The sequence below is a fragment of the Giraffa tippelskirchi genome, chromosome X, assembly GCF_054371585.1.
Source record: "Giraffa tippelskirchi isolate mGirTip1 chromosome X, T2T-mGirTip1v1.2.pri, whole genome shotgun sequence".
Classification (NCBI taxonomy): domain Eukaryota; kingdom Metazoa; phylum Chordata; class Mammalia; order Artiodactyla; family Giraffidae; genus Giraffa; species Giraffa tippelskirchi.
Window position 1 is genome coordinate 93,740,517 of NC_137289.1, and position 129,638 is coordinate 93,870,154.

General features: G+C 40.7%; 1 protein-coding gene across 1 annotated transcript; it reads left to right on the forward strand.

The window, feature by feature from the left end:
- Nucleotides 1-3,730: 3,730 nt before the first annotated feature.
- Nucleotides 3,731-108,965, forward strand: ZNF157 (zinc finger protein 157). The gene is given in 7 exon segments (XM_081567180.1): nucleotides 3,731-3,947; nucleotides 79,898-80,360; nucleotides 82,388-82,594; nucleotides 106,054-106,180; nucleotides 106,469-106,564; nucleotides 107,499-108,555; nucleotides 108,557-108,965. Coding segments are annotated over 5 exon segments (1,524 nt in total). The 5' UTR covers nucleotides 3,731-3,947; nucleotides 79,898-80,360; nucleotides 82,388-82,522; the 3' UTR covers nucleotides 108,729-108,965.
- Nucleotides 108,966-129,638: the final 20,673 nt, after the last annotated feature.

The window sequence follows — 129,638 nt, forward strand, 5'->3', positions numbered from 1 at the left end:
TTTCTGCTTAGTTGATCTGTCCTTGGGTGTGAGTGGGGTATTAAAGTCTCCCACTATTATTGTGTTATTGTTAATTTCCCCTTTCATATTTGTTAGCATTTGCCTTACATATTGTGGTGCTCCTATATTGGGTGCACATATATATATTTATAATTGTGATATCTTCTTCTTGGATTGATCCTTTGATCATTGTGTAGTGTCCTTCTTTGTCTCTTTTCACTGCCTTTGTTTTAAAGTCTATTTTATCTGATATGAGTATTGCTGCTCCTGCTTTCTTTTGGTCTCTATTTTCATGAAATATCTTTTTCCAGCCCTTCACTTTCAGTCTGTATGTGTCCCTTCTTTCGAGGTGGGTCTCTTGTAGACAACATATATAGGGGTCTTGTTTTTGTATCCATTCAGCCAGGCTTTGTCTTTTGGTTGGGGCATTCAATCCATTTACATTTAAGGTAATTATTGATAAGTGTGATCCCGTTGCCATTTATTTTATTGTTTTGGGTTCGAGATTATACACCCTTTCTGTGTTTCCTGTCTAGAGAAGATCCTTTAGCATTTGTTGGAGAGATGGTTTGGTGGTGCTGAATTCTCTGAGCTTTTGCTTGTCTGTAAAGCTTTTGATTTCTCCTTCGTATTTGAATGAGATTCTTGCAGGATACAGTAATCTGGGCTGTAGATTATTTTCTTTCATCACTTTAAGTATGTCCTGCCATTCCCTTCTGGCCTGAAGAGTTTCTATTGAAAGATCAGCTGTTATCCTTATGGGAATCCACTTGTGTGTTATTTGTTGTTTTTCCCTTGCTGCTTTTAATATTTGTTCTTTGTGTTTGATCTTTGCTAATTTGATTATTATGTGTCTTTGGGTGTTTCGTCTTGGGTTTATCCTGTTTGAGACTCCCTGGGTTTCTTGGACTTGGGTGATTATTTCTTTCCCCACTTTTGGGAAGTTTTCAACTATTATCTCCTCGAGTATTTTCTCATGGTGTTTCTTTTTGTCTTCTTCTTCTGGGATCCCTATGATTCATATGTTGGTGCGTTTAACATTGTCCCAGAGGTCTCTGAGGTTGTCTTCATTTCTTTCAATTCTTTTTTCTTTTTTCCTCTCTGTTTCATTTATTTCTATCATTCTATCTTCTATCTCACTTATCCTATCTTCTGCCTCCATTATTCTACTGTTGGTTCCCTCCGGAGTGTTTTTGATCTCATTTATTGCATTATTCATTATATAATTACTCTTTTTTATTTCTTCTAAGTCCTTGTTAAACCTTTCTTGCATCTTCTTGATCCTTGTCTCCAGGTTATTTATCTGTAACTCCAATTTGTTTTCCAGATTTTGGATCATTTTCACTATCATTATTCGGAATTCTTTATCAGGTAGATTCCCTATCCCTTCCTCTTTTGTTTGATTTGGAGGGCATTTATCCTGTTCCTTTACTTGCTGGGTATTTCTCTGCCTTTTCTTCTTGTTTATATTGCTGTGTTTGGGGTGGCCTTTCTGTTTTCTGGCAGTTTGTGGTTCCTCTTTATTGTGGAGGTTCCTCACTGTGGGTGGAGTTAGACGGGTGGCCTGTCAAGGTTTCCTGGTTGGGGAAGCTTGTGTTGGTGTTCTGGTTGGTGGAGCTTGATTTCTTCTCTCTGGAGTGCAATTAAGTGTCCAGTAACGAGTTTTGAGATGCCAGTGGGTTTGGTGTGACTTTGGGCAGCCTGTATGTTGAAGTTCAGGGCTATGTTCTTGTGTTGCTGGAGAATTTGCATGGTATACCTTACTCTGGGACTTGTTGGTCCTTGGGTGGTGCTTGGTTTCAGTGTAGGTATGGAGGCGTTTGATGAGCTCCTATCGATTAATGCTTCCTGGCTTCAGGAGTTCTCTGGTGTTCTCAAGATTTGGACTTAAGTCTCCTGTCTCTGGTTTTCAGTCTTATTCTTACAGTAGCCTCAAGACTTCTCTATCTATACAGCACCGATGATAAAACATCTAGGTTAATGATGAAAGGTTTCTCTGCAGTGAGGAACACCAGGAGAGGTTCACAGAGTTACATAGAGAAGAGAAGAGGTGGGGGGAGATAGAGGTGGCCAGGAGGAGAAGAGGGGAATAAAAAGGGGAGAGAGCAAGCTAGCCAGTAATCACTTCCCTATGTACTCTCCACCGTCTGGATCTCTCAGAGATGTTCATGGAGTTACACATGGAAGAGAAGAGGGAGGAAGGAGACAGAGGTGGCCTGGAGGAGAAAAGGGGGACTCAAAAGAGGAGAGGCAGATCCAGCCAGTAATCAGTTCTCTAAGTGTTCTCCACAGCCCGGAACACACAAAGAGATTCACAGAGCTGGGTAGAGAAGAAAAGGGGGAGTGGGGAGATGGAGGCCACTTGGTGGAGAAAAAGGAGAGCTAAAAGGGGGAGAGAGCAATCAAGCCAGTGATCTCGTTCCCAAGTAAAAATGGGTGCTGAAGATTGGGTTCTTGAAGATACAAAGTTGATAACAAATACTAAAAAGCAAAGATTAAAAATCTAGAGTAGAGGTTAGGTTCTCAAAAATACCATATTAAAAAAGGAGAAAGAAAAGAAGAAAAAAAGAAAGAAAAAAGAAAAACAGAAAAAACCCCACCAAAGTCACAAAAATTGTAATATATATATATATATATATATATATATATATATATATGAAGTTTACTTTAAAAATAATGTCTTAAAGAGAAAAAAAGAAAAATAGGGTCTTTTTTTTTGCAAGATTATAGTAGGTTATAAAAATGAAAATTGAAGGAGTAATAGGGGCCTTAAAAATAAAAATAAAATAAGAAAATAAAATAAAATCTTTAAAAAATTTAAAAAAATTAAAAAAATAAAAATTTAAAAAATGATACTAGTAAAAATATATCTCGGACTTTCTCTGGAGCTGTTATGGACTGTGTGGGGTCAGTTCATTTTTAGATAGTTCCTTGGTCCAGCTTGTACTTCTCAAGGTCTCTAGGCTCCTTCCTATGTAGTCGGTGCTAATTGCAGGGTTTTAATCTAATGCATCTGTCACTTTCAAATGATTCCTTCTGTTTCTTTTAGCTTCTTCTGTTTGCTGATCTCTTCAGTGTCTAATTTCCGCCCTGACACAAGGGGGGGGGGTGATCACTTTTTTTTTTTTTTTTTAGCCTCACTTGTTCAGTCGTGCTGTGGGGAGGGAGGAACACTGCAAACAAATCTCACTGGCGTGTGCTCACAATGTTTTGGCCACTCTGGGTTTGCCCTGCTCACGGTGTGTGTGCTTTCCCAGTCTACACTGCTCAGGCTCTAGGTTGCACTGCCGGGAACTGTCTGAAGCGGCCCCTGGGGTTGCCTGTATTTCCCAGGTCTAAGCCGCTCAGTTTCTGGTTCCCGGGTACTTCACAAAGGCGCAGACTTGGTTGAGCCTGGGTTTTGTGCCCTTCCCAGGTCTGAGCAGCCCCGGTGACCAGGTTTTCGGCCCAGCCGCTCGGTTTTCTGGGTGTACAATGGGCGCAGCTTCCCAAGCGTGCCGTCCTCTCCCCTGGGAAGCTGATCTCTGGCTGCGACCCTCTCGGCAGGTGTCGACCCTCCAGAGATCCAAGCAGTCCTGGTTAGCAGCGAGGTCTGTTTGCAGTTTGGTATAGAATGCCTCTCTGGGGCCGCTTTTCCACTCTTCTGGCTCTGGTTGCCCTCCCCTGCCTGTCTTCTGCGGGGGATGGGCAGGTCCGCGGCCAGTTTACTCTGCTCAGTCCTTTGTTCTGTGAGCGGGCCTGGCGGTGTCTTAGGTTAAGGCTTTTCGCGGGAAAGCTATCCCACTGTCTAGGTTGCTGTCTCAATCTAGTTCCCTCAGATTGCCCGTGGGGCATTCAGGCTCATTCCTTACCGAAAGCGATGCAGCCCGCCCCTCCCTGCCCAGCCCCTGCTTGCTAGTTGGGGAAGTGCAAGTCTGGGCTGCGCGCCAGCTGGGGTCTGCTGCTAGGTATGTAAACCGCGGGATTTAATAATTTATTTATTTTTCCTCCCGGTTATTTTGCCCTTTGCGATTCCAAGGCTCGCCACGGACCCGCTGGAGAGAGTGTTTCCTGGTGTTTGGAAACTTCTCTCTTTTTTAAGACTCCCTTCCCGGGATGGATCTCTGTCCCTACCTCTTTTGTCTCTCTTTTTATCTTTTATATTTTGTCCTACCTCCTTTTGAAGACTATGATCTGCCTTTCTGTGTGTCTGATGTCCTCTGCCAGCATTCATAAGTTGTTTTGTGGAATTTGCTCGGCATCTAAATGTTCTTTTGGTGAATTTGTGGGAGAGAAAGTCGTCTCTCCGTCCTATTCCTCCGCCATCTTCAGACCGCCTCCCTGAGGTCTTTTTTTAAAAGTTTTTTTTTTTTTTGCTTTTCCCGGTTTTATTAGGATGTAATTGACATAGAGCGTTGTATTAATTTTATATGTACAACGTGATGATTTGACATATGTATATATTGTGATATATATTGGGCTTCCCAGGTGGCACTTGTGGTAAAGAACCTGCTTGCCAGTGCAGGAGATGTGAGAGATGCGGGTTCGATCACTGGGTTGGGAAGATGCTCTGGAGAAGGAAATGGCAACCACTCCAGTGTGCTTGCCTGGAGAATCCCATGGACAGAGAAGCCTAGCGGGCAGTCCATGGGGTCCATGGGGTCGCAAATAATTGGACATGATGGAAGTGACTTAGCACGTGTATACGCACATGCCCTGAACAGTAGAACAGAACAGTAGAATATATTGTGAAATGATCTCCACGGTAAGTCTAGTTACCATCCATGACCAGACAAACCTGCTACAATATTGTTGACTATATTCCCTATGTGTACATTATATACCTGGGAGTTATTTATCTTATAGCTGGAAGTTTGTGCCTCTTAATCCTCTTCACTTATTTCATCAGCACCCCCAACCCTTTCTCTCTGGCAGCCGCTAGTTTGTTCTGAGATCTTTTTGAAAGAAGGATGTTTGTGCTCAGTCGTGTCCAACTCTTGCGATCCCATGGACTGTATAGCCTGCCAGGCTCCTCTGTCCGTGGGATTTCCCAGGCAAGAGTACTGGAGTGGGTTGCCATTTCCTTCTCCAGGGGATCTTCCCCATCAAAGGATCAAACCTGCATCTCCTGCATCGGCAGGCAGATTTCTTTACCAATGAGCCACCTTGGAAGCCCCTGAAAGAAGGACTGTACTTCCAAAACTCCTAATTTGGGGGGAATGCAATCACTTAAGGGGCTGGCTTATCATATTCCAACTTAAAAACAAAATAGGTTTTCCAGAAATTCTACTTTAAGAAAGTGTTATGGGAAAAGTGGGGGAGGGGATGAGGATTCCTCTTTAATTTTTTTGGAATGCTGTGATATTTCTTATCTTCCCCATGGTATCCTTCTAACACCCCCTCCTCATCCCTTCCCCCACTTTTCCTCCAACACTTTCCTAAAGTAGAATTTGGGAAACCTGGGTTTGATCCCTGGGTCGGGAAACCCACTCCAGTATTCTTGCCTGGAGAATTCCATGAACAGAGGAGCCTTGTGGGCCATCGTCCATGGAGTCGTAAAGAGTCGGACACGACTGAGCAGCTAACACTTTTCACACCTATCCTGTTTTTAACTTGGAATTTTATAATCCAGCCCCTTAGGTGACAGCATTCCTCCCAAATCAGAAGTTATGTGTCTGTTTTGGAAGTACAGTGTTTAAAACTGCAGTGATCACTTCTTAATTACCCTGAAGGCATAGCATCAAAAAATGGTATTTGTACTTTCAGAGCATTATTAGATGATAAAATTAAAGATAAAGGAATAATTCACACTCCAGAGCTCAGTAATGTCCTCACAATAGTGCTTTCTGTATGATAGACGTCGTCACTCTCCAGTGTCAAAGGGGGCCTCTTTCATGGGAAGTTAGGAATTTGGGGGAGTCTCTTTCATGCCATCTTAATCTTGGGACAAGGAACACTCAGAATATAGTCAGAAGCCTTCTCCTAACTCGCATCTCAGGCTTTGACCTCATTTTCTACAGCTGTAACCATAGTATGTTGGATAAGACTCTGGACACAGAGCCTCTTTTTGCTCTTAGTTTCCATGGTTCGAAGAGCACAGATGAAATAACAGCATAACCTAAATTTTGTGGGAATATGTTGCTTGACTGCGTGTGTGTGTGTGTGTGCACATGAACATGTGTATCTGAGTATTCTAAGAAGAATGTAATTATAGTGGGTGCATTCTGAGCAATGAAGAGCAGTAACTGGGAACAGTACGGCTGGCTGTCTCTATGGTAACCTCCGTTAACTGTGTATATGCATATATTTACTCATTTTGGTAATTTGTATTTTAAAGTAGAAATAATTTTATGTGCATGATCATGCATTTGTGACTATCAGTTACTTGTGACCACAGTGATTATTGGCTATTATTTCCTCTCTGGAATCATAAGAGTGGTGGAGGAGGTGGGTAGAGGAGACACAGGGAGAGCGATGACTCATTTTAAGCTTTTTCTGGAAAAAACAGGTGATTATATTAGAAAAAGATGATTTTTGTATTTACTTCCCCTCCCCCTCACCCCAAACACCTTTCTCAGTGATGTATAAATGCCTTTCTGCATTGACCTTGTTTTTTTTTTTTTAATAATTTTATTTGTTGGTTTATTTATTGGCTGTGCTGGGTCTTTATTGCTGCACAAGGGCCTTTCTCTAGTTGTGACAAGCAGGGGTTACTCTCTAGTTGTGATGCTTGGGCTTGGTGGCTTCTCTTGCTGCAGAGCATGGGCTCTAGGGCATAGGCTCAGTAGTTGTGGTGCTGGGGCTAAGTTGCTTCTCAGCATGTGGGATCTTCCCGGACCAGGGATTGAACCCATGTCTCCTGCATTGACAGGTGGATTCTTTGCCACTGAGCCACCAGGGAAGCAACCCCAAAATGATACATATAAATTTATTTACAAAACAGAAACAGACTCACAGACATAGAAAATAAACTTATGGTTACCAAAGGGGAAGGGAGGGAGAAGAGGGATAGAATAAGATGGAGGAGCCTGATAGGCTATAGTCTATGGGGTCGCAAAGAGTCCGACATGACTGAATGATTTCACTTATAGGGAACTACGGGGCTTCCCAGGTGGCGCTAGTGGTAAAGAACCTGACTGTGAATGCAGGAGATATAAGAGACCTGAGTTCAATCCCAGGGTCGGGAAGATCCCCTGGAAGAGGAAATGGCAACCTACTCCAGTGTTCTTGCTGGAGAATCCCATGGACAGAGGAGCCTGGCGGGTTACAGTCCATAGTGTCGCAAAGAGTTGGAAACAACTGAAGTGACTTAGTACACACACACACAGGGAACTACAGTCAATATCTTATATTAACCTGTAGTGGAAAATAACCTGAAAAAATACATAACTGAATCACTTTGCTGTGCACATGATACTAACTCAATATTGCAAACCATCAATACTTCGATTTTTTAAAATGCTGCTTTGGGTTTGAATGTTCCATCATAAATTTGTTTTTATCAAGAAACCTTAGGCTTTTCCAGTTTAAACCTCCCATATTTCCCAATGCAAAACAACCAGTCTTCATTAGTCTTACAGGCTAGCAGAGCTTTCCTCACAGAGGAAACTGAGTGTTCAAAAGCAATGATAACATATTTGAAACTCTCTCCCTTATGGTTTCAGCAAGTGTCTCTGCCATCTGTCTACTTGCTTTTTCTATCATTCCTGAAATTCTGACACCATGCTCATGGTCAAAGCCACTCTCCTGGCTATTCGAATTTGCTTCCTGCTTTTCTCATTCCATTTCTGTTCCTTATGCTGCTATCATACTCACCTAGTTGTTCACAGTAATTCTCTCGGTGAGAATAAATAAGAGGTTTTGATTCTCAAGGCATATGACCCGATTTTTCTGCTTGTTCTGACATATTTCTCCTTGTCCTTGGTACTCTGTACTTAGACCCAGAGAAGTAACATTTTCTTCTACGTTTGTAAAAGTCTCTACTTTTTCCTTCAGATATTTCATCACAGTTGGCTATTTTAACTGATAACATGTAGCATGCACCACAACACATTTGTTTTCTTTAGTCATTGAAAATAATTTTCAGTTTTTGTTATTGTTATATTGTTATTCCCAGATACTTTTTCAGAAATACAGTGCAGAAACTTGCTACTGTTTTAAGTCCATAGTAATTTTAAAAATTCAAAACTTTCTTTTTACCACCTAGAAAATTCTAATGCATCCAACAAGTATTGTGAAATGGCCAGGGAATAGTTTGTGATTCCCTGAATCACAAGGGTGATTCAGAAAGGGTATTTGTTTCTTAGTAATGTAATAGAACATAAAAACCTGCAACTGAACAGACTTGTGAGATACTTTCTTAATTGTGAGATGACATTTAAATTATATTGATTGTTACTTTTTGCATTCAAATTCTCTGAAAAATTAATAATTCAAGTGTGATATGAAAAGTGGTTGTTGTTTACTTGCTAAGTCATGTCTGACTCTTTGCGACCCCATGGACTGTAGCCCACCAGTCTCTTCTGTCCATGGGATTTCCCAGGCAAGAAGATTGGAGTGGGTTGCCATTTCCTGATATGAAGGATACCATTTTATTAATTAGATTAGTGGGCTGCCAGAGTCCAATATCCCCCACTACACCAAACACAAGAGCTTTCTGTAGAATTCTACTAGGCCAGGACGGGCCTTTCCTCTGAGCAATAGTGATAAAGTTGTCTAAATATGTGAATTGCAGTGTTTTTGTCTTCTTCAAGTAAAAAATTAAATGATGAGTTGGAGGATTTTGCAAGTGTACTTTTTGTTTCTTAATGACTATTTTGCCTTGGAGAGACATTGACTGACTTGGCTTCTCTCAGACATGGCATCAGAAAGGAGGCAGAGGCCCACCTGGGGGCTGCTGGGCTTGGAGCAAATATTCCATGAATATTACTTAGTAATGAGTGTTAGTACAGTTGCAACATTTTTTTCTACATTTTAAGGTTGGCCTTTTGAACATTTGGATTTCATAGAATATATTAAAATGGTTTAATGTAGTACTCTATGGAGTAAATATCTACTCCCCCTGCTGCCCCATTTTTGACACTACAGGGAGATTTTTTTTTGCAAATGATGCAAATATTATTTAGATAAGCATCAAACGGTGGTACACATGAAGACTATTTTTTGAGTTCCCTATGTTACATATATCCAAAGATAAATTCTAAGTAACTTACCCAACTTTCTCATTGATTTGGCTGCAGACAATCATACAAGGCACTATTTGAAAGGACTCTCTTCCACCTAGCAGCTTGGATGATCCTCCCTCCACCTTTCCCCCGTTTTTTAAAATTGGAAGTATAGTTGTTTTACAGTATTGTGTTAGTTTTTGCTGTGCAGCAAATGGAAGGAGATATTTTGAATTGAAAAGTCTCAGAGTAGTCCTTTTTACTCAGAACACTGTATACTTATGTAACAGTGGAAAAGTGTTCAAAATACGTCCTTCTTTTTATGTTTTTATGTTGTGTGAGCACTATGGAATAAATCAATTTCTGTCATCATCACCATAGGTTTTTCTTATCACATATAGTTTTCCCAGTTACTAACTCACGTGGCATAATGTAAACCACTCAAGCACTGGAGTCAAGAGAACTGCTTTGAGCTTCAGCTTACTAACAAGGTGGTGCTCAAAACACAGCCATGGGCAAAGGGCCGATGAAGTCCATTCTCTGAAGCTGGTGTATGATGTATTCATTTGAGCTTAATTCTCCTGTTGACTTCTCAATTCACTGCATCACAAAGATTCTAGCTATAGCTAAAAACGAAAAAAGAAATCCAGAGGCTGTGATACTTTACTCATAATTTCCAGAGTTTTAACATGCAGAGTGTATTATATATGTGTGTGTATGTATATATATACACATATATATGGATTTTATATCTGTTCTATATGACACATATACATATGTGACATACATACATAGAAAACATATTCATATAATAAAACAGTGCTGTATAGACTTCAGTATTTTTGTACAATCAACACTACTTTTACCATATCCATATACTAAGTGAATACTGTTACCTAATATTTTTTAATTTATTTATTTTAATTGCAGGCTAATTACTTTACAATATTGTAGTGGTTTTTGCCATACATTGACATGAATCAGCCATGGGTGTACATCTGTTCCCCATCGTGAACCCCCCTCCCACCACCCTCCCCATCCCAGTGCATCAGGCCTGAGCACCCTGTCTACTGCATTGAACCTGGACTGGGGATCTGTTTCACATATGATAATATACATGTTTCAATGCTATTCTCTCAAATCATCCCACCCTTGCCTTCTCCCACAGAGTCCAAAAGTCTGTTCTATACATCTGTGTCTCTTTTGCTGTCTTGCATATAGGGTCATCATTACTATCTTTCTAAATTCCATATATATGTGTTAATATACTGTATTGGTGTTTTTCTTTCTGACTTACTTCACTCTGTATAATAGGCTCCAGTTTCATTCACCTCGTTAGAACTGATTAAAATGCATTCTTTTTAATAGCTGAGTAATAATCCCTTGTGTATATGTACCACAGCTTTCTTACCCATTTGTCTGCCGATGGACATCTAGGTTGCTTCCATATCCTGGCTATTATAAACAGTACTGTGATGAACATTGGGGTACACTTGTCTCTTTCAATTCTGGTTTCCTCAATGTGTATGCCCAGCAGTGGGATTGCTGGGTCGTATGGCAGTTCTATTTCCAGTTTTTTAAGGAATCGCCACACTCTTCTCCATAGTGGCTGTACTAGTTTGCATTCCCACCAAGAGTGTAAGAGGGTTCCCTTTTCTCCACACCCTCTCCAGCATTTATTGTTTGTTGACTTTTTGATAGCAGCCATTCTGACTGGCGTGAGATGGTACTTCACTGTGGTTTTGATTTGCATTTCTCTGATAATGAGTGATGTTGAGCATCTTTTCATGTGTTTGTTAGCCATCTGTATGTCTTCTTTGGAGAAATGTCTGTTTAGTTCCTTGGCCCATTTTTTGATTGGGTCATTTATTTTTCTGGAATTGAGCTGCAGGAGCTGCTTGTATATTTTTGAGATTAATTCTTTGTCAGTTGCTTCGTTTGCTATTATTTTCTCCCATTCTGGAGGCTGTCTTTTCATCTTGCTTGTAGTTTCCTTTGTTGTGCAAAAGCTTTTAATTTTAATTAGGTCCCATTTGTTTATTTTTGCTTTTATTTCCATTACTCTGGGAGGTGGGTCATAGAGGATCCTGCTGTGATTTATGTCAGAGACTGTTTTGCCTATGTTTTCCTCTAGGAGTTTTATAGTTTCTGGTCTTACGTTTAGATCTTTAATCCATTTTGAGTTTATTTTTGTGTATGGTGTTAGAAAGTGTTCTAGTTTCATTCTTTTACACATGGTTGACCAGTTTTCCCAGCACCACTTGTTAAAGAGATTGTCTTTTCTCCATTGTATATTCTTGCCTCCTTTTTCAAAGATAAGTTGTCCATAGGTGCATGAATTTATCTCTGGGCTTTCTATTTTGTTCCATTGATCTATTTTTCTGTCTTTGTGCCAGTACCATACTGTCTTGGTGACTGTAGCTTTGTAGTATAGTCTGAAGTCAGGCAGGTTGATTCCTCCAGTTCCATTCTTCTTTTTCAAGATTGTTTTGGCTATTCTAGGTTTTTTGTATTTCCATACAAATTGTGAAATTATTTGTTCTAGTTCTGTGAAAAATACCATTGGTAGCTTGATAGGGATTGCACGAATCTATAGATTGCTTTGGGTAGCATACTCATACATTTTCACTATATTGATTCTTCCGATCCTTGAACATGGTATATTTCTCCATCTATTTGTGTCATCTTTGATTTCTTTCATCAGTGTTTTATAGTTTTCTACATATAGGTCTTTTGTTTCTTTAGGTAGATTTATTCCTAAGAATTTTATTTTTTTCGTTGCAATGGTGAAAGAAATTGTTTCCTTAATTTCTCTTTCTGTTCTCTCATTGTTAGTGTATAGAAATGCAAGGGATTTCTGTGTGTTAATTTTATATCCTGCAACTTTACTTTATTCACTGGTTCGCGCTAGCAATTTTTTGGTGGAATCTTTAGGGTTTCCTATGTAGAGGATCATGTCATCTGCAAAGAATGAGAGTTTTACTTCTTCTTTTCCAATCCGGATTCCTTTTATTTCTTTTACTTCTCTGATTGCTGTGGCTAAAACGTCCAAAACTATGTTGAATAGTAGTGGGAGAGTGGGCACCCTTGTCTTGTTCCTGACTTTAGGGGAAATGCTTTCAATTTTTCACCATTGAGGATAATGTTTCCTGTGGATTTATCATATATGGCTTTTATTATGTTGAGGGTTCCTTCTATGCCTGCTTTCTGAAGGGCTTTTTTTTTTAATCATAAACAGATGTTGAATTTTGTCAAAGGCTTTCTCTGCATCTATTGAGAGAATCATATGGTTTTACCTTTCAATTTGTTACTGTGGTGTATCACATTGATTGATTTGCGAATGTTGAAGAATCCTTGCATCCCTGGGATAAAGCCCACTTGGTTATGATGTATGATCTTTTTAATATGTTGTTTCATTCTGTTTGTTAGAATTTTGTTAAGGATTTTTGCATCTAGGTTCATCAGTGATATTGGCCTGTAGTTTTCTTTTTTTGTGGCATCTTTGTCTGGTTTTGGTATTAGGGTGATGGTGGCCTCATAAATGAGTTTGGAAGTTTACCTTCCTCTGCAATTTTCTGGAAGACTTTGAGTAGGATAGGTGTTAGCTCTTCTCTAAATTTTTGGTAGAATTCAGCTGTGAAGCCGTCTGGTCCTGGGCTTTTGTTTGCTGGAAGATTTTTGATTACAGGTTTGATTTCCGTGCTTGTGATGGGTCTGTTAAGATTTTCTATTTCTTCCTGGTTCAGTTTTGGAAAGTTATAATTTTCTAAGAATTTGTCCATTTCTTCCAAGTTGTCCATTTTATTGGCATATACCTGCTGATAGTAGTCTCTTATGATCCTTTGTATTTCTGTGTTGTCTGTTGTGATTTCTCCATTTTCTTTTCTAATTTTGTTGATTTGATTCTTCTCCCTTTTTTTCTTGATGAGTCTGGCTAATGGTTTGTCAATTTTATTTATCTTCTCAAAGAACCAGCTTTTGGCTTTGTTGATTTTTCTATGGTGTCCTTTTTTTCTTTTTAATTTCTTTCTGCCCTAATTTTTATGATTTCTTTCCTTCTACTATCCCTGAGGTTCTTCATTTCTTCTTTTTGTAGTTGCTCTAGGTGTAGAGTTAGGTTATTTATTTGATTTTTCTCTTGTTTCTTGAGGTAAGCTTGTATTGCTATGAACCTTCCCCTTAGCACTGCTTTTTACTGAATCCCATATTGTTTGAGTTGTGTTTTCATTTTTCATTCGTTTCTATGCATATTTTGATTTCTTTTTTGATTTCTTCTGTGATTTGTTGGTTATTCAGAAGTGTGTTGTTTAGCCTCCATATATTTATATTTTTAATAGTTTTTTTTCCTGTAGTTGACATCTAATCTTATTGCATTGTGATCAGAAAAGATGCTTGGAATGATTTCAATTTTTTGAATTTACCAAGGCTAGATTTATGGTCCAGGATGTGATCTATCCTGGAGAAGGTTCCATGTGCACTTGAGAAAAAGGTGAAATTCATTGTTTTGGGGTGAAATGTCCTATAGATATCAATTAGGTCTAACTGGTCCATTGTATCATTTAAAGTTTGTGTTTCCTTGCTAGTTTTCTGTTTAGTTGATCTGTCCATAGGTGTGAATAGGGTGTTAAAGTCTCCCACTATTATTGTGTTACTGTCAATTTTCCCTTTCATACTTGTTAGCATTTGCCTTACATATTGTGGTACTCCTATGTTGGGTGCATATATATTTATAATTGTTATGTCTTCTTGGTTTGATCCTTTATCATTATGTAGTGTCCTTCTTTGTCTCTTTTCACGGCCTTTATTTCAAAGTCTATTTTATCTGATATGATTATTGCTACTCCTGCTTTCTTTTGGTCTCTATTTTCATGAAATATCTTTTTCCAGCCCTTCACTTTTAGTCTGTGTGTGTCCCTTGTTTTGAGGTGGGTCTCTTGTAGACAGCATATATAGGGGTCTTGTTTTTGTATCCATTCAGCCAGTCTTTGTCTTTTGGTTGGGGCATTCAACCCATTTACATTTAAGGTAATTATTGATAAGTATGATCCCATTGCCATTTACTTTGTTGTTTTGGGTTTGAGTTTATAAATCTTTTCTGTGTTTCCTGTCTAGAGAAGATCCTTTAGCATTTGTTGGAGAGCTGGTTTGGTGGTGCTGAATTCTCTGAGCTTTTGGTGGTCTATAAAGCTTTTGATTTCTCCTTCATATTTGAATGAGATCCTTGCTGGGTACAGTAATCTGGGTTGTAGGTTTTTCTCTTTCATCACTTTAAGTATGTCCTGCCATTCCCTTCTGGCCTGAAGAGTTTCTATTGAAAGATTAGCTGTTATCCTTATGATAATCCCCTTGTGTGTTATTTGTTGTTTTTCCCTTGCTGCTTTTAATATTTGTTCTTTGTATTTGATCTTTGTTAATTTGATTAATATGTGTCTTGGGGTGTTTCACCTTGGGTTTATCCTGTTTGGGACTCTCTGAGTTTCTTGGACTTGGATGGCTATTGCCTTCCCCATTTTAGGGAAGTTTTCAACTATTATCTCCTCAAGTATTTTCTCATGGCCTTTCTCTTTGTCTTCCTCTTCTGGGACTCCTGTGATTCGAATGTTGGGGCTTTTGACATTGTCCCACAGGTCTCTGAGGTTGTCCTCATTTCTTTTAAATCTTTTTTATTTTTTCCTCTCTGCTTCATTTATTTCCACCTTTCTATCTTCCGCCTCATTTATCCTATCTTCTGCCTCCATTATTCTACTGTTGGTTCCCTCCGGAGTGTTTTTGATCTCATTTATTGCATGATTCATTATTGATTAACTCTTTTTTATTTCCTCTGTGTCCTTGTTAAACATTTCTTGCATCTTCTCAATCCTTGTCTCCAGACTATTTATCTGTAATTACATTTTGTTTTCAAGATTTTGGATCATTTTTGCTATCATTATTCTGAAGTCTTTTTCAGGTAGACTCCCTATCTCCTCCTCTTTGGTTTGGTGGGCATTTATCATGTTCCTTTACCTTCTGGATATTTCTCTGCCTTTTCATCTTGTTTAGATTGCTGTGTTTGGGGTGGCCTTTGTGTATGCTGGTAGTTTGTGGTTCCTCTTTATTGTGGAGGTTCCTCCCTGTGGGTGGGGTTGGACAAGTGGCTTGTCAAGGTTTCCTGGTTAGGGAAACTTGTGTCGGTGTTCTGGTGGGTGGAGCTGGATCTCCTCTCTCTGCAGTGCAATTAAGTGTCCAGCAGTGAGTTTTGATGTGTCTTTGGGTTTGGTGTGACTTTTGGCCACCTGTATTTTAATGTTCAGGGTTATGTTCCTGCGTTGTTGGAGAATTAGCTTGGTATGTCTTGTTCTGAAACTTGTTGACTCTTGAGTGGAGATTGGTTTCAGTGTAGGTATGAGGCTTTTGGAAGATCTCTTGTCGATTAATGTTCCCTGGAGTGAGGAGTTTTCTGGTGTTCTCAAGTTTTGGATTTAAGCCTCCTGCCTCTGGCTTTCAGTCTTATTCTTACGGTGGTCTCAAGACGTCTCTATCTCTACAGCACCAATGATAAAACATCTAGGTTAATGGTGAAAAGATTCTCCACAGTGAGGGACCCAGAGAGGTTCACAGAGTTACCTGGAGAAGAGAAGATGGAGGAGGGAGATAGAGATGACCAGGAGAAGAGAGAAATCTAGCTAGTAATCAATTCCCTATGTGCTCTCCACAGTCTGGAACACTCAGAGAGGTTCATGGAGTTACATAGAGAAGAGAAGAGGGAGGAAGGAGGTAGAGGTGACCAGGAGCAGAAGAGGGGGAGTCAAAATGTGAGAGACAGATCTAGCCAGTAATCAGTTCTCTAAGTGTCCTCCGCAGCCCAGAACACCCAGAAAGATTCACAGAGTTGGGTAGAGAAGAGACAGGGGAGGGAGGAGATAGAGGTGACTTAGGGGAGAAAAAGTAGAGTCTAAGCGGGAGAGAGCAATCTAGCTAGTAATCACAGTCCTAAGTAAAAATGGGTACTGAAGATTGGATTCTCAAAGGTACAAAATTGATAACAAGAACCAAAAAGCAAAGATTAAAAATCTAGAGTAGAGGTTAGACTCTCAGAAATACAATATTAAAAAAACAAAACAAAATCACAAACATTATAAAAAATATATATATGAAATTTGCTTTAAAAATAGGATCTTTTTTGCAAAGTAATAGTAGGTTATAAAAATGAAAATTAAAGGAGTAATAAAGAACTTAAAATTAAAAAATAAAAAATTTAAATATGATAATAATAAAACATATCTAAGAATTTCTCTTGAGCTGTTGAGGGCGGTGTGGGGTCAGTTCAGTTTCAGATAGTTCCTTTTTCCAGCTTATACTTCTTCTCAAGGTCTATAGGCCCCTTCAGTGCTAACTACAGGGTTTTAGTCTGTTGTACCTGTCACTTCCAGAGCAGTTCCCTCTTCTTTGTTTATTTTGGGTTCCTCTGTTTGCAGGTCTCTTCAGTGTCTAATTTCCACCCTGACACAAGGGGGCGAAGGTGGTCACTTATTTAGGCTAACTTGTTCAGTTGGGCTGTGGGGAGGGAAGAACACTGCAAATATCACGGGTGTGTGTGGGGAGTGCTCACAGTGTCTGGGCCACAATGGTTTTGCCCCTCACTCATGGCATGTGTGCTTTCCAGGTCTACACTGCTCAGGCTCCAGGTTGTTGTGCAGGGGTGCTGTCTAAAGTAGGCCCTGGGTTGCTTGCACTTCCCAGGTCTAAGCCACTCAGGTTCAGGTTCTTGGGTACTCCGCAAAGGCACAGACTCGGTTAGGCCTGCGTTTTGTGCCCTTCCAGGGTCCAGGCAGCTCAGATGACCAGGTGCTTGGTGAGCGCACTCTCCCAGCTGGGCAGTGTGTCTTATCATCTCCCCGGTCCCAGCCCCTTGGTTTCCTGGGTGCGCCGTGAGAGTGCCATCTCAGGTGTGCTGTGTGTCTACTCTAGGGAGCTGATCTCTGACTGTGACCCTTTTGGCTTATGTCAACCGTCCAGGATCCCAGGAAGACTTGGTTAGTAACTGGGACTCTGCTCACAGTTTGGTGAAAGATGCCTTCTCTGGGGTCAGGAATGCCCCTTGCCTTCTGGCCCTGGCTGTCGCCCACCTGCCTCTCTGCCTCCGGTCAGGGGAGGGGCCAGTCCGCAGCTGGCTAGCTCTCCTCTGGTGTTCGCTCAATCCTTTGTTCTGTGAGCAGGCCAGGCTGTTGTGAAAGTTTTTTCTCTCTCTCTCTTTTTTTTTTTCTCTCTGGCTATCCCACAGTTTGGGTTGCTATCTCACATTAGCTCCCACAGATTGTTCTTCCAGCATTCAGGCCTGCCCCCCCCCAAGCATGCATCCCACGCCTCCCTGTTCAGCCCCCGCTCGCTGCTGGTGGACTTGAGCCTCCGGGCTACCTCTCTGCTGGGAGTCCTGGCTAGGCGCGTAATCTGTGGGTTCTTTTTTTTTTTTCTCCTCCCGGTTATGTTGCACTCCGAGATTCCAAAACTCCCCACAGACCCGCCAGTGAGAGGGTTTCCTGGTGTTTGGAAACTTCTCCTTCACAACTCCCTCCCTGGGACAGGTCTCTGTCCCTAACTCTTTTGTCTCTCTTTTTATCTTTTATATTTTGTCCTACCTCCTTTCGGAGAGAATGGGCTATCTTTCTGGGTGCCTGGTGTCTTCCGCCAGCATTCAGAAGTTGTTTTGTGGGATTTGTTCAGTGTTCAAATGATCTTTCGATGAATTTGTGGGGGAGAAAGTGGTCTCCCCATCCTATTCCTCTGCCATCTTAGGACCACCCCCTGTTACCTAATATTTTTTAAAAAGTTTTATTGAAGTATAATTGATTTACAATGTTGTGTTAGTTTCTGGTGTACAGCAAAGTGATTTAGCTTCATATATATATATATATATATATATATATATATATATATATTCTTTTCATAGTATTTTCCATTATGGTTTATCACAGGACATGGAATATATTTCCCTGTGCTCTATAGTAGGACCTTGCTTATCTATTTTTTATATAGCAGTGTGAATATGGAGAAGGCAATGGCACCCCACTCCAGTACTCTTGCCTGGAAAATCCCATGGACGGAGGAGCCTAGTAGGCTGCAGTCTATGGGGTCGCTAGGGGTCGGACACGACTGAGCGGCTTCACTTTCACTTTTCACTTTCATGCATTGGAGAAGGAAATGGCAGCCCACTCCAGTATTCTTGCCTGGAGAATCCCAGGGACGGGGGAGCCCGGTGGGCTGCCGTCTATGGGGTCGCACAGAGTCGGACACGACTGAAGCGACTTAGCAGCAGCAGCAGCAGCAGCAGTGTGAATATGTTAATCCCAAACTCCTAATTTATCCCTCCCCACCCAATTTCCCCTTCAGTGACCAAAAGTTTGTTTTCCATGTCTGTGAGTCTGTTTCTGTTTTGTACATAAGTTCTTTTGTGTCATATTTTAGATTGCATATATAACCAATATCATATAATAATTCTTTGTCTTACTTCAGTTAGTATGATAAATCTAAGTCCATACATTCTTTTCTGTGGCCGAATAATATTCCATTATCTATCTATCTATATATACCACGTCTTCTTTACGCATTCATCTGGCAATGGACATTTAGGTCACTTCCGTTTCTTGGCTATTGTAAATAGTGCTGCTGTGAACATTGGGGTGCATGTATCTTGAATTATATGCTACAGCTCCCAGTAGAATGATCACACCACCTGGAAGCCAGATCACAGCCAGGATCTTGATCCAGAGCCAAGTCAACCAAATATGTCATTTAATGGAGATGCAGCAAGAAGTGTTGGCAACTGCACACACCTTATCTTGGTGGCCAGCAGGAAGTCCAGGGTGATGGGTTTGTCCATCCCCAGTCATGATTCACTGCTTAGACTGGTTCATGTGTGGCAAGCAAGTATAGGCTTGATGTCCATGTCAGAAGTGGAACCCTACTGGGGCATAAACTGTTGCAGAAGTGAATCATTTCTTATGACAGGAATAAACCAATTTTCTGTCCCTTATGGTAAACAAACTCAGCTGAATTAAACAGCTCCTGTGAAAAGTGAAAGTGAGGTCGCTCAGTCATGTCTGATTCTTTGCAATCCCATGGACTGTAGCCTGCAAGGCTCCTCCATCCATGGGATTTTCCAGGCAAGAATACTGGAGTGGGTTGCCATTTCCTTCTCCAGAAGATCTTTCCGACCCAAGGATTGAACTTGGTTCTCCCACATTGCAGGCAGACTCTTTACCGTCTGAGCCACCAGGGAATCTTAAATCTTTCTGTAAAAGCAAGCAGAAGTGTTTCTGAAGAGAATGATTAGGCCACCCCAGTCAACTCAGTCCCCTGCCATAGCCTGATCTGGTGTAACTGCTGCTTAGTTGCTTCAGTCATTTCTGACTCTGTGCGACCCTATGGACTGCAGCTTGCAAGGCTCCTCTGTCCATGGGATTCTCTAGGCAAGAGTACTAGAGTCGGTTGCTATGCCCTCCTCCAGGGGATCTTCCTGACCCAAGAATCGAACCTGAGTCACCTGCATTGCAGGCAGATTCTTTACCCCTGAGCCACCTGGGAAGCCCCATCTGGGGTAACCAGATTCTGCTAATAGGTTTATTGCGACCTCAGCAACAGCATTTTGTTGCCTTGGGACAAGGTTACCACAGCTTTCTGAGATGAGAGGACAGGTCTGGGGTCCTGCAGGCAAGAGCCAAAAGAGCCTAATGTTCCCCCATCCATGCCAATCCCTGGGTCTAAGGTGTTTTTTTCCCTACCAGCCCAGGTTTTCACTCTCATTTTGTGGTCATGTGATGGGTATGCCCAGTCTCCAAAGCACTCCCATCTTCTAAGCTCCCCATGTGTTCCCCACACCTTGTGTCTACACTCATCCTAAGATCGCTCAGTGGTTTCTTCTTTGTCTTGTGCCCTTCTAGACTGTCTCCCACCCCCAGATGTGTGCACCCCTCCAGGACCAACTTAGAAGTCGTCACTTCATACCTATGATTATCATTAACCTGGAGGAAAGAGAAACACCAAGTTAGTGATGCCAGCCTCCCATCCCTTCTCACCTACTTGCCAAGTCATGGCTTTGTGCAGGTCAGAGTGGAAGGGAAAAGGCAGAGTGAAAAGGACTACTTGGGTGATTTGGGTCTCTTACAGTCAGTTTTCCTTCCTGGAGAAGGAAATGGCAACCCACTCCAGTATTCTTGCCTGGAAAATCCCACGGATGGAGGAGCCTGGTAGGCTACAGTCCATGGGGTCGCAAAGAGTTGGACACGACTGAGCGACTTCACTTCACAGTCAGTTTGGGCCTCTTCCCTTACCTCTCAACTTCATAATTAAAACATTTTCTCCAAATGGGAGGTTTTTTCATGAAGAAGCCTTCGTGTACTGCAATTACCAGGTCTTGTTCTGGGGCCCAGTCCTGAACTGTAGCAGTAGGAGCCTACAGTCCTTACCTGGGTAGCATCGTGCTTACCATCTTGTTGATTTATTGATGCAAATCCCAAAAGGGTCCTTTTCCTTAGGCATCCACTGCATGGGTCACAAACAGAGCTGTGAGTCTCAAACAATCTGCTTCCATACTGCTTGTCCCCATGGAGGCTGATGATCCAGTCACCTTGATGCCAGGCTACATGTGTCAAGGGCAAGCTCCACAGTCTGCAGCTCTGCCTATTGAGTGTGAGTCCCTTCTCCATGCACAATTTTTCTTCTAACCTTTAATCTTGAAATAATAAATTCACATGAACTTGCAAAAAAAAAAAAGGTACAAAGGGGTTCCTGCAAATAAAAATGTACAAAGGGGCTTTCCCATAACTATAGTACAATATCAATTGAGGAAATCAGGACTTCCCTGGTGGTCCAGTGGTTGAGAATCCACCTTCCAATGCAGGGGGCACAGGTTTGATCTCTTGTCATGGAACTAAGATCCCACATACCGCGGGGCAACTAAGCCTTATCACAACTTGATATCTTGGCTAATTCCAGTTTCATGTATTATGAATAAAACTGTCAAGACTGTTTTGTATACAGGTTTTTGGGTGAATATAAGTTTTCATTTCTTTGGGATAAATACTGAGGAATGCAATGGTGGGTCATATACTAGTTGCTTGTTTAAGAAACTGCCAAACTCAAATTATTTTCCAAAGTAGCCGTACCATTTAAAACTCTCTCTAGCAATGTGTGGGTGATCTCTGCATCCTCTCTAGTATTTAGTGTTGTTACAGTTTTCCATTTTAGCCATTTTGATAGTTGCATAAGGATATCTCACTATAGTTTTCATTTATTTCCCTGATGGTTAATGATGCCTAACATCGTCATTATTTGCATTCTGTATATCCTCTCTGGTAAAATGTCTCTTCATGACTTCTGCCCATTTTCTAATTGGACTTTTTGGTTTTCACTGTTGAATTTTGAGAGTTCTTTACATATTTTAGATACAAATCCTTTTTCGGGTATACATTTTTCAATTATTTTCTCCCAGTCTGTAGCTTGTCTTTTCATTCTCTTAACGGAGTCCCTCCAAAGGCAAAAACTTTTAATTTTGCTGAAACCCAGTTAGTCACATTTCCCTTTTATGGATTGTGTTTTTGGCATCATGTGTAAGAATTCTTTGTCTAGCCTGATGTCTGAAGGTTTTCTCTTATGTTTTATTTTCAAAAATTTTAAAGTTGTACATTTTATATTTAAGTCTGTGATCCATTTAGAGTTAATTTTGTGTAAGGTGTGAGGTTCCAGATTCCAGGTTTTTTCCCATTGATGTCCATTTGCTCTAGCACCATTTGTTGAATAGCCTGTCCTTCTCCCATTGACTTGCTTTCACTCCCTTGACAAAAATTAGTTGGGTGTATTTGTGTGGGTCTATGTCAGACTCTCCATTCTTTTCCCTTGATCCATATGCCTCTGCAAGCACCACACTCTCTTAATTCCTATAGCTCTATAGTAAACCTTAATATCAGGTGGAGTGGTTACTCCTGCATTTATTTTCCAAGATAGTTTAAGCTGTTTTAGCCTTTGCTTTTCCATATAAATTTTAGAAAAAGTTTGTATATATCTATGACATCTTCATAGTAATTGTATTAACTTATAGATCTATTTGGTACGAACTGACATTTCTTACCACATTGAGTCTTCCAATCCATAACACAAGAAATCTCTTCAATTATTTAGAGCTCCTCTGGTTTCCATCATCAGTATTTTATAATTTTTAGCATACAGACTCTGTACATGTTTTGTTAACTATATACCTAAAGTATTTCATCTTCTTTGGAGCAATTATAAATGGCATTGTGTTTTTACCTATATTAACATAAATAGTATACAGAAATGCCATTTGTGTGTGCATGTGTGTGTGTATTTCAATAAAACTTATTTACCAAAAGAGACAGTGGTCTGTATTTGATCATGGGCCATAGGCTTCCCTGGTGGCTCAGTGGTTAAGAATCTGCCTACAATGGAGGAGACCTGGGTTCAATCCCTGGTTCGGGAAGATCCCCTGGAGAAGGAAATGGCAACCCACTCTAGTATTCTTGCCTGGAAAATTCCATGGACAGAGGAGATTGGTGGGCTACAATCCACTGAGTCACAAAGAGTCAGACACAACTGAACGACTAACACTCTAAGATATATTCAAGTTTCTTCTCAAAGGCAGATTTCCATTATTACTAAACAAGCAAACAAAAAAACCCACAATCAGTTGTCATTTACACTTAAAAAGATTTTTTAACATTTAATTCTCATTAGTAATATTACGGTTATTTTTAGGCCACAGGCACATATCTCCATGGCTAAGCCACGTACATTTTGAATTTTTTCTTTTGAATCCCTTTTATATATTAATATCTCCTAATCAAGTGAGAAAATCTCTTTGATTTATTTTCCTTGGATGAAGTATTTAGACAGATCATGCATGCCCAGAAATGTAAGTAGCTTCTCTGTTATTGTGATATTGTGATTTATAATAAAAAATATATATTTGGTCTTTACCCCCTCTTTCTGGCACAGAGCTCCCCAAACTCCTGTAATTTCTTAAATGATAAGAGCACAGGAGAATCTTTTCTTCTAACATTTGGTCTTTCACCCTGTTTCCTGATACTGAGCTCCTAAATCCTTTGGAATTTCTAATGAGCCCCCTGGATGGGGGCTGGTCACCAATAAAACTAAGCAGTGATTGAAACTTGGAATTTTCAGCCCTACCTCCCCACCCTCCAGAAAGGGGAGAGGGCTAGAAATGGAGTTAATAATTGATTGTGCCTACGTGAGGCAGCCTCCATAAAATTCCAATAACACGGAGTTCCAGGAGCTTCCGGGTGGGTGAACCATCCACATGCCAGGAGGTCATGTACCCCTACTCCATGGGGATGAAACGCCTGTGCTCAGGACTCTCTCAGATCTCACCCTGTGTGTCTCTTCAGCTGACTGTTCATCTGTATCTTTTATCATATCCTTTAATAAACTGATAAATGTGGATGTTTCCCTGAGTTCTGTGAGCTTTTTTAGTGAATCCAAGGGAGAAGAGGTCATGGGAATCTCCAGTGTGTAGCTGAGTCAGACAGAAGTGGGGGGTAACCTGGACCTACTACTATCGATTGGCATCCGAAGCTGTGGGAGCTGTCTTGTGGGACTGAGCGCTTAACCTCACAGATCTGATGCAATCTCCAGGTAGATAAGTGTGTCAGAACTGAGTAGTAAGACATGCAACTGGTGTCACAGGGAATTGTTTGGTGGGGGAAAAACCTCCACACATTTAGTGACCAGAATTATTAGAAGTGGGAATTCCCTAACAGTCCACTGGTTAGGACTCTGTGCTTTCACTGCTGAGGGTCCAGTTTCAATCCCTGGTCTGGGAATTAAGATCCTGCAAGCCATGTGGCACAGCCAAAAAAAAAATAATCAGAAGTGGTGTTCTGTGTGAAAGTAAAGGAGAAAGGTAGGAGGAGAATTGAGATTTTTCTTAATGCAGTTGCATATAGCAAGTTTGTTTCCAAGCTTTTTCCATGTATAATCTAAATGTCCCAACATTCACCTTCTTTCTCTTACAGGCTGCCTGTTGCCTGCTCCTTTGGCTAGGGAGAAAAGGTTTTCTTGGATCTTTTCTTGTCTACACTACTGAGTGTTTTGAAGTTGCTGGTTTTTCCTGTACCTCATCTTGGATCTATTACTCAGAAAGAAAACCTAGGGAAGTAACTGCCATGGCATTCCTTCCTTGAGTCCCTAGCCAGTCTGATGTCTTTTCTCCACCTTTCAGAGTCTTCTACAGTCTTGTTTATATATGATATCCAGGTTTTTAAGTGTACTTAGAGGTAGAAATAGGGAAAAGTGTGTCTACTCCATCATCTCCAGAAACCAGAAATCTGGCTGTTAGAGTTTGTCAAATGGGGTTTTGGTGGGTTTTTTTTTCCTATCAATTGATATGATCATCTGATTTTTCTTGGTATAGTGGCTGACATTGGCTGATTTTTGTATATTGAACCAGCCTTTCATATCTGGAATATATTTCACTTATTTGTGGTGTATAATTTGTATGTTGAACCAGCCTTTCATACCTGGAATACATTTCACTTGGTTGTGGTGTATAACTCTTTATAAAACTTGTTAATGTTTTTATTTTGATTTGATTTTAATGTTTTTGATTTGCTAACATTTTGTTGAATTTCTGTGGATATGTTCAAGAGCGATAGCAATCTGTAGTTTTCTCCTTTTTGTTCTTTTTTCCTGGTTTTGATAGCAAAGTAAAATTGGCCTCATAAAATGAGTTGGGAAGTGTTCTCCTACCTGGAAGAGATTCTATAAAATTGGTGCTAATTTCTCTTTAAATGTCTGGTAGAATTCTTCAGTGAAAACATCTGGGCCTAGAGAGTTCCTTTTGGGGGGCTAAATATCAATAACAAATTCAACCTCTTTGATGGCTATAGGACTATTTAGATGAGTTTGGCAGTTTGTGGTTTTGCAGTATTCAGTCTATTTCTTCTGAGTTGTTGAATTTATGAGCCTAAAGTCATTCATAGTTTTATTATATCTTATAATCCTTTTAACTGTTGCAGCATCTGTAGAGCTATCCTATTTTTTATTCCTGATATTGGTGATGTGTATCTTCTCTTTTTTTATCTTTCTCAATCTTTCTAGAGGTTTTTCAATTTTATTGATCTTTTCAGAGATCTAACTTTCTGTTTCATTGACTTTTATAGTTTTTCTGTTTTCAGTTTTCTTGATTTTTAAAAATATTTATTTATTTATTTTCCTGGCTGCATTGGGTCTTAGTTGTGGCACATGGGCATGGGTTCAGTTACCCTGCAGCATGTGGGATCTTGGTTCCCTGACCAGGGTTCGAACCTGCATCCCCTGCATTATAAGGTGGATTCTTAACCACCAGACCACCAGGGAATTCCCAGATTTGTGCTCTTATTTTCATTATTTCCTTCCTGCTGCTTGCTTTGGATCTATTTTGCTCTTCTTTTTCTAGTTTCTTGGGGTGGGAAGTTTGATTATTGATTTGAGAACTTTCCTCCTTTTTAATGTAAGTGTCTGGTGCTGTGGATATCCCTCACAGCACTACTTTAGTGCACTGCACAAATATTGATATGTTTTATTGTCTCTTTTCTTTCAGTTCTGTGTATTTGTAAAAGTTTCCTTTTGACTTCCATTTTGACCCATAGATGATTAAGAAGCTTTTTTTTTAATGTTTATTTATTTGGCTGCACTTGGTCTTAGTTGTGGCACACGGCAGTTTTGATCTTCTTTGTGGCACATGAGTTCTTTAGTTGTGGCATGCAGGAACTTGTTGTTGCTGTTGTCATGGCATGTGGGATCTAGTTCCCTGACTAGGGATCAAACCTTGGCTCCTTGCGTTGGGAGCATGGAGTCTTAGCCACTGGACCACCAAGGAAGTCCCAAGAAGCATGCTTTTAAATAAACGTTTTAGATGTTTTCCTGTTGTCTCTGTTATTAACTTCTAGTTTGATTCCACTTTTTTTTTTTAATTTGGCTACGGAGCTTGTGGGATCTTACTTTCCTGACCAAGTATTGAACCCTGAGCCCTTTTGAAAATTCGTTGAGATTTGTTTTATGGCTCAGGTAATTGTCCATCTTGGTGAATCTGTTCCATGGGTACTTGAAAAGAATGTGTTTTCTGTTACTGTTGTGTAGAATGTTCTATAAATATAAATTAGATCCTGTAAATCAGTGGCAGTGTTCAGTTCTTCTTTATCACTGCTGGAATTTCTTTCCACTAGTTCTATTAATTACTAATGTCCTCAATTATAATTGTGGATGTATCTATTTCTCCTTTCAGCCCCATCAGTTTTTGCTGTTCATATATCCTGAAGCTATTTTGTTTGGTGCATACACATTTAGGCTTGCTATGTCTTTTTGGTGAATTGATTCTTTTATTACACAATGTTCCTCTTTGTCCCTATAAATTTATTTGCTCTCAAGTCTACTTTAAAAAAAAAAAAGATTGATTGATTTATTAATTTTTAACTCTGCTGAGTCTTTGTTATTGCACACAGGCTTTCTCTAGTTGTGGTGCCCAGATTTCTCATTGTGGCTTTTCCTGCTGCAGAGCACAGGCTCTAGGTGTGTGGGCTTCAGTAGTTGTGGTGCATGGGCCCAGTTGGTCTGCAGCATGTGAGATCCTCTTGGACCAGGAATCAAACCTGTGTCCTCTGCACTGGCGGGCGGGCTTAAACCACTAGACCACCAGGGTAGCCCTCAAGTCTACTTTTTAAAAATCTAAGTTTGCATTGGTTATCTTTTTCCTTTTTTTCCTTTTTTGGCTACTCCACAAAGCATGTGGAATGTTAGTTCCCCAACACGCCTCCTGCAGTGTAAGCACAGAGTCTTAACCACCGGACCACCAGGGAAGTCCCTGAAGTGAGTTTCTCGTAGACAGTATATATTTGGGTTGTATTTTCTATCCACTCTGCAAATCTCTATTTTCAGTTGGTATAGTTGGACCATTTAAACTTAAAGTAATTAGTGAGATATATTTGGGCTTATTTCTGCCATTTTATTATCTGTTTTCTATTTGTTCCTTCTGATTCTTATTCTTCTGCTTCTCTCCTCTTGCCTTGCTTTGAGTACATGAGCATATTATAGAATTTTTTTTTCTTACATCTGTTGATTTTTTTAAAAAACACGTCCATCTCTATTAGGTTTTTGTTTTAATACCATGATCAGCTCCCCTTTCCCCGTCTTGTATTATTTCAGTGATACCATATGGCTGTGGAAGCCAGGTGGGCTTCTAATTGTGTCTTATTCTACTGCTACTGTTTTAGTTGTGGCATTTCGCCACTGGAAAATTTCCATACAATCAAGAGAACTATTACGCATAGTTAAAACATCTATTATTCCAGTACTTTTAGCAGCATCCATTAGAACCATTTGGGTGTATGTCCATCAAGTAAAACATAACACAATTTGAACAAATATCAACTATGATGAGGCACCACTGATAACCAGAAAGAGTATCATAGGTTTGATGTTAATCTATTAGGAGCAGGTGGGCCAACACCCAGTGTAATGGGGGCTCTTTAATCACTGGGCTTTGCCAGAAGTTACAAGTCTGACAAGCATTCCCTGTTTTGTAAAAGATAGTAGGTTTCTAAACTTGGCTTCCATAGGGAACTGAGTGTTGTGAATCCACCCACATTGGTCTAAGAAACTACTTGGCGGGCAGGGCTCTGGATGTTGTTTGAGTCCACCAGCTACCCCTGTTGGTAAAGATGAAATTATACCACAGTGAGAACTGCTGACACTAAGGTTTTTGACTTGCCAACCAACAGGACATCATCTATATAGTGAAAGCTTTGGACATCATAGGGTAGAGGTGATTGCACTAAATCATGACTCACCCCACTGGTGACAAGTTGTAGGGGGAGGGCAGAGCTTGTCCCAAGAGTGCTTTTCACATGTGGCAGTGCCCAGAAAAGAGAAAAAAGCATGAATTGCCAGATTCCAGGGGTTTTTCTCATAGCCCCTAACTTGGCTTGCACTATGTCTTTTCTCTGAAAAGGCATTGTGACTTTACCTGCCCCATGTTGGATACCAATCTGTCAAGTCGTCAAGCAGTCCCTAAGTAGCAGTATAGTTAAATTGGCTTGTCGTATTTCCATAGATTCAGCTGGTAAGGAAACAATGAACCATAAGGATTTATTATTTATACAGACAGTAAAAGCAAGGTCAGAACTGTGTCACTCCTCATATGCCTAATCCCACAGGATAACACCGAATCAGAGGGGCCAGATGACAGAAAGCCTGTGTGGTGGGCCACTCTGTCATTGAGAACCCTCCTCTAAATTACACCCAAGCAGTTGTATGACTTATGCAGAAGCCTGAAGCTATACCTTACCAGGAGGCAACAAAGCAGAAATTTCTGTGCCTCTCACTTGATGCAGGGGGACAGATTAGAAATGGCTTTGTGGAAACCTTTGGCAAGATAGCAAAGACTTCTGGGAGATAGGGAGGCAGATGAGGAACATCCTGTGACCGCTCCTCACAAGACTGCCCTATTCTCCCAGGGCAGAATCACAGGGTGTTCTGCCAGGTCTTGGGTGACTGCAGTCAAACCTTGACTATGTGACTTATGTGGAGGAAAACAAGGTACCAGGATGCCATGCTGGAGCCACTTGCCTGCAATTTATACATGAACATTCAGGCCTTGTAGCTTAGAAACTTACTAGCATTTTATAGGAAATGACAGTCTTCAGCATGAATGACTAGGGATTAGAGGATTTTAAATGGTACCCTTAGCTATAAGGTTGTCTCATTAAATCTTGGTTAATAAGGTTCAAATAGAAAATATTTTGTTAACAATATTAAAACAGATAATTCCCTGGTGGTCCAGAAGTTAGGATTCTGTGCTTCCACTGCAGGGGGACCAGGTTCAATCTCTGGTCAGGGAACTAAGATCCTGCATGCTGCAGCATGACCAAAAATAAATAAACAAGCAAAAAACCCAACCCCACCCCCCAAAATCACAAAAAACAAAAAAAAAAGATAAAAAATATTAGAACATGAAAATGAATGTTTTCTGGGACTTTCCTGATGGCCCAGTGGCTGAGACTTCATGCTCCCAATGCAGGGGGCCCAGGTTCGATCCCTGTCAGGGAACTAGATCCCACATGCCACAACTAAGAATTCACATGCCACAACTAAGACTCAGTGCAGCCAAGAAAATAAATAAATATTTTAAAAAGAAAATAAAATGAATGTTTTCTTATTATTCATGTGCCATTATTATGACTTTGGAATTCTCCTAATAAAAACATAGAGGCAAATAGGTAAAATAAGAATTAAAAGCTAGGACTTCCCTGGTGGTGCAGTGGATAAGAATTGGCCTGGAACACAGGTGTTTCCCCTGGTCCGGGAAGATTCCACATGCTGTGGAGCAACTAAGCTCTTGAGCCACAACTACTGAGCCTACACTCTAGATATGTTGAGCTGCAAATGCTGAGCCTGTGTGCCGCAACTACTGAAGCCCGTGTGCCTAGCCTGTGCTCTGCAACAAGAGAAGCCACCACAATGAGAAGTTTGCACACTACAACAAAGAGTAGCCCCTGCTCACCGCAACTAGAGAAAGCCTTTGTGCAGCAAGGAAAACCCCGGGCAACTGAAAACAGGAGAATTAAAAGCTAAGGACTTTAGTATCATGATAAAAGGATAAGTGTAAGGCAAAGTCTTTATGCTTTGGGGTAGAATTATCTTATACGTTTAAATGTAAGCAAGGTGAAAAAACAGCCTTCAGAATGGGAGAAGATAATAGCAAATGAAGCAACTGACAAAGAATTAATCTCAAAAATATACAAGCAGCTTATGCAGCTCAATTCCAGAAAAATAAATGACCCAATCAAAAAATGGGCCAAGGAACTAAACAGACATTTCTCCAAAGAAGACATACAGATGGCTAACAAACACATGAAAAGACGCTCAACATCACTCATTATCGGAGAAATGCAAATCAAAACCACAATGAGGTACCATCTCACACCAGTCAGAATGGCTGCTATCAAAAAGACTACAAACAAATGCTGGAGAGGGTGTGGATAAAAGGGAACGCTCTTACACTGTTGGCGGGAATGCAAACTAGTACAGCCACTGTGGAGAACAGTGTGGCGATTCCTTAAAAAACTGGAAATAGAACTGCCATACGACCCAGCAATCCCACTGCTGGGCATACACCCCGAGGAAACCAGAATGGAAAGAGACATGTGTACCCCAATGTTCATTGCAGTACTGTTTATAATTGTCAGGACATGGAAGCAACCTAGATGTCCATCGGCAGACGAATGGATAAGAAAGCTGTGGTACATATACACAATGGAATATTACTCAGCCATTAAAAAGAATACATTTGAATCAGTTCTAATGAGGTGGATGAAACTGGAGCCTATTATACAGAGTGAAGTAAGTCAGAAAGAAAAACACCAATACAGTATATTAACGCATATATATGGAATTTAGAAAGATGGTAACGATGACCCTATATGCGAGACAGCAAAAGAGACACAGATGTATAGAACAGACTTTTGGACTCTGTGGGAGAAGGCGAGGGTGGGATGATTTGAGAGAATAGCACTGAAACATGTATATTATCATATGTGAAACAGATCGCCAGTCCAGGTTTGATGTATGAGACAGGGTGCTCAGGGTTGATGCACTGGGATGACCCTGAGAGATAGGATGGGGAGGGAGGTGGGAGGGGATTCAGGATGGGGAACACATGTACACCCATGGCTGATTCATGTCAATGTATGGCAAAAACCACTACAATATTGTAAAGTAATTAGCCTCCAATTAAAATAAATAAATTAAAAAAATAAAACAAAGAAAAGAAATAAAGGTGAGACTACCAGGGCTTCTCGAGGTAAACTGAGTAGCCCAATATCACAGAGATTTGTACATAAGAAACTAGGCCTTCAAAGCACACCCCAGATTGCATAGTGAATGGTGTTCCTATCTCTACCTGAATTACAGGAACCAGGTCATAGAGGAATGCTATGATCTTGTAACTCCTGTTTGGTTCGCATGTTTAGATTTTGAGGTTGATGGTTCTGCTTTTGGTTGATTCTTTTTTTCTTTCTGGGTTTCATAATCTGGAGGCTTTCTGACAGATAAAACTTGAAGAGACAACAAAGTAAAGATCATTGTTTTGCAAAAAATAAAAAAAAATAAATGTAAAGGTCCTTTGTACTCTGACATTTATCTTTTGTACATTTGCTGCATATTCATAGTCACTTTTTGTAAACCTTTGAGTGGTGTGAATATAACAGCTTTCTGTTTCCAGAGACATATTTAAATCAATATTACTATCAAACATCTACATTTCTTCTAACATGCGGTTGCCTGTTTATTTCTCATATTCTTCTATGTTGGGTAAATTCTGTGTCTCCTCAGGCTTTAAATTAAGCTGAATTAAAAAAAAAAAAACCTTTGTGCTGCTGGTAATATTTTCATAAAGTAAAATTTTCTTGTAAGGATACATTGAAAAGTAGAGGAAAGATAAAAGGTAAGGGAGAACTGGAAGTAAAAAAGAAGAAAAAAGGTAAAAGGAAAAAAAGGAAGAAGAAAGTTGTTTCATTTTTTTATATAGTAGGGAGGAATATGCCAATTGTTTAGGCTTTACTATTTCTGAAAATTGTTAGAATAACTAATCTCTAAGAATCTTAACCTTTGCAACTGCCAGTAATTGAAATCACCTTAAAAAATTAGAAGATTCAGGAAGGAAAATTATACTTCTTTATTGAAATTTTCATTCCCAGCTAATAGAGTTTCTTATTAAAAAATCTTATAAAACACTGGAGACCTTTCAAGAGATAATATGCTTGATGTGTGTTCACTATAGACATTTTTCTTTTGGCTCTTAGATGCTATTAATATAGCATTCCAAAACATTTTTTAAAATGACACCTTGTGCATGCAATGGAGTTATGAAAATTATATAAAGAAACAATAATGTAGATGCAAACTATTATATACAGAATGAATAAACAGCAAGGTTCTATTGTATAGCCCAGGGAACTATATTTAATATCCTGTGATTAAACCATAATGGAAAAGAATGTGTACATATAATTAACTGAATCACTGCAATAAAAGCAGAAATTAACACAACATTGTAAATCAACTATACTTCAATAAAAAAGAGCAAAAAAAAAAGAAGCAATAACAATACTTCAACTTAAGTTTAAACTTGGTGTATAATACTATTGGGGACACAATGTCAAACATGTTTCAAAAAATAAAGGAAATAGTGAGAGGCAGATGAGAGCGGGCACTTGTTTGGGTTGTGGCCCAACTCAGAGGCAAAAGGCAATACTACATTCCACCAACCGTGGGCCCTGGCATCACACAGCCTCAGCTCTCACTGCTGTTCCAGAGAAGCTGCAGCACTCTTAGCACAGAACCCATGAGATCTGTTGCAGAGAAGCCAATTCTGACTCCATGTTGGAACTATTTCTTTGACTTGCTTTTTGTTGCTGTGGTTATTATAATCATACATAATGACCTGCCTCAGAAAATCCTGCCCCTTGGCCTTGACTGTTAAACTACAGTGCCTTTGTTCAGAACCCTGTCCACCTGTGGATGGCAGGAAGGAAGAAATTAACACATTCCCTGCCTGAGACTTGCCATTCTAGATGTTTGCAAGATTAATGGCCTTTTTACTTTGCTTCCTCACCTCCCTCCATCTCTGATCTATAAAAGAACCTGGCATCTAGACCCCGGTAAGATGGTTATTTTGTGGTGCTAGCCTGCCATATTCTCAGTCAGCCGGCTCCCCGATTAAAGTCTCCTCCTTGCCTCAACCCCTCTTCTCTTGGATTCATTGACTTCTCTCATTGGCTTCTCCTGTGGTGAGTGAGCTTGGACTCAGTAACACTTCCTTCTGCTCCAGGAAGATGATTGTTGAAAGCCCTTCCCTGATGCTGTCAGCCAGGATACCATTTGTGTTTGAATGACCATCAGATATTCATACTATGATGTTTGGGACCAAAGCAGTCAAATACTTAAGAGTAAGATAATTTCAGCCAAATAGTGTTTTAGCATGCTTGCTAAGTTGCTTCAGTTTTGTCTGACTCTTTGCAACCCTATGGACTGTAGCCCACTAGGCTCCTCTGTCCATGGGATTCTCCAGGCAGGAGTGGGTTGCCAATCTCTTCTCCAGGTGATCTTTCCCAACCCAGGAATTGAACCCGAGTCTCTTATGTCTCCTACATTGACAGCCAGGTTCTTTACCACCAGCGCCACCTAGGAAACCCAGTGTTTTACAGAACCATGTAAATGCAAGTTTCAGTTAAGAAGGGGATAGGGGAGTTATATCCTTTAAATGCATGAGAATTTAATGAAGTTAATTAAATTAAATTAAATTAAATTTATTGTTAAATTATAATATAAATTTAATATAACTTAATTTAAATTTAATATAAATTAAATTAATTATATTAAATTTAATTTAATTAATAATTTCATGAAATTAATTTAATGAAATTAATTTGGACTGGTTCCGAATAGGAAAAGGAGTACGTCAAGGCTGTATACTGTCACCCTGCTTATTTAACTTATATGCAGAGTACATCATGAGAAACGCTGGGCTGGAAGAAACACAAGCTGGAATCAAGATTGCCGGGAGAAATATCAATAACCTCAGATATGCAGATGACACCACCCTTATGGCAGAAAGTGAAGAAGAACTAAAGAGCCTATTGATGAAAGTGAGAGAGGAGAGTGAAAAAGTTGGCTTAAAGCTCAACGTTCAGAAAACTAAGATCATGGCATCTGGTCCCATCACTTCATGGGAAATAGAAGGGGAAACAGTGGAAACAGTGTCAGACTTTATTTTTTTGGGCTCCAAAATCACTGCTGATGGTGATTGCAGCCATGTAATTAAAAGACGCTTACTCCTTGGAAGGAAGGTTATGGCCAACCTAGAAAGCATATTTAGAAGCAGAGACATTACTTTGCCAACAAAGGTCTGTCTAGTCAAGGCTATGGTTTTTCCAGTGGTCATGTATGGATGTGAGAGTTGGACGGTGAAGAAAGCTGAGTGCCGAAGAATTGATGCTTTTGAACTGTGGTGTTGGAGAAGACTCTTGAGGGTCCCTTGGACTACAATGAGATCCAATCAATCCGTCCTAAAGGAGATCAGCCCTGGGTGTTCATTGGAAGGACTGATGTTGAAGCTGAAACTCCAATACTTTGGCCACCTCATGTGAAGAGTTGACTCATTGGAAAAGACCCTAATGCTGCGTAGGATTGGGGGCAGGAGGAGAAGGGGACGACAGAGGATGAGATGGTTGGATGGCATCACTGACTCGATGGACATTGGTTTGGGTAGACTCCGGGAGTTGGTGATGGACAGGGAGGCCTGGCGTGCTGCGATTCATGGGGTCGCAAAGAGTCGGACACAACTGAGCGACTGAACTGAACTGAATGCATATAATGTATACAAATTAATGCATGCAAATGTCTCATATGATATAAAGCCCAAAATATAAGGAGAGGTTCCTACTCCTGAGACCAGCCTTAGGTACAGGAAATCTATGATAATTATAAATATAATGAACCGTATTACTAAGGAAATCTGGTAAGGAAAAACTGAGCCCATCTAAATTTGCAGAATCAGAGTGATTTGGGTAAGGTCACTATTTTTACTTTCAGCTTTTACAATAAGTCAGTGTCATTAAAATGTCATGCCTACTGCCGGCCAAAATCTTGGCCTTCTCTGCCCACCGAGGCTGAATGAAAAATATGGAGACAGAGTTTGGAGGAAATAGAAAGGTGGCTTTTATTCTCAGCCAGTGGAGAGGGGAACACAGTAGTCTCATGCCTCAAGAACTGTGTCCTCCCTCCTTGATGAGTCTAGGAGCTTATATAAGGCAAGGGGTCCAGGTCAGGAGTCGGTGATGAGGGAAAAAAGTGATAGGATTTTGATTTCTTCCTCTTGTATTGTTTTAAAGGTAGTCATAAACTGGTGTCAGTAACCCTGTAGTTTGGCAGTTCAGTGGCTCTGAGGGCCTTCTCTCTGTTATGTAACTACAAGAGGAAGAGTGTTGTAAGAATGAACACCAGATAGGAGATGTACTTAGCGTAGAGTCAAAGGAGAAAATGTGAATTGTAGCTCCTGCAGAGTTAGGGGGCAGAAAAGTTAATTTACAGACATGCAGAGTTAGGAGCAGTTAAAGTAAAAAAATACAGGAATGTTCAGGCCTGCTCACTCTTCTCTTCTTTGTTCTCAGGAAAAGGAAAGAGAAAAACTCATTCCTCTTTTTTCCTTTTCACTGTAACAAATTCCCCCTGTCAGTTTATTCCCTCCATATCAGTGGAGGAAGGGAAATAGGTGTCATTCTTGTCTGGCTGAGGATAAACATCACTTTTGTTCTGTTTGACAATCACCAGCTGTTTGGCCCAAGGGCCCATTTATCTCCTACTTTAAATTTATCTTGAGAGATGTGAACCCCAAGAAATCTTTATTGGGGTGATGAGGGCAAGTGGTCAGTCTTCTGTAACTTCTTTAATGCTGACCTGGGATTCATAGACTCTACCTAGTTGGAGGTCACAGAGTTTGCTCCCTGTTTTATTAAGGGGCCCCAGGGTGACTTTTGTGGTTATTTCCCCAGGATCTGTTCAGAGGAGTGGCTGTAATCTCTTTGAGGGTGTGGGTTTTCGCTCCGTATCATCATTATCTTGACGTAAATCTGTTGTGATCTGGAGGAGACAAAACATAACAGGTGTTTTTTTTAAATAGAGATCTTAGATCAGTAAAAGTTAATGTAATTAGGGATCAAAGAAGGAGTAAGAATCAAGTCATGTTTGATGACAATTTTGATTGTGGTCCAGGTAGAGTCAGTGGGTGGGTCATCTTGTCCAAAGAAATGGAGCCATTTGGACTCAGAAGTAGTACCTCAACAGTAATAGACAAAATAGAAAAATTTAAGCATGAATCTTAATTTAGATTTAACATTTTAAGGAGACTTGTAGCCAGGTAGCCAGTTGTCTAGGTTTATTTCAGTTCAGTTCAGTCACTCAGTCATGTCCAACTCTTTGTGACCTCATGGACTGCAGCACACCAGGTTTCCCTGTCCATTACCAACTCCCAGAGCTTGCTCAAACTCATGTCCATCAACACAAGAGAAGACTCTACACATGGACATTACCAGATGGTCAATACTGAAATCAGATGGATTATATTCTGTGCAGCCAAAGATGGAGAAGCTCTATACAGTCAGCAACAACAAGACCGGGAGCTGACTCTGGCTCAGATCATGAACACCTTACTGCCAAATTCAGACTTAAATTGAAGAAAGTAGCAAAAACCAGTAGACCATTCAGATATGACCTAAATCAAATCCTTAACGATTATACAGCGGAAGTGAGAAATAGATTTAAGGCGATAGACAGAGTGCCTGATGAATTATGGACGGAGGTTTGTGACATTGTACAGGAGGCAGCAATGAAGACCATCCCCAAGAAAAAGAAATGCAAAAAAGGAAAATGGCTGTCTAAGGAGGCCTTACAAATAGCTGAAAAGAAGAGAAGCAAAAAGCAAAGGAGAAATGAAAGATATACCCATTTGAATGCAGAGTTCCAAAGAATAGCAAGGAGAGATAAGAAAGATTTCCTCAGTGATGAATGCAAAGAAATAGAGGAAAACAACAGAATGGGAAAGACTAGAGATCTCTTCAAGAAAATTAGATATACCAAGAGGACATTTCATGCAAAGATGGGCTCAATAAAGGACAGAAATGGTATGGACCTAACAGAAGCAGAAGAGATTAAGAAGAGGTGGCAAGAATACATAGGACTATACAAAAAAGATCTTCATGACCCAGATAATCATGATGGGGTGACCACTCACCCAGAGCCAAACATCCTGGAATGTGAAGTCAAGTGGGCCTTAGGAAGCATCACTATGAACAAAGCTAGTGGAGGTGATGGAATTCCAGTTGAACTATTTCAAATCCTGAAAGATGATGCTGTGAAAGTGCTGCGTTCAATATGCCAGCAAATTTGGAAAACTCAGCAGTGGCCACAGGACTGGAAAAGTTCAGTTTTCATTCCAATCCCAAAGAAAGGCAATGCCAAAGAATGCTCAAACTACCGCACAATTGCCCTCATCTCACACGATATCAAAGTAATGCTCAAAATTCTCCAAGCCAGGCTTCAACAATACGTGAACCGTGAACTTCCAGATGTTCAAGATGGATTTAGAAAAGGCAGAGGAACCAGAGATCAAATTGCCAACATCCACAAAAAAGCAAGAGTGTTCCAGAAAAAACATCTATTTCTGCTTTATTGACTATGCCAAAGCCTTTGACTGTGCAGATCACAATAAACTGTGGAAAATTCTGAAAGAGATGGGTATACCAGACCACCTGACCTGCCTCTTGAGAAATCTGTATGCAGGTCAGAAAGCAACAGTTAGAGTTGGACATGGAACAACAGACTGGTTCTAAATAGGAAAAGGAGAATGTCAAGGCTTTATATTGTCACCCTGCTTATTCAACTTATATGCAGAGTACATCATGAGAAACACTGGGTTGTATGAAACACAAGCTGGAATCAAGATTGCCGGGAGAAATATCAATAACCTCAGATATGCAGATGACACCACCCTTATGGCAGAAAGTGAAGAAGAACTAAAGAGTCTCTTGATGAAAGTGAAAGAGGAGAGTGAAAAAGTTGGCTTAAAGCTCAACATTCAGAAAACTAAGACCGTGGCATCCGGTCCCATCACTTCATGGCAAATAGATGGAGAAACAGTGGAAACAGTGTCAGACTTTATTTTTTGGGCTCCAAAATCACTGCAGATGTTGACTCCAGCCATGAAATAAAAAGACGCTTACTCCTTGGAAGAAAAGTTATGACCAGCCTAGACAGCATATTAAAAAGCAGACATTACTTTGCCAACAAAGGTCTGTCTCGTCAAGGCTATGGTTTTTCCATTAGTCATGTATGGATGTGAGAGTTGGACTGTAAAGAAATCTGAATGCCCAAGAATTGATGCTCTTGAACTGTGGTGTTGAAGAAGACTCTTGAGAGTCCCTTGGACAGCAAGGAGATCCAACCAGTCCATCCTAAAGGAAATCAGTCCTGAATATTCATTGGAAGGACTGATGCTGAAGCTGAAACTCCAATACTTTGGCCACCTGATGTGAAGAGCTGACTCATTGGAAAAGCCCCTGATGCTGAGAAATATTCAAGGCAGGAGGAGAAGTGTACGATAGAAAATGAGATGGTAGGCATTAACCTGTAACGTGGCTATTGGTCATTACACATGCATTTTTCTTGTTGTTCAACATATGGTCCCGAGCAATTCCATTGTCTAAACATATAACAGTTTAAGAAGAGATCTTAAAAAATAAAATAAGGTTGTAGTCACCTGCTGCTGGTAGATTCTGTTTTTAGAATGGCTGATGGCATCCTAAGTATGACACAGCTCAGAAACTCAAGTTCTTAACAAAACAAGGAGTTTTTCTGAAGTCACACGATAGTGTCACCTAGTTATTTCCATAGTTACTCTATTTTGACATTAATTATAATTTTTCCTTAATAGCCAAAGTGACTGTCATTGTCAATGACATTAGTGTTCCTCTAGGTATGAGAAGATGCAAGAATAAGGGTTCATAAAAATCTCCTCCTGAAAGTGTCTTAATTATCTGGAGGCCACTTCTGCCAGTTTTTCCAGAGCGCAGAGTGCCTCTTTACTAATTTCCACCCTGAATTCCTTTCAGGGGTATTGAAGGTCAGCAGCTTTAGTGGCCATGATTTAATCTTTGTAGAGACAGATGACAAGTGCCAATTTCCAACTGGCAGAGCCCCTTCAGTGTAATGAATCTGACCATGGTTTGAGGGCATTATATGACCATTTTGTTCCACAGTGCTAGGAATGCTCATTCCCAGGTCTTGTGAAAATTTCGTTGACAGGCCACTCAATGTGCTATTACTGAACTAGGCCATAAAACAGTATTCAAAATTCTCTGAACTACCTGTACTTAATAGTCTCTTGTGGTCCAATAAAATATTTTTCTTTTGTTGTTTTTTCCCATATCTAGAGCCACACTATTATAATCATTGATCTCATGTGGAACTGTATACCATCATTTATCAGTGGTTCAGTCACACACTTCGTAATGCAAGGGACAATATTTTATGAAACAGGCAGTATACAAAACAATATAGTTAGCAGCAATAGTAAGGTTATAAGTAAAAACTTAAGAACCTCCCTTAGGTGTATGCTGCTGCTGCTGCTAAGTCGCTTCAGTCGTGTCCGACTCTGTGCGACCCCATAGACGGCAGCCCACCAGGCTCCACCGTCCCTGGGATTCTGCAGGCAAGAATACTGGAGTGGGTTGCCATTTCCTTCTCCAGTGCATGAAAGGGAAAAGTGAAAGTGAAGTCGCTCAGTCGTGTCCGACTCTTAGCGACCCCATGGACTGTAGCCTACCAGGCTCCTCCATCCATGGGATTTTCCAGGCAAGAGTACTGGAGTGGGGTGCCTTAAGTGTATATACCCTAGTATATAGGGGCTTCCTTATAGTATATTGGGCTTCCCTATGGCTCAGCTGGTAAAGAATCCGCCTGCAATGCAGGAGACTTGGGTTCAATTCCTGGGTTGGGAAGATCCCCTGGAGAAGGGGAAAGCTACCCACTCCAGTATTCTGGCCTGGAGAATTCCATGGACTCTATAGTCCATGGGGTCATAAAGAGTTGGACACGACTGAGCGATTTTTACTTTTCGCTTTCGCCCTAGTATAACCCAGTTTATACCTATGTCATCTGACATTTTTTTCTGTACCAATCTTTATTTCTTAGGGAAACTATATTTTGGCATTGTCCATAAGGCACCCAGCCTGTTTTCTAGTGTTACTAGACTAATTAGTATGATTTAATTGTTCCCAGGATAGAGGAGCCTTTGAATTTAAATTACCATAGCCTGATGTTAACTATATAAATCCATCCTGTAATTGTGGGAGGTTTTATTTCTTGGTTGAAATTTTGTTTGTTGCTCTGATTAAACTTTGAGTGATAGGGTAAATTTTATATTTATGGCCAAGGTCAGAGCTGTGTGTGCTTAGTTGCTCAGTTGTGTCCGACTCTTTGCGACCCTGTGGACTGTAGCCTGCAAGGCTCCTCCATCCATGGGATTCTCCAGGCAAGAACACTGGAGTAGGTTGCCATGCCCTCTTCCAGGGAATCTTCCCTACCCAGGGATTGAACCCAGATCTCCCACACTGCAGGTAGAGACTTTACCATCTGAGCCACCAGGGAAGCCAGAGGTCAGAGAAGGTATTATTAATTGATAAGGTGAGGAGATTTTATAATGTCATTAGTGACCTGAACGTGACTATAATTTTTTTAAAAGGTAAGTTTTCTAACTGTCAGCCAATCAGAGCCTTGGAGTGGAGAAATCCACTAAGGTAACCCAGAAGTGCTAGACATACGTAATTGGCACAAACCCAACAATTGGATTGATCTTTAAAACTAGCATAGGATCATGTCTATCACAGAAAAACATTTGATTTATATGCAAAGATCCAAGAAGTCAAGAAAACATTATAAAGGATCCTACGAATCAGGTCGAGGATTTTAGGCAATTTGTCTACTTCTGATGTCATCTTTTTATTTTCATGTGAGTGTAGTTTTTTCTCTGAGCATTGTTTTAAAGGTGATTTGGAGATCAGCCATCCTCTCTCTAGGTCAGTCCAATGCAGGGACCCTTTGTGAGTGGAAATTGATCTAAGGGCTAATTTCCTTCAGTTGCATGGTACATGAGCTAGTTAACAGAACTTGACAAGTGTCCTTCTGTCCAGGTTGGTGACAGTCCTTTGAATTTTGTCTTTTCCAGAATGTGCAATCCTCTGGTTCCGAGTCACAGGACCTTCATCCAAAGATAGATTAGTGAGATAAGGTTTAGAAACAAACTTAGAGTGTCTCTTAATAGTTTAATTTTTTCTTAGGTTTTTGTATCTGTCACTTTTTCCATTTAGAAACAGTCACCTGTAAGTCAAACTTATTTTTTTCTTAAAAATATGTAATTTTATTTCTCATATCTTTTTTAACCAAAAACATATATTCTATTTTCTTTAAGCAACCAAGAACTGACCTTTATATTAGCATTTTATAGATTGGTGAGCATAAACTACTATTAATAATTAAACCAAAGCTGAAGTTTCAGGCATAGTGGGCTGTGTATCTTAAGGACATGATAGAGTTAACTTCAAGGTTTTTTTTTTAGGCATTTTTTGACAAGTTGGTGTTTTTAATTGCATATGCAAAAAGAACTGGTTCTGTAATTTTAAAAGAAATTTTGCTTAGCCTATTTTCTCCAGAGCCTAAGGAATATAGTGGCCACACTGTCTTTTCTCTTTCTGTGGTCTTAGTTGTGTTGTTACTTTCTAGAGGTAGAGATATCTCATATACAATATGTACACAGACATAAACAGGCAAACTAGATATCTCATGGACTCATTTAAAAGTTTAGTTATGAATCAGGTATTACAACATAAACTTACTAGTTTATAAGTAGTTGATATATTAAGGTTATTTGTTCAGATGACCAAGGCCTGCTATCTGTAAGTTTGGCTAAGGGACCTTTTGAGCCTTTAGATTTAAAAGTGTCACCTTTTTTTTTTTTTCTTGGTTGCAGGTCCTTGAAGCCTGTATTTACATTTTGGTTCAGACATTTGTAAGACAAAGACAGCTGCTTAGTTTTTTTTTTTCTTTTTTTTTTTAATATAAATGTATTTATTTTAGTTGGAGGCTAATTACTTTACAATATTGTATTGGTTTTGCCATTCATTGACATGAATCTGCCACGGGTGTACATGTGTTCCCCATCCCGAACCCCTGTCCCACCTCCCTCCCCAGCTGCTTAGTTTTTCAAAGAACAGTTCTGTCACCTAAAGTTACTAAAATCAGTGACAAGATTTTTAGTCAAACTAAAATTTATTTTACGAAGTTTTATGTTTTATAAATTCAGAGTTATAAAGTTTAGAGTCTTTAAAGGTTTGTGTAAGGCATTCAGTGTTAAATTATGCTTTATCCATTCTGTGGAATATTATACAATGATTAAAGCTAACATTTATCAAATATGTACTATTGCCAGACACTGTGCTAAGTTATTTAAATACATTATTAATTTTTAATTATTAGAACAAGACTACAAGGGCAGTCATCCCCATTTTACAGATGAGGTCCCTGAACCTCAGAGAGGTTAATTTCTCCCAGGCCACACTGCTAATAGGTTGAATAGAGTGGGTTTGACCCTAGGTCTGTCTGATGCCAAAGCCCATGGCCTCAAGCACAGGACTCTATATAACCTTTGCAACCATTAGAAGTCATATGTTAGAGAAATAGTTAATGAAATTTTAAACTGATCCTGATATAAATGGCAAATTTAAAAAGCATGATATAAAATTATAACTATATAATTAATATATAAAGACCTTTTTGCATTTATAAAATGAGTCAAAGTAAAATTGTTATTTTTATATAAAAGACTCTGGGATCCCCAGAGTTGGGTAGAGCTGAGGAGGTCAGGCCCTTTCTGTCTGACTATCTCAATTGTTGGATAGATATCTCAGTGTAAATTCTTTTAGCCCCTTAAATATATAACTTAAAACTAGGGTAAATAGAACAGACTTGTTTGATTTTTAATGTTGGAGACCAGTCTAGAGTTTCTTTAAGAAAATTAGAGACACCAAGGGAATATTCCATGTAAAGATGAGTACAATAAAGGACAGAAAGGGTATGGGCCCAGCAGTAGCAGAAGATATTAAGAAGAGGTGGCAAGGATATATAGAAGAACTGTACAATAAAAAGTCTTAATGACCCAGATAATACCAATGATGTGATCACTCACCTAGAGCCAGACACCCTGGAGTGTGAAGTCAAGTGGGCCTTAGGTAACATTACTAGGAACAAAGCTAGTGGAGGTGACGGAATTTTAGCTGAGCAGTTTTAATCTTAAAAGATGATGTTGTTAAAGTGCTGCACTCAATATGCCAGTAAATTTGGAAAATTCAGCAGTGGCCACAGGACTGGAAAAGGTCAGTTTTCATTCTAATCTCAAAGAAGGGCAATGTCAAAAAATGTTTAAACTACTGCACAATTGCACTCATTTCACATGTTAGCAAGGTAATGCTTAAAATCCTTTCAGCTAGGCTTCAACAGTATGTGAACTGAGAATTTCCAGATGTAAAAGCTGGATTTAGAAAATGCAGAGGAATCAGAGATCAAATTGTCAACATCTGTTGGGTTATAGAAAAAAGCAAGAGGTTTTCAGAAAAAAACAACTGCTTCATTGACTAAACTAAAGCCTTTGACTATGTGGATCACAACAAACAGCACACATTTTTAAAGAGGTGGGGATAACAAACTACCTTACCTGTATCCTGAGATACCTGTATGCAGGTCAAGAAGCAACAGTTAGATCCGGAATGGGACAATGGACTGGTTCAAAATTGGGAAGGGAATACATCAAGGCTATATGATGTCACCCTGTTTAACTTTGATGTAGAGTACATCACATGAAATGCCAGGCTGGATGAAGCTCAAGCTGGAATCCAGATTGCCAAGAGAAATATCAATAACCTCAGATATGTAGATGACACCACCCTAATGGCAGAAAGCAAAGAGGAACTAAAGAGCTTGTTGATAAAGGTGAAAGAGGAGGGTGAAAAAGCTAGCTTAAAACACAATATTAAAAAAAAAAAGCCTCAACATTTAAAAAACTACAATTATAGCATCCGGTTCCATCATTTCATGGCAAATAGATGGGGGAAACATTGGAAACAGTGACAGACTTTATTTTCTTGGGCTCCAAAATCACTGTGGAGCCCAGTGACTGCAGCCATGACATTAAAAGACGTACTCCTTAGAAGAAAAGCGATGACAAACCTATACAGCATATTAAAAAGCAGAGACATTACGCTGCCAAAAAAAGGTCCGTCTAGTCAAAGCTATGGTTTTTCCAGTAGTCATGTATGAATGTGAGAATTGGACTATAAAGAAGACTGAGAGGCAAATAATTGATGCTTTTGAACTGTGGTGTTGGAGAATACTCTTGAGAGTATTTTGGACTGCAAGGAGATCAAACCAGTCAGTCCTAAAGGAAATCAGTCCTGAATATTCATTGGGAGGACTGATGCTGAAACTGAAGCTCCAATTCTTTGGCTACCTGATGCAAAGAGCAGACTCATTGGAAAAGCCCCTGATGCTGGAAAAGATTGAAGGCAGGAGGAGAAGGGGACAACAGAGGATGAGGGTTTAGATGGCATCACCAACTCGATGGACATGGGTTTGAGCAATCTTCAGGAGACGGTGAAGGACAGGGAAGCCTGGTGTGCTGCAGTCCATGGGGTCGAAAAGAGTCGGATGTGACTGAGCAACTGAACAACAAAGAGACATTGAAGGGAAGATCACAATGACATTTTCCCAAACCAGTTTTTCTCGTTCTCGAGTTAATTTGACTTTTGTTTTATAGGTACCCACAAAGCAGTTATTTATAATGAAAACACTCTAGATTTAATAATTTGTTAGCTTTTCTGATTTTAGAAGGATCCATTGCTTGGCCACCAATAAATTATAAAAAGACCTCTTATAGGCTTAACAGGAACAAACAAACACACAATAGAACTTAGGAAGACCAGATAGAATATTTACATATCAAAAACACAGAGAAATGTAAGTTTACCCCTAGGAGGGCTTTGTTTAAAGTTATCAAGACACCTTTTTTTTTTTTTTCCTCATCACCTTAATTATGTACACAACAACAAAAAACCTCCCTGGAAAAAGCTTTTTAAAAAATTATTTTTGTATGTGATCACCTTTAACTCCCAATTAAGTAAATACTTGTCATAATTATAGTCAACCAGTCACCTAGGAATTTACCTATCGGACTCTGAAATGGAACTTTAGAGATAGTGCTTCCCATTTTATCTTGAGCAGTTAGTACCAGATGTTTGTACCAAGACAGACAAACCAAACTATGCCAGCGGGAAGTCACCAGAAAAAACAAATGGCACAGGAGTGCCCCAAATCGAAAAACCAACAGGCAAAACTGCCCCAGATGTGACTTTCAAGTTCCACTAAGCCTGTGACGCTTCTCCAAAGCAGCGCCTTACCAATAGGATCCTCCTTTATAGGGAGGAATCCCCAAATTGGAACTTTAGCAGTTCCCCAAACAGAAGGTGTACCTCGAGAAACTTACAAAATGCTGGTGGGTGTTGTGATGTTACTAGACACCCTCTTTCTGATCCTCCAATATTTAGTATTCCCCGGGTCCAAGTCTGGGCTGGTGCTGACAAGAGAAGGAAAAAAGAGCCCTTAAGGCAAAAGGAGCCTTGGCAGCCACAAAGGGTAACTTCTCTCCAGTTCTCCACCAAAGTTCCAGAGTTCCCCAGCCGAGTGGTTAGGAGGGTCAGGTGTTATCCTGAGCAGAGCCCCACCGCAGGAGTCTCCCGCTGTCCACTAGCCAAGGGGCCCTGTGGGACTGCCTGTCTGCGACCAGATCCCGGACAAGCCCCCCAAATTGTTGCCAGTCAAAATCTTGGCCTTCTTTGCCCACCGAAGCCAAATGAAAAGTAGGGAGACAGAGTTTGGGGAAAATAGAAAGGTGGCTTTTATTCTCAGCCGTTGGAGAGGGGAACACAGTAGGCTCAGGCCTCAAGAACTGTGCCCTCCCTCCAAGAGGAGTCTAGGGGATCATATAAGGCAAAGGCTTGTGTAAGGCGAGTGCAGGGAAAAAGAGAGCGAGTCGGGCAGTCAGGCAAGAAAAGGGAAATTTATTAGAGGGAAAAGAGAGGATGACTGGCCCTTAAGGAGAACCAGTGTCCTCCCTTTCTGACGGGGTCTTTCTTATACCCCACCAATGAAAAATTCTCTGAAAGGATGGTTAATTTTTAGCCTGTAGTTGAATCCTGTGGTCACGCAGACAGAGGTCTGGAATCTGGTGGTCTTGTAGCTTTGAGAAGGTAGGTGCCAGTGAGAAAACAGAATGTCATTTGGGCAATTTGGTCAGTCTCAAGGATCACTGTGATTTTATTCTCTGTTTGGGAGGTCAACATAATGAGCTATCTTAACAAAGAGACCCCATGTGAGCCCTGTCATTCCAGCCTTTTTGATTTAGGATAAGGGCCAAAGGTCAATCTTCTGTAACTGAGGGGCTTCATGGGGGTGAGAAAAGAAAAAGCTGGAATGTGGGTCAAGAGGATTTGTGTGGGGTCGAAGTTTTTGATAATCTGAGTGAGTTAGAAGTAGCTTGTGGATAGTTCGGTTGGTGAAGGGTTGTAAGTGGTCCTGAAGAATTTTTGAAAAAAGGTGCATTAAACATGGTCCAAAAGTTAGAATGAGAGTAAGTAGAAGGAGAGGGCCTAGAAAAGGTAGAACCCAGGGCATCCAATTTCAATTGCTTAACCAGTTTTCCCATGAATTACTGAGGTGTTGACGTAGTCTCAAGGCCCTGTCTGTCAGATTTCTGGCTGCTTCCTTTACAACGCCTGATTTATTGGTGTAGAAGCAGCAGACTTCCTCCAAAAATAGGCATAGGCCTCTTTTCTGCTGTGAGGAGGTCTAATCCTCTTCTGTTTTGGAGGACCATGGCTGCCAGGGAATCTAGCTGATTTTGGATAGTGATAAAGCTGGTAGCTATTTCTTCTAGGCTGTCAGTGAGATCTTTAGAAAGGCTTTGATAGTAATTTAAAGAGGTTGTGAGTCCTGTGGTCCCTGTCCTAATCTCAGCCGCTATTCCTAAACTGATTAATAGAGGAATGAATTGAATTGCCCGTCTGGGTCGATCATAAGTTAGTGGGATAGAAAGGGTCTGATTGTTAGGAGCAATAGAAATATCTGGGGCCAGATATACCAGGGTGCAGTTTTCCTGTCCAGTTATTGGGAAGACATAAATAGATGGTGGTTCCACATAAGAAAAATATTCCAGGAGTAAGAAGACAACAGCTGAAATCGATACCAAATAGGAGACTTTCTGGGAACTTGTTAGTAGTCTCTGAAACTGACAGTGAACTCACCAGTGTAGAGCCTACAAGAGGAGTATTTACAACATATGCAGAAGCAAATCTCCCTGAGAAAGTAAAAGAATGTCCTGCAGTTCCTGAGACATGGTAAAGGAAGGACAGATGTGAAGTATGATTACAGAGGTGTGGTGGTATAGTTCCTAGTTGGGGGTAAGAATTGTTTATAGAGTTTTGTCTGGAAAAACTTAGAAAGGAGTCTGTTGTTGTAGATGAATGTCAGAGGCTGTGGGTCCTCTTGTCAGTTCAGTTCAGTTCAGTAGTTCAGTTGTGTCGGACTCTGTGTGACCCCATGGACTGCAGCACACCAGGCCTCCCTGTCCATTACCAACTCCGGGAGTTTACTCAAACTCATGTCCATTGAGTCAGTGATGCCATCCAACCATCTCATCCTCTGTCATCCCCTTCTCCTCCCACCTTCACCCTTTCCCAGCATCAAGGTCTTTTCAAATGAATCACTTCTTCGCGTCAGGTCATGCTATAGCTGGTCCTTTATGAGTAGAAGTGAGATCTGTAAGGAGGGAAGTCAGTATCTTGTCAGGATTGTGAATTTGATCAATTGAATATAAATAACGTATGTATGATAGAAAGAGAGATTCTCCTTTGTATGTGTGATAAAGAAAAGTGTTTATGTGAGTCCATTTATCTGTGGAAATGGGGAGTGCCAATCCCCTGGGCGAGGAGATGGATAAGCAAATACAACAATCAGTGGCCACAGTCGGGTTTGAGGTATTGAGTAAATGATGGGTCAGATTTAGAGTTCTGAATAGATAGGCAAGGTTTAGGGCAGGGTGAGTTATAGGCAGGGTATTAATGTGAAGTTTGGACTGTAAAAGAAGAGGGAGTAAGAGTAAAGTCATGATATGATGGCTCATGTCGAAGGGGAGAAAATGATAAAAATAAGAATCCAGGTGTAGAAATCAATTTGGGTTGTTGTGAACTCTATGAAATCTCCCTGGAGCCAAAGATCAGTTATAAAGTCAAGGAGTAAAAGGAGATCAGTAACAGTGGTGTTTCCAGGAAAGGTAAGGGCTTGTGTTACTATGTGAAGGAAAGTAGATAATGAATTCATCTAGGCTGATCACAGTAAAAGGAGGACCATGCCCCAAAAAACAAGAACTATGGAGAAGTAGGTAAAATAGAGGGAAAGCTTTTGAATGATAGTCCACTCAGGGGGAGACACAGAGTAAAGTCCTATTGTGAATAGGGTAAGTAGGGGAAATCCCAGTCCAATTAGTAACCAATACTTCTGTTTTTGTTTTAGTTATCAATACTTGTTTTTGGCAGTTCTGTTTCTTCTGGAATTTGATCCAGTCGAAGCCTGGTGGGTCCCAGAACAGTGCTGGTGTAGCGAGGAGCGTCTGAGTGGGGAATGTTTCTTGGCAGAGATGGAGAGTCTCCTGGGGCCCGCTTTAAACTAGAGATATGAAACCAAGAAGAATGACCTGCTAATTTAGCAGCTGTTGGTGTGGTTAGAATGACCTCAAATGGACCAGTCCATTGAGGCTGGAGATCCTTATGGTGTAAGGTTTTAAGCAGGACTCGATTCCTGGGTATGAGTGTTAAGTTAGCTGAATTCATTTGATGAGGCTTTGGGAGAGAGTGATCTGCGTGTTCTCTCATGAGGTCTAATAAGGTTAATGGTGGGAAGATAATCTCCCAGCAAGGGGCTGGCAGTAGGGAACTGACCTAAGAGAAAAGGGCGTCCATACATGGGCTCAAAAGGATTGAGGAAAGACAGGCCCGTGGAGTAGCCCTAATGCGAGCCAAAGCCATGGGAAGGAATTCGGCCCATGGCCTTTGTAGTTCTAGAGAGAGTTTGGTTAGGTGCGTTTTGAGGATAGAATTTGCCTTTTCTACTTTTCCCGAGGATTGGGGTTTGTAAGGAATATGTAGTGTCCAGGTTATGCCAAGAGATTGGGCTACTTTTTTATAAAATTTTATTTATTTATTTGGCTGCTCTGGGTCTTAGTTGTAACATCTGGGATCTAGCTCCCTGATTAGGGATCGAACCTGGGCCCCCTGCACTGGGAGCTCAGAGTCTTAGCCACTGGACCACCAGTGAAGTCCCAGAGATTGGGCTACTTGTTGAGTGATTTGGGAGATAAAAGCTGGCCTATTATCGGATTGGAGAGAGAGTGGGAGGCCAAAGTGAGGGATGATTTCTCATATGAGAAACTGTGTTACCTTGGAGGCAGTTTCTGATCTCGTAGGAAAAGCCTCAATCCACCCTGAAAAAGTGTCTGCTAGAGTGAGCATGAGTGTTATTTTTTGTGTTGGAGGCATATGAGTAAAGTCAATTTGCCAGACCTCTCCTGGGATATGTCCTCCAGCCTGGTGTGTAGGGAATGAGGGAATAGGCTTTAGGGCTCCCTGCGGTGAGACTGAGGAACAGATAATGCAAGAGTGAGTGCTTTGTTGTAGGAGTGAAAGAACTTTAGGATAGATGATAAGAGGTCTTAAGAGATGATAAAGAGGTTTAGTGCCTACGTGTAGGGCCTGATGAAAGTCTGTAAGAATCTGTGTGGCCTGAGATTGGGGAAGGACATAGCGGCCCTGTTTTTGTAACCAGTCTCCTTGTGGTTGTGCTCCCTCTTGTAATAATCATGTTTTTCTTCGGGGAGGCAAAGGGGCTTTATGTTGGGGATTACTATAAGTTGTTGAGCTGGTGATTGGAGTGAGGCTTGTTTTGCTTCTCTGTCTGCAGCATCGTTGCCCCATGAAATGGAGTCTGAGGTCACCTGGTGACCTCGGCAATGTATGATGCCTACTTCAGTTGGCATGTTAGCTCCTTTTAAAAGTTGGAGTATAAGCAGAGCGTTAGTTATCAGAGAGCCTTTAGTAGGTAGGAGCCCTCGTTCCTTCCAGATGGCAGCATGTGAGTGTATGATGTGGAAAGTATATTTAGAATCAGTGTATATGTTTGCTCTCTTGTTAGCTGTAAGGGTAAGGACTCTAGTTAATGCAGTAAGTTATGCCTTTTGGGAAGAGGTTCCCGAGGGGAGAGGTTGGAATTCAAAATTTCAATGTCAGAGACAATTGCGTATCCAGCTACTTTTTTTCCTTCTGATGATGTAGAGGAGCTGCCATCAATATACCAAGTAAAGTCAGAGTTATTTAAAGGGGTTGAGGAAATGTGGGAGAAATGAGGCATCAGGTGTTCTAATGCCTCTTTGCAAGTATGGATGGGGGGCTCAGAAGAATTAGGGATAAGGGTGGCAGGGTTGAGGGTAGGACAGCATTCAAAAGAGAACTCGGGAGATTAGAGAAGGGTAACATGAATTAGTTAGATGTGTGAAGGAGATAGAAGAGTCATGGGTTGGTGAGAAAGTAAGTCCTAAAAGTCATGTGGTGAATGAATGACAGTGGCTGCTCCAAAAGTAAGTTTTTTACTTTCCTGAGTGAGGAGTGCAGCTGCTGCCAGAGCACGTAGGGAGGCAGGCCATCCTTGAATTGTGGTATCTAATTGCTTTGACAGATAAGTGACAGGGGTGAAGGAGGGGCCCTGATTTTGTCCCAAAACTCCTAGGGCAATTTTGTTTCTCTCAGTAGTGTAGAGTATAAAGGGGTGAGAAAGGTCAGGAAGTGTTAGAGCTGGGGCTGAGAGAATGGCTTACTTAAGGGTGTTAAAGGCTGAATGGATGTTTGGTTTTAGCTCTAAGGGTTCTGAAAGATCTCCTCGGGTGTCTTGATATAGGGGTTGTGCCAAGATAGAGAAATTAGGAATCCAGAGGCGTAGATATCCAGCTAACCCCAAGAAGGACAGGATCTGCTTTTGATGTAGGGAGTGGTACGGTGGATATAAGGGACTTTCTATCAGTAGTAATAAATCTTTTGTTGATGTTAAAAAGACTCTGAGGTAGGTGATTCTAGGAACAGAGAGCTGAACCTTGGTGGGAGATACTTGATAGCCTCGATCAGCTAGAAAATTGAGGAGTTGTATAGTGTGTTGTTGAGAGTGTGTAAGCAAAGGACTACAAAGGAGGAGATCATCCTCATATTGGAGGACAGTACTTGGAATAAGGTCAACAGAGGTTAGGTCTGATGCTAGAGCTTGGCCAAAGAAATGAGGGCTATCACAAAAGCCTTGTGGGAGGACTGTCCATGTCAGCTGTTGGGAGCAATGATTGTCTGGATCAGTCCAGGTAAAGGCAAAGAGGTCCTGAGAATTTGGGTGTAAAGGGATGGTAAAGAAGGCATCTTTGAGGTCTAGAACAGTGAAGTGGGCAGTGGAAGAGGGAATGAGAGAGAGAAGAGTATAGGGATTTGGAACTACTGGGTATATGGGGATAACAGCCGCATTGATAAGTCTCAGGTCCTGGACCAGGCGATAGGAGCCATTTGGCTTTTTGACAGGTAGGATATAGGTGTTATAGGGAGAGTGAGTTGGGCATAAGAGGCCCTGATGTAGGAGTTTAGTGATGATAGGCTTTAACCCTTGTTGATGTTTTTGGGAGATGGGGTATTGTGGTTGATTGGGGAATTTAGAGGAGTCTTTGAGATGGATATGAATTGGAGCATGGTGAGAGGCAACAGATGGGTTATCTGTATCCCAAACTATGGGGTTTATGGATGAGGAGGGCAATGGGGTGGGGGAAGAAGAGGTGGGGTTGAGGAGCAGTAGCCAGGCTAGATCAGACGGTGGGCTTGGGATAGTAATAGAGGCTTTGAATTTTGAAAGAAGGTCTCTCCCAAGCATAGGAGTGGGGCATTTTGGGAGTATGAGAAAAGAATGGGAAAATGGGGTATTTTGAACTGTGCAAGGTAGAGGCTCAGTTATTTGTGGCATTGATATTAAAACATCAACCCCCATAACATAGACCTGAGAGACATTGGTTTTTCCAGAGTAGGCAAGCATAGCAGAGTAAGTGGCCCCCATGTCAATGAGAAAGGAGATCGGCTTACCTGCCACTGTAAGAGTTACCCTGGGCTCCGTAGAGGTGATGAAAGTCAGGGCCTGGAGCCCTGAGCACCTTCAATCTTCAGTGGTGAGTCCGAGGAGGCTGGGCAGAGCTGGGTCAGAAGACTCTTGCTTGGGACCAGAGGGGATGTCCAGATCCCTAGAAGGAGATTTGGGCAGTCAACCTTCCAATATCCCTTTATGCCACAGCTGGGACATGGACCTGGAGGAGGTCTTGGCTTTAGGCATGAGTGGGCCTTCTTTGCCACGTTTGAAGCAGGGCTCAAGTGGCTTCCTTTCTTTGTTGGTTGATGGAGGCTTGGAGCCATATAGGGGAGGGGCTAAAAGGCGGTATTTGGCCTGATTTCGTAGGGCCTTTTCTAGCTTTGCCTGTTCTTCCTGGTTATTGAAAATCTTAAAGGCTAAATTTAAAAGGTCTCATTGAGGGGTTTGAGGCCTTCTTCTGCCTGTTTTAGTTTCTTTTGGATATCTGGGGATGATTGGGAGATAAAATGGGTGTTAAGGATAATGGTGCTCTCTGCTGAAGTGGGGTCTAATTTTGTATATTTTTATAGGGGTTCTGTTAACCTGGTTAGAAATTGTGCCAGGTTTTCGTCTAGTCTTTGAGTTATTTCCCGGAGCTTATCAAAGTTGACGGCTTTATGCCCTGCATTTTGAAGGCCCACAATGAGGCAAGCAACCATATGATTATGGGCTGCTTGTCCAGGTCTCCCTGCCTGATAATCCCAGTTGGGATCATCTCGGGGGACAGCCATTGCCCCTACGGGCTTAGTGTCGTCAGTCCTCAGCATGAGCCTGAGAGGCTTACCATACTTGTTCCTTCTCTTCTGGTAGAAGAGTGGAGGAAAGTATGATGTAAATATCATGCCAGGTTAAGTCGTAAGACTGGGTAAGATACTTGAACTCTTTTAGATAATTATCAGGGTCTGAGGAGAAGGCGCAAAGACGCTTTTCAATCTTAGATAGATCGGTGCGGGAGAATGGGACATGAACCCGAACAATGCCTCTGCTCCAGTTACTTCCCGTAGAGAGAGGAGTGGAGTAGGGAAAGGAGTGGGGTCCTGTGGTGAAGTTTCCTGTTTTAAAGTTGTTCTGGACTAAGTACGGGGAAGGGAATCCAGGGAGGTCAGGGTAAAGCCTTGGGACCCTGGGGTAGAGGGTGGGGCTGAGGTCTCAGAGTTTGCCTCCAGCACAGTCAGGGGAGGGGAGTTGGGAGTTGGCAGCCTGCACTTGAGAAGGAGGGAGAGCGGGAGAAGGGGACGTAAGGCGGAGGTCGTGGAACTGGATCTGGAGTGGCTGCAACGGGATTGGGAGCGATAGGTGGTGGGCTGTGGCCAGAAATTGGAAGGAAAGTTATGACCAACCTAGATAGCATATTAAAAAGCAGAGATACTACTTTGCCAACAAAGGTCCATCTCGTCAAGGCTATGGTTTTTCCAGTAGTCATGTGTGGATGTGAGAGTTGGACTATAAAGAAAGCTGAGCGCAGAAGAATTGATGCTTTTGAACTGTGGTGTTGGAGAAGACTCTTGAGAGTCCCTTGGACTGCAAGGATATCCAACCAGTCCATCCTAAAGGAGATCAGTCCTGGGTGTTCATTGGAAGGACTGATGTTGAAGCTGAAACTCCAATATTTTGGCCGCCTGATGTGAAGAGCTGACTCATTTGAAAAGACCCTCATGCTGGGAAAGATTGAGGGCGGGAGGAGAAGGGGACGACAGAGGATGAGATGGTTGGATGGCATCACCGACTCAATGGACATGAGTTTGGGTGAACTCTGGGAGTTGGTGATGGACAAGGAGGTGTGGCGTGCTGTGGTTCATGGGGTTGCAAAGAGTCGTACACGACTTGAGTGACTGAACTGAACTGAACTGAACTGTGGTCGGAAGGGTCAAAGGAAGAAGAAAAGTCTGAACAGGGATCGGGAGACATTGTATTAGGAGAATGTGGCCTAGAGTGGGCTAAGAGTATTTGAGAAGTAGAACAGGATTCACAGAGGTAGGGTCGAGAGCAAACAGCGAAGAAAGCCTGAACATAAGGGATTTCTAACCACTTGTCCTTGCGGCGGCAGAAGTTATTGAGTATTATAATCGAGAGTTCCATTTTCTGGCCATTGGGACCTATTATCAAGTCTGTATTGTGGCCTGGCAGTGTTAGAATAGTAAATAAGTCTTTTTGGTCTTATCTCCCCTTGGAAGCCCAAGGCTTTTAGGTTTCGGAGAAGGCATCCTAGAGGAGTAGATTTTGAGGGCTGGGATTGAGAATTTCCTATTGTGGCCGAATAGGGAGGTTAGACAACTGAGAGAGAAAGTGAGGAGAAAGGACCAAGAGAAAAGGCGTCCCTGTTCTCATGACTTTCTCAGAGAGTAATAATAGTCTGCTTTGAAATGGGCGTCTCCTATTTCAAAGTCAGACTGGGCACAAGGCCAACGGCCTGAAGGCCGTGGGGATCCTCCCACCTAGCGCTAAGACTTGGAAACAGGCAAGAGAGAGAGGATCCGAGAGAATGGGATTTCACTCACCCTTGTAACCGATGGATGAAATGTGGGCCGGTGTGTGGATGTCAGTTCAGCAAGGCAAGTGGAGAGTCCCGTCCCGGAGCTCGCCTCAGTTTCTCAGCAAGATCCAAGTGAGGGGACCATGGGAGGTGGGCTCGTGAGAGGAGCCCACCCAGTTGTGGTGGATCTTCCATCCCGGGTTTCAGCACCAGAATGTAAGGCGAGTGCAGAGAAAAAGACGGCGAGCTGGGCAGTCAGGCAAGAAAAGGGGAATTTATTAGAGGGAAAAGAGAGGATGACTGGCCCTTAAGGAGAACCAGTGTCCTCCCTTTCTGATGGGGTCTTTCTTATACCCCAACAATGAAAAATTCTCTGAAGGGATGGTTAATTTTTAGCCTGTAGTGAGTCCTGTGGTCACGTAGCTGGAAGTCTGGAATCTGGTGGTCTCATAGCTTTGAGAGGGTAGGTGCCAGTGAGAAAACAGAATGTCATTTGGGCAATTTGGTCAGTCTCAAGGATCGCTGTGATTTTATTCTTTGTTTGCGAGGTCAACATAATGAGCCATCTTAACAATGAGGCCCCATGTGAACCCTATCAGCTTGTTACTGAATCCAAGCTCACTCTGCACGCCACAGGCCAGGCCAGTGAATCCGAGAGACGAGGTGCTGAAACAAAAAAGAGATTTTTATCAGGGAGCCAGCAGACCAAGAAGATGGCCGGCTAGCACCACAAAATCACCATCTTGTTGGGGTCTGGATGCCAGGTTCTTTTATAGATCAGAGAAAGAGAGAAGCAATGAGGAACTAAAGTCAGAGGCAGAATAGAGAGGGAGAGGCAGGAGGGAAGTAAAGTGAAAGGATCTTCAGTCTTGCAAAACATCTCCAAGGGAATGCCCAGCCTTTGGAAGGGATCGGTTAATCTCTTCTATTCACAGGTGGGCAGGGACAAACTATCTCTCCTGGAGCTGAACAAAGGCACTTTAGTTTTCAGTCAGGCTTAGGGGCAGGGTTCTCTGAAGCAAGCTATTAAGTATGATTATAATAACAAAAGCAACAACAAAAAAAGAAATAGTTTCCAACATGGAGTCAGAATTGGCTTCCTCTCTGCAACAGGCTCACAGTCAGGAGTCAGTGATGGGGAACAAAGCTGATTTCTTCCTCTTACATTTTTTTTTAAAGACAGTCATAAACTGGCATAGTAACCCAATAATTGAGTCTGACAGTTCGGTGACTCTGCAGCCTTCTTTCTGATGTTTAACTACAAGGGAAAAGGTGTTTTAAGGGTAAACACCATATAGGGCATGTATTTAACACAGAGTCAAAGGAAAAAAATGTAAATTATAGCTCGTACAGAGTTAGGAGACAGAAAAACCAACTTAGTTACAGATATGCAAAGTTGAGAAGAGTTAAAGTTAGAAAAACTAGTAATGTTCAGTCATGCTCACTGTTCTCTTTATCTTTGTTCTCAGAAAAGGGAAAGAGAAAAACTCATTCTTCTTTTTTCCTTTTCACTGTAATATCTCTAGTGTGACTTTTCCTGATGTTTCAGAAAGGGTTGCTTATTGCCGATAATTAGAGAAGTGGAATAAATGCCTTTACAAATAATTTTGGGCTTCCCTTGTGGCTCAGCTGGTAAAGAATCCACCTGCAATTCAGGAGACCTGGATTCGATCCCTGGGTTGGGAAGATCCCTTGGAGAAGGGAAAGGCTACCCACTCTAGTATTCTGGCCTAGAGAATTCCATGGACTGAAATTATTTCCATGGATAAATAATTTTACAAATACATTTAACAATGCCAAGTATTGGTGAGAATATGCAGCAATGTCTCATATGCTGCTAGTGAAAGTACAAATTGGTACAGCAACTCTGGAAAACTATTTGACATTATCTACTAAATTTTAGCATATGCATACATGATGACCCAGTTATTCCACTCCTAGGCATCTATCCAGCAGAAATGCATTCACATGCACACCAAAAGTCATGTAGATGAGTGTTTACATCAATATTCATTGTTGAAATAAGAACCTGGAAAAGATACAAATGTCCATAACAATAGAATGGTTAAATTGTGGTATAGTCACACAATGAAATACTAGACTGTGGCTAAAAGAAGAAACTGTTAGATGCTGTTAAAGTGCTGAGCTCAATATGCCAGCAAATTTGGAAAACTCAGCAGTGGCCACAGGACTGAAAAAGGTTAGTTTTCATTCCAATCCCAAAGAAGGGCATTGCCAAAGAATGTTTAAACTACTGCACAATTGCATTCATCTCACATGCTAGCAAAGTAATGCTCAAAATTCTCCAAGCCAGGCTTCAACAGTATGTGAACCGTGAACTTCCAGATGTTCAAGCTGGTTTTAGAAAAGGCAGAGGAACCAGAGATCAAATTGTCAACATCCATTGGATCATAGAAAAAGCAAGAGAATTCCAGAAAAACATCTACTTCTGCTTTATTGATTATGCCAAAGCCTTTGACTATGTAGATTACAACAAACTCTGGAATATTCTTCAAGAGGTGGGAATACCAGACCACCTTACCTGCCTCCTGAGAAATCTGTATGAAGGTCAAGAAGAAACAGTTAGAACTGGACATGGAACAACAGACTGGTTCCAAATCGGGAAAGGAGTATGTCAAGGCTGTATATTGTCACCCTGCTTATTTAACCTATATGCAGAGTTCATCATGCAAAATGCCAGGCTGGATGAAGCACAAGCTGGAATCAAGATTGCTGGGAAAAATATCAATAACCTCAGATATGCAGATGACACCACCCTTATGGCAGAAAGTGAAGAAAAACTGAAGAGCCTCTTGATGAAAGTTGCCGGGAGCCAGCTCACGAGATCCCACCCATGACAGAGTCATGAGGAAAAGGACTGATTGAGCACGGCTTCTCAGGCCTCAGGGATTCTCGGAAGGCTGCCTCAGCGCTCACCTTAAAGATGATATCTGTTTCTCTGACGTTTATTATAATAAACCTCCTCTTATTTTCTGTGACTTAGACAAAAGGCCTATTCTGATTCTCTTCTAAAATAGATCTTTCTGAAACCTCAATCGACAAGGCCCCTGAACGGTAGCACCCTAATAAAATTATCTGGGATATAGAGTATGCTAATCTAAATTCCTCTTGCTAGCTTATTGGTTTGCTTAATAAATGTACCTGTGCCTTTGGAATTAATGTGCTTGACTGCTCCTTAACAATAAACAACATTGAGAGCCTCCACACAGAAAGCCCCAATGGGCATAGAGCCCTTCGTGGAAAAAGGGGCTTATTAGAAAACATAAAAAATATTACTTTACTTAGTCTATATTTACTCACTATGTTTTTATTCTTCACATATCTAGCCTATATAATAAAAACATAATAGTTAGAAATTTATATAAGTAGAAGTTTAGCTTTAATACAAATAATAAGGCAATTGTTAATTCAGCTGGTGATTTTGCTACGCACTGACCTTTGTGCTACATTGTCTCAGCTTGCTGTGCCATGACTTTATGGGACCACATTCTTTCTGTTAGGCTCAAGGCATAAGATAGATTACAGAGAAACAGGTTTTACTTTGAAACTCTGAGTTTATAAATTCTTTCTTTGTCATAATCTGCTGTGCCTGTATTCTTTAAAAAATGTAACTCTGGTACTTTCTGTGCCTGATACAAAAGTGTTCTGGCTGATCAACCCTTATCAATAAAGGAGTCACAGGATGTTAGCAGGCCTCCAGGCCCAAAGATGATGTAAACAACTTTAAACTTTTTGTAACTAAGAAACACAAACAGTGTCCTGGTTCCAATAAGGGTCAAAAACTGCTGACCCATTGATCTGATTTTGCATGACTCTACACTTTACATTTGTTTCTATGTACAACTAAAAGTATAAAAGCTGTCTTAAAAACAATAAAGTGAGAAGACACTTGGAAACACCAAGACTCGCTGTGTCTTCTCATTCGTATCGCCGACGCTGTCCATCCTGAGGGAACCCTGACCAGCTGGAGCAGGACTCTGGCAGAAAGTGAAAGAGAAGAGTGAAAAAGCTGGCTTAAAACTCAACATTCTAGAGAAGGAAATGGCAACCCACTCCAGTATTCTTGCTTGGGAAATCCTACGGACAGAGGAGCATGGTGGACTACAGTTCATGGGGTCACAAAGAGTTGGATACAATGAGCGACTAAGAGGAGGATGTTTGGTTTCTTGTATGCTAGGGTATTTAATTCCAGGCCCCATCATGGGATGCCTGTTGGATGTCTCGGGTGTGTGTTGACTTTTTCATGGTTCTCTGCAGCTCATATCTCTTCTCCACCTTACAAAAAAAAAAGCAAAAACTCAATATTCAAAAAACTAAGATCATGGCATCTGGTGCTATCACTTCATGGCAAATAGATGGGGAAACAATGGAAACAGTGACAGACTTTATTTTCTTGGGCTCCAAAATCACTGCAGATGGTGACTGTAGGCATGAAATTAAAAGACACTTGCTCCTTGGAAGAAAAGCTATGACCAACCTAGACAGCATATTAAAAAGTAGAGACATTAGTTTACCAACAAAGGTCTGTATAGTCAAAGCTGTGGTTTTTCCAGTAGTCATGTATGGATGTGAATGTTGGACCATAAAAAAGGCTGAGGACCAAAGAATTGATGCTTTTGAACTGTGGTGTTGGAGAAGACTCTTGAGAGTCCCTTGGACTGCAAGGAGATCCAACCAGTCAATCCTAAAGGAAATCAGTCCTGAATATTCATTGGAAGGACTGATGCTGAACTGAAGCTTTGGCCATCTGATGCAAGGAGCCCACTCATTAGAAAAGACCCTGGTGCTGGGAAAGATTGAAGGCAGGAAGAGAAAGGGACAGCAGAGGAGGAGATGCTTGGATAGCATCACCAACTCAATGGACATGAGTTTGAACAACCTCCAGATGATTGTGAAGGACAGGGAAGCCTGGTGTGCTGAAATGAGATCGCAAAAAGTCGGGCACAACTGAGTGACTGAACAACGACAAAAATCTAGGATCAGTATTCTGTTGTTCTCCATCCTGAATTCCCTTCAGGGAGCAGTTGGGGAGCAGAAGCAGCTGCAGTGTCTGCTGACCACAACACCCTTTGTTTTCTGAAATGGCAGGTGACATTCTTTGTCCACGCCAATCCTTCCAGGTGTCCTTTCGAAGCTCTCTCTTTTGTCTTCATACTTTCTTCTCAGCCACCATTTCTTCTCACTCCATATACTCTGTACTGATGTTGCTGTTCTCATGCCTTCAGCTGCCATGTTAACGCAGAGTGCTCTCATGTTGCTATTCCATACTTTTGTCTCTCAAGCTCAAAACAAGCATTTCAAAAATGGTTCCTTGGAACATGAGTCCCACAAGATACTGTATGGAAAGAAAACCAGGTCCATGGTAAAATGATTTTGGGAAATACCTTTGCTCTTGGAAGTTCACAATGTATATTAACATATTAAAGGTTCAGTACCTGTTTAACTTCGTGTAACCAAACATTCCCCTTAAGTTCTTTTACATGGAGCCCTCTCCTTTATTTTTCCTTTAACATTTGATAATGCCCTAGAGAACTATCATTTTGGGGGAAAACTGCTTTAGGAAATGCTGCCCTTAACCCCTGTATTCAACTATCTGATGGATGTCTCTATTTGGATGTCACATAGATGCAACAAACTCATCTTGCTCAATACAAATTTCATCCTATCCTTATAATCTTTGGTTCCAGAATGTGTGCATGCTCAGTCTTGTCCAACTCTTTGGGACCCAATGGACTGTAGCCGACCAGGCTCCTCTGTCCATGGAATTTTCCAGGCAAGAATACTGAAGCAGGTTGCCATTTCCCACTCCAGGGGATATTCCCAACACAGGGATTGAACCCATGTCTCCTGAGTCTCCTGCATTGGCAGGCAGATTCTTTATCACTGAGCCACCAGGGCAACCCTCTCCCTGCTTTTTAAATTGTACTTTTTAATATGTATTTGTTGCAGTGAAGAGCCAATTCTGACTCCATGTTGGCTCTGTTTCTTTGTCTTGCTTTTCGTTGCTTTTGTTATTATAATCGTATATAATGACCTACTTCTGAGAACACTGCCCCTCTGCCTGACTGTTGAACTAATGTGCCTTTGTTCAGCTCACAGAGAGATAATAAGACTGCCCACCTGTGACTGGCTGCAAGAAAAAAGAGATTAACACATCCCTTCCCTCATGTTGGCCACTCCAGGTGATGTTTTACAAGACTGGTGGCTCTTTTTACTTTCTCATTACCTCTCCTTCTCTATTCTGCCTTTTTTCAGTTCCTCACTGCTTTTCTCTCTGATTCTGTAAAAGAAATCTGCATCCAGACCTAGATAAGATGATTATTTTGAAAAATTAGTCTGCCATCATCTTGGTCACCTGGCTTTCCAAATAAAGTCCCATTCCTTGTTTCAACATCTCATCTCTCAGATTTATTGGCCTGTCGTGTGGCAAGCAGAGAGAGCTTGAACTCAGTAACATTTATTTTCTTCTTTACTTTACTCCAACTCCAGGCACACTCCTTAAAGCATCGTGCCATTTATGTCTAGCAGCATATAGAAGTATTGGGTTGCCCCAAAAGTTCATTGCTTCCTTCATAGCCCAGTTGGTAAAGAATCTGCTTGCAATGCAGGAGGCCCAGGTTCAATCCCTGGGTTGGGAAGATCCCCTGGAGAAGGAAATGACAACTCACTCCAGTATTCTTGCCTGGAGAATCCCATGGACAGAGGAGCCTGGCAGGCTACTGTCCATGGGGATGCAAGAGTCGGACACGACTTAGTGACTAAACCACCACCAAAAGTTCATTTGACTTTTTCCATAAGATGGCTCTAGTAGGACTTAGTTGTCCTTAACTTCATTCAAAACAATTTTATTAGATCGTATTGTGACAGCTGTCATATCAGCGTGCATTAAAAAACTTACTAACATTGGTGAATCTTTGTGTAGTCATTTTAATATTGAAGAAAAAAGCAACATTTTTGGCATTTTATGCTTTATTATTTAAAGAAAGGTAATGCAAATGAAGTGCAAAAAAGATTTGTGCAGTGTATGGAGAAGGTGCTGTGACTGAACATATCAAAATGGTTGTCAAAATTTCATGCTGGAGATTTCTTGCTGGACGATCCTCCATGATCAGATAGACTAGTTGAAGTTGATAGCAATCAAATCGAGACATTAACTGAGAACAATCAATGTATACCTCATGGGAGATAGCCAACATACTCAAAATATCCAAATCAAGCACTGAAAATCATTTGCACTAGCTTGGTTATGTTCATCGCTTTGATGTTTGGGTTCCACATAAGTTAAGGGAGGAGGACCTTCTTGACTGTATTTCTGCACAAGATCCTCTACTAAAATCTAATGAAAATGTTCCATTTTTAAAAACCAATTGTGAAGGCAATGAAAGGTGGATATACTGTAAAATAATGTGGAGTGGAAGAAATCATGGGGCAAGTGAAATGAGCCACCACCAACTATACCAAAGGCTGGTCTTCATCCAAAGAAGGTGATGTTGTATATATCATGGGATTGTAAGGGGTCCTCTATTAAGAGCTCTTTCTAGAAAACCAAAGTATTAAGTCCAACAAGTACTGCTCCAAATTTGACCAACTGAAAGCAGCACTTGGTGAAAAGCGTCTGGAATTAGTCAACAGAAAATGCAAAATCTTCCACCAGGATAACACAAGACCACATGTTTCTTTGATGACCAGACAAAAACTGTTCAGGTTGGCTGGGAAGTTCTGATTCATCTGCCATATTCATTAGACATTGCACCACTGCACCCTTGGATTTTCATTTATTTTGGTCTTTACAAAATTCTCTTAATGGAAAAAATTCCAATTCCCTGGAAGACTGTAGAAGGCACAGTTTTCTGTTCAAAAAGATAAAAAGTTTTGGGAAGATGGAATTATGAAGTTGCCTGGCAAATGGCAGAAGGTAATGGAACAAAACAGTGAATATGTTCTTCAAATGGGTAGCCTTTCTCTTCTCCAGGGGCTCTTCCCCAGGCTAGAATACTGCAGTGGGTAGCCTTTCCCTTTTCCAGGGGCTTTTCCCAACACAGGGATTGAACCCAGGTCTCCCACATTGCAGGTCAATTCTTTACCAAATGAGACACACACACACACACACACACACACACACACACACACACACACACACACACACACATCACCAGCAGTTAATATTTGTAAGTACATAGGGTGAATTGGAACTGCATAACTCAGATGGGATTCAAAACCAGGCAAAACTCAGATTGAGACTTGAACCCGTGGCCTGGGACTTGAACCTCACTGTCTTTTTTTGTGTGTATGCCAAAACTTGGGATTGAACCCACTGTCATTTAATTGAAATCACTCACTTGGCCTCAGGACTTAATGCTCAGGTTTTTATGTCTTGTCACAGAAAGAATTCAGAGAGAGACAAAATGGATTTACTTAGAGAGATACACATTCCATAGACAAAATGCAGTTTGTCTCAAAGGGTGAGAAGGTCCCAAAATATGGGTTGGTTAGTTTTATGAGCTGGGTAAATTCATAGGCTAGTGAATGGGAGGATTATTTCAACTATTTTGGAGAAAGGGCAGGGATTTCTAAGATTTGGTCACTGCCCACTTTTTGTCCTTTTATGATCAGCCTTGGAGCTGTCTTGGCTCTGGCTGGTGTATCATTTGACATATGCTAATATATTACAATGAGTGTAGAATGAGGCTCAAGGTCTACTGAAAGTAGAATCTTCTGCCAAGTTGGACCTAGTTGGTTCTAACTGGTATCCTCAATAGCTATGTCATTCTTTTAAAGGTTGTGCCCTAGCCCTTCCCTCCTGTTTCAGAATTGGCTACTATATTTTACCATTATGCAACTAAAACCTCTTATGACCACTAAATGTCTTCATCTTAAAATTTAGAAAGATGCCCATATATCTAAATTTAAAATATTTATTCTAATTCCATATGTGCATATTCATATGTTTCATTTATAACAAATACATCATGTCATATATGTGTGTGTGTATATAGATAGATAGATAATTGAAACTGAGCAGAACCCTGTGGCACCCTCGTAGGCACAAAAGATATTTTGTGTCCCTCATTTTCTCATTTGTAAGAAATAGGCTTCCTTCCACCACTTCCTTGACCTTCCCTAAGTGTCCGATTGCTACCAAGGATTTTGCTCCAAATCATACCCTGGTCTCTCCCTCAAATTTGTTGGCAATTTCATCTCTGGTTCCTCTGACTTTTCTGAAACCAGCTTCAATATCTGGAAGTTCATGGTGCACGTATTGCTGAAGCCTGGCTTGGAGAATTTTGAGCATTACTTTACTAGCGTGTGAGATGAGTGCAATTGTGCGGTAGTTCGAGCATTCTTTGGCATTGCCTTTCTTTGGAATTGCAATGAAAACTGAACTTTTCCAGTCCTGTGGTCACTGCTGAGTTTTCCAAATTTGCTGGCATATCGAGTGCAGCACTTTCACAGCATCATCTTTCAGGATTTGAAATAGCTCAACTGGAATTCCATCACCTCCACTAGCTTTGTTCATAGTGATGCTTTCTAAGGCCCACTTGACTTCACATTCCAGGATGTCTGGCTCTAGGTGAGTGATCACACCATCGTGATTATTTGGGTCATGAAGATCTTTTTTGTACCGTTCTTCTGTGTATTCTTGCCACCTCTTCTTAATATCTTCTGCTTCTGTTAGGTCCATGCCATTTCTGTCCTTTATCGAGCCCATCTTTGCATGAAATGTTCCCTTGGTATCTCTAATTTTCTTGAAGAGATCTCTAGTCTTTCCCATTCTGTTGTTTTCCTCTATTTCTTTGCATTGATCGCTGAGGAAGGCTTTCTTATCTCGCCTTGCTATTCTTTGGAACTCTGCATTCAAATGGGTATATCTTTCCTTTTCTCCTTTGCTTTTTGCTTCTCTTCTTTTCCCAGCTATTTGTAAGGCCTCCTCAGACAGCCATTTTGCTTTTTTGCATTTCTTTTCCATGGGGATGGTCTTGATCCCTGTCTCCTGTACAATGTCATGAACCTCTGTCCATAGTTCATCAGGCACTCTGTCTATCAGATCTAGTCCCTTAAATCTATTTATCACTTCCCAGAGATCAAATTGCCAACATCCACTGGATCATCGAAAAAGCAAGAGAGTTCCAGAAAAACATATCTTTCTGCTTTATTGACTATGCCAAAGCCTTTGACTGTGTGGATCACAATAAACTGTGGAAAATTCTTAAAGAGATGGGAATACCAGAGCATCTGACCTGTCTCTTGAGAAACCTGTATGCAGGTCAGGAAGCAACAGTTAGAACTGTACATGGAACAACAGACTGGTTCCAAATAGGAAAAGGAGTATGTCAAGGCTGTGTATTGTCACCCTGCTTATTTAACTTATATGCAGAGTACATCATGAGAAACTCTGGGCTGGAGGAAGCACAAGTTGGAATCAAGATTGCTGGGAGAAATATCAATAACCTCAGATATGCAGATGACACCACCCTTATGGCAGAAAGTGAAGAAGAACTAAAGAGCCTCTTGATGAAAGTGAAAGAGGAGAGTGGAAAAGTTGGCTTAAGGCTCAACATTCAGAAAACTAAGATCATGGCATCTGGTCCCATCATTTCTTGGTGAATAGATGGGGAAACAGTGGAAAGAGTGGCAGACTATTTTTTTGGGCTCCAAAATCACTGCTGATGGTGATTGCAGCCATGAAATGAAAAGACACTTACTCCTTGGAAGGAAAGTTATGACCAACCTAGACAGCATATTAAAAAGCAGAGACATTACTTTGCTAACAAAGGTCCGTCTAGTCAAGGCTATGGTTTTTCCGGTAGTCATGTATGGATGTGAGAGTTGGACTATAAAGGAAGCTGAGCGCTGAAGAATTGATGCTTTTGAACTGTGGTGTTGGAAAAGACTCGTGAGAGTCCCTTGGACTGCAAGAAGATCCAATCAATCCATTCTAAAGGAGATCAGCCCTGGGTGTTCATTGGAAGGACTGATGTTGAAGCTGAAACTCCAATACTTTGGCCACCTCATGCAAAGAGTTTACTCATTGGAAAAGACCCTAATGCTGGGATAGATTGGGGGCAAGAGGAGAAGGAGACGACAGAGAATGAGATGTCTGGATGCCATCACTGACTCGGATGAGCATGGGTTTGGGTAGACTCCAGTAGTTGGTGTTGGACAGGGAGGCCTGGCGTGTTGTGATTCATGGGGTTGCAAAGAGTCAGACATGACTGAGCAGGTGAACTGAACTGAACTGAACTCCCTCAAATGGAAATCATTTGTTCTTAACCTAAGTTTCAAGAGGAAGCTGTAAAGAGAAAAATAACTGGTTAGGACCAACTAGGCCCAAGATGGCAGATTTGACTTCTAGTATACATTGAGCTTCTAGTATACATTGAGCTCATTGTAATACATTAGCATATGCTAAATGGCACACCCACCAGCGCCATGACAGGTGACAACTGCCATGACAGCAATCAGAAAAGCCCACACAAGACTGAAAAAGCCTGCCCAAACCACACCCCTTTCCTCAGACTGTTGTTGTTCAGTTGCTCAGTTGTGTCCAACTCTTTGCAATCCCATGGACTGCAGCACACGAGGCTTCCCTGTCCTTCACCATCTCCTAGAGGTTGCTCAAGCTCATGTCCATTGAGTCAGTGATGTCATCCGACCATCTCGTCCTCAGTTGTCCCCTTCTCCTCCTGCTTTCAGTCTTCCCCAGCATCAGGATTTTTTCCAATGAGTCATCTGTTCGTATCAGGTGACCAAAGTGTTGGAGCTTCAGCTTCAGCATCTGTCCTTCTAATGAACACTCAGGACTGATTTCCTTTAGGACTGACTGGTTTTATCTTCTTGCTGTCCAAGGGACTCTCAAGAGTCTTCTCCAACACCACAGTTCAAAAGCATCAATTCTTTGGTTCTCAGCTTTCTTTATGGTCCAACTCTCACATCCATATATGACTACTGGACAAACCATAGCTTTGACTGTACAGACCTTTGTCAGTAAAGTAATGTCTCTGCTTCTTAATGTGCTGTCTAGGTTGATCATAGCTTTTCTTCTAAGGAGCAAGTGTCTTTTATTTTTTTTATTTTTAATAAATCAGGATTTTTTTTTCTGTAGTTTAATTAGTTTATTTTCTATTTTTTAACTTTGCAATATTGTATTTGTTTTGCAAGTGTCTTTTAATTTCATGCCTACAATCACCATCTGCAGTGATTTTGGAGCCCAAGAAAATAAAGTCTGTCACTGTTTCCATTAGTTCCCTATCTATTTGCCATGAAGTGATGGGATCAGATGATCTTCGTTTTTTGAATGTTGAGTTTTAAGACAGCTTTTTCACTCTCCTCTTTCATTTTCATCAAGAAGCTCTTTAGTTCTTCTTCACTTTCTGCCATAAGGGTGGTGTCATTTGCATATCTGAGGTTATTGATATTTCTCCCTGCAATCTATACATGGTGTCTTCACCCAAATTGAGTTGAGAAGTTGATTTGCAAACTAGGTTCCCATTTCTTCGTTCTTTGGCCACTGAATAAACCTTGTGCTCTTCCAGTCTCAGCATCAGTTTCATGATTGACTGCAAAGCTCATCAGAAAAATAAACTCCCTGACTTATCCAAGTGGCCTTGGCCCAGGATAGGACCCCAGGGTAGGTCTAGTTGAGCAATTTGGTAACAAGATCCCACAGGTTAAGGGCTCAGTCCTACAAGACTGCCCTCCCCCCAACTCCCTTCAGATGCTAGTCACAAGCCCAGATTGTCACCTGTACTTCTGACTGACAAGGTATAAACTAGGAGTTTCCACAAAGCAGAAATCTGATTAATTCACAGAACTCAGAAAACATTTTACTTACTAGATTACAGGTTTACTATAAAAGAATATAACCCAGGAACAGCTGGATGGAAGAGATGCATAGAGCAGGATATCTGGGAAGGGAGGGAGGGGCGGAGCTTCTATGCCCTCTCTAGGTGCACCCCTTTTCCCACATCTTCACATGTTGATCACCCTGGAAGCTCTTTATTTCCCCTTCTTACCTGAAGGATAGTTTCACCAGATAAAGAATTTGCACTTGACAACTCTTTTCTCTATACTTTAAAAAATATTTTGCCACTGGTGAGAAATCTACTTTCATTTTTTGTCTCTTTTGCATTTTTAAAAAATTAAGATATAATTGGCATATAGCATTGTTTAAGTTTACAGTAGAAAATATGTTGATTTGATACATTTATCTACTGCAAAATGATGATCATCATAGCATTAGCTAACACCTCTATCCCATCACAAATTACCATTTCTTTTTTGTGATGAGAACAATTAAGATTTGTTCTCCAGGCAACTTTCAAGTGTATGATACATTATCACTAGCTATATTCACTATACTATGTATTAGATTTCCAGAACCTATTTATCTACTACTTGCAAGTTTGTACTCTTAAACAGAATCTCTCCAATTTCCCTACTCATTTTGCTGTCACTTAAATTGGTGCTCCCTTAGAGGTAATACTGTTTTTTTCTGGCTGCTAAAGAGGAGAAGATTTTGCCACCTCAAAATACGTCTTTTTGGCATATTACTTTAAGCTGGTTATTTTTTAAAAGACAGCAGCCCTGAGAGAAGTTCTGAAAACTGAGTAGAAGTTACCCTTTTGTAAGAGACGTTTACATTTATAAGGGAAATCTCCATTTGTTAGTGTATCTCCCTTCTGTACCAGGAAGAGAAAGATGACTTTAAATCTATAGAAAGCTCTTAACAATGGAGAAGGCAACAACTTCAGTCTGCATAACAACCTTTACCCCTGTTTACCATGCTTTCCCCAGTCATCTCCCATAACTGACTCCCCTCCCACACCCTCCAAGATTTTCTTTCATCTTTAGTTGTGGGAAATGAAATATTTCCTGCCATATCCGTGGGCAAGAAATGTCACAGCCATCCCTGATTTCGGGCCTCCAAATGTGAATGAGGGCTCCCAAAAGGGAACACAATGCCTGTGATCCAGCATATGCTGCCACCCCTCACGATAATTGCTGAAGAGTTAGGGGGAATGCAAGAAGCAGCCGTCCACCGTATGGGGGCTTCCCAGGTGGCGCTAGTGGTAAAGAATCTGCCTGCCAGTGCTTGAGAGGTAAGAGATGCAGGTTCGAACCCTGATCAGGAAGAGGCCCTGGAAAAGGGGATGGCAACCCACTCCAGTATTCTTGCCTGGAGAATCCCATGGACAGGAGCCTGGTGGGTGGCAGTCCAACAGGGTCACACAGTGTCAGACAAAACTGAAGCAAATTAGCATGCACACATGGCAAACAAGGAATTAAGGATGCAGACAATCAAGAAACAGGATTTGGATTGATGTTTTTGAACTGTGGTGCTGGGGAAGCCTCTTGAGAGTCCCTTGGACAGCAATGAGATCAAACCTGCCAATTCTAAAGGAAATCAACCCTGAATATTCATTGGAAGGACTGATGCTAAAGCTGAAGCTCCAATACTTTGGTCACCTGCTGTGAAGAGCCCATTCACTGGAAAAGACCCTGATGCTGGGAAAGATTGAGGACAGGAGGAGAAGTGGGCAACAGAGGATAAGATGGTCGGATGGCATCATTGACTCAATGGACATGAGTTTGAGCAAACTCTGGGAGATGGTGAAGGACAGGGAAGCCTGGTGTGCTGCAGTCCATGGGGTCCCAAAGAATCAAACATGACTGAGTATCTGAACAACAATAAAGCTGAGGTGCATATGAACGGAATGAATTCAGTGAGCCAGAGGCTTGCACCTTCCTACACATAGAACACTAAATTCCTTAGCTGTATATCTGGTTTTCCTTACTAACAATAATCTTTGATGTTCAGACTGCCTGCCCTCTTCGTTGCAAACTTGTATATAGCCTGATTCCCTCTCCCATTTCCTTGGAGCAGTCTCTCAGGGCTACTCAGATGCTGCTTCCTGGGCTCAGAGTCCTTAACATTCCTACCAAATAAAATAACTCTCTACTTTCAGGTTGTGATTAATTTTTTAGTCAACAGTTGGAAGATGGTATTTAAGGTGATGGCTTTGGCCATTTCAGAGAGTTAGTTTTCCTGGGTATCTTCCATGTGTACAGCAGGTATACATGTTATTAAACTTTTGTTTTTCTCCTGTCAATCTGCCTTACATCAGTTTAATTATTAAACCAGCCAAAGAACCTAGAAGAAACAATTTCTCTCTCCCTTTGTTAGGGGAAGTGCACTGATTGAAACCGCCCACCCTGGCCAGGCACCATAGTAATCATTCACATGAGTTGTTTTATGACAGGAGGTCTTGTTAAGGAATACAGAACTAATAAGCCACCACCAACTGGAAGAGTTCAGGAAAGGTCGAAAGGAGACACTGCGTGTCTGTACACTTCCCAGAATCCCTCTTGCTAGCATCCATCTGGGCTGAGCAATGCGTGCGCCACCAGGAATGACTCTGAATTAGAATGATTGACCAAAGACCACCCGGAAACTAATCCCATCACCATAAAACCCAAGACTGTGAGCCACGCGGCAGAGGTGTTCTCCTGGGTTCCCTTATCCTACTACTCTTCACCCGGGTGCCCTTTCCCAGTAAAATCTCTTGCTTTGTCAGCACATGTGTCTCCTCGGACAATTCATTTCCGAGTGTTAGACAAGAGCCCAGTTTGGGGCCCTGGAAGGGGTCCCCCTTCCTGCAACATCTTCACTGCTTTTAAGTTATTTTTATTGTCTTTAGTTTTCAAAAGTTTAATTATGATATATCTTGACATGAATTTCTTTGGGTTCATCCTGTTGAGGTTCCCACAGCTTTTTGATCTGTAGGTTTGTGTGTGTGTGTGTGTTCTGCTGCTGCTGCTGATAAGTCGCTTCAGTCGTGTCCGACTCTGTGCGACCCCATAGACGGCAGCCCACCAGGCTCCGCCGTCCCTGGGATTCTCCAGGCAAGAACACTGGAGTGGGTTGCCATTTCCTTCTCCAATGCATGAGAGTGAAAAGTGAGAGTGAAGTCGCTCAGTCGTGTCCGACTCTTAGCGACCCCGTGGACTGCAGCCTACCAGGCTCCTCTGTCCACGGGATTTTCCAGGCAAGAGTACTGGAGTGGGGTGCCATTTCCTTCTCCAATGCATGAGAGTGAAAAGTGAGAGTGAAGTCGCTCAGTCGTGTCCGACTCTTAGCGACCCCGTGGACTGCAGCCTACCAGGCTCCTCTGTCCACGGGATTTTCCAGGCAAGAGTACTGGAGTGGGGTGCCATTGCCTTCTCCGGTGTGTGTGTTCAGTTGTGTCCAATTCTTTGCAACCCCATGGACTGTAGCCCACCAGGCTCCTCTGCCATGGGATTTTCCAAGGAAGAATCCTGGAGTGGGTTGCCATTTCCTACTTCAGAGAATTTTCCTAAGTCAGGGATTGAACCCATGTCTCTGTGTCTCCTGCATTGGCAGATGGATTCTTACCAACTGCACCACTTGGGTTTGTGACTTTTGCCAAATGTGTGACATTTCATTAATTATTCAAGTACTCATTTGGTCTCAGTGTCTTTCTCTTATCCTCCTGGTATTTCCATGATATGAATGCTGGGTCTTTTATTATTGTCTTACAGGTCTATGAGGCTCTGTTTAACATTTTCAGATTAGGTAAATTCTTTTGATCTGTCTTCAAGTTTACTGATTCCATCTTCTGTCATCTCTACTCTAATAGTGAGCCCATCCAGTGAAATTTTTATTTCTGTCATTGCATTTTTTGTTTCTGTAATATCCATTTTTCAAAATTGGGAAAGGAGTACATCAAGGCTGTGAATTGTCATGCTGCTTATTTAACTTCTATGCAGAGTACATCATTAGAAATGCCAGGCTGGATGAAGCACAAGCTGAAATCAAGATTGCCAGGAGAAATATCAATAACCTCAGATATGCAGATGACACTACCCTTATGGCAGAAAGCAAAGAGGAACTAAAGAACCTTTTGATGAAGGTGAAAGAGGAAGGTAAAAAAGCTGACTTAAAACTCAACATTAAAACAATGAAGATCATGGCATCTAGTCCCATCACTTCATGGCAAATAGATGGGGAAACAATGAAAAGAGACAGACTTAATTTTCTTGGGCTCCAAAATCACTGCAGATGGTGACTGCAGCCATGTAATTAAAAGATGCTTGCTCCTTGGAAGAAAAATTATGACCAACCTAGACAGCATATTTAGAGACATATGGGCATATGAGCATAACAGAGACATTACTTTGCCAAAAAAGATCTGTATAGTCAAAGCTACGGTTTTTCCAGTAGTCATGTATGGATGTGAGAGTTGAAACAAAAAGAAGGCTGAATGTTGAAGAATCGATGCTTTTGAGCTGTGGTGTTGGAGAAGACTCTTGAGAGTCCCTTGGACTGCAAGGAGATAAAACCAGTCAATCCTAAAGGAAATCAGTCCTGAATATTCATTAGAAGGATGGATGCTGAAACTGAAGTTCCAATATTTTGGCCACCTGATACTGACTCATTAGAAAAGACACTGATGCTGGGAAAGATTGAAGGCAGAAGGAGAAGGGGAAGACAGGATGAGATGGTTGGAAGGCATCACCGACTCGATGGACATGAGTTTGAGCAAGCTCCAGGAGATGGTGAAGGACAGGGAAGCCTGGCGTGCTGCAGTCCATGGGTCACAAAGAGTCAGACACGACTGAGTGACTGTATAACAACAGATATCTCTTTGGGGTTTTAAAAAAACTTTGCTGAGATTCTTCTCATTTTTCATTTGTTCCAATAGAATTTGTAGAGTTTGTAATGATTCTGAGCAGGGCTCTGTGGGACTCCTGGGCACAAAGGCTTTCTGTGTCCCCTGTTGAATGGAATATCTCCTGCCATACCAGTAAACAAGGATGTAACAGCCATCAGCGATTTCAGCCTCCAAATGTGAATGAAAGCTCACAAAAGGGAAAACAATACCTGTGATCCAGATGATGCTACCCCTCCCCATGGGGATTGCTGAGGAGCTCAGGGGATTGTGAGAAATCAAAAAAACAGGATGCTGGCTCCAGATGGCTGAAACACATATGAAAAGAATGACTTCAATAATCCCAGACTCTTGCATCTTCCCATACATAGAGGAATTCTAAATTCCTTAACTTGATATGATATCTGGCTTTCCTTACTTAACAATAATCTTTGATGTTCAGACTGTCTGCTCCCTTTGTTGCAAACTTGTATATAGCGACTTCCTCTCCCACGGCTTCAGAGCAGTCTCTCAGGACTACCTGGGATGATATCTCCTGGGCTTGAAGTCCTAAGATTTTCCCAATGAATTAAACACTCTCTGCTTTAAGGTTGTAAACTGATTTTTTAGGCTACACCCCCATTTCTTTGATTACAGGAAACAGCCTTCATTCAGCCTCCATGATCTTCCCTGAGTTCCAATGGGCAGATTTAAGCCGTTGTTAATTAAGGAAGGGACGGTGTTGCAGGAAGTGAGACTCCTTCTAGGCCCTGAGAGTGGGCTCTTATCTAACACTCAGAAATGAATTGTCTGAGGACACATGTGCTGACAAAGCCGAAGACTTTATTGGGAAGGGGCACCCAGGGAGAGAGCAGCAGGCTGAGGGAACCCAGGTGGACTATGCCACATGGCTTGCAGTCTCGTGTTTTATGGTAATGGGGTTCATCTCTGGGTTGTCTCTGGCCAAACATTATGACTCAGAGTCCTTCCTGCTGGCACATTCATCGCTCAACCAAGATGGATTCCAGAGAGAAGGATTCTGGAAGGACATGTAGACTGGTGTCTCCTCTCTCCTTTTGACCTTTCCTGAATTCTTCCAGTTGGTGGTGGCTTGTTAGTTCCCTGTTCCTTACCAGGATCTCCTGTCCTAAAATAACTCATGCAAATGGTTACTGTGGTGTCTGGCCAGAGTAAGCGGGTTCAGTCAGTGTTTCCCCAAGAGCAGCATTGGGGCAAGGTCTTATTTCCTCATCAAGGGATACACACAATATATTTGAGTTATTTTGCGGATACTGAAACCTCCTCCAGGTGGGAGAAGTTAACAATTAATAATGGTATGCTGCCCATAAGCACGTAGACCCCAGACCAGTTGGACCTGACGGTTGATGATGCTCACTCCTACTTACCTCACCACCAACCCATCAGAAGAAAGTCCATGAGCTGATCACACCCACTTTGATCGATTACTATAAAACTTCTCATTATCTTCCCCAAGTTGGGACATGCGGGTTTGAGAGGGCATTAGTCCACTGTGTCCCCCTTTGCCTGGCAAAGCAATAAAGGTATCCTTTTCTACTTCACCAAAACTCTGTCTCGGAGATTTAGTTCAGCACTGGTGTACAGAGAAACTGAGCTTTCGGCATCAGTAATTTATTGAAACGTTTTTATACTGGCTGCTTTACAATCTGGTGGATAATTTGAACATCCAAGTCATCTCAGTGTTGGCATCTGTTGATTGTCTTTTCTCATTCAATTTGATATTGGTTCTTGATGTGACAGATGATTTTCTATTATATTCCAGGCCTTCATCTATGATGTTAGGAGATGCTGGGTCCTATTGAAATGTTTTATTTTAGCAGTCAGCCACCCTGTTTTGGTTTGCTAGAAAATTTTTGCCTAATTTTGGTGCTGTGGTTCCAATATCAGTTTAATTTTCTGAGCTTTTGTGGTGTTATTTCCATCTGCTTGGTCTATCTGGTTCCTCTGGGGTTTCCACTTGTCTTTACTGGTGCTATATAAGGGTATGTAGGATTTCTACAGGTCAGACCTCTGGGAGTTTCTCAGTGATAGAGGGATATGATAAGCCCCACTGACCAGTGCCTTCTGACTGCCCAGGTGTCTTGGTGCCAGGAAAGGGAATCTCAGATCTACAAGGTCAAATGGCATCCTGGTTCAGGATGCTTGCTGTGGTTGGATCTGTCTTGATGTTTCTATATGCCTGCCCTGGTGCCCTGGGCAGGGGAGAGGTTTTTCAAGTCTGGCTGCCTGGTGGGATTCTTTTTGCCTCATGTCTCCTGTTGGGGGAAGGGAATCTCAGGTTTCTTGGGCCTTCAAGGTAAAAGAAGTTTCTAGGTCTGGTCTCTTGCTGTAGCTGTATCTCTCCTGCAGGTTCCCCCTGCCGTCCCAGGGCTCACTGGGGAAAGGGAGCACTTCTCATGTCTCTTATTATAAGTGGGTTCCAAATCCATCCCCTTGATGGTGTTGGGCTTGTCGCATGTTGTCAGAGAGCCGTTGGGTACTGTGCCAAGTTGCTTCAGTCGCCTCCAACTCTTTGTGACCCCATGGACTGTAGCCCTCCATGCTCCTCTGTCCACGGGATTCTCCAGGCAAGAATACTGGAGTGGGTTGTCATTTCCTTCTCCAGGGGATGTTCCTAACCCAGGGATCGAATCCCTGTCTCCTGTGGTCCCTGCATTGCAGGGCAGATTCTTTACTGCTGAGCCACTGGAGAAGCCCCCATTGTCAGAGAGACTTCCATTCAATTCAAGGTAGTCATGAGCCTAGTTGAGCTGTCTTCTGTTGCTGGGTTGGACATCAGGAAATGTTGGGCCTGAGTCTCTGTCTTCTGTTGGGTGGGAGGACACGATGCCCGGCAGGGTGTGTTGTTCCTTCAGCCCTGGGATCCTAAGTGAGTCCACCTTCCTTATACCATGTTTCATATTTTTCGTATTGATTTCCCTTGTTTTATTTCAAAGCTTGATAGTTGGGTGTAGCAGGAAGGAACAGGGAGAAAACAGATTTACGCTATCTTGCCTGAACTAGATCTCTATTTTTTTTTTTTTTTTTACCATCAACATCTTGGTCTGACTTCAAACTCAAGCCTCTGTTACCTCTTCCACCATCAGTGCTACTTTGGTCTGCCCTTGAATGTGAGCTTTTGTCAGCAATTCATCATCAGTTCTCATCTTAGTTTATCTTCAATCCTAGTCTCTATGAACTCTTCTACCATCTCTGCCCCACTGGTCTACAACTCAAAACCATGGCTCTTTCAACTTGACAACCATCAGTGGCACATAGCTCAGAATTGTGCCATTCAATATGGCAGACACTAGCCAGATGTAGCTTATTGCACACTTGAAATGAGGCTGAAAATAGAATTTAAAATTTTATTAATTTTAATTAATTAAAAATTTAAAATAGACACACAAACAAAAGATCCAGTGCTTCAATAAAATGCATTACAACTTTGGATTAAGAGATCTGAAATGATGTCCTGTCTCTACTGGCCGCCAATTGAGCTTTGAGGTTATAGTCACTCCTTTCTGTGGCAAACCTTTCAAATATCTAGCTGCCATTTGAAGGAAAAACTGTTCTAAATGTAACATTGTACATTTTGGTAATATTAGACATTTCTTCTGTTAAAAAATAGATAATTCAGTTATTAGAAAACTTTTAAAGTATGTTTGGAACAGCCTGTGAATATTAACCTAAATTATCATCTATAAATTTTATTTTATTTTTATTTATTTTTGGCCATGCAGTGCAGCATGTGGGATCTTAGTTTCCCAACCAGGGACTGAACCTGAGCCTCCTGCAGTGGAAGCACAGGGTCATAGTAACTGGACTGTGGGGTAAGTCCTCCACAGTAAATTTTATGAAGTCTGCTATATTTAGACTTAACAAGTATTTCTGATGAAAATTTAGCATTCAAATCGAGATGTGTTGTAAATGTAAACTACACGTCTGATTTCACAGGCTTACTACAACAAAAAGAATGCCAAATATTTCATTAATAATTTCAAAGATTGATTATAAGTTGAAATGATAATATTTTGGATATGTAGTTTAAATAAGCTATATTATTAAGGTTATTTCATTTGTTTCTTTTCCTTTGTCACCTGTCTGCAACCCCTCATGCTAAGTTTCCTCCTCCTCTTCCTGTGTTGGAAATTGAGGCTGCTGCTCTTTGTCAAAGTGATTTAGATTCTCCATGGGCTTCCCTGGTAGATCAGATGGTAAATAATCCATCTGCAATGTGAGAGACCTGGGTTTGATCCCTGGGAAAACCCCCTGGAGGAGGGCATGGCAACCCACTCCAGTATTCTTGCCTGGAGAATCCCCACGGTCAGAGGAGCCTGTCAAGCTACAATCCATTGGCTAACTATTTGTCTGTAGCAACTCAGGCTAGACCCTGCCTCTCTCACTCTGCACATAGCAACAGGGGCTTCTCCCTGGAAGGGAGGCTGCTGTTTCATCCTATTGGTCACTAGAAACCAGATCCCAACTACTATACACAGCCATTGGCCAGCTGTACTATATATCCGCAACCCCTTGGTCTAGACAAGAGAGCTCAAATTACTGGCTTCCATTAACTCTTCCACCACCACTGCTCATACGGTGGTGGTGGTGGTTTAGTTGCTAAATTGTGTCCGACTCTTGCAATCCCATGGACTGTAGCCTGCCAGGCTCCTCTGTCCGTGGGATTTCCCAGGCAAGAATACTGGAGTGGGTTGCCATCTCCTTCTTCAGGGGATCTTCCCAACCCAGGAATTGAACCCAGGTCTACAGCACTGCAGGCAGATTCTTTATCAACTGAGCTATGAGGGAAGTCACTCATATGGTAGGATCTTGAGTTTGGTCATGTGTTTACTAACCAACCATCAACAACTCTCTTGTCAAAAGCTAAAATCCAGGCCCATGTTAACATTTCTACTACCTTTGGGCCAATTTTCAACCCTTTCAGTGTTGCTCTAGTCGGACTGGTAATCTAGAGTTCTGATAATTCTTCTACCATCAATTCCTTCCTAGTATCATTTAGCATTCAGCATTCAATGAACGATTCTTCCATCAAAGTCTCTCTGATCTGGAGCTGGAACCCAGGTCTGGCAATTTTTCCACCATCAGTGCATACTAAGAGTGATCTCAAACTCAACCTCTGTGAACCCTTCCAACATTAATGACCTTGATAAAATCCATCTGATAAAGACCACAAGTGTCACACCCGTAGTCGGACAGAAATGTTTTGTTTTTTTTTTTGATGGTGCCCCCACGGCTTATGGGATCTCATTTCTTCAACCACGAGTTGAACCTGGGCCATGGCAGTGAAAGCCCAGAATTCCCCAGAAATAGGTTTTAACTTGCTGTAACGAGGGAGATCACACATCACAGGAGCTGTGCAGGATCTCACTTAGGGTGGCCAACTTGTTTCAGTTTTCCCAGGACTTTCCTAATTTTAGCACTGAAGTTCCCTTGTTTCAATAAACTCCTCTGTCCTACACACACAGGGATGGTTGATTACCCTAGTCCCACCAAACAAAGGAAGAAATAGGATTACTACAGGATGTTGGGGAAGAGTGGAATTTAGTTAAAATTTAAATGAAGCACTGGACTTCCCTGGTGGTCCAGTGGTAAAGAATCCCCTTTCCAATGCAGGGGATGTGGGTTTGATCCCTGGTCAGGCAACTAAGATCCCAAATGCTGCAGAGCAGCTGAGCTTGTGTACCACAAGTACCAAGCCCACACACTGCAACCACTGAAGCCCAGGTGCCCTAGAGATGGTGCTCTGCAACAAGAGAAGCCACCACAGTGAGAAGTCCAAGCAGTGCAACTAGAGAGTAGCCCCTACTCTCTGCAACTGGAGAAAGCCCATGTGCAGCAAGGAAGACCCAGCACAGTCAAAATAAATAAATAAAAGAGAAAAAAAAAAGATGTGACAGTTCAGATGCCCCTTATTTGAATCTCTGAACCTGGGTTGGAAATCAATTCTGCTTTTCTGTGTCAAAGTAGCTTGGATCCTCCAGGCAAGAGTGGGATGTTTTATTCTTACTGACATAATTTCAATTAACAAAGTTTCTGATGTTAGAGAACAAGTTTTCTTAGTAGGGCTGGGACTAGGATCAGGCAAAAGAGACACTCACTTCAAAGCACAAAAGTTAAGGGGTAACCCAAAGCTCAGTAATCAAAACAATATTTTAGTGCAATATTTTCAAAAGCCAAAATACAAGAACATTGATTAAATCATTATTTGTTAGGGAAATTAAAATGGAGGTAGTCTTGTTCAGGCATCAGAATCAGGGGAACAGGCCTCTGACCGAATTCTGACCCTGCCTGGACTTCATGCCTGCCTGCAAGCACACCAAGTGTTACCATCAAGTCAAGTAGCACTTTAGATAAGAAAGGGAGTAGGTCTTGGAATTTCTTAAGCCGCTGGGGACCTTGCTAGTCTCCTGGGGTCTAACTAATCTTATGACTCACTAATCTTATGACTTAGTGGCACCTTATGAATCAAACAGCATTATAAAAATTAAAGAAAAAAAATAGAGCTGCATTTTTGCCAGCAAATGGATGATGATATCTGTTTGTGGCCTGGGATTATGTGGGGGAGCCTCCAAAGCTGCAGTGTGAAGTTTCACTCATGGAATGGACTCTCTGCCCAGGACCCTTTCTCAATTGGGACTCCAGATTGCTGTCATTTGGGACTTTATAGCGCTGGTCAAGTCTGGATGTAAGTGTCAGCCCAATTTGGCCATGTAGATGCTGTTGCTTTTCTCTATTGTTTCTATTTCTTTAGATGCTTCTAATGACTGTACATTGAAATTAAGTTAAATACTCTTCTATCAAAAATTGAAATTGTTTATACAGTAAAGCATTAATAGAGACCATGAATCCAGATCACATAGGTGTTGGTAGAGTTAAGAAAGGCTCAGCTTTGACATCAGTTCAGAGAGGCATTGATGGTGGAAGTAACAGGGTCTAGGATTTGAGATGTTGACCAGAAATCACAACAATAATAAGTTTTGGCAATTTATGTAGAGATGTGTGTGTTACAGCAATGTTCTCACATTTGCCATTCTGTCTCCATCCAGTTCATAACTACTCCAGATTATTGAGCTGAGGCCCAGAGACAAGAAATGAATGTCCTTAGGGTACTCAGCAATCCATACCCACACTTAGCCAGGGTCTACCTGCTGGGTTTGAAACATCTTCAGCAGGGAAAAGAGCTCTTTATCTCTTGTCAGAGTAGGTTCCCTGCAGGAGGGTATACTAGGACTAGGTTTTAAAGAATGTGCATAGGAATTCAGAGGTGAAGAACACCCAGAATTCTCTTCTGTCCCAAGAGACAGCAGCAGCTCCTGAATTTCCGTATAATAGAGGCTAACCTGCTTGATAGCAGATGTTGGGGGTGCATCTTAGAGATTCATTTTCATTGAAAGCGTGCTTATAACTTTTCTAAATGTCTTTCTATTGATAATCTTCTGAAAAACATTAATTATCTATATCAAAGACTAGTAATATTATTCCTAGCTACAATCATTTTTGTGGGGTAATGAAAATTGAGGGGATCAAACACTTCTTGATATCAATTCCACAGTACGTTAAAAGGAGAATGTACCACCTTGACTCCTCCTCTCTCTCTACAGTGGTATCGCCCAGGAGGGGACCTGACTTTCCCCCCTCTTACCAGTGGTATCCTCAAGGAGGGGATTGTACCACCCTGACTCCTTCTCTCGTCCAGTGATCTCTCCCAAGAGGAAACTGTGATCCTGCCTTTCTTCCCCCTGCTTAGTGGTACCTCCCTTGAAGATCTGGACACATCTCCCCTTCCGCTGGGATGCGGTTTGGAACTTCTGCTTCTGTAAACTTTGCACAGACTTATAGAACCCAGTTCCAAAGGCCAGTTTCTCCTGAAACCTGGCCTTCAGAAAGTTTCTACGCATGAGCGACGCCCCCCGCCATCGCCTTCTATGGAACAGCCCACTGTACGGAAAGGACGCTAAGATGACGGCCCTCATATTGGAACACCTCGGCGCAGCCATGTTCCTCGCCCATCACCGCTGCTCATGGTTCAAGTCTCTGCAGATCTATAACTGCACCTTGTTCAGAGTGAGTGCACCACAGTCTCAGAGCTCTCGTGTGATTGTGTGCAAAATTAATAGCCCCAGAAGGGGCAGTGGCAGAGGTGAGGACAGGAAACGGAAGTGGCCCTCAGACTGTTTTAAGTCTTATTGGCGCGCAGCACTAAAGTGAGTGAGTACACGAGGGTTTGTGGCGTGACAGTCATCAGTGATTTTGAGGTGATGGCTTTGTTGGCTCTGGGGAGTTGAAGACTGTCAGTTTGTGGAGTCAGTTGGTGGGGAATTAAAGAGTCTGATGAATGAGAATCTAGCAGTCAGGGATGGAGGCTTCTTAGGTAGTCAGTTTTTAGATTCCTTGCTGCGTCTTGTTTTCGAGTCCTAATAGTTCATGTGTGTTTAGATGGTTTCCTTAGTTTCTCCAGAGATTTGCTAATTTTATTAGCCTTTCACAAGAAGCACCTTTTGGTATTGTTGATCCTCCCTGATGTACCTCTGTTTTCAGTTTCCGTAATTCCTTCTAGTTGTACTATTTTCTCTTTTATCTAACTTCTTAAATTGGTTATTAATTCATTAATGTTCAACCTTTCTTTGTTAAAAAACATTTAAGAGCATGAATTTCCCTTTTAAGAATCTCTTGAGCTGCATTCTGCAAAGTGTTCTAGACACCATCTTATTATTATTGAGCTTTGTGTTTAATTTTTATTTTTCATTTATTCTTTGCTATAATGCTTTTGGGAGGGTTGACATTGTAATTAAATCTTTTAATCCATTTTAATTAAATCTTTTTGTCTGTGTGACTATATCAATTTTTTAATTAAAAAATTTAGATATAGCTCCTGTTTATTTTACATACTGTTATATTTTTCTTGTTATTATTAACTAATGTTTTTTTCTGTTTTCTTGTGATTATTGTTATTAAACAGAAAGAAACTATCTGGTCTTATAATTTTATCTTGTATCGAGTCCTGTTTCAAATTACTCTATGAATTCTGGTAGAGTCTGATAGGTTTTCCATGTATAAAATCATATCGCTGACAAAGAAAACTACATTTTCATTTCTTTGCAATATTTATTCTGATTATTTCATCTTTCGTGTGAGCTAGAGTCAGGAAAATTTTGAATTGTATTGGCCATCCCTATCTTTTTACTAATTTTAATGGCAGTTGCTTCATCATTTTACTTTTTAGCATAGTATTTCAGAGCTATTTTTTTATATATGATTTTTGTGATATTTAAGTGATTTACTTCTTCCCTGATTTTGAGTTTTTATTAGTAATAACTGCTGACTTGTGTCAAATGCCTTTTTTTTGGTGTAAGTTAAAAGCACTGTTTTTCCTCCCCCTCTAATTTGTTGATTTAATAAATATTATTAATGTTGAACCATCTTCTAGAAAGAACAGGCTGAGAACTTCCCTGTACAATATTTTTTTTTTAATTTATTTTTATTTATTTGGCTACTTCAGGTCTTAGTTGTGGCACACAGGATCTTTGTTGTGTCATGTGGGCATGGGTGCCAGTTCAGTACTTGCAGTGCATGGGCTTAGTTGCTCCAGGGTATGTTGGATCTTAGTTCCCTGACCAGGGGTCAAACCTGTGTCCTCTGCATTGGCAGGCAGATTCTTAAACACTGGACCACCAGGGAAGTCCCCTTGTAGAAGAATTTAAGAGAAATTTTTCACGTAGAATGGTGAAGTAATTAAAGTGGGCAAAAGAGATCCCTTTCATTTAGATTACCAAGTTTCCAGGTTTTCTGCTTCCACAGTCACCCACCAGGAACCCATGGACAAGGCCTTCCCCTGCCTATCCCATGGGACTTCAGCACTATTCACTTGCCTCAGTTCTACCTTCTCCCCAAACCCAGATCTGCCTTGAATCTGGAATTGAGGGATAGGCTTGTTGGGTAAAATGTGAAGCACCCCTTTGAGCTCATTAATTTGACTCCAAGTATCATGATTATTTCCATAATCTGCCCTGAATAATGCTCAGAGAGGGAATTGCTGAACTTTGTAGGGTGAATGTGGAATGACACTGATGACATAGATACTGTCCTTTTAGGATTTGTTGGTGTCTCTGTGGAGCTGTTGAGCTTTCCCCTTAATGGAGGCTGCAGGATCTTCCATTTATTTTGACTGCAGCCCATAGACACACACCTCTTCAGTTTTGGAAGGCAGACTGGTATCCAGAGTGAACATGCCAGCTAATGGGAAATCACCCCAGAGGTTTCCTGCCCTGGTTCCAGGACAACCTGGTGGATCCTTTGAGGTAAGTAAGAGGCACCTACTTTTCCCACTTTTCTCTTTTTTTAATTTTTTAGACAAAATTTTGTTTAGTTTAGACAGATTTTAATTTTGAGATAATTGTAGAAAAGGCAGAGGAACCAGAGATCAAATTGCCAACATCTGTTGGATCATCAAAAAAGCAAGAGAGTTCCAGAAAAACATCTGCTTCTGCTTTATGGACTATGCCAAAGCCTTTGACTGTGTGGATCACAGCAAACTGTGGAAAATTTTTAAAGAGATGGGAATACCAGATCACCTGACTTGCCTCCTGAGAAATCTGTATGCAGTTCAAGAAGCAACAGTTAGAACTGGACATGAAACAGCAGACTGGTTCCAAATCAGGAAAGGAGTATGTCAAAGCTGTATATTGTCACCCTGCGTATTTAACTTCAATGCAGAGTACATCATGAGAAATGCTGGACTGGGTGAAGCCCAAGCTGGAATCAAGATTGCCTGGAGAAATATCAATAACCTCATATATGCAGATGACACCACACTTATGGCAGAAAGAGAAGAAGAACTAAAGAGCCTCTTGATGAAAGTGAAAGAGGAGAGTGAAAAAGATGGCTTAAAGCTTAACATTCAGAAAACTAAGATCATGGCATCTGGTCCCATTACTTTGTGGCAAATAGATGGGGAAACAATGGAAACAGTGACAGACTTTATTTTTTGGGGCTCTAAAATCACTGCAGATGGTGACTGCAGCCATAAAATTAAAAGACACTTGCTCCTTGGAAGAAAAATTATGACCAACCTAGACAGCATATTAAAAAGCAGAGACATTACTTTACGGACAAAGGTCTGTATAGTCAAAGCTATGGTTTTTCCAGTGGTCATGTATGGATGTGAGAGTTGGACCATAAAGTAAGCTGAGCACTGAGGAACTGATGCTTTTGAACTGTGGTTTTGGAAAAGACTCTTGAGCATCCCTTGGACTGCAAGGAGATTAAGCCGGTCAATCCTAAAGGAAATCAGTCCTGAATATTCATTGGAAGGACTGATGCTGAAGCTGAAACTCCAATACTTTGGCCACCTGAGGTGAAGAAATGACTCATTGGAAAAGACCCTGATGCTGGGAAAGATTGAAGGCAGGAAGGAGAAGGGGACGACAGAGGATGAGATGGTTGGATGGCATCACCAACTCAGTGGACATGAATTTGAGTAAGCTCCAGGAGTTGGTGATGGTCAGAGAAGCCTGGTGTGCTGAAGTCCATGGGTTCACAAAGAGTCAGACATGACTGAGCGACTGAACTGAACTGAACTGAACTGTAGATTCAATTTACCCAGTTTCCCCCATCATAACATCTTGTAAAATCTTGGTACAATATCACAACCAGGATATTGACATAGAACATTTCTATCATGTTGCGCTTTAATAGCCATGCCCACTTCCCTTCTCCTGCTCTCCCTCCTTAACCCCTGGCAACCCATAATCTGTGCTCCAGTTGTATAGGTTTGTTTTTTCAAGTGTTATATGAATAGAATCATACAGTATGTAACCTTTTGGGACTGGCTGTTTTTTATTCAGCATAATTCTCTGGAGATTCATCCAGATTGTTGCATATATGAATAGCTTGTTCCTTTTTATTGCTGAATAACATTCAATGGTATGGATTTATCAAAGTATGCTTAACCAGTCAATAGTTGAAGGATATATTGGTTGTTTCCAGTTTTTGGCTGTTAGAAATAAGGATGCTATGATTGTGTAAGGTTTTTGTATCGAATGAATGAATGTGAGTGCCATTGCTAAGAGCATTAAAACAATTAAGTGACCTAATTTTTAGTACAGTTTCAGAATTACAGAATAATTGAGATGATAGCATTAGTGTGGTACATATGTTAAATAAACCAATTATTGATATGTTATTATTCAACAGTTTACAGTATGGGTCACTCTTTGTGTTGCATATTCTATCAGTATTGACAAATGCACAATGACATGTTTCCATCATTACAGTTCATACAGGACACTTTCATCTGTGCTTAGCTATTCATCTTTCCTCTCCCTCTGCCTGAAACTCTGGTAATCACTGACTTTTTTTTTTACTGTCTCTATCAGTTGAGTTCAGTTCAGTCACTCAGTCGTGTCCGACTCTTTGCGACCCCATGAATTGCAGCATGCCAGACTTCTCTGTCCATCACCAACTCCCGGAGTCCACCCAAACCCATGTCCATTGAGTCAGTGATGCCATCCAACCATCTCATACTCTGTCGTACCCTTCTCCTCCTGCCCCCAATCCTACCCAGCATTAGGGTCTTTTCCAATGAGTCAACCCTTCGCATGAGGTGGCCAAAGTATTGGAGTTTCAGCTTCAACATCAGACATTCCAATGAACACCCAGGATTGATCTCCTTTAGGATGGATTGATTGGATCTCCTTGCAGTCCAAGGGACTCTCAAGAGTCTTCTCCAACACAACAGTTCAAAAGCATCAATTCTTCGGCGCTCAGCTTTCTTCACCGTCCAACTCTCACATCCCTACATGACCACTGGAAAAACCATAGCCTTGACTAGACGGACTTTTGTTAGCAACGTAGTGTCTCTGCTTTTAAATATGCTGTCTAGTTTGGCCATAACCTTCCTGCCAAGGAGTAAGCGTCTTTTAATTTCATGGCTGCAATCACCATCAGCAGTGATTTTGGAGCCCAAAAAAATAAAGTCTGACACTGTTTCCACTGTTTCCCCATCTATTTCCCATGAAGTGATGGGACCAGATGCCATGATCTTAGTTTTCTGAATGTTGAGCTTTAAGCCAACTTTTTCACTCTCCTCTCTCACTTTCATCAAAAGGCTCTTTAGTTCTTCTTCACTTTCTGCCATAAGGGTGGTGTCATCCGCATATCTGAGGTTATTGATATTTCTCCCGGCAATCTTGATTCCAGCTTGTGTTTCTTCCAGCCCAGCGTTTCTCATGATGTACTCTGCATATAAGTTAAATAAGCAAGGTGACAATATACAGCCTTGACGTACTCCTTTTCTTATTTGGAATCAGTCTGTTGTTCCATGTCCAGTTCTAACTGTTGCTTCCTGACCTGCATACATGTTTCTCAAGAGGCAGGTCAGATGGTCTGGTATTCCCATCTCTTTCAGAATTTGCCACAGTTTATTGTGACCCACACAGTCAAAGGCTTTGGCATAGTCAATAAAGCAGAAACAGATGTTTTTCTGGAACTCGCTTGCTTTTTCGATGATCCAGCGGATGTTGGCAATTTGATCTCTGGTTCCTCTGCCTTTTCTAAAAGCAGCTTGAACATCTGGAAGTTCACAGTTCACGTATTGCTGAAGCCTGGCTTGGAGAATTTTGAGCATTACTTTACTAGCATGTGAGATGAGTGCAATTGTGCGGTAGTTTGAGCATTCTTTGGCATTGCCTTTCTTTGGGATTGGAATGAAAACTGACCTTTTCCAGTCCTGTGGCCACTGCTGAGTTTTCCAAATTTGCTGACATATCGAGTGCAGCACTTTTACAGCATCATCTTTCAGGATTTGAAATAGCTCAGCAGGAATTCCATCACCTCCACTAGCTTTGTTCATAGTGATGCTTTCTGAGGCCCACTGACTTCACATTCCAGGATGTGTTGCTCTAGGTGAGTGATCACACCATCATGATTATCGGGGTTTTGAAGATCTTTTTTGTACAGTTCTTCTATGTATTCTATAGTTTTGCCATTTCTAAAATGTCATGTATTTGGAATTATATTGTCTGTGGCCTTTTCAGATTGGCTTCTTCCACTTAGCAATTTGCATTTAAGGTTCCTTCATTTTTTTTTTTTTTATTCCTGAAAAATATTCCATTAGAGGGATGTACCACAATTTGCTTACCCATTCACCTATTGAAGGACATCTTGGTTGTTCCCAGTTTTAGGTGATTATGAATAAAGCTGCTACAAACATGTATGTACAGAAGTTTTCAGTTCATTTGGGTAAATAACTAGGAGTGCAATTGTAGGTCATATGATAAGACTTTGTAAGAAGCTGCCAAACTGTCTTCAAAGTTTTTTACCATTTTCATTTTCACCAGTAATAAATGAACATTCTTGTTGTTTCACATCTTTGCCAGCTTTTGGTATTATCAGTTTTTTGGATTTTAACCATTCTAATAAATGTGTAGTGGTAACTCATTGTTGAAATTCCCTAATGAAAAATGATGTTGAACATGGTTTTACATGCTTATTTCCCATCTGTATATCTTCTTTGGTCAAGTGTCTATTCACATCTTTTGCATATTTTTAATGGGATTGTATGTTTTCTTATTGTTGATTTTAAGAGTTCTTTGTATTGATATATTTTAAATACAAGTCCTTTATCAGATATGTGTTTTGCAAATATTTGCTTCTGTTCTGGGCATGTCTCTTTATTCTCTTAACAGTGCTTTTCAAAGAGCAGAATTTTTTAATTTTAGTAAAGTCCAACTTGTCAGTTTTTCTTTCATGTAACGTACATTTGGTGTTATATTTTAAAACATTGCCAAACCCGAAGTCACTTAGACTTTCTCCTGTTATTTGCAGTTTTCTTTCTTTCATTCTTTTTGGCTGCGCCATGCAGTTTACGAGATCTAATTTCCCTGACCAGGGATTGAACCTGGGCCACAGCAGTGAAAGCCTGGAATCCTAACTACTAGGCCACCAGGGAACTCCCTATTTTGCAGAAGTTTTATATTTTTGCATTTTGCATATAGGTCTAAGATCCATTTATAGTTAACTTTTTTGTGTGAAAGTTGTAAGGACTTGGTCTGGATTTGTGTGTGTGTGTGTGTGTGTGTGTGTGTGTGTATTGAAGTGTTTTGACGCCATTTATTGAAAAGGCTGTCCTTTCTCCATTGAATTGCCTTTGTTTCTTAGTCAAAGATCAGTAGCCTATTTTTGTGTGGGTCTATTTCCTTGCTCTCTATTTATTCCATTGATAAATTTGTCTTATTTTTACCAATACCACATTTTACTTATTTATTTTTAAATTGAGGTATAAGTGACTTACAATATTATATTAGTTTCAGATATACAACATAATGATTTGATATTTGTATGTACTGTTAAATGATCACCATAAGTCTAGTTGACATCCATCACCATACAGCTTTCAAATATGCAATACAACAGTATTATTGTCTATAGTCACCATGCTGTACATTACATCCCCATGACTTATTTATTTTTAGCCGAAAATTTGTGCCTTTTGACTCCCTTCATGCATATTACCCCCTCCTCTCACCTCTGGCAACCACCAACCTGTTCTCTTAATCTATGAGCTTGGTTGTTGTTTTGGTTTGTTTTGTTTTAGATTCCACATATAAGTGAGATCATACACTATTTATCATTCTCTGTCCTACTTATTTCACTTAGCATAATGCCCTCAGGGCCCATCCAAGTTGTTGCAAACAGCAGGATGTCCTTCTTGCTCATGGCTGAATAATATTTCATTGTGTATGTGTATATATCTATATCTATCTCATGTTTTCTTTATCCATTCATCTTTTGAGTGGACACTTAGGTTGCTTCCATATCTTGCCTATTGTAAATAATGCTGCAGTGAACATGGGAGTACAGGTGTCTTTTCAAGTTAGTACTTTCATTTTTTTCAGATAAATACCCAGTAATGGAATTGCTGGATCATATGGTTGTTCCATTTTTAATTTTTTGAAGTATCTCCATACTGTTTCACATAGTGACTGCACCAATTTGCATTCTCACTAACAGTGCACAAGGGTTCTCTTTTCTCTATGTCCTCACCAACACTTGTTATTTGTTGTCCTTTTGATAATTTTTGGCATCCTAAGAGGTGTGAGGTGATAGCTCACTGTGGTTTTGATATGCATTTCATTGACGATTAGTGATGTTGAGCATTTTTTCATGTACTTATTGGCCATCTGTATGACTTCTTTGGAAAAATGTCTATTCAGATCCTTTGTCCCTTTTTAAATTGGATTGTTTGTTTTTTGCTATTGAGTTATATGAGTTCTTTATATATTTTGGTTATTAACCCTTTATCAGATATGCGATTTGCAAATATTTTTTTCCCATTCAGTAGGTTGCCTTTTCATTTTGTTGATAGTTTCCTTTGCTGTGCAGAAGAATTTTAGTTTGATGTAGTCCCACTTGTTTATTTTTGCTTTTATTACCTTCACCTTTGGAGTCAGATCCAAAAAAATCATTGCCAAGACTGATGTCAGGGAGCTTACTGCCCATACATCCTAGAAGTTTTTATAGTTTCAGGTCTTACATTCAACTCTTTAATACATTTCAAGTTAATTTTTGGTACGATGTGAGATAGTGCTCTAAAGTTTCATTATTTTGCATGTGGCTGTCCAGTTTTCCTAACACTATCTTTTGGAGATATTATTCTTTTCCCTTTGCATATTCTTGGCTTCTTTGTCATAAATTAATTCACCATGTATGTATAGGTTTATTTCTGGGCTCTCTATTCTGTTCTGTTGTTGTTTGTGTCTGTTTTTATGCCAGTACCATACTGGTTTTTTTAATTCACTAAATTTATTTATTTAATTTTTATTTTTTAATTGATGTGCAGTTGATTTACAATATTGTGTTAGTTTCAGGTGTACAGCACAGTGATTCAGTTATACATATGTGTGTGTGTGTGTGTGTGTATAAATATATATAATTTTTTCAGATTCTTTTCCCTTATATGTTATTTCAAAATACTGAGTATAGTTCCCTGTGCTATACAGTAGGTCCTTATTGGTTATCTGTTTTAATCCTAAACTCCTAATTTATCCCTTCCCCTCTTTCCTCTTTGGTAACCATAAGTTTGTTTTCTGTGAGTCTGTTTCTGTTTTGTAAATAAGGTCATTTGTATCTTTTTTTTTTTTTTTTTTTTCGCCATGCCACAAGGCTTGGAAGATCTCAGGTCCCCAACCGGGGATTGAACCCAGCCCATGGCAGTGAAAGTGCTGAGTCCTAACCACTAGGCCACCAGGGAACTCCCTGTATCTTTTTTTTTTTTTAGATTCCACATATAAGTGATATCATATGATATTTGTCTTTGGCTTACTTCACTTAGTATGATAACCTCTCGGTCCATCCATATTGTTGCAAATGACATTATCACATTCTTTTTCATGGCTATGTAATATTCCATTGTATATATATCACATCTTATTTATCCATTCATCTGTCAGTGGATATTTAGTTTGCTTTCATGTCTTGGCTATTGTAAGCAGTACTGCAGTGACCCTTGGGGTGCATGTATCTTTTTGAATTATAGTTTTCTCCCATATTGTTTTGATTATTGTAGCTTTGTAATATACAGTTGACCCTTGAACAACACAAGTTTGAACTGTGTGGGTCCAGTTATAAGTGGATTATTTTCAACAGTAAATACTACAGTACTACACAATCTACAATTAGTTGAATCTCTGGAAAAGAGAAACTGGGGATAAGGGGGAACCAAGTTTACAGTGGACCAACTGTAAATTCTACATGGATTTTCAACTGCACAGTGCATTGATACTCCAATCCCTCATTGTTCAAGGGTTTGAAATTGGATAGTGTAATGCCTCCAGTGTTGTTCTTCGTTTTCAAGATTGTCAGTGTGTTGCAGTACTTATATCTTGCTTTTTTTGTTTTGTTAGATTTATAATTAAGCATTTCATACTTCTGAGTAATCATCAATGGTTTCATATTTTTTGCTTTGGAGTCCACATTTTCATTGCTAACATATAAAAATACACTTGGTTTTTGTGTGGTTTTCTGTGCTTCCTATGACCTTGTCATCTGAAAATAGGAAAACTTTAATTTCTTTCTTTTTATTATGTATGCCTTTTAATTTCTTGCCTTGTTGCACTGGTTAGTACTTCCAGCACTATATTAAATAAGAGTCGTGAGAATGGACATTCTTGTCTTGTTCTTGGTCTTCAGTCTTTTACCAAAACAAACTTTTTGGCCAACCCAATATAATGTTACCTGTAGTTTTGTTTTAGATGCTCTTTATCAAATTGAGGCAGTTTCTCTGTATTTCTATTTCTATTCTGGTTTTTTGCAGGAATGAATGTTGTATTTCTTCAAGTGTTTTTTCTATATTGATTGATATGATCATGTGATTTTTTAAAATCCTGTTAAGGGGTGGGAGTGGGGAGGGAGATGGGAGGGAGGTTCAAGCAGAAGGGGACATATGTATACCTATGGCTGATTCATGTTGATATTTGGTAGAAACCAACACAATTCTGTAAAGCATTTATCTTTCAATTAAAAAATAAAAAGAAATCTCAGACTTAATAATAATATACATATCTTTAATTAAAAAATCCTGTTAATATGGTGGATTGCGTGGATTGGTTTTTGAATATTGAACCTGTCTTGCATCCCTAGAATAAACCCTAGTTGGTCATGATGTATAATTCCTTTAATATATTAATGAATTATATTTGCTAATATTTTGCCAAGAATTTTTGCCTCTATATTCATGAGTGATATTGGTATGTAGTTTTGTTTTTTGTACTATATTTATCTGATTTTGTAATCAGGGAATGTGTTAGTTTCATGTGGCTGCTGCAACAAATTACTACAAACTTAGTGGCTTAAAACAGTAGAAATTTATCCTCTCATAGTTTTTAAAGGCCAGAAATCCAAAATAAGCATCACTGGGCCCAAATCAAGGTGTTGCCAGGGCTTACTCCCTGCAGAGGCTCTGGGGGATCTGTTCTCTGCCTCTTCCAGCTTTTGGGGGCTGCAACTATCCCTTGGTTTGTGGCTTCATCCCTTCATTTTTCATGGTCAGCATCCTCAAATCTCTCTCTACTGTCTTCACATCACTGCTTTCTGTGTGCATCAGATCTTCTTTGGCCTCCCTCTTATAAAGGATATTTGTGATTACATTTAGAAGCCACATGGATAATCCAAGATACTCTCCTTATCTGAAGATTCTTAATCACATCTGCAAAGACCTTTATATTTTTGCCATATAAGGTGATATTGATGGCTTCCAAGGATTAGGATGTGGATATCTTTTGTGGGGCCTCTTTTTACCTATCCAAGGAAAATATTAGCTTCACAGAATGAGTTTGAAAGATTTATTTCCTCTTTTGTTTCCTGCAAGAGATTATGTAGTTGTGTTAATTTTTTGTTAAAAGTTTGGTAAAATTCTCCAGGGAAACCGTTTGGCCAGAGATACCTTTTTTGGAGGTTGAATTCCATTTCTTATTTTTAAAAATTTTTATTGGAGTATAATTGCTTTAAAATGCTGTGTTAGTTTCTGTTGTACAGTAAAGTGAATCAGTTATAAAATACATATCACAGACCCACTATTTTTAGACTCTTTGGTGAGTTTTAAATTATGGATAAATTTTCCTTAATAGTTATAGGACTACTCAAATTATCTGTTTCATACTGGATGACTTGTGTTTATTTGTGTTTTTTTTTTATGAATTGCTTCATTTCATCTAAGTTATAAGTGCAGAATTATTCATTGTTGTTGTTTAGCCACTAAGTCGTGTCTGACTGTTGCAACCCCATGGACCATAGCCTGCCAGGCTCCTCTGTCCATGAGGTTTCCCAGGAGAGAATACTGGAGTGGGTTGCCATTGCCTTCTCCAGGGGACCTTGCCAGATCAGGGGTCAAACCCATGTCTCCTGCATTGCAGGAGAAAGACTGAGCATAAATAATCCTCTGATTGGATAATTAACTCATCTGACCCAGAGTCAAGTTACTCTGTGGTATACCAGTTACTATGTATGGGCTTAAGCATTTTTGACCAAAATACTTCTAAACAAAACATGATATCTGAGAGCACAGGGATACTTGGTACATAAAATAGTACATAAGAAAGCTGATGGAAGGTAGTTGTGTCAGACCTTTAGATTCTTTTTTTAAAAATTGAAGTATAGGACTTCCCTGGTGGTGCAGAGGATAAGAATTTGCCTGCAAGTGCAGAGGACATAGGTTTGATCCCTGGTCTGGGAAGATTCCACATGCTGTGGAGCAACTAAGTCCATGCTTCAGAACTACTGAGCTCGTTCCCTATAGCCCACAAGGTGCAACTACTGAGCCTGTGTGCTGCAACTACTGAAGCCCATGTGCCTAGAGCCCGTGCTCTGCAACAAGAGAAGCCACCACAATGAGAAGCCCACATACCGCAACGAAGAGTAGTCCCTGCTCACCGCATGAGAGAAAGCCCACACAAAGCACAGCCAAAAATAAATAAATAAAATTTTAAAATCTATTGTTATAAATAAGTGAAAATTGAAGTTGATTTACAATATTGTGTTAGTTTCTGATGTATAGCAAAGTGATTCAGTTTCACGTATATATATATTATATATATATATACTTTTTCATTGCAAGATTGCACTATTATAAGACAGTGAATATAGTTTCCTTTGCTATACAGTAGGACCTTGTTTATCTATTTTACGTATAAGATCTTTAGATTCTTTAGGCTTCTCACAGTTGGTTGCTATATGCAAGGGCTTCACAACCCGTTCCTTATTTTATCTCTTGACTTTTCTGAATTAGACAGTTTTAACCCACATCCATTAAACAGTATTAAAGACACACTTTAAAATAAAGATTAGTTGGAAAACATAAAGTAATCCTACATCCCAGTAGAATTTCAGATGAATTAAATTGTAAGAGAAATGCAATACTTATTGTGCATATTGTACTAGTCTCACAATGTCATGGGGAGTCCATGCCCATGGAATTTGCATTCTAAGTGTTTTCATCTTGACCGTCATTGAGTCCTTAATCTATCTCCCTTCCTTTTTGAAGTCTTCTGCATGCTTTTCGAACACTTCTTTCTGGCTGGTTCTGTTTTTCTCTGAGTTGCTAGATGGTACACAATTTGAGGGTTCTGATGATGTTATCAAAGAAGTCTGAACAGGAGGAGCATTACTGAATAAGAAATTGCTAATCAGTGTCGAGATGACAAAGTATGGGTAAAGTACTGTCTCCAGCAGTATGCAAATGTCCCCACTGGGAGAGTGCATCATAAATGTAGTTGATCTTTTTGACTGTGCGGCAAACAGCCATGCTTTTTCTCCAGGAGCATCCAGAGGGAACTGACTTACAAAGAAAGAAAGGAAGAACCATCAAGAAGACAGAATCGAATTATTGCAGCAGTGTTTCTTTTTCTAGCATAAGTTTTCCCTTTTGGATTCCACTTTTGCCTGTTGTCAGCAACATTCTGTTCAGGATGCCCAAAGACATCAAAAGAGCTACTGCTTTTTGCGACTCAGACATAGCTTACTTTTTTTCAGGCCCTTATACAAATATGGCCTTCTTTGGGGTCATTTGATAGAGAGAAACTAGCAATATTTGCAGATGTGGAACATGCATCCTGCATAATCCAAGTGACCCGCTCAGGTGCATTTCTTAGTAGCAGGGGTTGGCAACAGCAGCTCATTTTTTGTTGCCTATGGAATGTCATGTGTGGCTCCTACCCAGGGTAGTCCTAAGAATTTCACCATTCAAGTGGGCCCTTAGATTTTTGTTGTATTTATCAACTAACCTCTGCTCATTGTATGTGTCACTATTGCATTTAAGTCAATCTTAGCTTGATCTTCAGTTTCTAATATTGTCATGTTATCATCGGTGTAGTATATTATTAAATATACTTGGGACCTGCATCAAGTCCAAATCCCTTCTAACTAAATTATGGCAATTGAATTATGAAGCTGGTGAATTCAAATAACATTTTGGCAGTACAGTAAATGTAAATTAGGACCTTCTCGCATGAAAGCAAACTGCAGTTGACTCTTTTCCTTTATTGAGATAAAGGAAAAAAGCATTTGCAGGATCAGTCACTGAGAACCAGTTTCCTTTAGCTTCAGTATTTTTCTACTGTGAAACCAAATTAGGAACTACTGATGCTATGGTGATACTAATTAATTATTGATGGTCTGCTGTTAGTCTCCCTGAGCCATCTACCTTTTTCATGTGCCACCCAGGAACACACAATTGCAACTACATTTGCCATTTTAGTTACTCTAATTACTAAGGGATGACTGAGCCTTAAACTAAAATAAATGCAAATATAGAGATATACACAGGTGAAAAGGGAGGGTTCTGAGAGCACATGGTAAAATAAATAAAACAGAGCTTGTACGTACTTACTTCACTTTTAGTTTTTGATGGTATATACATATTTTAAAAACCTATTTAAGAATTCACCTGAATTCAAACCATGTAGTCAAAACTATAGTTTTTTCAGTAGTCATGTACGGATGTGAGAGTTGGACTATAAAGAAAGCTGAGCGCCGAAGAATAGATGCTTTCAAACTGTGGTGCTGGAGACGACTCTTGAGAGTCCCTTGGACAGCAAGGAGATCAAGCCAGTCAATTCTAAAGGAAATAAACCCTGAATATTCATTGGAAGGACTGATGCTGAAGCTGAAGCGCCAATACTTTGTCCACCCGATGCAAAGAGTCGACTCATTTGAAAAGACTATGATGCTGGGAAAGATTGAGGGTAGGAGGAAAAGGGGATGACAGAAGATGAGATGATTGAATGGTATCATCAACTCAATGGACCTGAGTTTGAGCAAACTCCAGGAGATAGTGAAGAACAGTCCATGGGATTGCAAAGAGTTGGACATGACTGAGTGACTGAACAACAACAAGATAGAAGTATTCTCCTGTCAGATATAATATCCATCTGAGGAATTCGGTTAGATGAAGGAGATGTACTTCACTTAAAATCTATTCAAATATTCTTATTTTCCTGCAAACTTTCACTTTAATTCCATCAACTGTTGCATCCCTGTAGCCTTCTAACCTAACTGTGGCCCTTGTTAGGACTCGACCAACATATTTTGAAATCACAGTGCATTATTCTTTCATGTCAAAGAGTCCCAGAAAACTTTCTTTTCTGCCTTTTGACCATTTACCTGCATATGTCCATATGACCTTTGAGTGCCCATCTGGGTGTTGAGCCTGGCTAGAGACTAAGATAAACCATGAGTTCATACTGATAATAAATGATTGAATGAGGGAGGTGGGAACTCTCTTCTTTCAGGTCCAATGCCAAACAGTATAGAGAAGGAAATGGCAACCTACTCCAGTATTCTTGCCTGGAGAATCCCATGGACAGAGGAGCCTGGCGGACTACAGTTCATGGGGTCACAAAGAGTTGGACACAACTAAGTGACTAAGCATGCATGTACTACAAACAGTAATATGGAACAAATGATGGAGTTAGAAAAATAACTTTTTGCAACCACTGTAGTTAGTAATAATTGAGCCAAGAAAGAATCACTGATGGATGCCAAGGCTATTGGATGAAAGTTTAACGAGGAACAAAGTATTTACATAGTTTCAAGGTATATTCCTACAGATTCCTCATTTATTACATAGAGAAATTGGTAACTTTACAGTGGAGAAACCTGGTAAACACTACCTTAATAGAAACATAAAAATTTTAATTTGAAAAGTCCTCATAATCTCATCTTTTGGAGATAATCAGTCTTAACAATTCAGTAAATATCCTTCCCCTTCATGGATCACAGCCTTGTTGTGGTGAAGAGGCTAGCATAACTCAATGAAGCTAAGAGCCATGCCATGCAGGGCCACCCAAAATGTACAAGTCATTGTGAAGAGTTCTGGCAAAACATGGTCCACTGGAGGAGGAAATGGCAAACCACTCCAGTATTCTTCCTGCAAGAATCCCATAAACTGTATGAAAAGGCAAAAAGATATGACACTGGAAGATGAGCTCCCTCCAGGTTGGAAGGTGTCCAATATGCTACTGGGGAACAGCAGAGGGCAATTATAGGAATTCTGAAGTTTTTCTGGATATGACTATCTGATTATTCCAGAGACATTTGTTCAGAAGCATGTCCATTCCCCACTCAATATTCTTGACACCTTTGTCAGACATCAATTGATCATATATGTGTGAATCTATTTCTAAATTCTATTTTGCCTCATGTATATCTTTACAAAAATACTACACTGTTTTGAAAACTATAGCTTTATAAGTCTTAAAATGAGATAATGTAAGTCCTCTAACCTTTTTCTTCTTTTTCAAAATAGCTTCATTTATTCTAAATCATGTGGTTTTATTTCTTTATTAATTTTAGAATCAGCTTGTCAATTTTTAATTATTAAATTTCTTTATTGATTATGATTAGTGGTATTTGTCATATTTCTATTTTAAACTTACCAAGATTGTTTTCTTTGTGTGCTAGTATATGATCATGTTTTGTGAATGTTCCTTGTACACCTGAGAAAAAGTATATTCTGTATAATCTGGATGTAGTGTTTTCTTTCTCTCTCCCTTTCTTTCTTTCCTTCCTTCCTTCTTTCCTTCCTCCCCCCTCCCTCAAGTGCCACCTTATTGATTAGGTCTTTTATAGCATTGCCTATTTCTTTTTTGTTCACTTAATCTGGCTGCTTCTATGAATGGTATGTTAAAAGTCTTCCGCTAGAGAAAACTTCTATTTCTTCTTGTATCCCTGTAGTTTTTAGCTTATGTAGGCTTTTGCTGTGTTACTTTGTGCATAGAAATTTACAAATATCTTTATTTTTATATCTTCATTGTGAACAGGGCTTTTAACATTACAAAGTATCCACCTTTATCTCATATAATTGCTTTTGGAATTCTACTTTGACTGGTATCAGGATTTCAATCCCTGCTTTTATATCATTTTCATTTGGTAAATCTTTGTCCATCTATTTAATTTTAGCCTTTTTGAAAGACTGTTTTAAGCATGTCTCTTGTATACAGCATTGTGTTGGGTTCTGCTATAACAAGGCAATGTGAAAATCTGTTTCTTTTAATAGATGAAGTAAGCCTATTCACATTTATTTGTATTACTGTTTGTAATATAATTAATACAGTTCAGTTCAGTCGCTCAGTCGTGTCCGACTCTTTGCGACTCCATAAATTGCAGCACGCCAGGCCTCTCTGTCCATCACCAACTCCCGGAGTCTACACAAACCCATGTCCATCGAGTCGGTGATGCCATCCAGCCATCTCATCCTCTGTCGTCCCCTTCTCCTCCCGCCCCCAATCCTACCCAGCATTAGGGTCTTTTCCAATGAGTCAACCCTTCGCATGAGGTGGCCAAAGTATTGGAGTTTCAGCTTCAACATCAGACCTTCCAATGAACACCCAGGATTGATCTCTTTTAGGATGGATTGATTGGATCTCCTTGCAGTCCAAGGGACTCTCAAGAGTCTTCTCCAACACCACAGTTCAAAAGCATCAATTCTTCGGCGCTCAGCTTTCTTCACCGTCCAACTCTCACATCCATACATGACCACTGGAAAAACCATAGCCTTGACTAGACGGACTTTTGTTGGCAAAGTAACGTCTCTGCTTTTAAATATGCTATCTAGGTTGGCCATAACCTTCCTTCCAAGGAGTAAGCGTCTTTTAATTTCATGGCTGCAGTCACCATCAGCAGTGATTCTGGAGCCCGAAAAAATAAAGTCTGACACTGTTTCCACTGTTTCCCCATCTATTTCCCATGAAGTGATGGGACCAGATGCCATGATCTTAGTTTTCTGAATGTTGAGCTTTAAGCCAACTTTTTCACTCTCCTCCTTCACCTTCATCAAGAGGCTCTTTAGTTCTTCTTCACTTTCTGCCATAAGGGTGGTGTCATCTGCATATCTGAGGTTATTGATATTTCTCCCGTCAATCTTGATTCCAGCTTGTGTTTCTTCCAGCCCAGCGTTTCTCATGATGTACTCTGCATATAAGTTAAATAAGCAGGGTGACAATATACAGCCTTGACGTACTCCTTTTCCTATTTGGAACCAGTCTGTTGTTCCATGTCCAGTTCTAACTGTTGCTTCCTGACCTGCATACAGGTTTCTCAAGAGGCAGGTCAGATGGTCTGGTATTCCCATCTCTTTCAGAATTGTCCACAGTTTATTGTGATCCACACAGTCAAAGGCTTTGGCATAGTCAATAAAGCAGAAACAGATGTTTTTCTGGAACTCTCTTGCTTTTTTGATGATCCAGCGGATATTGGCAATTTGATCTCTGGCTCCTCTGCCTTTTCTAAAACCAGCTTGAACATCTGGAAGTTCACGGTTCACGTATTGCTGAAGCCTGGCTTGGAGAATTTTGAGCATTACTTTACTAGCATGTGAGATGAGTGCAATTGTGTGGTAGTTTGAGCATTCTTTGGCATTGCCTTTCTTTGGGATTGGAATGAAAACTGACCTTTTCCAGTCCTGTGGCCACTGCTGAGTTTTCCAAATTTGCTGGCATATTGAGTGCAGCACTTTCATAGCATCACCTTTGAGGATTTGAAATAGCTCAACTGAAATTCCATCACCTCCACTAACTTTGTTCATAGTGATGCTTTCTAAGGCGCACTTGACTTCACATTCCAGGATGTCTGGCTCTAGGTGAGTGATCACACCATCGTGATTATCTGGGTCATGAAGATCTTTTTTGTACAGTTCTTCTGTGTATTCTTGCCACCTCTTCTTAATATCTTCTGCTTCTGTTAGGGCCATACCATTTCTGTCCTTTATCGAGCCTATCTTTGCATGAAATGTTCCTTTGGTATCTCTAATTTTCTTAAAGAGATCTCTAGCCTTTCCCAATCTGTTGTTTTCCCCTATTTCTTTGCACTGATTGCTGAGGAAGGCTTTCTTATCTCTCCTTGCTATTCTTTGGAACTCTGCATTCAGATGGGAATATCTTTCCTTTTCTCCTTTGCTTTTCGCTTCTCTTCTCTTCCCAGCTATCTGTAAGGCCTCCTCAGACAGCCATTTTGCTTTTTTTGCATTTCTTTTCCACGGGGATTTTCTTTTTCCCTGTCTCCTGTACAGTGTCACGAACCTCTGTCTATAGATCATCAGGCACTCTGTCTATCAGGTCTAGTCCCTTAAATCTATTTGTCACTTCCACTGTATACTCATAAGGGTTTGGATCTAGGTTATACCCGAATGGTCTAGTGGTTTTCCCTACTTTCTTCAATTTAAGTCTGAATTTGGCAATAAGCAGTTCATGATCTGAGCCACAGTCTGCTCCTGGTCTTGTTTTTGCTGACTGTATAGAGCTTCTCCATCTTTGGCTGCAAAGAATATAATCAATCTGATTTCGGTGTTGACCATCTGATGATGTCCACGTGTAGAGTCTTCTCTTGTGTTGTTGGAATAGGGTGTTTGCTATTACCAGTTTGTTCTCGTGGCAAAACTCTATTAGCCTTTGCCCTGCTTCATTCTGTACTCCAAGGCCAAACTTGCCTGTTACGCCAGGTGTTTCTTGACTTCCTACTTTTGCATTCCAGTCCCCTATAATGAAAAGGACATCTTTTTTGGGTGTTAGTTCTAGAAGGTCTTGTAGGTCTTCATAGAACCGTTCAACTTCAGCTTCTTCAGCGTTACTGGTCGGGGCATAGACTTGGATTACCATAATATTGAATGGTTTTCCTTGGAAACGAACAGAGATCATTAATGTCCTCAGTTTTCATGTTTTATCTTATGATGTAATTACAGTGTGTAAATGTTATATTTACTGTTTCTTTCTCTATTGAGTGTTTCCTCTAAATATTTTTGGTAATTAAGACGGTTTGTATTTTTATGCTGGTGGTTGTGATTACTTGCTCAGTTGTGTCTGACTCTTAATGATCCCATGGACTGTAGCCCACCATGGGATTCTCCAGGCAAGAATACTGGTGTGGGTAGCCATTCCCTTCTCCAGGGGATCTTCCTGGCCCAGGAATCAAATCCAAGCCTCTTTTATTGTCTAAGGCACCAGGGAAGCCCATTCTGGTGGTTACCTTTGTATTTATCCCTTCTGTGGTATTCTTACTCAACCTTTTTCTCTTTTTATTTACGTATTTATTTATAAAATTGTATATATTTAAGATGTACAACATGATTTGCTATACATGTGCATAGTGAAATGATTACTGCAGTTAAACTAATTAACTTATCATCTTCTTACAGTTACCATTTTTTGTGTGTGATGAGTACACCTGAAATTTGCTCTCTTAGCATATTCCATTTTTCAGTATAGTATTATTAAGTATATTCATCATGATTGTATATTAGATCTCTAGACTTTATTTATCCTCCATAAATGTAACTTTGTGTCTTTGTTACATATATCTCTCCCCTTTCTCCCATACCCTTGGTGACCACCACTCTCTCTTTGCTTCTGAGTTTGACTTTTTTTTTTAGATTCCACATATTAGTGAGATCATACAGTATTTGTCTTTCTGTCTGACTTATTTCACTTAGTGTAATGTCCTCCAGGTTCATCCCTATTGTTGCAAATGGCAGGATTTACTTCTTTTTCATGACTGAATAATATTCCATTGTATATATACCACATCTTTATCCATTCATCTATTGATGGACTCTTAGGTTGTTTCCATATCTTGGCTACTGCAAATAATGCTGCAATGAATATTTGGGATACTGATTTCCTTTCCTTCAGATATATCCCCAGAAGTAAGACTGATGGATCATATGGTAGTTCTAGTTTAATTATTTGAGAAACCTTTGCATTGTTCTCCATAATGGCTATACTAGTTTACCTTTTTTTCTTTTTTAAAATTTATTTTTAATTGGAGGATAATTGCTTTACAGTGTTGTGTTGTCTTCTGCTATACAGCAATGTTAATCAGCTGTTAGTATACATATGTCCCCTCCCTTTTATTTTTTTTCTTTATTAATCTTTTACTATCTAATTTGTCTCTCATCTGTTCCCTATACAACAGTCAATGATCTTGTTAGTTTTAGTTGCAGTTTAAAATTATTTTTTAGTCTTAGCTTTGCAGTTAAATATATGAAATGCTTACTGTCAGTCCTTTTGCCAAAATTTTCCCATTCATTGTTTTTGGTTGAAGCTCACTATTTAGTATACATATATAAAAAAAGTCGCTCAGTCATGTCCAACTCTTTGCGACTCCGTGGAATTCTCCAGGCCAGAATACTGGAGTGGATAGCCTATCCCTTCTCCAGGGGATCTTCCCAACCCAGGGATCAAACTGGGGTTTCCTGCATTGCAGGTGGATTCTTTACCAACTGAGCTATCGGAGAAGCCCTATTGTTTAGTATACTGGTATACAATAAAACTTCCTGTAGTGATGGGAATATTTTTTTGTTGGGATCCTTTAATGGACCGGAACCTGGTGGTCCAGAGTCAACGATAAGAAAGTGAAAGAGAGAAAGAGGCTGATATTCCTTGGTTTACGCAGAGAACCAATAAAGCCCTTGACACAGGGCTTGCACTACTCATGAAGGGACAGGGCGCCCTCTCGAGGAGATCATGAAAGCCCGGGAAAGAAAGTGAGCTCAGCGGGTTTGCACGCTCCAGAGAATTAGCCAGGGGGTGGGGGGGGTGGGGTGGAGAGAGAGAGAAAAAGAAAGAGAGAGAGAGATAAAGACACAGGGACCCAAGCTCTGATGGAGCAAAGGTATTTTATTAGCAGAAATGCAGGCTTATATACCTTTAGTAAGATGATTACTCAGCTATTACACAGGATGAAATTTTATCAATAGCCACAATGCTGCTGCTGCTGCTGCTGCTAAGTTGCTTCAGTCGTATCCGACTCTGTGCGACCCCATAGATAGCAGCCTACCAGGCTCTGCCGTCCCTGGGATTCTCCAGGCAAGAACACTAGAGTGGGTTGCCATTTCCTTCTCCAGTACATGAAAGGGAAAAGTGAAAGTGAAGTCGCTCAGTCGTGTCCGACTCTTCGCGACCCCATGGACTGCAGCCTACCAGGCTCCTCCGTCCTTGGGAGTTTCCAGGCAAGAGTACTGGAGTGGGGTGCCATTGTTTTATCCAATAGCCACAATATGGATAGTCTAATACATACAAGGTCACTGACGCTGAAAAGAGTCACTGAAGGGAGTTGCTGAAAGGAATCCAAGCAGATACCCTTTCCCATGATCTCAGTCCTGAGAACTGCATGCAGCTCTACTCGTTCCCAGAATAGAAACTGATAAGGAACAGAGAATCCTTGAGAAATGGCACACAAAGGAAGAAAAATGCAACATGTTGGATTCCTTAAAGTTAAACATCCCCTGACATTCTGTATCTGTGCTGTCTAATACTGTAACCAGCCACATGTGGCTACTGAGCACTGGAAATGTGCCTAGTGTGACTGAAGAACTGAATTTCAAATTTTCTTCCACTTTAATTAATCAAAATTTAAATAGCCACATATGGTTAGTGGCTACCATATTAGTGTAGCTCTAGCAAATTCCTTATGAAGGGCACACATATTCTGGCATATTTACAACTTTTCATAAAACCCTTGATATTTGAAGGGCATCTTTGGCTGGATATAATTTCCTTTATTTGTATTTTCTTAAGTTTCTTAAAACTGCCTTGCTTTGTGTGTTGTTTTTGAGAAGTTGATGCCAATCTAATTTTTTTTTTTTGCCTGGAAGCCCTGAGGAATTTTTTTCTTTGTCTGTAAATTCTAATAGTTTTAATTAAGATATATCTCAGAATTGATTGTTCCAAGTCAATTTCCCTTGGTACCCAGTGGGCCCCTTGATTGTTTTGGGATTTGTTTTATGATCCTGGATATGGTCTAGCTTGGTGAACATTTCATGTGGACTTGAAGAAACGGTTAATCTCTCAATTTTGAGTGGAACGTTTTACGAAATAATTGGATGATTGGTAGCGTTCAGTTTTCTATATCCTTGTTGATATGTTTTGTCTACTAGTTAGTTCCTTTAATCACTAAGAGAGGTGATAAAGGTTGGCAGCCATGTTTGTGGATTGTCCTATTTTTTTCCAGATTTTTTTTTTAGTTTTGCTTCATGTGTTTTGAAGCTATATTATTAGGGCAATCTTCCCCACACCTCTGTTCCCAGGGCTTCCCCTTCCTCTAGTTGGTTAGTTGGGGCTTTCGTCTCTACCCTGGCATTCACTTTCTACAACTAGGTTTGCCCTTGGGGCCAAGTTGTGAGAGGTTATAAAAAAGGCAATGGGGATCCTTCTAACGCTCTTCAGAACATTAGTCCTCTGGCCAAAGAAGAGGATTCTTCTCCCTTAGAGTTTGAGGGGCCTGCTACTGTAAGGTTGCAGCTTTGGTACTGGGATTTACTTTGGAACAGGACTGCATGACAAAGAAAAGAGAGGCTTTCTCTGTCCCACAGGAGCCCCCCAACTCCTTTTCAATCTTCATGTCATGTTGGTATACCCACTAACCGTGCACTTGATGCCTCTCTCAAGCTCTGTGTTCTCTTAGCCATCCAGTTCATTATGGTGGCTTCAGATAGTACTGAAATGCTATTGCCTCTCAATCCGTGGTCTGTCCTAGCCTTCTCTCAGAGCTCCAGCATCATATATTAATCTGCCAGCTGGACGTCTCTATCGTATATGGCATAAACACTCCAGCTCAGGTCCAAGATCATCTCAGTCTCCCCCTCTGCCAACCCATTGTGTTTCCTTTTTTGCTAATCTCAGTACGTAGCACTGGGGCTTCCCTAGTGGCTCAGCAGTAAAGAATCTGCCTCCAGTGCAGGAGCGTGCATGCGTGCTAAGTCGCTTCAGTCACGTTCGACTCTTTGCGACCCTATGGACCATAGACTCCCAACCTCCTCTGTCCATAGGATTCTCTAGGCATGAATACTGGAGTGGGTTGTCATATCCTCCTCCAGGCGATCTTCCTGACCCAGGGATCGAACCAGCATCTCTTATATCTCCTGCATTGGCAGGTGGGTTCTTTACCACCAGCACCACCAGGGAAGCCCCTGCAGTGCACCAAAGTGGGTTCAATCCCTGGCTTGGGAAGATCCCCTGGAGAAGGAAATGGCAAACCACTTCAGTATTACTGCCTGGGAAATCCCAAGGACAGAGGAGCTTGGAAGGCTAGGGCTACAGTCCATGGGGTTGCAAGAGCCAGACACCACTTAGTGACTAAACCACCACCACCATATATGGCACCACCCTCAACTCAGCTGCTCATGCTGTTATCCTAGGAGTAATATTCTCTCCCTTTCTCTTACCTGACAGTACTTCTGTGTAATTTATAAATGTAAATATATTGTGGGAAGGTCAGAAAATATTCTGATCGTATAGTCAAGTATTTTGGAGATTGATGATCTTTAGAAAAAAAAAAGTTGGAAATCCCTCCACTGCCTGCCCCTGAATGTCTCTGTAGCCCTTTATCTCATCACTGTCCAAAGCACTATTTTCCTGTCATACTGTGCTATATGTAGTTCTCTTAACTCATCTTGCATGTTTCGTGTCTTCCTGCCTTTTTTTTTTCATGCTACTGCCCCATATTCGTGAGGAAGATTATATTTTTGTTTAAGGATTCAAAGCTCTGCCTCCCGAAGTGAAGTTCAGTCTGTTAACACAAGGTGTAATCTTATTCCATCCCTTGTAAAAGCCCATTGCACCTTGTACCCATGTCCAGCATAGCTCCTGTAACATCTCATGGCAGGGGTGTGTTCATATACAGGCATACCTTTGAGATACTACAGGTTTGTTTCCAGACCACTGCAATAAAACAAATATCACAATAAAGTGAGTCACGTGAATTTTTTGGTTTCCCAGTGCATATAAAAGTCACATTGACATTATACTGTAGTCTATTAAGTGTGCAATAACATGTCTAAAAAAACAATGTACATACCTTAATTAAAAAATACTCTGTTGCTAGAAAAGGCTAGCCATCATCTGGACAGTGTAGGGTCCCCACACACCTTCAATTTGTGAAAAAACACGGTATCTCTGAAGCACAATAAAGCAAAGTGCTGTAAAACAATGCATACCTATGCAAGTCTCTTTACTGGGGTATGAGCTCCTTGAGAGCAGGCACTCTCTTTATTTCCTCAGCAATTAGGACAGGTCCAGACACAGAGTGTTAACTCAGCAGTCAGTGGTCTTTTCTCCATGAATCGAAAGGTTAATACACTAGCAGGACTGTTCTGGGTTTTCCTCTCCCAAAGGATAGTATCAAGCAAGACAGAGTCAGGTTTCCAGTGCCAGCTAAAGATTGTCACTTTCTCTTTGCCTCTATAAGGATTAGGTCACTAGCCACTGCAGTCACTGACCTTCAGCATACCCTGAAAGGAGTTGAGAGCAGAGATCAGGAATGAGACAGTCCGTGCTCTGGAAAAAACTGGTAGAGCAGGCCTTCAGATAGATATTTTCAGGAGAAAATGTTCTGAACCCAATTTCTTGTATCTTCTTATATCTAGAAAAGCACTAAGATCGTTAACAGAGACATCTGCCTCTTGTGACTAGCAGCAATCTTCTACCGAGATGTGTGCTTGATTGCATGTACCCCATTCACCAAAATCACATATATATTGACCTCCCCTTTCCTTGTCAGAGCAGTTCCTAAGAGTTATCTGAAATGCTGTCTCCCAAGCTATAGTTCTCATTTTGCCCTAAATAAAACTTAACTCACAACTCTCACATTGTACGTTTTTTTCAGTTGACACCAGTGAAGCTTTTTCTAGTCAACTTTCAAAAGTGCTCTGCTGGAAGAATTAGTTCCCACAGATCTTTTCCAGGTGTTCTATCCTGATCATTGCAGATTGTTGTTACAGGGATCCGTGTCATTTGAAGATGTGGCTGTGAATTTTACCCAACAGGAGTGGCACAGACTGGGTCTTGCCCAGAGGACCATGCACAGGGATGTGATGCTGGAGAACTACAGCAACCTGGCATCTGTGGGTGAGGATTATTGTCCACCTAACTCCTGGTTGCATGTTTTTCCTTTCTTAGTTGCTATAACCTGGGCAGCCTTTGTAGAGTTCAGTGATACTTTAGTTCTAGATTCAAGGGGTCACAGATAATTTATCAGTTCAGAGCACCAGGAAGAGTATGTGTGTTCCCACTTCCCCCAGTGAAAGGTTTCAGTGGGTACCCTTCCTTGTGCAGCTCATGAAGATGCACCTTTCTTCTCCATCAGAGGCCCTAAAGCTCAGGCAACCCACGTCCTGTGCCATTTCCCATTAACAGGCCTCTGCGTGGCCAAACCAGAGATGATCTTCAAGTTGGAGCGAGGGGAAGAACTGTGGATTTTAGAGGAGGAATCCTCAGACCATGGTTACACAGGTGAGTGAGCAACAACTCAACATATGAAAAGTAGGAGAAATAAGACTTCAGGAATTCAAATCAAAGGTTATGTTTGGGTAGTATTTTTCAGGAATCTCTTTTCAGAGGGCCTTGCTCTTTGAAAATGACTGGAGGACAGAAGGTCTATATGCTTTAGATACTTAAATCCTACATCCCCATATCATGTTCACACTTAAGTGCTCTCTCCTATTTTATCTTGATTTTTGTAGTTATTTACCACTCTTGTCTTTCCCTGCATGCCTCAGCTTAGATATTTATTCTTAGCTAGTCTGTTTCTCTTTAGTATTCTCAATTGTCTTCCTTCCCTCCATTGCCTTGGATGCCTTCTGTTGTCAAACACTCATTCATAGATTCATTTAGTCATCTACCAAATCTTAAATGAGGGTCAACTGTATGCTGGTCACCTTCTAGGTGGGGGGGGTCCCATAGTGAATAAAGTAATATCTCTGTTCTCTTGGAGCTTGCAGTCTAATGAGGGAAAGAGACCAGAAACAAATGAATACATGATGTTTGGTGGAGAAAAGAAAATCAATTCAAGATAAGAAGAGTAGACAGTGATGGTTTGTGCTTTTGGAGAATGTGGTCAGGGAAGACTCTTTGGGGAAGTTAACATTAGTACACCATCATCATTGAAGTGAGACAGAGCCATGTAGATTTTAGTAGTATTCTGAGCAGAGAGAACAGATAGTGTCAAGCCTAGTCTGAGGGATATATAATAGGAATAGCAAAGATGCTGGTGTGGATCAAGGTTGGGTAGCGAGAGTGTTAGAAAGTGATATCAGAGAATTAGCTGGGGACTAAATTATGTAGAGTTTTTATAGGCTTTGTTAAGCATTTTAATTTTATACTGCAACAAGGGAAAGCCTATGTTGGGTTTTGAGTGAGAGTGATATGATCTGATTTATTTTTAAAGGCTCTTTTTCACTGACAGGTGCCAACAGTTCTGTTTGGGGTAATTCCCTCAGGCATGATAATGACCTTCAGCATCAGAAGATTCAAACTTTGGATCAAACTGTTGAATATCAGAAAGCCTTCTACAAGAGAACAAGCTTTGTTGGACACAAAAGAACACACACAGGAGAGAGAAACTTTGAATGTAATGAATGTGGGAAAACTTACTGCAGGAAATCAAACCTTATTGAACATATGAGAATACACACAGGGGAGAGACCCTATAAATGTGGTGAATGTGCAAAAACTTTTAGTGCAAGATCATACCTCATTGCTCATCAGAAAACTCACACAGGAGAGAAGCCCTTTGAATGTAATGAATGTGGAAAATCTTTTGGCAGGAAGTCACAACTCATTCTACATCAGAGAACACACACAGGAGAGAGACCCTATGAATGTACTGAGTGTGGGAAAACCTTTTCTGAGAAAGCAACCCTCATGATTCATCAGAGAACTCACACAGGGGAGAAACCCTATGAATGTGGCGAATGTGGGAAAACATTTCGTGTTAAGATATCCCTTACTCAACATGAGCGAACTCACACAGGGGAGAAACCTTATGAATGTGGTGCTTGTGGGAAAAACTTTGGTGCAAAAAAATCCCTAAACCAACATCAAAGAATTCATACAGGTGAGAAACCCTATAAATGTGGTGAATGTGGGAAAATTTTCAGATTGAAGATGACTCTCAATAATCACCAGAGAACTCATACAGGTGAAAAACCCTATCAGTGTAATGAATGTGGGAAATCTTTCAGTGTGCACTCATCTCTTGGAATACATCAGCGAATTCACACAGGAGAGAAACCTTATGAATGTAATAAATGTGGTAATGCCTTCTATGTCAAAGCACGCCTCATTGAACATCAGAGAATGCATTCAGGAGAAAAACCCTATGAATGTAGTGAATGTGGAAAAATCTTCAGTATGAAGAAATCCCTTTGTCAACACCAGAGAACTCACACAGGAGAGAAACTTTGTGAATGAAGAAATGCCTTCTCTGTGAAAGTATGCCTCATTAACACAGGAGAGACCCTTTGAATGTCAAGAATGTGGGAAAGCTTTCTGCCAGAAGGCACACCTCACAGAACATCAGAGGACTCACTTAGGCCAGCCCTTGCCTTGTACTCTGGAGAAAGCTTCTCTAAGAAGACTCCCCTCACCATTTGATCAAGCCCTTTGGGCCATCTGATTACTGGGGCACACAGAGTATACCTGTAACAATATGGCTCCTGCCTTGGTGTGAAAATTGTCCTGATCCCCTTAGGGAGTGGCTCATTGTTGTTTCATTTCATTTGGATTTCCCTAATTAGTGGTAAGGTTGAGAATCAGCTTACCTGTTGACTGGTCATTTGTTATATTTCTTCTGTGCAGTGACTGTTCATATCCTTTGCTCATTGTTTTCTAATAGGCTGCCTTTTACTTCTTGGTTTAAATGTTGTTTTCCTTGTTCTTTAAAAAATATATGCATGATACAGGGTGCTCGGGGCTGGTGCACCAGGATGACCTGGAGGAATGGGATGGGGAGGGAGGTGGGAGGGGGGTTCTGGAAGGGGAAAACATGTACACCCATGGTGGATTCATGTCAATGTATAGCAAAACCAATACAATATTGTAAAGTTAAAAAATAGATAAATAAACTTATTTAAAAAAAATATATATGAGAACATAAAAATCCCTTTTCAGTCATTTGTGTTTCAGATATCTCCTCTCAGTCTGTGACTGGTTCTTTAATTTTGTTAACTCTTTTCTTCTGCCTGGGTTTTATGTTTTCATGTTATCAGTTTCAAGGTGATAATATTCTCCTGTACTTTCCTCTAAAGTGAAGTTTCATTTTAAACACTGAAAATTTTCATCTATCCTAAGTTTTTTCTGTATAATATGAAGTCTCCAATATATAATGCTATATTTTAAAAAATTTACATCAGTAGTATCACACTATTTTTGTTTATGCAGCTTGCTTTTTTTCATGAAATGTTACCTTTCCAAGATCTATCCATGTTGGTAAATATAGCTCTGGTTTATTTATTTATCTCTCCATTCCCCTAGTGAAAGGCATTTGTATCGTTTCTGTGTTTAGTATTTAAATCTAGAAGTGGCAGTGGTGGGTCATAGGGTATAGGCAGTATGCCAGTTATTAATCTATTGTGCCCCAGTTCCAAACCTGCCCTTCTATACTGGGGCTTTGTGATGCTGGGGCCATGACTCTATAGAACACATTCCTGTCTTGCCAGCTGCTACTCTCTGTTGGGTCTTGTCAATAAGAGATACGAAATATAAATATTGAGCCTGTGGAAGGAAGAAGGGACTTGCTCTTTTTTTTTTTTTTCAATTCCAGTTGGCTCCCTGTTTATCTGAGTATCAGCCCAGCATTGCTTTTTCACTTGGGCAGCAGCAGATCCTCATGGTAACAGCAGTTTAATCCAGTTTGCACTTTCCCAGCACTAACAGCCCTATGGTACTGCACCCTCCCCCCAGAGACACTTGCAACATCTAGCTAGTGCCACCTTCTTAGAAATATGAATCTCAGTCACATGAGACCCCACTTACAATCTTCTGTTTTTAGTAATTCCAACTTCTTCCCTTTTTACCCTAGCCCCACTGCTTTCTGCAGTTGCTACGTCCATGAGAATTTTAATGTTCTTTTTGTTTTTAAGTTATGTGGTTAGTAACTTCATAACTAGTTAAAGTCTTTTTATAATAAATTCTCTCTATTAAAATAACTGGTATGGTTTCTGTCTCCTAGCTGGGTTCTGATTGATATAGAAGCTTTTCAACTTGACTAAATATTAAAGTTTTTAAAAATTGCACTATTTTACACTCTCATGAACAGTTTGAGAAAAAGTTTACATTTTCCCACATATTCACTAGGACTTATCTGTTATTTTTTTTTATAAATTGTTGCCCATCTGAAAGGTGTAAAATGGCTTTAAGCCCTTCTATCCTTGAATGTGTTTGTCTTTTTATTTAACTCATTTAAAATCTATTAAATTTTAAGTAGTATTTTATGGTTTTCTCTAAGAAATTGTCTTTGAAAGTTAATCTTTTAATAGAAAATTTGCTCATATATATATATATATATACACACATATATTTTAAAATATAATGATGTATTATGGGGTATATATGTATATGTAATATATGTATCTATCTATATTTTAAGTATGTGTGTGTATACATGTGTGTACGTCTCCCCAGAAAACACTTTTGTTTTATATATTCATTTTATTTTACCTACATATTTACCACTTTGGTTGCTCTTTATTTTTTCCCACATTTCCTTCATGATCATTTTCTTCTTTACCTGAAAAATATCCATTAGAGTTTTCTTTGGTGGAGGTCTATCAATGACAAACCTCTCACCTTGTGAATATTTCTCCTTGTACATTTTTCATAAGCAGAAACAAATCCTTTACTTTTAGTACTTGGTAGCACTGTGCCATAATAAATTTTGATGCTAAGTTACATAATGTTTTTGCTTTTTCCACTGAGTGTTCCGTAATGATTACGACAACCCAGGGTATTTGAATTAATTGTTAGATGCCCCCCCAATACAGCATACACTTGAATATACATATTACACTTGTCTCACTTTGTATATAGCATGCCCTCACCCTTGTTTACTAAGCATTACATTTATCAAGATGTCATCTCCTCACATCTTCCAATCTTTAGCTCATCCATTAAAAAATTAAATCTGATGTTTTAAAATGACTATTACTATGGAAAATGTCAAACATGAAAAAAAGTAATCTATGGTGACAGAAAGCGGATCAGTGGTTGCCTCTGGGGTAGGAATTAACTCCTAAGAGGTAGGACGGAACTTCCCCAGGTGTGATGGAACTATTCTGCATCTTGACTGAGTGTGTGTTAATGAGAATACACAACAGTCATCAAATGATTAAATTTAAGATTTATGCATTTTATTGTATGTAAATTATCTCTCAATTAAAAATTTAAAACACAACAATGAAAAGTTCCCCATTTCCATATCAGGAGTCAGATGTAGGCTGCCTGGGAGAAAACCAAGAATCTTGACCACTAGATCAGATGAAAGCCACTGGCAATGGGAGACTTCTTTCTTTCAAGGCTTTAGAAATGGTTTTGTTCCATGAAAGTGACCTTTACTAAGGCTCTGTGGTGGGTTGTGCTGGCCCTCCATTAGCTACCGTCACTTATGTGATAACTCTACTGGCCAACACTACTGTGTGTATGTGGCTCCCGATAGCCTAAGCACAGTCTCTCCTCATACTCCATTAGCTACCATGATGTAGTTTTTACCCCCATGACATGTCTGCCCAGTGTCTACTAACACCCCATTAGTTTATAGCAGTTCTTATCACTGCCACTAGTCAAGAGCACAATGTCTGCTAACCTACCATTAGTTCACAATAGCTTGTCTTCCTCCACTTTTTGTTCCAGCAGAGTCTGCTCACTCCCTTTAGCTCATATCATCATGTCTTGTCACCTCTTTTAGCTTCCATTACAATTTTTGCTGACCCCCATTTTCTCACAGCATACCATCTTTTCACTCCTTTTGCTTACAACTTAGTGACTGATGATCTACTATCACATCTTGTTGCTCTTTTTTAGACTCAGCATGGTGGCTACTAACCTCCCTTCCATTGGCTCCCAGCAATGTAACTTATCACCTTGCTTTAGACCTATTGCAGTGGCTGTTGACTCCATGTTGGCTCTCACTGTTTTGTCTGTTCATTCCCCATCAGCCACCGTACAGTATATTTAACCCAATGAGTTCTAATTGACATGTCTCCTCATCCAACATTAGATCTCCTCACTATATCTGCTGATTTTTTTTTATTAGCCATCAGTACAGTGTCTTTGGGGCTTCCCTGGTGGCTCAGATGGTAAAGAATCTGCCTGCAATGCAGAGGACCCAGGTTTGATCCCTGGGATGGGAAGATCCCCTGGAGAAGGGAATGGCTACCCACTCCAGTATTCTTGCCTGGAAAATCCCACGGACAGAGGAGTCTGGAGAACTTCAGTACATGGGGTTGCAAAGAGTTGGACACAACTTAGCAACTGAGCAGCAGCAGCAGCAGCAGCAGCAGCATTTGATCCATTGAGGCCATAGAGTTTGCTGACCCCACATTAGCTCCCATCACAGTGTCTGTTGACCTTCAATTAGGCAGCAGTACAGTTTTTTCAATATGCATGCAGTTCCAGCAATATATTTGCTGATCCCCAATTTGCCATAAGATCAGAGACTAACCTCCAGGAGCTTCCAGCACAGTATCTGCTGATTCCACACTAGTCTCACCTTGCTGACCACCCATTAGCTATGAGTACAATGTCTCTGATCTTTGTAAGAGAAGGTCACAATGTTGCTGATCCTGCATTAACCATCATCACTGTGCCAGTTGATTCCCCATTAGCCATTAATACAGTATCTGAATGCAGTGATGCCCCAGTTCAGTGCATGCTGACCACACGTTACAGCCCATCTCCATATTTTCTAACCCTATACTGGCCTCAACACTGGGACAAATGATTACCAGGCACTAGTTTAGAGTCTTTGCCTCATGTTTTTTCACAGTATCTGCTGCTCATCCTATATTAATGTGTCATCACTGTGTCTGCTAATCCTGGTCACGAGTAGAGAGTGTCTTTGAGTCCTCATAAAAAATCTGATTAGTGTCTGCTGATATCATATTAGTACTTGATCACCCTGCTGGTTAGCCATTAGGCACCACTAAAGTGATTTTTGTCTCCCTCTAAGCATCAGCCCATTTGCTACCCTCAATACTGTGGACGCCAGTTCTTCATCCTCTAATACAATGTATTATCCTCATGAGCCCCAGCATAATACCTGGGCCTCATTAGAGCCTTCCCTACCATTAGACCCTTCATGGTTTCTGATGATCTTCTATTAGTCACCAGTACAGTGTCTGACTCCCATGAGCCCCCATAATGATATCTGCTGGTGCTATATTAGCTCCCATGACTGTGTCTGTTGAATCCTCACTAGTCATTAATATACTGTATTTGATCTCTTTGATTACTGCCCACAGTTTCTGATGACCCTATGTTAGGACCAGTAATCATTCCCTGATTTCTGTAAATTGGTTTGTTGACTGTTTCAATCCCTGTAACTGTTCCTTGGACTCTGGTGGTTCCCTAGTCCTCCAGACTGCTTTATATATTTTTTTTATTCCCTGCACTTCAGAGACTCTTCCTTGATGTTACTGGCCTGATCCTCAGTGTTTAGTCCCTGTTGCTCTGGCTGTTTTGTTGCCCCTCTGACAATCTTCCAAATACAAGGACTGTTTTGTGGTCTCTTTAGATATTTATTGATCCCCCCCACCACCATTTCTCAGGTCCAGACACTATCCCCTTGTCTGGCTAGCTGTTTCCTTGTTTCTCTGGCTGTGCTCTCAGCTTGAGACTGTTCTCTTATCTGTCTGGGTGTCTCCTAGGTATTTCTAGCTGTTGTATGACATTTAGGGGTATTTTCTCCTTCCATTTAACTGTTCTGGAGTCTCTCTGGCTGTCCTCTAATTACAAGGACTGTTTTCTGGTTCTTTGGCCATTTGATAGTTTTTCTGACTGGTCACATCGCTGCTGTGACTGTTTACTGGTCTGTATGGCTGTTTTCTAGTGTCTGGGGCTGTTTCCTCAGCCCTGACCTATTGTCTGGATCCAGAGACTGCCTCTTCTAGCAGTTCCCCAGTACATGAAATAGATTACTTTACCTTCCCTGATCTTATCTCAATTCTAGGCTTGTTCATACTTCCTATTGCCTATTTTCTGGTTTTGCCAATTATTTCTCAGCACCAAGGACTGTTGTATACACTGGATGTGAAAGTGTTGGTCGCACAGTCTTGTCTGACTCTTTGTGACCCCATGGACTGTAGCCCACTAGACTCCTCTGTCCATGGAATTCTCCAGGCAAGAATACTGGAATGGGTTGCTATTCCCTTCTCCAGGGGATCTTCCCAACCCAGGGATTGAACCTGGGTCTCCGGCGTTGCAGGCAGATTCTTTACCATCTGGCCCTTAAACAGCAAGTGGTAGTTGCAGGCTCCAGAGGGAGCACCTTCCTTCCAGTAGATCCTTTTAGCTGTGGCTGCCCTGGAGAAGCAGATCCTACAGAGAGGCTTAGTTCAGAGTCCTGATGTGAGTCACTATGTTTTTTCTCATTACCTTTCTAGAAAATCCATTAAGGTGAGTAAAGTGAGTTATCCCTCACCCCCACATTCATGTGTCTGTGTGTGAATCTCTGATTGGAAGAGACTCTGATGGCTGAGAAGAAGCACGAAGAGGGTGGCAGTCCTGTGTGGTGTGCAGCATGGGGTCCAGCTCCATGAGTAGCCTGGGGGCTGGCCCTTCCCTCTCCCAAGCCTCAGTAGTTCTCCCTAAAAGATGGGCCTCGTAGTCCCTACCCAGAATCCTTCTGAGGTCTGTGATAGCATTGGAGGATGATTCATGGGTGCATTCACCCACTGGGTATTTTTTTCAGGTCAAAACACAAAACTCTCTTAATAAGTTCCTGTGTAATATTACTAACAGTGATTTAATTGCTAGATAGGCAGTGTAGTGTTATGATGAAGAACATGAACACTGGAGCCAAATCTGTATTAAAATCTTGAGCCTTAGTGGTTTCTTAAGTAGGTTTCTTAGCTGTGACACCAAAAGCACATACTATAAAGTGAGTGCTTAGTCACTCAGTCCTGTCTGACTCTTTGTGACCCTATGGACTGTTGCTGGCCAGGCTCCTCTGTCCATGGGATTCTCCAGATAAAGAATATACTGGAGTGGGTTGCCATTTCCTTTTCCAGGGGCTCTTCCCAACCCAGGGACCGAATCCAGGTCTCCTGCAATGCAGGCAGATTCCCTGGTGGCTTAGCTAGTAAAGAATCCACCTGCAATGCAGGAGACCTGGGTTTGATCCCTGGGTCGGGAAGATCCCTTGGAGAAGGGACCAGTACCTACTTCAGTGTTCTGGCCTGGGGAATTCCATGGACTGTATAGTCCATGGGATCTCAAAGAGTTGGACACAACTGAGTGACTTTCACTTTCATTTTCACTTTCTTTACCATCTGAGCTATCAGGGAAGCCCCACATACTATAAAACAAAGGAAATAAATTGGACTTCATCAAAATTAAAAACTTTTGTTCTGCAAATAATACTGTCAAGAAAGTAAAAGGTCAACCCACAGAAATAGGAAAAAAATATTTGTAAATCATATATCTGATAAGAGATTTATATCTAGGCTCTATAAAGGACTCTTATAACCCAATAATAAAAACATAAGTAAATAATCCAACTTAAAAAATGGGCAAAGGGTTTGAATGGACATTTCTCCAAATGAGATAAACAAACAGCCTAAGCACATGAAAAGCCGTACAGCATCATTAAGCATTAGGGAAATGAAAATCAAAACCACAATGAGATAACGCTGCACAACTACTAGTATGGCTAGAATAAAAAAGAAAAACAAGTATTGACAAAGATGTAGAAAAATTGGACTCTTTTTACATTGCTGGTAAAATGTAAAGTGGTACAGCTGTTTTGGAAGAAAGTTTGGAAGTTTCTGAAAATGTTAAACAGTTACCACCTGATCTAGGAATGCCATTCCTGGATATCCACCCGAGAGAAAATAAAACATATATCCATACAAAAACTTACACACAAATGTTCATTGCAGCATTATTTAAAGTAGCCCCAAAGTGGAAACAACCCAAATGAATGGGTGATCAAAATGTGGTATATCCATACCATAAAATATTATTCAGTAATAAAAAGGGATGATGTACTGATATATGCTACAAAATGGAGGAACTTTGAAAATCTGTTATTTGAAAGAAGCCAATCACAAAAGACCACATATTGTATGATTCCATTTATATGAAATGTGCAGAATAGGTAAAACTATGGAGACAGAGTAGATCAGTGCTTGTCTGTGGCCAGGGTTGGGGGAGGAGGTGGGAGAAGTGGACAGTGAATGCTAATGGGCTTCTTTTGGGGATGATGAAAATGTTCTAAAATTCTATTGTGATGGTTGCACGACGTTGTGAATGTACTAAAATTAATTGTCATATTAAATGAGTAAATTTTATTGTATGTAAATTGTGCCCCAATAAAGTTTAAGAAATATTATAAAAATAAAAAATATTAACTAAGTCAGTATTTCTCAATTTGATTCCTTGTAATATTTTTTAAAGAAAAACAATTCCTGCTTATGATTTTGAGAAAGAAATCCTGCCTTTTCCTAACTGTGTGTCCTTGGGGATATCATATTACTTCTCTATGCCTCAGTTTCTACATCTGTAAAATGGGGGTAAAAATAATGCCTAGCTCATAAGGACAGTGTGAACATTAAATGATATTATATATGTGAAGTGCTTAAAACAGTGCTAGGCACATAGCTCTCTGTACTAGTTATTATCAGTAATAGTAATGGTAAATGTAATTTTTAACAGTAGTGATAAATCTTAGTAATGACTATTTACATTATTGCAAATAATGTTTTATTAGGAATGATAATTTACAATATTGGAAATAATATATAATACTAGTAATAATACTTTCATGCCCTCTGGCACCTTTAACTCATGATTTTGACAAGTCTCTCTTTAATATGCTCATTTGCAATGTTTTTCTTATGATGATGCTCATATACTAATTTCTAATGTACAAATGCCCTCACTGAGAAATACCAACATTGTCAAAGACTTCTGAGGATAGCCACCGCCCCCCCAAGTGATATTGTTCCTGCTTTTATTTCCAAGTAAGGCCACATTCGGAGAAGGCAATGGCACCCCACTCCAGTACTCTTGCCTGGAAAATCCCATGGACGGAAGAGCCTGGTAGGCTACAGCCCATGGGGTCGCTAAGAGTCGGACACGACTGAGTGACTTCACTTTCACTTTTCCCTTTCATGCACTGGAGAAGGAAATGGCAACCCACTCCAGTATTCTTGTCTGGAGAATCCCAGGGACGGCGGAGCCTGGTGGGCTGCTGTCTATGGGGTCGCACAGAATCGGACACGACTGAAGTGACTTAGCAGCAGCAGCAGCAGCAGCAAGGTCACATTCTGAGATGGTGAGGGTTATGTATGTTTTCGGAAGACACAATACAACCAATAAGAGTTCCCCATTATACAGTCCTCACTATGGGCAAATCCCCATGTTTATAAATCTCTACTACTGACAAGAACCTATGACAAATCCCCAAGCCCCGCATAAACAAATCCCTTGAAAAGTACCCGGTCCTTAGTGCAGCATATCTCCCTTCATAAACACCCAAGTGGCAAATACTGTATTAATTTTCTATCACTGTGTAACAGATTACCACAAACTTAGCGGCCTAAAATAACACCTATTTATGGTCTTACAGTTCTGTAGGTCAGAAGTCCAAGTGAGCTTGACTAGTTTCTCTACTTAATGGTCTCGCAAAACCAACGTCAAAGTGTTGGCTACACTGGTCTCTTCTAGGAGGCTCTTAGGAAGAATCAATTTCAATCTTATTCCTGTTATTGGCACAATTTAGTTCCTTGCAGTTGTAGTAATGAGGTTCCCATTTCTTTGTTGGCTGTCAGCCTGTGGTGGTTTGTCTGTGCTTCTAGAGGCCAACTGCATGCCTCACCATGTGGGCCTCTTTGTCTTCAAAGTCAATTAGGATGTGCCAACTGCTTCCCATGCTTCCAATTTCTCCAGCATCTGTGTCACCAGCAGGAAAAAACTCTGCATTTCTGAAGGGCTAATGTACTTGATTAGGCTCACCTGGATAATCTCCCTATTTTAAAGCAGACTGATTAGTACCCTTAATTATATTTGCAATTAATTTGCTATATAATTATAATCAAGGAATTGTATCTCATCACCCCCACCAGTTGACCCTCAATCAAGGGAAGATGTTTATATAAGCTGAGAGGGGTATTGGAGGCCATTCTTAGAATTCTGCCTCCTGCAATCACATTGTGCTATTTTCTTTTTTTTAAACATAAATTTTAATTTTATCTATTAAAATTTATTTATTTATTTGGCTGCATTGGGTCTTCATTGCAGCACACGGGATCTTCCTTGTGTCATGAGGGATCTTTTGTTGTGGCACATGGACTCAGTAGTTGCAGAGCACAGTCTCTCTAGCTATAGTACATGGGTTATGGAGTGTGCAAGATCCTGGGCTCAGTAGTTGTGGCAAGGGGGCTTAGTTGCTCTGAACATGTGGGGTCTTAGTTCCCTGATCAGGGGTCGAACCTGTGTCCTCTGCATTGCAAGAGAGATTCTTAACCACTGGACCATGAGGAAAGACCTCCACTACTTTCTTATTCCTAAATATTCCACTGGCATTGCTCCACTGATGATCCCCATTGGCAAATCTCTCATCTCATAAATATCTGTGTGTGCTCAGTAGCTCATTTGTGTCCGACTCTTTGTGACCCCATGGACTGTAGCCCTTCAGGTTCCTCTGTCCATGGGATCATCCTGGCAAGAATACTAGAGTGGGTTGTCATTTCCTTTTCCACATAAATATCTACTTATTGGAAAATCTTTCATTCATAAACCTATTATGGAAAAATCACCCCATTCAAAAAAAAACAACCCTTAAAATATCTCCTTTCATGACTCCTCTTGACAAATCTCTTCACTGAGAAATAAAAACTATTGACATATCAGTAGATGTCTGCCAGTGAAAAATCTTATGCCTAAACACCCATTGGATTCTTTATTTATAAACCTTATTGAAAAATCTTTTTATAAATAACCTCCATATTACATACTTCATTGTTGTTTGTCCATTGAAAAATCTCTATAGTCTTAAACACCCACCTGATGGTGTAATCTATTTATGACCTTTGATGACAAATTTCCCTGTTTTTTAAACACTTGCCTATTGGCATATGTCCTATTGCCCAGCTCATTTTACAAATATACCCATCATAAATATCTCTGTTGACATATACCCCATTGACAACATCTACTGTATGTCTATTTGTATTCACCTATCAAAGTATCCCTAACTGACAGCTCCATATTTACCAGGATTATATTAATAAAAACCTCTCCTCACAACCAGGTATAACTTCATTAATGATTCAGTTCAGTTCAGTTCACTCACTCAGTCGTGTCCGACTCTTTGCGACCCCATGAATTGCAGCACGCCAGGACTCTCTGTCCATCACCAACTCCCAGAGTCTACCCAAACCCATGTCCATCGAGTCAGTGATGCCATCCAACCATCTCATCCTCTGTTGTCCCCTTCTCCTCCCGCCCCCAATCCTACCCAGCATTAGGGTCTTCTCCAATGAGTCAACCCTTCGCATGAGGTGGCCAAAGTATTGGAGTTTCAGCTTCAACATCAGTCCTTCCAATGAACACCCAGGGCTGATCTCCTTTAGGATGGATTGATTGGATCTCATTGCAGTCCAAAGGACTCTCAAGAGTCTTCTCCAACACCACAGTTCAAAAGCATCAATTCTTCGGCGCTCAGCTTTCTTCACGATCCAACTCTCACATCCATACATGACCACTGGAAAAACCATAGCCTTGACTAGACGGACTTTTGTTCGCAAAGTAATGTCTCTGCTTTCAAATATGCTATCTAGGTTGGCCATAACCTTCCTTCCAAGGAGTAAGCGTCTTTTAATTTCATGGCTGCAGTCACCATCAGCAGTGATTCTGGAGCCCAAAAAAATAAAGTCTGACACTGTTTCCACTGTCTCACCATCTATTTCCCATGAAGTGATGGGACCAGATGCCATGATCTTAGTTTTCTGAATGTTGAGCTTTAAGCCAACTTTTTCACTCTTCTCTTTCACTTTCATCAAGAGGCTCTTTAGTTCTTCTTCACTTTCTGCCATAAGGGTGGTGTCATCCGCATATCTGAGGTTATGGATATTTCTCCCGGCAATCTTGATTCCAGCTTGTGTTTCTTCCAGCCCAGCGTTTCTCATGATGTACTCTGCATATAAGTTAAATAAGCAGGGTGACAATATACAGCCTTGACAGACTCCTTTTCCTATTTGGAACCAGTCTGTTGTTCCATGTCCAGTTCTAACTGTTGCTTCCTGACCTGCATACAGGTTTCTCAAGAGACAGGTCAGATGGTCTGGTATTCCCATCACTTTCAGAATTTCCCACAGTTTATTGTGATCCACGCAGTCAAAGGCTTTGGCATAGTCAATAAAGCAGAAATAGATGTTTTTCTGGAACTCTCTTGCTTTTTCTATGATCCAGCGGATATTGGCAATTTGATCTCTGGCTCCTCTGCCTTTTCTAAAACCAGCTTGAACATCTGGAAGTTCACAGTTCACGTATTGCTGAAGCCTGGCTTGGAGAATTTTAAGCATTACTTTACTAGCATGTGAGATGAGTGCAATTGTGTGGTAGTTTGAGCATTCTTTGGCATTGCCTTTCTTTGGGATTGGAATGAAAATTGACCTTTTACAGACCTGTGGCCACTGCTGAGTTTTCCAAATTTGCTGGCATATCGAGTGCAGCACTTTCACAGCATCACCTTTGAGGACTTGAAATAGCTCAACTGGAATTCCATCACCTCCACTAGCTTTGTTCATAGTGATGCTTTCTAAGGCCCACTTGACTTCACATTCCAGGATGTGTGGCTCTAGGTGAGTGATCACACCATCATGATTATCTGGGTCGTGAAGATCTTTTTTGTACCGTTCTTCTGTGTATTCTTGCCACCTCTTCTTAATATCTTCTGCTTCTGTTAGGGCCATACCATTTCTGTCCTTTATCGAGCCTATCTTTGCATGAAATGTTCCTTTGGTATCTCTAATTTTCTTGAAGAGGTCTCTAGTCTTTCCCAATCTGTTGTTTTCCTCTATTTGTTTGCACTGATCGCTGAGGAAGGCTTTCTTATCTCTCCTTGCTATTCTTTGGAACTCTGCATTCAGATGAGAATATCTTTCCTTTTCTCCTTTGCTTTTCGCTTCTCTTCTCTTCCCAGCTATCTGTAAGGCCTCCTCAGACAGCCATTTTGCTTTTTTGCATTTCTTTTCCATGGGGATTTTCTTGATCCCTGTCTCCTGTACAATCACGAACCTCTGTCCATAGTTCATCAGGCAGTCTGTCTATCAGGTCTAGTCCCTTAAATCTATTTGTCACTTCCACTGTATACTCATAAGGGATTTGATCTAGGTCATACCTGAATGGACTAGTGGTTTTCCCTACTTTCTTCAATTTAAGTCTGAATTTGGCAATAAGCAGTTCATGATCTGAGCCACAGTCTGCTCCTGGTCTTGTTTTTGCTGACTGTATAGAGCTTCTCCATCTTTGGCTGCAAAGAATATAATCAATCTGATTTCGGTGTTGACCATCTGGTCCGATTACTGGTGACAAATCACTTTATTCTTAAATACTCACCAAAGGCATGTCATTCATTGACAACCCAATTTACAAACCTTCTGATTTGGAAATACCTGCCCATTGGAAGTTTTATACATTGAAAATACCAGTTGAACGTAAATTTTCACCTACTGGAGAATATCTTACATTAACAGGCTACATTGACATATCTCCCTTTTCTTATTAATAATACTTTCTTGATGAATACTTCTCAATCTATCTCACACTGATGAGCACTTAATAGATACAAGTTCCCTATTTATAGATACAGCCTCATTGGCATTCTTGTCTCAAACTCAGGTTATAATATAATATACCTCACTCATAAAAATCACACCAACTCAAATATATCTCTTACTGATGACGTCCATGGACAAATCTCCACATTTATAAATTCCTGCCTGTCATTTCTTCCAGCCAACATGGAGTCCCAGGGCCTGGATTCACCCTCATGTCAGGAACAAACCGAACAAAAACCAAAGTACATTGAGAAAAAAAAAGCAACTGTTTTCAATACAGGCAATAAAGAACAGTGATCCCTGAGAAAAGTGAAATAAATTAAGTGAGTCCTATGATTTGTCCAATATACTTCCTTGAGAGAGTTACCAGGGCACTGCACAGAGAGGGGAAACTGAGGAAGAGACTGATGAATCCTTGAGTTGACAGAACTGAGAATCTAGGCAGAAAAAGGCAGCTAGAATTTGTAGGTCATACCACCACAGTGGAGAAAACTGCACTGAGAGAAAAGAAGATCCAGGTGATCTGCCTAGGCTCCTCCTTGAGTATTCTCAATTGAGTACCAATCAGCACATGTGTGTGATGAAACTGAGGCCAAGAAGAGAACCATCTGAAAGAATAAGCAGAAATGGTGTCTAATGCTCACATAGGGCTGGAAATAGTGCCTGTTCTCAATAGCTGGACAGGAAAAATAGGGTATTGTATAGAGAATTCAGGAAGCTATTGCCTCAGTAATGGGGAATAATGAGCCCTTGGCTGAGCACTGCTCCGGGCTTCCCTCATAGCTCAGTTGGTAAAGAGTCTGCCTGAAATGCAGGAGACCCTGGTTTGATTCCTGGGTTGGGAAGATCCCCTGGAGAAGGGATAGGCTACCCACTTCAGTATTCTGGCCTGGAGAATTCCATGGACTGTATAGTCCATGGGGTCACAAAGAGCTGGACATGACTAAGTGATTCACTTTCACTTTGAGAACTGTTCCAGTTACACCTAAAAAATTATATTAGCAAGATCTTCCAAGGATCAGACTCCTTCCAAGAAACTTAGCTGTGTTCCAGAGCAAAACTCCAGGTGACTTCTAGAAATGCATAAATATCTAGTACCCAACAAAATAATATTCACATCTGGCATTCAATTAAGTATTACCAGGGATGAAAAGAGTTAAGAAAATAGGAAATGTAATGAGAATAATCAAGCAATCGACCAACCCAGAACTGACACAGAGGTTAGTATTAATAGACAAGGATATTTTTAAAAGTTCTTGTAAATGTATTCCACATGCTCAGAAAGTAAGTAGAGACTTGGGAAAATATTTTAAAAGATCCAATTACAGGACTTCCATTTCTGGGGAAAAGGAGCAGATGTATTTTTTCCTATTCCTCCTGCTAAGTACAATGAAAAACTGAAAATGATGTTTATAAAACAAACATAAGCTGACTCAGAAAGGTGGAGTGAAGGAGGAACCTCAGGACCCCAAAGAAAAGAGCATATTATGAGTTTCCTGGTTACCTAATGGTTAGGACTCGACACTTTTACTGCTGAGGCCTCGGTTCAATCCCTGGTTGAGGAACTGAGATCCTGCAAGCTACATGGTGCAGCAAAAAACAAACAAAAAACAGAACACCACCCCCGCCCCCCCGCACTGCAACAAACAGAAAACATTGGTTCCATGGGTTTTCTTTTTGCCTTATATATCTGACAGTGGTGGAGAACCTGGCAACCTAGAAATACCAATGGACCCAGACAAGAAAGAAGACCCTACAAAACCTGTTCTGTCTAGTAAAGGAACCAGGAAATGGGTAGCTTAACAATATGGTAAACTTTCAGAAAATAGTTGCTTTACTGCATCCCAACAGTATAGAAAAAATGTGGCCAAATTCCCACCCATGCCAACAAATGCCAAGTGAGGAGCTTATATTTTCCCCTCAACAGACTGTAAGAGTCATCCCAAACCCCTCCTGAGGTGGTGTCAGAAAAAATTGACTATGAAGCCAGGACTCTTGTCCCCACTGGGGGTGAGGGGGTTCCCTATATGGTATCAGTGGAGATCATATGGAGAGCCTAGACTTCTTTCACATGTCAGAATGAAGTCACCCCTCCCTTTTTCCCCAGGATGGTGACATCGGAGGCCATGTGGAAAGAAATAGGGAGGCACTGCTACCTCTTCCAGCCAGGGAAGTGTCAGTGAAGCTCTACTTGTTTGTGGAACTCCCAGCCTTGCCCAGCAGTAACAAGGAGCCTCTATCCTCTGTTATCAACTGAAGTTGAGTGGGGAAGCAAGACTTCTCCTCATAGTTGGCATTAGCAAACTGGCACCCTCCACTCCTTTTCCATCTGGAGTGGTGTCAGAAAAAGCCACCTTAGTAGGAAAGCTTAGGGGATTTCCTTGTGGTCCAGTGGTTAGGACTCAGTGCTTTCACTGCTGTGGCCTAGCTTCTATCCCTGGTCAGGGAACAAAGATCCTGCAAGTCACATGGCTATATTTAAAATGGGTAACCAACTCAGTCCTACTGTATAGCACAGGGTGTGTTAAGTCACTTCAGTCATGTCTGACTCTTTGCGACCCTATGGACTGATCCTGCCAAGCTCCTCTGTCCAGGGGATTCTCCAGGCAAGAATACTTGAGTAGGTTGCCATGCCCTCCTTCAGAGGGTCCCCCCCAACCCAAGGATTAAACCCACGTCTCCTGCAACTGCTGCATTGCAGGTGGATTCTTTACTGCTGAGCCACCAGGGAAGCCCTTATAGCACAGGGAACTCTGCTCAATGTTATGTGGCAGCCTGGATGGGAGGGGAGTTTGGGGGAGAATGGATACATGTATTTGTATGGCTGAATCCCTTTGTTCTCCACCTCAAAGTATCACAACAGTTTTAATTGGGTATTCTCCAATATAAAATAAAAAGTTTAAAAAAACAAAATAAGTTTTAAAAAAAGAGAAAAGAAAGAAGGCTTAAAAAAACTAGGATCTTATAATATCAAAAACGTTCATCTTTTTTTTCTTTTTTTTTGGCTGTGCAGCTTGTAATATTTTAGTTCCCCAACCAAGGATTGAACGTGGGCCACAGCAGTGAGGACACAAAGTCCTAACCAATGGTCTACCAGGGAATTCCCTGAAAATGTTCATCTTTCAGTTGAAAATAACTTGTTATGCCACAAACCAGGAAGATATCAAATTGAATGAAAAAGACAATCAATACATGTGAACACCAAGATAACAGAGTTGTTAGAGTTATCTGACAAAGATTTTAAAGTAGCCATAATAAAAATGCTTCCACTTGAAACAAATGACAAAATAGAATCACAGAAAAGAAATATAAAGACTCGGCAAAGATATAGAAGATATAAAATGAAAACCAAATGGAAATTTAGAACTGAAAAATAGAATGACCATAATAAAAAAAAATCAAAAGATGAGCTCAGTGAAGAAACAGATGAAAGAAGAAGTGAATTGGAAGACAGAAGAACAGAAGTTACTCAATTCGAATAACAGAGAGAAAATAGGATGTGAAAATGAATGGATCTTCAGGGACTTGTGGGATTACAACAAAATATTCAATAGTCCTGGAAGAGAGGAAAAATAGGGCATGCCTGAAGAACTACTTAAAGAAATAATTGCTGAAGACTTCCTAAATTTGGTAAAAGACAAACCTACAGATTCAAGAAGTTGAGTGTTTATCTGCAAGTGTGTTTATTCTTCCTTCATTTTTAAAAGAAAATTTTGCTGGATATAAGATTCTTACTTGGTATGTCTTTTCTTTTGGTACTTTGGATATGCCATCCCATTGCCTTCTAGCCTTTGTTGTTTTTGAAGAGAAGTCAGTTTGAATGTTATTGGGGTTTTCTTCTATATGATGAGTCATTTTTCTCTTGCTACTTTCAAGATTTTCTCTTTGTATTTGCCCTTCTGCATTTTTATTATGATGTATCTGGGAATGGATCTTTTTTAAAAAAGATTTATTTATATATGGCTGTGCTGGGTTTTTATTGCTGTGTGTGGCTTTCTCTAGTTGCTTTGAGCAGGAGCTACTCTTTCACTGTGGATTCTCATTGCAGCAGCTTCTCTTGTTGCAGAGCATGGGCTCTAGGCATGTGGGCTTCAGTAATTACAGCACATGGGCTCAGTAGTTGTAGCTTGTGGGCTCTAGAGCACTGGCTTAGTAGTCGTGGCACTTGGGCTTTTAGTTGCTCCATGGCATGTGGAATCTTCCTGGACCAGGGATTGAACCCATGTCCCCTGCATTGGCAGGCAGATTCTTAACCACTGGACCACTAGGAAAGCCCTGGATCTTTTTTTTTTTTTAGTTTTTTTTTTTTTCTTTTCCTGGATCTTTTTAAATTTATCCTACTTGGAGTTTGTTGAGCTCTTGGTTATGTAGACTAATGCTTTTCAACAATTTGGGAGAGGCTACAAATGGCCCTGAACTGAGCTGTGCATATCTGGTGGTAAATGCAAATGTTCATAGAATTATAAAAGGACCAGAAGAGAACACATTGTATTGATTTGTACCACTGAGTTACATTCTTCAGACCAAGGAACACGCTTTAAAACTGTATTAGTCTGCTTGGACTGCCATAACAAAATACCACAGAATGGGTAACAAACAACAGATTTATTTCCTCACAGTTCTGGAGAATGGGAGTCCAAGATCAAACTGCCAGTAGGGTTGGTTTCTGGTGAGACCTCTGTTTCCAGCTTATAGATGACCACCTTCTCACTGTGTACTCACATGACATTGTCTGTGTGCATGCACACCACTGGTGTCACTTCCCCTTTTTATAAGGACATTAGTCCTACTAGATTAGGGCTCTACCCTTATGAGCAGCAAGTGGCGGCTGTGCGGCGCTGGAGCAGTGAGTGGCTGAGAGGAGACACCAGACGTCCAAGGTCAGGAGCAAAGGCTGTGAGGAGATATCCCACGTCCAAGGTAAGGAGCAGTGGTTGTGCTTTGCGAGCAGCCATGAAGAAATACCCCACGTCCAAGGTAAGAGAAACCCAAGTAAGACAGCAGGTGGTGAGAGAAGGCATCAGAGGGCAGACAGAGAAACCACAATCACAGAAAACTAGCCAATCTGACCACATGGACCACAGCCTTGTCTAACTCAGTGAAACTAAGCCATGCTGTGTAAGGCCACCCAAGAGAAATGGGTCATGGTGGAGAGTTCTGACAAAATGTGGTCCACTGGAGAAGGGAATGGCAAACCACTTCAGTATTCTTGCGTTGAGAACCCCATGAACAGTATGAAAAGGCAAAAAGATAGGACACTGAAAGATGAACTCCCCAGGTCGGTAGGTGCCCAATATGCTACTGGAGATCAGTGGAGAAATAACTCCAGAAAGAATGAAGAGACAGAGCCAAAGCAAAAACAACACCCAGTTGTGGATGTGACTGGTGATGGAAGCAAGATCTGATGCTGTAAAGATCATTATTGCATAGGAACCTGGAATGTTAGGTCCATGAATCAAGGCAAATTGGAAGTAGTCAAACAGGAGATGGCAAGAGTGAACGTCGACATTTTATGAATCAGTGAACTAAGATGGACTAGAATGGGTGAATTTAACTAAGATGACTATTATATCTACTACTGTGGGCAGGAATCCCTTAGAAGAAATGGAGTAGCCATCATATTCAACAAAAGAGTCCTAAATGCAGTACTTGGATGCAATCTCAAAAATGACAGAATGATCTCTGTTTGTTGCCAAGGCAAACGATTCACTATCATGGTAATCCAAGTCTATGCCCGGACCAGTAACAATGAAGAAGCTGAAGTTGAACAGTTTTATGAAGACCTACAAGACCTTTTAGAAATGACACCCAGAAAAGATGTCCTTTTCATTATAGGGGCTGTAATGCAAAAGTAAGAAGTCAAGAAACACCTGGAGTAACAGGCAAATTTGGCCTTACATGGCCAGAATGAAGCAGGGCAAAGGCTAATAGAGTTTTGCCAAGAGAACGCACTGGTCAGAGCAAACACCCTCTTCCAAAACACAAGAGAAGACTCTACACATGGACATCACCAGATGGCCAACACCGAAGTCAGATTGATTATATTCTTTGCAGCCAAAGATGGAGAAGCTCTATACACTCAGAAAAAACAAGATGGGGAGCTGACTGTGGCTCAGATCATGAACTCCTTATTGCCAAATTCAGACTTAAATTGAAGAAAGTAGGAAAAACCACTAGACCATTCAGGTATGACCTAAATGAAATCCCTTATGATTATACAGTGGAAGTGAGAAATAGATTTAAGGGAATAGATCTGATAAACAGAGTGCCTGATGAACTATGGACGGAGGTTCATGACATTGTACAGGAGACAGGGAGCAAAACCATCCCCAAGAAAAAGAAATGCAAAAAAGCAAAACAGCTGTCTGAGGAGGCCTTACAAAGAGCTGTGAAAAGAAGGGAAGCAAAAAGCAAAGGAGAAAAGGAAAGATATACCCATTTGAATGCAGAGTTCCAAAGAATAGCAAGGAGCGATAAGAAAGCCTTCTTCAGTGATCAGTGCAAAGAAATAGAGGAAAATAATAGAATTGGAAAGACTAGAGATCTCTTCAAGAAAACTAGAGATACCAAGGGAACATTTCATGCAAAGATGGGCTCAATAAAGGCCAGAAATGATATGGACCTAACAGAAGCAGAAGATATTAAGAAGAGGTGGCAAGAATACACAGAAGAACTGTACAAAAAAGATCTTCATGATCCAGATAATCACGATGGTGTGATCACTCACCTAGAACCAGACATCCTGGAATATGAAGTCAAGTGGGCCTTAGGAAGATCACTACGAACAAAGCTAGTGGAGGTGATGGAATTCCAGTTGAGCTATTTCAAATCCTTAAAGATGATGCTGTGGGAGTGCTGCACTTAATATGCCAGGAAATTTGGAAAACTCAGCAGGGGCCATGGGATTGGAAAAGGTCAGTTTTCATTCCAATCCTAAAGAAAGGCAATGCCAAAGAATGCTCAAACTACTGCTCAACTGCACTCATCTCACATGCTAGCAAAGTAATGTTCAAAATTCTGCAAGCCAGGCTTCAGCAATATGTGCACCGTGAACTACAGATGTTTAAGCTGGTTTCAGAAAAGGCAGAGGAGCCAGAGATCAAATTGCCAACATCTGCTGGATCATAGAAAAAGCAAGAGATTCCAGAAAAACATCTATTTCTGCTTTATTGACTATGCCAAAGCCTTTCACTGTGTATCACAATAAAATGTGGAAAATTCTGAAAGAGATGGGAATAGCAGACCACCTGACCTGCCTCCTGAGAAATCTGTATGCAGGTCAGGAAGCAACAGTTAGAACTGGACATGGAACAACAGACTGGTTCCAAATAGGAAAAGGAGTACATCACGGCTGTATATTGTCACCCTGCTTATTTAACTTATATGCAGAGTACATCATGAGATACGCTGGGCTGGAGGAAGCCCAAGCTGGAATCAAGATTGCTGGGAGAAATATCAATAACCTCAGATATGCAGATGATACCATCCTTATGGCAGAAAGTGAAGAAGAACTAAAGAGCCTCTTGATG